This window comes from Ochotona curzoniae, unplaced genomic scaffold (assembly GCF_017591425.1).
Source record: "Ochotona curzoniae isolate NIBS_2020 unplaced genomic scaffold, NIBS_Ocur_1.0 contig_50, whole genome shotgun sequence".
Taxonomy (NCBI): Eukaryota; Metazoa; Chordata; class Mammalia; order Lagomorpha; family Ochotonidae; genus Ochotona; species Ochotona curzoniae.
The window spans coordinates 2,786,017-2,930,195 of record NW_024466446.1 but is presented as its reverse complement, the minus strand read 5'-3'; positions in this window follow the sequence as shown (position 1 = coordinate 2,930,195).

The following is a 144,179-nucleotide window of genomic DNA, read 5'->3' as shown; positions in this document are numbered from 1 at the left end:
ATAGAACTGAAAAATCATTCTGATAAAGATTTCTAACAAATTAAAGGTAATGAAAACTTTTAACTTAATAAATAATGTCTGATATATCAACAGCATAGTGTACTTATTGAAAACTTGCAAATGTTATTATCTAAGCAAATAAGTAATTCATTAGTGCTGTGGATGATTCAGTCCATTTCACAGGATAAAGGGAAAAAAGTTTCACTTATTTATGGAGAAAGAGGCTAAATTATCATCGCGTAAAGGCAATTTGTTTTTTAGAAACATAAATAACTGGCTTATAATGTTCAAAGTAATACGCACTAATTCATTGAGGACCAAGTCTCTTTGGAATGTTAGAAGATGATGGTTTTTGGAGAGCAAGGAGTGAAGAAAGAGAAGCTGAAAAAGGAACAGAAGTGTTGAACGTGCCAGGAGAGGTGGGAAAAGGGTCAGGTCAGGTGAGATCTTACAGGTCAAGTTAATGAGTTTAAATTATACATATGTAAACTTCAGGGCTTTCCAGTAAAAAGAGTTAGCCTCGCTGCTTACAGAACGCTTGCTGATCTGAGAATGTGTTGTGGCGAGTGGTGATTGCCACAGACAGCTAGAAGACATGAGCGACACGCATTAACACACCACCACTGAAATGAAAAGATGTGGACCAGTGAGGAATGCTACTTTGAAGTGGAACATTGAAGATCTACTAGTTAATGATACACGAAGATTTGAACTTTGAATGCAATAGAGGTCTTCATAACGACCCTTGGTTTTTTGGCTTGAATCTTTCACAAGAGTTTGATGCCAGTTACTGATTTGTAAGCTGACTGGAGTCGGCTTCAGGTGGTTGGCTATTTTAGCCCTTGAGACATTCTCTTTTGCTTTGGCTTGTGTTTTGTCCTGTAGCGATATAGAACTTGAGTCTGTTTCAATTGTCTTAGCTGAGGAGTTGGTCAGTAATTCAGGAATTCTGCTTTTCTTCTTTTTAAGGCTTAATTTTACATCAACACAAATGTTGCTGATGGAAGTGGAAAACAGACATTGGCGATTAGTTAATTTTTCTTCTCTTTGAAAAGGTATTATGGTTGATGGGGAATATTGAAATTATTGACCAAATTTACAGTTGCTTTAATTCCTCACCTTCTCCCCAAATATAACTATTAATGATTTCACTGCAGTTCACACTGAATCAATTATAAAAGACTTCTAGCTCTGATATTTTAATTAAGATAATTATTTAAAGAGAGACCACAAACCATAAGACACTGGTTGCCATGACCTATCATAACAGTCTTTCAAAAACTCTTGAAGTTGTAAGGGTCTAGTTTGTTCTACAAGCAACGAGACCGCGACTTTCACGAGGTCATTTGTCTAATAGCTGTTGCAGAAGGATGCCTTCGATTGCCCTCCTCTAAAAATACAGCTATCATAAACCTCTCCTGAGACTGTGTTTTAGATTTACAAAGGATAATTCCATTTCCTCGTGTGATTGGCAATATTTATTTTCTTCATAAAAGTGTTGCTCAATAACAAGAGGCTCTTCTAATGACAATTTAATGATAGACCCTCCAATGACAGTTTATATTGTCAAATTATTCATTTTAACATCACCCTCATCCCTTAGCTCGTTGGCAGAGTACTTAGTGATTCTTTGGGTAGTGTGTGTGAATTTTTCATCTCTTCTTTCATCTCTCCATAAGGAAATCTTAGAGGCTAATTAGTTCATCGATCATAATTTCATTTTTGGGAGCAGTAATTCAATTCTCCTCTTTCTGGTAAAGGAAGTATTTAATCATTTCTTCTTTGAAATGAATTCACATACAATGTCTCCATGACTGGATCAAATGTCATGATATTTCCTACCGGAAAGGGCATTGTTATTGAGGCTATTGGGTTGACGCTAAAGATAAATTGATTATTTCAGAAACTAAATTTGTTAAGTTCTCTCTCTCTGGCAAGAAGATGTCACCTGAATGACTCTGTCATTTTTGAAAATGTCTGTGACATTTGCTACACTGTGACAAGTGTAAATAGGTGAATCTGGGCTTTGTCTCAAAACCTGGTGATAGAATTGTGCTGCAGTTCAAGTGGTCAGAACTAAAACTTGCAGTTGAATTAGGCGGTGGTGGGTCAACCTGAATGCAGTTGCCAACTCCTCTGCTGTGATCCATCACAGCTGCTGTTCAAATCAAGAGTTGACGCAGAATGTTTGTAACTCCCTCTGCCACTTCAAATGTAAATATTTCTGATTAGTTCAGTTAGCTTTGCAAAATCACAATATCTAATTTCTTTTTTTTTTATTTTTTTATTTTTTTTTAAAGATTTATTTTTATTATTTTTTTATTGGAAAGGCGGATATACAGAGAGGAGAGACAGAGAGGAAGATCTTCTATCCGATGATTCACTCCCCAAGTGAGCGCAACGGGCCGATACTATGCCAGTCTGAAGCCAGGAGCCTCTTCCGGGTCTCCCACGCGGGTGCAGGTTCCCAAAGCTTTGGGCCGTCCTCGACTGCTTTCCCAGGCCACAGGCAGGGAGCTGGAAGGGAAGCGGGGCTGCCGGGATTAGAACCGGCACCCACATGGGATCCCGGGCGTGCAAGGCGAGGACCTTTAACCACTTGCGCCACCGCGCCGGGCCCACAATATCTAATTTCAAAATGTAAAAACAGCAGTAAGCTTGTGTAATATAATGTTTTTTAAAAAATGGATATTAGCAAAAAGTATTAGGCAGATATTAAACCCGCATCCTTGTGTTAGTGGAAAGCATTTACCAGGATCACCACCGGCTCTGACAACCACACTGACCACACTGTGGGACAACTGCTCAGGCGGACAGTTGGTTGATTTGCATGGACAGAGTGCAATGACAAGATACAGGAAATACTGGAATAAATCAGTGATGAAGATACTTAAGAATCTAAGAAATGAAAAAAGTGACACTGTGCAACCATTCCCAGGATACCCAGGCTTTCAGACTCCGGTTCTACTGATTAAGACAGCAGCCAAAACACCTTGCTAAACCCTAAGCCTGTAACTTGCCGCTGGCTCAGGCTATGTTGAATGTTGAAGCCTATATATATATTTGTTTTTGAGCTCTCAATAACTCTACACATTCATACTAGACTCTCTCTAGGAATAAACAAAATCATTTTTAAGCCTCTCAATGGATGAAACCTAGTGTTGCAAATTACAGTAAGATGGAGGTTTACATGAGAACTAGAACAACTTTTCCTTATACTAAAATGTTTTCTTAAGGTTCAGTTTTCTAGTTTTGCACTGCCATGAACTCAGAGTTTTGTAGGACTGAAAATACTTGCTTATTCTAAACCAGCACCTGCTAAAACTGGAGATAATGAGGGGGTATAGTAAGAACAAATTTTGCTGTCTCAATTCAGAGTTAGTATACTTTCATCAAGTTGAAACAATTAAGCTAAAGTCATTTGTCACAGCAGCAACCTTCAAAGCTACTTATTAAATTGTATGGGATGTATCTAGCACAAGGGGAAAAATTAAAATGAATGAAGGTTCAAGGTTATGTAACCTAGGTTGAATACCTGAGAGGTTGAACACTTTGAGGATATTAGTGTGATGTGGCCTTTACAAGATATCTTTCAAATACAAAATTATAAAGCTACACGAAGGAAGATTTCTTCTTAACAAACGGGGTTTGGATAAAATCGGAAACACATCTTTGGTGAGAATTTGAAATAATCCATCCCGTTGGTGTTAAAAAAAAAGTTACAGATGCTATAGGCAACATGCATGGGTAACATTTACAAAAATGTACACTAGTCAACTCTTCTTGAGAGAGAGTATTAACAGTTCCACTGCCCCAATGGCTGCAAGGGCTGGACTGGTCCAGGCTGAAGGCAGGAGCCTGAAACTCCATCTGGGTCGCTCACCTGATGGCAGGAGTTCAACTCCGTGAACCCTTATCCGTTTCCGTCAGGGTATGCATTAGCAGAGAAACTCTATGAGAAGTAGCTAGAACTAAAGCTAGGCACTATGATACATGAAGCAGGTGTCCCTAACAACACCTTACACTTGCTACTATGCAGCCCCTGTCCTTCAAATGTTACCTTTCAAAAATCGCCTTTCCTAGAATGTTGTCATTTAAAAATGAGATATGTTTGATTTTTCTTAAATTCTTCATGTAGGTAACACCGTTGTCTCTCAATGAGCATGTTTTCCTTGATGTAAAATCTCCGTTTGTGTTTTCCCTAGAGATCATGTATCATGACTCTATAAAGCAGTTTTTATAACATTTTCAAAGCGATTATTGTATTGTTTCACGTTGTGAGCGTGTACTAGAATTTTCAAAATATGTTATATTGGAAATATTTGTTATTTTATTTTAGTATTTAGGGAAGTTGGAATTTTGGTATAGAAATAAATGCTCTGATGTCTCAGCAGTTTCTTAGGCTATACCATGGTGATAAAATTGTTAGCACCATAGAGTAGGATCAGTTTGAACATTCTCTATATGCATTGCCAAATTACTTTTCAGGAAGGCCGGTACAATTTACCGACAACCGGCCGCGTATGGAAACATCTCTCTCACCACATCCTCATCAGTATCCAGGATTATTCTTTACTTTCTTTTGCTAATTTGATAGGCAAACATACGATTTCATTTTAGTTTGCATTTATTTGTTTGCTAGTGAGGCTGATATTTTTCATAAAGTATTCTCCAAGTTTGGGTGTTTTCTGATCCTATTGGGGTCATCAATCCCCAAAGACATCTCTTCAATCTGCACAGTAGGAAATATCTATTATCTCTTTCAAATCTATCCATATTGTGTTTTATTTGTGACCTTTTTTCTATATCCCAGTGAGTTTGTAGTTCTTGCACACTTTAATATGCTATTTCCTTAGCCATTTGTAGCATTGTTTAATCTATGCATTGTTAGAATGTTCGCTCAATCTTTTTTTCTCTCTTGGTTTTATATAACATACAATGGTATTCAGCTGAGCCACATCTTATGTACAAAAAATTCTTCAAAATGTTTGTGGAAAATACATATCGCAAAAACAATCAGGCATGGATTACAATTTCTTTCTGGAACCAGAATAACCATTTAAAATTTTTTTTTATTTTTAAGATTTTTCTGAAAATTCCTTCTAAGCAGCTGGTACTCACTAAAGTTGGAAACTCTACTTTCTAACATGGAAGTTCTGGATCTTGGGATTATGTTATTTTATTTTGTATACAAAGGTTCAATACAGTTTCCTGGAGTTTAATGGTTGTTCAAGAAATGTTTGCAGAATATATTGAATGGCATGAATTTTAATCAAAAATAGTCCGTAACATCAGTTTTCACCTGTGTCTAGATTTGATAATTTAATAACTCTTGAATATGGCAGCAAGATTCCACATAGGATCTGGAGCTGCTGTTGATTATTCTAACCTCTCCTTGCATTTAATATACTCTTATTATCACTTCAATGGTCTGCTGGTCATCATTGTGCATTAAACAGGCCTTGGAAGGATGGCCTGTGGTTATGGAATAGCAATTTCCTCTTTGAGTGAAGTGATGTTATTATATTAGCTAATTTTCACTCCTGTGTTGACCTCTGGTTCCCCTGCTCTAACCAAGGAAAAGAATTACTTGATTGAGTTACTTGAGCGGGACAGATACAGTTACATTTTTAAGGCCATGCTTCCTGGCAGGGGGATTTTTTTTAAATATATATACTTTAAATCATAGCTCAAATTAGACATGTCATACTTCCGCATTGCTTTTCCCCATAGACATAGATGCCTCCTCATCTCTGTTTTTGTGACTCTTAAAGCATCGTAGGACCAGCCACACAGGTGAATGTTGAAGGTGCAGCATGTAGGAGACGTTGCGTTCAGAGATTTGCACGCATTCCCTTCAACCCTTCATTGATCCTAGACCTGGAGACTGTCATTATCCACTGTTTTTCTGAAGAGAATAGATCCTCAGTAGAACGCATGCAAGTCACGTCAGGATTAGAGGCAGGTTTTTGGCCCAGAGTTGAAGCTCTTACTGCTGTCAATATCACTACTTTTTAGTAAATTCTTCCAAAGAAGAGAAACAGCCACTTAGAAAATTTTACATTTCTCCCTTTTAAAGATTTATTTTTTTTTATTTGAGAGGCACATTTTAATGACAGAGAAAGAGAAACAAAGAGAGAGAGAGAGAGAGAGAGTCTTCCATTCTCTGAATCAGTCTCCAAATGGCTGCAACAGCCAGAGCTGATATGATCTGAAGCTGGGAACCTGGGGCTTCTTGTCAAACTCTCTTGTCAGTGCAGGGTCCCAAGGCTTTGGACCACCCTCCACTGCTCTCCCAGGCCATAAGCAGAGAGCTGGATCAAAAGTGGTGCAGCGTTCATATGGGATGCCAACACTGGCAGGTGGAGGGTTAGCATGCCATGCCACAAAGCCAATTTCACCTTTGCAATTCTAATATTTCGGTCAATTCTTCAGATTTAATAGGTGTTCAGCAATTTGATAAATTAATAAATGGAACGTGGTTCTGGGAAGACCAGTCCACTCGGGGCTGTTTGGAGATATAGTTGTTTGTTATCTCTGGGTTGCTATGGCTGCTTTAATTCTTCACAAACTAATCCCATGTTTACGTTGAGCCCCCACTTCACCAAAGAGACTATTTTGTCAAACGCAATCAGAGATCATTTTCCTCTGTGCTTCGTAACCACCTCAGCAGTCTGATGTACCACCATGGAGGCCACCTCTGATGTCATGAGGTGACATCATTCTCACTACCACTCACCAGAAACTCCGAACTGTACTGGTGGCAAGGTCACACTGGAGTCCAGGGAATGTGTGGCACTGACCTTGCCGCCAGTACAGCCCAGCTTCATGAGTTTGTTTTGAGGGCTAACTTGGTGGCACAGTGGAGGCATCTGGTATTAGATGATCTCAGAACCTCTACTGAGCCAAACACCAGGAGTTACATTTATTTAGTCCCTGCCATATCCTGTTGGTAGGAGGAGGCAAATGGACTTGCTAGGAGTCAAGATACATCAATAAATTGTAAGTCATCGCAGCATTTTGCTGCATAGGGAATCTGCAAGTTCAGCCGACCTACAGGTTTTTGCTGTTCTTTTCCTGGTGTTACCTACATTGGGATCTCTGACAGGCAGGCAGAACTTGTGCATCATTTGCTCACTGAGGAATAGTTAGAACCAAAGGCAGCATTTTCTGTTCTTGTTCCTCATTCAGGGGCAAGATTAACACACACATACAGTGAAGCTATTGAGCTATTTTAATGCTTTTCCTGTCATGCATTCAGGACCCTCTAACACTGTCATCGGCTCCTGTTTCATTTAATTCTCTAGCCTTCAGGGTAATGTAAGAAAATTGAAGAGATCAGGAGCCATCTCTTTCCTGTTCAATGCGTTTGTGTTGCCGTAAATTGGCACCAACCTTCAATCTCACGGTCAGAGCTCTCCAGGGTCCTCCTACCTGTATGACAGCCCAGGCAGCATGATAAATGGTGCGCACCCTCCAGCAAGACAGACAATTCTTCCCTTCCCGACTCTACAGTTCTCTATCCTGAACCAGTAAAGAGGCAAAACCTCACCATCTCACTGTACCGAGACGCTGATGCTCTTCAAGTTACTTAGAGGGTAGTTTCCTTGATTAATTATCTTGTATTCACCGACAAAAAAAAAATGACGTTGACAAGTAATAAACTGGGATGAAAGAAGCCCCTCACCCAGAAAACTGTGCTTTAACATGATTTTTTTTTTCTTCACCTGTTCTCCTAGTGGAAAACTGTCTTATTCAAAGGCAGAAAGAAGCAAGTCCATTACGTGAACCGCAAAGCCTCATGACTGCACCTGGAGGGTTCGAAGTTTGCAGCTGTTGCTGAATGTGTGTGTAAGTTATGACACTGGCTTAACATAAGCATGGGGGGGGGAGAAAAATAATCAGAGAGAGAACAAATCAATGTCTTTGCAACAAAATGATCGTGTCAGGAATTCACAGTCGTGCGCATCTATGCTTAATTCGAAATCGTTTAGGGGCAAGCGTTTTGCCTAATAGTTAAGATACAGCTGGCAAGAGCTGCGTCTCAACATCAGAGTGAGTGGCTTTGATCCCTGGATCCACTCTGGATGCGGGCCTCCCAATGATGCGAGAGGTAATGGAGCGGCTTGCTGTATCGGGGTCCCTGCCACTCATGTCAATGACTTGATTCAGTGCCTGCCTCCTGGCTGTGGCCTCCCCCAGGTCTGATTACTGCAGGCTTCGGAGGACTGAATGAGCAGAGAGGAGATCTCTCTGTCTCCTTGCTTTCAAAATAAATAAAAACTTAAATGGTTGTGTGTGGATCCAAGGAATAAATTATTGATCTCAGAATCATCAGTAAACAGCTTGGTTCTCTTCCTGCCCTTTCTGGTCTTTGGGGATGAACCTGGGACTTCGCTGTGTACTTCTGACTCCTCCTCACCTACACGACTGCCTGACTGGTCTGCATGTGAGTGGTCCGTGTGTACCCATAACCCACCCCCTACCCAAAGCTGACCAAGTGCAGAGTTCTGATCGCCACAAGGAGTGAAGCTGCAGGACCCATAGGCCAGGAGAGCTCACTTAGATGGCACAGCCCTTTGTCTTGCTTAAACATGTTCTCAATGGGTTATTATTTGTTGAGCTAAAGTTTTTCTGGGGCTGGCACTGTGGCATAGTTAGCTAAGCTTCCACCTGAGGTACCAGCATCCCCTGTGGTGTCAGTTCACATTCCCACTGCTCCACCTCTAATCCTGCTTATAGCCTGGGAAAGAAGCAGAAGATGGCTCAAGTCCTTGGGCCCCTGGACCGACTTAGGAGACCCAGCAGAACCCTGGCTTTGAATCGGTTCATCTCTGGCTGTAGCAGATATTTAGGGAGAGGGCCAGTCAAATGAAAGAATATTTTTGTGTGTGTGTATGTCTCCCCTTCTCTTTGTGGCTCTGCTTTTCAACTAAAAATTAAAAATAAATCTTTAAATTGTTTTCAATGCTTGTTCAGTTACTAAAGAATGCAACCTTTTCAGTATGATATTCAGAACTTTTCATGGTATGAAGTTGGACTCCTTTCCCGTTCCTACAGACTTGTTACATGTATTCTCCTCTGCCCCACAGCCGTATACCTTAGCCACAAGGGCATACACTTGATCTGCTCTTCATTTATTTATTATTGGAAAGTCAGATTTACAAAGAGAAAGATCTTCCATTCACTGGCTCATTCCACAAGTAGCCACAGGGGCCAGAACTGAGCCAATCTGAAGCCAGGAGCCTCATCTGCATCTCCCACACGTGTGTAGGGATCCAAGGCTTTGGGCCATCCTCTGCTACTTTCTTAGTTCACAAGCAGGGAGCTTGGTGGGAAGTGGAGCAGCTGGGACATGAATGAGCATCCATATAGGATCCCAGCATTTGCAAGGTGAGAACTAGTCACTAGGCTACTGTGCTGGGCGCCCTACCAAGGTCTCTATTACCAGCGAACAGGAACAAAGGGTCAGAGCTGCCAATTGAACTCAGATTCTGTAGTTCATGCTTACTATTTAAGTTCTGACTCGTGATTCTGTGACTTGACCCTGTAAGTTTACTTTCCCAGATTTATTTGTTGGCCACACTTGGGTTAGTTTGTGACCATGGGCTACTCCAGTGTTAGGTTGAGAGGCAAGAGAGAGGGAGAAGATACTCCCTTTTTGTTCCTAGATGCTGCAGCATCAGTTCAGTGGTTTTAGTTTTCAGCTACGTAGCATTGCATCCTCAGAGCATTGCCATCCTTGTAGGAACCTATCACCCAAGCTCCTGTACACTGGTAGCCCAACCACTTCCTTTCTTTATTTCATTTTAATAAAAATGTGTGAGTTGAAGATGCACTGTATATGGCATAGTCCTATTCAGACATGGACACCAGAAATACTTAAATCTGATGCACACAACACAAGAAAAAGTTATTTTTTTTAATGTCAGCTGAGTCTTGGGCCAGGAATTATGCATAGACAAAAGGAATTATGTATGGGCAAGATGGTGAATGGAAACTCCTTGATGTGTATGAACTCTACAAGAGCTTTCACCAATACCCTGCGGTCTATTGGATCGCTCTATTTCTTTAGACATCTAATTTAAACTACTTCCTTTTACTTACGTCAAATGTTGATGACTATATCATTCCATTTATTCACCATTGGCCTTCAGCTTCTATTTTGAGGTTAATTTTCAGTAGCTTAAGTCTATAGTCATGTTCATATTTCTTTTAAGTAGGAAAGACAAAAGGATACTATAAGATGTTGAAAAACAGTTTTCTTTATAGGATTGCAAATCCATTGTGAGATGAATCAAATTATGCTCACACAAGTGCATACACACAAACAATAATAAAAATTCTAGCTTTGCACATTTGTGCAGATCATCTAAGTTCTTTCTAGCTAAAAAGTATCAATTGTCAAAGTGGATGGTAATTATGTATGGAATATGCAGGTTGTTAAAACGATTAATGAAGATGATTAAACAGTTTTAAGAACTGTTCAACTATAATTTAATCACAATGATTGTTATTTTTTCAAAAAGAGATTTATTTTCATTGGAAAGTCAGATATGCAGAGAGGAGGAGAGACAGTGAGGAGAATCTTCCGTCCGATGATTCGCTTCTCAAGTGACCGCAGTGGCTGGAGCTGAACCAATCTGAAGCCAGGAGCACAGAGCCTCATCTGCATCTCCCTAGGCTTTGGACCATCTTAAACTGCTTTCACAGGTCACAGGCAGGGAGCTGGATGGGAAACAGTGCTGCCAGGATTAGAACCTGTGCCCATATGGGATCCCGGTGGGTGCAAGGCGAGGACTTTAACTGCTAGGTTACCGTGCTGGGCCCAGAACAAGATTCTTGCATGGCATCACCTCTAATTGGAGGATTGCTTTGGGAGTCTGGGCTCACAAGAATGATTCTATCAATTTCACATACATTAGGAATTTTCAGGGAATGAAGCTCTCAATGACGGCCGCTCCCAACTAAGACAAATTAGATTTGCCAAAATTAATAGAATATAACAAGAATTATTTAATGAATTTGAATTAGCTATTTGGAGTCTTGGATTAATGTGAAAGTAAAGAGGCTTGTACAGTAAGACACATGTATAAGAAATAAATGATCCCAGAAGTTTCCCCCAGGCATGAGAGAAATAAAAGGCATTTAAGAATCATGTCCAGGAACCTCTCTTAACTTACTTTAAAGGATGCACCTGCCTTTGAGGAAGTGAATCAAATAGTTCCTGGTAGATAACAAATAGCATCTTGAGAAAGGGATACTTCTAGTTGGCCCTCAAGAGCATTTCTAAGGATTGTGATGGTAGACATAGGATGAAGCGTGACTGAAAGTTCATCAGAAACTCCCTGTGGTTTGTAGAGGATCACTTCCTTCATTCTTTTCCACTGATCTTGCTCAAACACCTTGACAGCCTCTTAGCAGGCAGGAATGCCATTCAACTTGTTTTCTGAATCTGTTGTCTTCCCTGCCCCTCATTCATAGCTGTCTTCAGGTAGGGCAACTGGATTACTCTCATTATAAAAAAAAATGTGTTCCATGCTTCTTCTTGTCTTTAAATAGCATCAAAATCTTACATTCAACACTACTGTGAAGCTTCAAGATTGGACAGCAAATCACCTTCCCTATTAACCTGCTGCTCACACATCCCAACTTTTGCCTTGACTTTGTGGTTCCTGCAGCTGTTTTCATAGATGCTTGCATTTCTTGGCCTAATACACATAGTACTTCATTGACCAGGAAATGTTCCCCTCTCTTCATGGTGCAATTATGACTCATTTGCATTGATGAATCAATTCTTTGAGGGTGACATTCCTGCCCCTTGCATCTCTGCCCTTGTGACATTAATATTTCATTAGAGTAACTTGTGCCACCAAGAAAGTCATTGCTATTCACTACTATGAACATGCTTTAAAAGGCTGGAAAAGGAAGGAAGGAATAGAGGAAGGAAGGAAGGAAGGAAGAAGGGAGGGAAGGAGAGAGGGAAGGAAGAGGCAAATCTTCTGCTCATTTGATCACTCTCCCAATGGCAGCAACAGCCAAGGACTGAAGCTAGGTGTCTAGAACCCAAACCAGGTCTTCTATTATTTCAAACACTGTCTGCTCTCTTGCGGGTGAATTAGCAGTGAGATTGGTGGGAAGCTGAGCACCTGGTACTTGATCCAGCTCTTGGATGTGGGTTAGCATGTGGCAAGCTGTAGCTTAGCGTGCTGTGCCACAAAGCCACCCTCAGCTCTGAGGACTGTTTTTGCTGAATATGGATAGCCAGAGGTGGCCAAAACGAAACCGAGTTTAGAGCTGGAAAATCCATGTATCTGGAAAGTTTATTTAACTTTTACCCTGACTCTTTACTGAGCACTTCGCATGTGCCAAGCCTGATTTAAGGGCCTGTTGTGCATTAACTCACTTCTTATCACAATGGTTCTTTCATGGAGTTACATACTTATCTCCATTATATCGTCATAAGGAAATGGTATGTTCCTCAAGGCTTTGCAAGCAGGGAGCGATACAGTTGAAATATGTTCTTGAGAGGGAAGAGGCACAGGAAAGAAGTGGTGAAGAGGCAGATAGAGGGAGAGTAATACTTGAAAGATACACAATATGGGCAGAGGCTAAAATGGAGCTTGGTCAAGATGTTGGGGTGTTGCTTTTTTTTTTAAACAAGTAGGTACACTCGTTTCTTCAACTTTGAACTCATTCATTTAATCTTCTTTGAATTCTACTGTCTGCCTACCGTGTGGGAGGCATAGTTCTAAGAATGAGTGTTGGAAGATGGGGAAGAGCCCTTGATCATAAACAGAGAATTTGGCTGAGACCTGGAGAAGGAGAGATTGATGAAGTTGGAGGGAACAGCAGACATAAAGACCTCAAGGAGGGAGTGTGTTTCACGTTTCTAAGGAATACTATAGGAGCCATTCATTGTTTTTGGGTGAAAGTGAGCAGGGAAAGGATGAAAACAAGGCCAGGAAGGCCAAGGGGGTTGTAAACAGGTAACCTCTGTAAGTCTTGTTGCTGAGTATCATGGGAATGTGTTTGGCAGGTTCTGAGCAGAAGGGAACCTGACTGCTTCACATAGTTTGAAGATCTCTTGGGATAGTGTGTGAGGAGTAGACTCTGGAGACAAATGGGAGAAGAGTTAGGTTACTGCAATAAGCAAGCGAGAAGTAATGCTCTCTACAGCTCGCAACAATTCATCAAATTTTGTGTATGTTTTAAGAGGCAGTTGTCAGGTCCTCTGCAATGCATTTCTCCATTTGTCAGAACATCCGATTAGTTTTTTGGAAAAAAAATTGTTTTTTTTTTTTTAAATGCAGAGTTACACAGAGAAAAAAGGGACACACTGAGAGATATCTTTCATCTGATGATTCACTCCTCAAATGGCCACAACCTCCCAAGCTGAGCCAATCCGAAGCCAGGAGCCAAGAGGAGCTTCTTCCAGGCCTCACATTCAGGAACAGGGACCCAGGGACTTGGGCCATCCTCTGCTGCTATAAGCAGGCTGTAAGCAGGGAGCTGGGCTGGAAGTGGTGCAACCAGGACATGAGTCAAAGCCCACGTGGGATGCCAGTACTTGTGGGTGGAGGATTAGTCTGTTGAGCCATTATGCCAGCCCCAGAACCTTTAATTAGTCTTGCTTGCTCCCTAAAGCAGTTCTTTGAACAAGGAGTGTGTGTGGAGGGGGTGGGTAAATTGAGGGAGAAGGTTCAGTCTTATGGAAATATTATATAAAAGAGGGATAACCCATTCCAGACTGAAAGGTTTCCTAAGCTAAGCTAATTCAAGAGAAAGAGATGCTTAGAGCCAGACATGGAATAAAAATGCAAGCTTCTTAAGAATTTGCACACTTTTGAGGAACATGTTGGGTCTTTCAAAATACAGGGAATAATCAAGGAATTTTTAAATGGTAGAATGACCCCAACCCAACTCTATGTTCTGCTGTTGACATATTTACCTTTCATACTAGACTACACACTTCATTAGAATGTGGATTAGGCTTTTGTCTCAGTCATTTATCATGCTTCTAATGTATGACACTTCAGAGATGCTTAATAAATATTCCTTAGGGGAAGAAAATGAAAAACATCCTTGTTTAGGAGAAGCGAATGTTGTTCCCTATTTCTGTCTAAGCTAGGAGTCTATAGTGGGGGACAAGAACTGGATTCTTAAGAAAGGAAAATAATATCTAGTTGCTAAACCAGAAAGATAAATGGAGAAGCCAGTGTTCGGCGGAACAATTTTCAGTCATTATCATTATCAGCAGCAACAAAGGGCATCCAAAGGGAAGAGGGATGCAAATAGTAGGACAGGAAATCTAAGCAGGTGCTGGGTGCTCGGCCATATCACATCAAGACCTTGAGGACAGTTTCTTGTTCTTTTCACTCAAATAGCTAGGTGCTCTTGAGCACGAAGTTGACTTTGCTAGTTAAAATACTATGAGAGCAAGAGGAGGGGAAGGGAGAACATCAGAGCCTATGAAACATTGTTATAAAATTAAATGCAATAAAAAAAATAGTATGAGACAGTTGGTTAAACAAAATGGAGACATCAGGGGCAAAGGCTTATGAAGATGCTATGAGCTGAGGTCATGTTTATGAATATGCTCTGAAACTTTTAAAGCATAGTCCACATGCATGGTGTAACTGACCTTACACCATCCTATGATGGAGACATGTGGAGTAATGGCTGACTATGCTAGATTTTGTTACACAGAGGAAATGCTTTAGCAGGGCATCAAAGACTTCCCTGTCTTGCACCGCCTAATTGTACCTCTCCTTGTCATTCTATTTCTGTGTTCCTCAGTGTGAGACAGCTACAGGTAGGTGCCACCTAGCACCAGAGAAATCGCTCGCAGCTCTCCATTTGCTCCCTTCCGGACTTGGAGCATATTATAAAATTACCATAAGCCAGCGAGTCTCCATCTGCAAATGAGGGGTAAAATTTGCCAGCTGTCTCTTAACCTCCCTGGGAAGAACTGGGGTTTAATAAGATAATGAACATTATTCTTTCCATATGCACTTTGCACTCTTGGCTCCCCTGGTCTTCCAAAGGCGCTCTCTCTGTAGACATAAATGTGGATTTTTTGAAAGCAACTTCAGGTGGTCTGAAGGTGAGCCACTCAGACTCAGGTCAACAACTGTTCATCACACATTAATATGCATGTCCATTAGTTAATGTTTTCTATTAGTGATTGTACAGTTAATCAAGAACAATATGTCCCAAGGCACAACCAGCTGTAGATGAGTAATCAGGATTCAGCTGGTTTGGCCACTGCATTGCCTCCTCTTGGCTTTTCAAGTCTCCCCATCCCTGCTACTTCTGTCTCTGGCCATCACCTCTACCAGTTGAACCCACATAAACGTGTTTGCAGAGTGCACCAGTGCTTTCAGGTCACGAAGGAGGAATGGCATTTTTAAGGAGAGCTGCAGGAAGAGGTCAATGCCTGAGCAGGTGTTAACAGGGGTGTTATAAAAGAACAATGGTCACAACAATAGTTCTCGCTGATGCATACTAAGTGCGTAAGACCCTGTTTAGGATTAAGACTATCCAAAACAGTCCACAATTTCAGACACAGTTTCTTTGGGTTGGTTAAGATAAATATACAAATGTGAGATGAGAATCCCTGCCAATATTAACAGAGAATCAAATAGGAGAAAGCACTTTCACAAGAGTGAGTCCAACTGGCTGGGTTTGAGACATAGTTCTTCCCTTCTCAACCTTGCCGTCTGTGTGCGACACATTCCTCGCCCGTAGAGTGGGGAGAAGGACAACTCCTATCACACACAGCTGCTGGAGACTGTTATAATGTAGCCCAAGCTGAAACACTATCCCTGGCACCTAAGTGACAGTAAAGGCATCAGAAATATCCATGATAACTTAGGATAAACTAGGCAGCATTACTCAATGCGAAGCCTCAGTCTTGACTGTGGTATTGAGAAAGCGGCATCAATCCTATTTTTATAGAAATGAATAACCTGAGTTGGCTATGATTCACACATGACCTTTGTTAGACAGGACTGGGGGGGGGGAGGGTAGAATGTGAAAAAGGGTGGGAAGAGAAATGAACAGGTGTCAATCAGTGTTCCTAGAGCCAAGACTTGTACAGGCTTTAATATCCAGACACCGGAACCAAAGGGATTCTGACCCTCACTGTCTGCTACAAAAGCCTGGGACAATGAATCTGGTGATGACAAGGTAGGAGGAATGGGATGAGGGCAGATGTGAAGGTAAGAAGAGGGATGGCAGCCATTGCTGAAAAGAAATGTGGGGTACCAGGGCGAATCCCTACAATATGCTTATGCATAAAGCAGTTTCTTCTAGTAGATTTACTTTCCATGCTAAAGGAAGGAAGATACTCATGATCTTCTGAGCAAACAGAGCTGGTACGCAGAGAGTTCTAGGTAGAGCCACTTGTGTGCAGAGGAGTTTCTAGGGACGCCACCTTGCTGGCACACACATTTGATGGTTGCACAATGGGGACGTGCATTACTGAAATTCAGGTCTGTCTTTCCTGGGCTGCAGTTCTTTTCCTGTCACCTTAAGTTGGAAGCTGCCAGGGAATGGCCTCCTGTTGCCTTTTGAATATTCAGCCATCAACCTTTAAGGTGGAATTAGTAGCACTTTTAATTTCCTGATAATACCTAAATTAAGGTAAGGGTTCTAAATTCTTCATTAATAATGTACACTCTAATTAATAGAAATTACTTTTCTTGCATGTATTATTAAAGGATATGTTGCAACACGCCTTTTTATGTGTTTCAATTTACTTGCTTAGAAAACTACTTGCAGCTCCCACCTCTTCTCTGAACTCATTCCTGATCGACTGTGTCTTATTCCAGGCAAATTCTCCACTTTGGATTTGAGAAGTTTCTCTTCTCCCCTCCATGTGGCTGTCTATTGAGTTGTATTACTTTCCTGTTGAAATAAGTCCTTTCATACACACATTCAAAATCAGGCACTTTGGGCCTGGTATTTTATGGTTCAAATGATTAGTGTTCTATGCCTTTGCTTGTGATCCTACCCTAGAGGAAAGTTGAAACTCATTTCAGCTTCAAGTTAAAAAAAAAAACCTACAGAATTGGCAGGTTGCTCGCTAGCTTTTGCTTTTTCAAAAAATATCTGGAATTTGTTTTAGTTCTGACTTAATGGGACAGTAAAATGGAGGTAGGTGACATTAGACATTTACATTTATTGACTTACCAACGTGGGTTAAAACCATGGGCTCTTCAGCCATGGTTCAAAACCCACTCTTGGAAACCCTCAGTGTAATACACTGGCGTGGAACTGTTTTGCTTCATATCGTCCCTCATAAATAAGGGTGGAGAAGTCTGTGGCCAGCATTCTTGGGAGAACTTAGAGTTGATATGAATGGAGACCACAGAATAAATCTCCCAAGTGGAGCACTCAGCGGAACCAATTCACTCTTGCCTCTTTAGGGCCTCTGAACTCTAGCCTCTCCTTAAAGGCCCCACCTCTGAGCACTCTAGGAGCTCCTGATTATTTTTTACAAATGATTTTCCATTTAACATGTGACACACGCAAGCATGGGAAGCCTGTTGGGCTGTTGTCCACCAGCTGTGTGAGACCCTGGTTTTTGTAAACAGTTGGGTAAGAACTAAAGATCAGCCAGCCAGAACTTTCAGTCCTGTTTGGTTTAGAAACGAGACCGTACTCAATTCAGTCACTTTTCGAAGTACACAGGCCCAAGTTACAAAGAATCTAGAGCATGACAGATGCTATAATCTCACATCAGTGCACTGACAGGTGATTGCCCATGTCTCCAATTTTGCCCTCTATGCAGACGAGCAGCTAAGTTGTCTACCCACTGCTGCCTGCAGAAATGTGGAGAGCTGTGGAACCCACCCAATCAGGTCTATATTGTCCTTTCGTTCTTGGTGCATGCAACGATGCATAGTGGCTTCTTTCTTTTTTTTCTTTTCATTTGCTTTTCCTCCACCTAAAAAATATTTTGAATTCTAGGCTTGTCAGGAACTTTCTAGTCTCACCAGCCTAAAGATGGATTTCCCTCAGGAGATCTGCGAGGATCATCAGTGTAATTTATTTCTGTCTTGAAGCTCTGCAATGGACGTGACCTTGTGTCTCACAAGGCTCTTAACACCCCCAGCCCTGGATGTGAAGAGTTAAACATTCCGCTCTTGGGTAGAGAGATGTAGATACCTTGATGTTCAGAGGCGCAGTTCCCCGGCCTAATCCTCTCTAAATCAGATTAGTCCATCTCATTGCTGACAGTTCACTGACTGGTGCATCCCTCAAAGAGAATCAGCTGAGATGCAGAGCGCTTGCTGCAGTTTTATAGTATCACTGTTGTAATTCATGCCCCGAGGAATAAAGAAACTCATTAAATGTAGAATCTGGGCGCTTGCTTTGTGCTTAGACCTCCCAGCAGTTTAACTTATGCATAATGAGTCTAAATACTTTAAGGGATAATATAAAAATTACCTACTATTCTTTCATGTCTAAAATTGTGCATTTGTTACCCCTTCACTACATGGTTAACGTAACTAAATAACAACACGTTACCCTAATTGCATGTCATTTATTAAAAAAGAAGCAAATTAGTCATTTGGAGACGAATCTTTGTAGTTACTCATAGAACTGCTTTAGATGACAGAGGAAAACCAGCAGTCTTTCATTATATTTAGCATACACCTTTTGTGCTAATGAACAATAATGGGCTTCCCTGAAATGATACTGGTGCTCCACGTTGTGCAGCATGCTATCTGGGCTGTATTCATCAAGGGCATGACAGGGCTCTGCTTGTCCTTTGAATCTCTGCTCCTATCCAAGGAAGGGTATGGATGAGTAGCTTGGGAGATTTTAACAAGCACAAACGAAATCAGTCTGCACATTCAACAGATCTTCATGCAACCTTCAGCAGTCACTGAGTCATCAAACACAGTGATCACTTAGCATCTTCTCGGAATCCCTCAATAGAGCCTTTAGTCCTCACCCCAAAACCATGGATCTACACTATACTTACATAAGATCTTAAATTATGAACAACAACACTTCTACAATTTCATTAAGACACTGTTGAAAAGCGTTCATCTTGCTTTTATTTCAAAGGCAAAGTTATGCAGAGAAGAGAGGAAAGAGAAAGAGAACCTTCTATGCACTGGTTCACTCCCCCAGATAGCTACAATAGCTAGAGCTGAGCTGATAAAAAGCCAGGAGCTTTTTCTAGATCTCCCACGTGAGTACAGGAGTCCAAAGATTTGAGCTATCATCCAACACTTTCCCAGGCCATAAGCAGATGCTGGATTGGAAGTGGAGTAGCTGGGACGCAAACCAGTGCCCATATGGGATGCCAGTTAGACTTAGCTTAACATGCCAGGTGCTGGCTCCTCATTATGACACTTTTAACATTTTTTTAATTACTTATATGTAATACTGATCCTATAAGTTGGGGCAAAAAACTAATGTGTTTCTTTGTTTTGCACTGGGAAACAAAAACGCATTGTAGAGACTTCAGCCTCAAAAATCCGAGGATTCTCTATGAACTTAGTATTCAAGGAAATAGAATAAACGTAGAATACTATCTCAAGGGAAAGACTTTTTTAAAAATGACGCAAAAATGAAACTTACTCTCTGTGAATCTCCTAGTTTTATCACAGCTTACGCTACTATTGTAGCTGGGACAAGAAAATTCTTAACAAAGAGGCAAGGGGGAAACTTCTTCCACACATGTGTTTCCAAAAAGCTGTTCAAAGTTGTGATAGTTGTAAGGAGAAAAAAAAAATTGTGTTTCCCTTCTTTTGGAATAATTGAGCCAATATGTGAGCACTTAGAAGTGTTGCCTCATGGGTAATGCAAAAACTGTGTTTGGGGATTAAAACACAGATAACAAAGAAGTGAGGGAGAATCCAAGGGGGAAGGGAGCCAAGAAAATCAGCTGGGACCATCTTTTCTTTTGAATTAGCAGTTACCCTTCAGTTGTTTTCTGTTTAAACATTTGTCTAGTTCCTCTTCAGAGCTGCTTCGTGCACTCCTTCCTGCACAGAAATATACAGCAGGATTTCCCAGCTCCGATCAAACCACTGGTGCATGTAGCTGGAATGCTAACATTGGCAGCCATCCAATAATGAGGCATCAGCAAGGCAAACTCAGAACAAAGCATATTGCCAATTACGCTGGGATGTGAGTAGGGTTACACTTCAGGGTGGTGTAGGCAGGATGGGATGGGACAGGGAGGAGATGAGCAGTTTAGGTCGCAGCAGAAAATCTTTCTGAAATAGTCTTCCATTTCTGCTTGAAATCCCTTCTAAGCTTTTAACGAAGATCAAATCAAGTTAGTTTGTTAAATATACATTTTGCAAAACCTTTTTTTTTTTTTTCTGAAAATGAGAGCTATGAGAGACAGCAAGCCCAGGCTAACTCTGTGAATTTTGTTCACAGGGTAAATCTTACTATATTTTGTCTGCGTCTCTCCAATATGATTTCTGGGGAAAGCTGTGTGTGGGCAAATGACTGTGCCACCTCATTTGTTTGAAAGTCCTGCTCACACCTATTGTCCTGGAGACAGTGGTACTAGTAACAGCCTCTTATTCTCAAAAGTGTTCTAACTTAGGGGTGTTGTGATGCCACAGGTTAAGCCACTTCCTCCATGAGTATTGCTTAGAGTTTGGGCTGGTAACATGCCCAGGAAAGCAATGGAAAATGGTCAGGTTCCTTGGGTCCCTGCTACATGTGTGGGAGACGTGGATAGAGTTCCAGGGGCTGGGCTGCAGCTTAGCAAAGCTCTGGTCCCTGTGGCAGTTTGGGTTATGAACCAGTGGATGAAAGATGCTCTGATGAACTGCTGGGCCAATGGGTCGGGGAAGGCTAAGGATGCAATTTTTGACCATACTGAGAATCTGCTCTCGTTCAGAGTAACCAGGTCAGACCTGGAAATCTGGGCTGTATCCAAAAACTTAGAAAGTGTAGTTTGCTTTTGAATATTTTCCTGCTTCATTTTATTATCATTTTGACTTTTCAATAATGTAACCTGTAGAACTGATGGAACTTCTAGTTGTTTTCAAGAGAAACAGTAACTTGTCTTTCCTTTCCATCTGAAATCACCTGTATGCTGCTTGACTGGCACTGTCTTCTCAGCTCCTCCGAATCGGCACCGATCCATCTTTCTTTAAACGTATTCCTTTGAAGAAGGAGCCAGAGGCCTGTCTTCTTCATCCCTCTATGTCCCCCCTGGTCAGTTTTCTCATGTTCTGAGATGGGTATTAGTCCAGCATTTAGTGGCTGTCTTACTGTCGCCGCCGTGCAGTGCCTTGGGAAATCAAGTATTGATGCAGATGACACCTTTAACTCTTTGGCCCTTTAGAACCAAGGGCAAATCAAATTAAACTACCTTCAATTCCAAACAAGCAATTCTCTGGCTACTCCTTCTTAATTTCCAGTCTATTTCCTCTAGTAATCAAACTCTAATTGAGGCCTGCTGATCCACTGATGGTCCTTGCTAAGCCTGGGTAATGACCCATTGTAACACACACTTCATTGCGTACACCTCAGCTCTCTGACCCACTGATTCCTTCTTGGTCCTCTGCTTAAACAAGCAGAAAAACCGCCATAGCCCTGAAAACCCTCTTGTCCATGTATTCTACACCTGAAGCAAATAGCTTGAATGATTCTGGAAGACACCACACACGCGCACACACACACACACACACACTCATGTGAAAGGTCTCACTTGAAATTCTTGAATTTAAACTTAAGTGCGTTTCCTCCTCCAACGCTCTTCCTCCTTCTTCTCCTTTCTTATTTTAAAGGCAGGCAGACAAACGACAGAGAAAGATCCCCAAATGCTATTTCAGTTCCCAGATAGCCAAAAACTGGGCCAGGAACTCAATCCTAACTCCCCATGCAGATGCCAGGCACTCAAGCCTTTGAGCCATCATATATTGCCTCCATTAGCAGGAAGCTGGAACCAGAAGTAGAGCTGGGAATTCTAATACGAGACACAGGACTCTCTAAGAGGTACTAAATGGTGGTATCAAACACCTACCCCTTTGGGCCCGGCAGAGTAGCCTAGCGGCAAGTCCTCGCTTTAACATGCCTTGGGATCCTGCACCTGCGTGGGAGACCTGGAGGAGGTTCCTGGCTCCTGGCTTTGGATTGGTGCAGTTCTGGCCATTATGACCACTTGGGGAGTGAATCATTGGATGGAAGATCTTTGTCTCTCCTCCTCTCTGTATATCTGACTTTCTAATAAAAATAAATGGATCTTTTTTGTTGTTGTTATTTTTTTTTGAATTTTATGACACAATATTGTATACACTGGGATTTCCACCCCCCAAACTCCCACCTCTGACAAATTTTTGCCATGTTGCTACAATAGCATAGTCCTTCATATGGAGTCATAATTCCATCAGCCTGTTATGTAAATGTGCCCCGACATTGCTGGTACAGACCATGTCAGACAGTCCAGCATCTCATTGTCTACACATGTCCAACAGTTTCACTGGGAGTCCGTCTTTGATTTGGAAGCAGGGATGCATATTGCATTGTACCCCCACATCTGGAAATGGTAGCTTCTATTATTCTATCACTATACATTTCCATAAGTGAGAAGACATGAAATAAGGTCAACAACAAGTATGAATTACAACAACAGCCACAACAACAACAATAACAACAACAAAATTATAGCACCATGAAAAAACCCAGCACTGAATAACCAATGCATGGGTGACAAAAAGAAAACACAAAAGTCTCTTGGATAAAATGATGTCACCGTGTAATCCATGAACCAGCAATGAATTTGACAAGAGAAGAAAAAGTATTTGGAATACATGAAACTGAAATCAAAACATCAAAACACATGGATGCAGCCAAAAAAAAAAAAAAACAGTATGGAATGGATTACTGAAGTTACACTTTGCAGGATGGTTCTGTCATATTAGAGAGAACATAATGGCATGTGTTCTTTTATAACTGACATATTTCATTGAGCACAATGGTCTCTAGTTGGGACCATCTAGTTGCAAATGGCATATTATGGGCCAGCGTGAAGCTGGGAAACAAGAGCTTCATCTAGGTCTATCATATGGGTGCAGAGGTCCGAGGACATGGGACACCTGGCACTGCCCTCCCACGAATGTCAGTTGGGAGCTGGATCAGAGGTAGAGCAGCTGAGACTTGAGCAAGTGCCTAAATGGGATGCAGTGTTGCCAGTGCTGGTTTAACCCACGAGGCCACAAGGTTGACTCCAGCACGCTGATTTTTTACATTGATCCTTTTGAAGAGTATCAGCTTCCAGGGGAGAGTGTGTGTGTGTGTGTGTGTGTGTGTGTGATGCAACAAGCTGTTTCAGAATTTAAAGGCTTTTGAAATAATAAATATTCATTTCGTACGTGTTTCTAGAGTTGACAGCTAGGAGCCAGATTGATGCTCCTGTGAGTTGGGCTCATGTATGCATCTGCAGTTAGCTGGTAGGTGAACGGGAAGCTGGCTGTTCTAGGGTGACCTCCACTGGGAGAGCATGACTCGGTTCCACGTGAATCTTTCACCCTCTTGCTGGCCAATTTGGGCTTCTTCACATGGCAGAACAACTTCCTGAGGCCAAGATTTTGACCTTTGTCTTACAGGTCAATGCTGGCTACAAGGCAAGTTCAGATTCAAGGGGAGGAGGAGTGAGGTTTCCTGTTCCTAGGACAGACTGTGAAGTCTCAGGGCACAGTGATTTGACATAAGAAATGGTGAAGTATTATAGACATTTTTGCAATCTGCTACACCCTGGGAGTTCCAAATTGCAACTCGCTTGGGGGCCACCAGGATGACTCATGTGAGAGACGCGATTCAGCATAAGAAACAACTCTACCAGGCAATTGAGGCTGATGGAAGGCTGGGTTTTCAGAGGCATTTTAAAACATTCCTTCCTCTCTTTGCTTGAGGGCGATTTTGTCATTTGGGCAGACTTCAGACAGATGTCTGTACAAGAGGCGCTTTGAGGAAGGAGCACTTCCTGGGCTGGGATGACTGTGTGGCCAGTGGCCAGACCACCTCATTCCTTCCAGCCACCTTAACCTTCTCTGCTGACCGCTATAGATTTCCTGCAGCCGCAGCAATCAGCATCGATCATGGAGAGCAGTGGCTTGCGTGGCTTGGCGGGAGTGCAGCCCAGCTGGCCTCAATCATGCTTCTTAAATGTTTCCTCTCAAGCTTTTAAGGGTCTGAGAGAGCTGAGTGCACAGGAATCCAAACAAGACTGGCTTGTTCACAATTGGCTCAGGACCATGAAGAGAGGAAACAAAGACAGGCTGAGGAGAATGACCTGTTTGAAACAGCGTTTACGAGACTTTTTTTTCTTCCTTTGTACAGATAGCTCTGGCTCCAAAGTGCTTCTTTCTTTGGGTATTGTGACTCTCCATAGGTGAGGACCTTGTGGCACAGCCCGCTCTGTGACTGCCGAAGCTGGAAGCCACAGACTGTGACCGGAGGCCACTGCTAGCCTTACAAGAGACAAGAGGCCTTGAATTTTATTCACAGGACCCAAGGAAAGGCAAAGAACACCAACTTCTTTCTAAGCTCTTTTTTTTTTCCCCTCCCTTAAAAGTTTCCTATTTTTCCTCCATGACCCAGAGCCAGACCCAGACCACAGCACATTTAAAACAAGTGTGGCATTTCTCATCTGCACCTTGCTTCTCCCTCCTCTGCTCCTCCCACTCGCTCGGATGAGATGCATCCAATCTAGGGATGTGAAAGAGGGAACAAGTGCCAATAGCTGGATCCTGGGCACTGCTGTGCAATGAGAATAACCTGATTCTGTTGAAAGTTTATTTCATTCCACCTGACAGCAGCCAGAGAGGAGCAGGGACAAGCTGCAAGATGGCATTGCCCTCTGTCTTCTGGGTCCAAGGTGAAGGACTGTTACAGCGGGGCCTGAATGATGCTAAGGGCTTAAAGGAACATTGTGGAGCTCCTCTCAGGCAATCGATTGGGATATTAGGGTTTTCAGTTTTTCCAATACTTGGCTCTTTACAATCCAATTCTGTAATGATTTATGTGGCATTGGGGGATGGTAGAAGACACGGCACATATGGGTCTGAAGCTGTCAATCAAGAAATGAGGCCAAATGATGTTTTTGAAGTGCTGGCACCTCTCCGCAAAGAGTACCTTCGGGGAGATAAAGGCCCACTGTAAGTTGTGGGGAGACTGCCAGGTAGAGTGGTATCTCGTGCCCCGGTGTTTAACCAGTATTGCTACACGTCAGGATTTCAGCCTTTGGAAATATGGACTCCATTAATTTTCATAGCTCAGGTATTACCCTATTTTGCAGAGAAAGAGGAGTGGCTTGGTAGTGTGCCTGGAATGCCAGGACAGGAGCCCTAGAAATGTGGCTCCACAGCCCCTGTTTTTTATTTGTTTATTTCCCTAAATGGCAGAGCTACACAGAGAGATGGAGAAATACACAGAGAGCTGTAACATTCAGGTTCACTCTCCAAATGGCCACAATGAGCAGGGCAAAGCCAGGCCGAACATAAGAGTCAAGAGCTTCATCCGGGTCTCCCTGATAGGTGGCAGGGGCCCAAGCACTGCAGTTTCTATCTGCGATTTCTCTGGCCATTTAGCAGGATGCTGGATTGAAAGCAGAACACCTGAGACCAAACTTAGCACCAGTGTGGGATACTGGTGTTGAAGGTGGTAGCTTCACCCACCGAGCCACAGCACTGCCCTCCCTTCTCTCCGTGAATCTCATCTGCCTTTCCAATAAAAAAGAAAAAGAACATGTCAGGTCTAAGGCTTCTGTGCATGTGGCAGAGTGACAGTCACCCCTGCCCTGTTCTGTGGAATGGGCACTTTGCAGATTCACTAACCAGGGGATATAGTGTGATGGTGGAAGACGCCAATATCATTGAGATGCAAAGCATCATTGAAAGGAGAACCTAGAAATTCCAGGAATTTCCTAGCAACGATGAGGCTTTTCGATTTTTTAACAGGGCAGGTCCTGTGGGAGGGCTGACATTTCTATTTTAAACCTCAATGTTTTAAGTTTCTTACAAGATGAAGTAAAGTCAGAAAAACAAGGCTTGTTTTTATCCACATTGTTCATGAAGCTTTGAGGATTTTCAGAAACCTTATTTTAATTGTTACCCCTCCTCATCCTTCTCTAAAGCTAGAGGGGCTAAAATCATTCCACATACTAAGCAATGGAACTCCTGGGTTCAGAGAAGTTAAGTGGGTTGTTTGAGGTCAAACAACCAGGGAGAGAAGTAACTGAGACACTAGTCACTGTGTGTGTGTGTGTGTGTGTGTGTGTGTGTGTGTGTGTGTGTGTGTGTGTGTGTGGAGGGAGCGGGGTGGAGGGGTGGTTGCCTTTTTTTTCTTTTTCTAGTTCAGTAGTCTTTCCAAGATAGCTTAATCTTTTCTATGATCTACAAAATATGGTAGCAATGAGGAATTATTGAGAAATTATAGTTTGACTGCTAAATAGCTTTGTGTTATTTTAAAACACAGAAGCAATAATAATTACTAATGTTTTCATCCTTACTGAGAGTGAAACACTTTCCATTCGTTGACCTGACAACCCAGATGCCTACTCTGATCAGATACTGTGTTAGGAGTCAGGAATCATTTGCTCTATTTTAGAGTTGTACAATCTGAGAGTTGGCGGAAAGTGAAATAACACAGTCAGGATGCTACAGAATCAAGAGCCTACTCTCATGACTCAAAAATCCCCAAGCCAAGTTGTTACATACACAAATTGTTTCAAATGTCCAATTGTTTTAAAATGAGGAGACAATGTCTGGCTTTGAGCCATCTCTTACACTTATATCTTAATCCTTGTGCAAAATAAAGGAGCAATATACATCTTGCTTCTACATGAACCACTGGAGCTTGACTAGTGCGTGGTCCTCTTGTACTGGTAAAAATTTCTGCCACGTTTGGATCTGTTTCAAGAAATAAATCCTGGTAATTACATTTCTACAATGTTAATTGTTTTAGAAAACACTTTCTATGTGAATGCTGTCAGTGCTCAGTAAATCATCATAGCCATTATTATGACGTATTTGACACTTATGGAAATGAAAGGACTTAGCTCAGCCCAGAGCCAGGCAGGGTTTGAGAGGAGGCACTGTGGGAGGTTTTCTCCCCCAGGGACTCTGCTTGCTTTCCTTGGATCTAACTCATGGGCCCTGCTGACACCGTGTGAGCATCTTCACGGAATGCAGAGATGCTGGGAGACCTGGGTGGTTGAAGTACACAGCAGGCTATTGGGAAAAAAAAAGTGGTGGGGGGCAGACTTGTTTTAGTTCACTCAGGCTGCTCTAACTAAGTCCCACACACTGGGTTACTTATAAGTAATAGAATTTTATTACTCCAGATTTGGAGCCTGGAAAAATCAAGATGAAGTCACTGGCAGATTCTCTGCCTGGTGACGGCTTCCTGGCTGTACTCTCACAAGCTAGCTCTCTGGGATCTCTTTAGTCAGTAATCTCAATCATAAAACTTGGCCTCCATGATACAACCATTCCCGCTAATACCACCACTTCGAAGTTAGAATCTCAACCTATTAAGACCAATGTAGGACTTAATACTGTTAGTTAAGCATAAAGAGGAAAAGCAAGGATGGGAATGAACCATTACAGTATAGATTTAGGACATAGCCTTGACGACTGGAGATCTTTATCAATAGTACCAGAAGCCATCAGTTCCAACGGCAGAAGTTCAAGTGTCTGCATGGTCTCTTTCCACCTCACTGTTGCTAACTTTATTATTACGTTCTCCCAGCCCTATATTTCTGTAACCTCCACTATAGCCACAAGGAGGTAGTTGCTTCTCATGTCATGTTCCTGCATGTTCCTGCTAGCCAAGGGATGAACCAATTGGGGGCAGTTTCCAAGTGTGTTTTACACAGTCAATTTCCCATGGCAATGGCTTGACTGTTAATTAATGCACTATCATTCGATTTCTATTCTGTACCAAATTCTCTAATGATATTTCATAGATTACCTCCTAAATAAACTACTTGCATGCAAATATTTTTCTCAAGTTGTGCATGGAAGCATGGGAGAGGAGATCAAGATTGGGAGGCCCTCCTTCAGCACGCTAAATTGTTCCTACATCTATTTCAGTTTGTTCATGACATTTTTCCACTTCACAGTAAGAGTAGTACTTCTCAAATGTATATGTGTTCACCTCAACATTTCCAGACTCGGAGCCATTCTCTGACTCTTGCATGCTCCCCGCCAACAATCCAGATCCTTCTGGAATTGGCTGGATGTCAAAGGCCTTCAGGCTCTGTCAACTGCCTATTGCTCAGCCTCTTCACTCAACACTTCTCTCACCCAGAATCAGACGCAGGCTCATTGAATCACCCTAGCTTTATTACAAGCAAAACCTTTGCACGCAAAGTTCCCTTTATTTGGAGTGCCTTTCTGGCTTCCCCTCCCTTACCCTGATCCCTCCTCCCCATCTTTGTGTCACACTCTCACTTGTTTTTTAGATGTTCAATTTACATCAGTCTCTTGGCGAACACAATGTGAAGTCCCATGACATCCCGTAGTGTTTTGTGCTAATCCATGTTATTTACCTTATGTCTCTGTAATGGTCTAACTTATTAATTTGTTTTTTTTTCCATAGACCAACTGTAAGTTACTTGAGGTTTCAACATGTCTTACCATCTTTAAGTTCCTAAAATGTTAACACCTGTTATGTGGTAGCTGCTTATGAAATGTTTGGTGACAGCAATGTTACTGGAATTTATGTTTTCTTGATGATGGTGTGGTTCAGTTCTTTGGTTGTGGTTGTTCATTTTACACATACACACTGTTCTATTTTCGTGACTGGTCTGTTAGACCATTGGATTACTGAGCTGTGTTTTCCTAGCTTGTTTCCACACAATAAAAATGATCTCTACTGGATCCAATGTGATCCAGTTCTCACGCACAGATAACTGTCTGCAGCTCTAAAGCTTGTAAGTGCTCTGTGAATCAGGCAGAGCAGACACCACCCCACCTCTCATTCCCACAACCCCACAGAGCGCTCCCTCAGCCACCAGCTAAGGCAAACTCAGAGAACACTTTTTCTACATGGTATTTCCAGCAAGGACACCCCCACTAGGGAGGTTTTGGGGGCACCTTGAATCTCCACTTATGCCATTTGCCTGTGCTTATGTTCCAGCTCGCTGACTTCAGGTTCTTGCTCTAAAATTCATCACCAACTCTTGAATGAAGCACTGATCTAATGTCCAAATTTAGCCAAAAAATACCAGACTTTCAAGGAGGAGTGAACAGCCACTCTCCTCATCAGGAGCAATTTCTCAGTTCTCACTGCTTCAGAGTGGGTTGACTCAGAGGCTGTGGACAAACCCTCCTGAAGCAGGTGTCAGTGTGAGTGCCCTGGGTTTTGTGCTTCCCTCACTGCCATAGCAAGTGGCCTCTGAAGAGCTCTCGAGTCTTGGCTGCAGAAGCTAAAAGCTTTCCTAGGCAACCTGTACTGAGAACGAACTTCCCAATGCTCCAGATTTCAGTATCAAGGCTTCAAGGATGTTCTTTGGGATTTTTTTCCCCAGTTGTTAGACTCTAACAAGGGAGGAATCCAGAGCCTTCTGGTTCATGGCTTTAGCTATTATGACTATGAATTGGCAAAAGTGTGCACAGTTCCCAACATGATACTAGGTTCTTGGGAGGTTATCCATGAATATTATCTTCTCCCACTGCTCTTGCTAAAGAGCAATGAATAAAGAATCAATGAATGAAGAGACAGTTACTATTCAGCAGCTGGCTGCCAGGTTCATGCTCACCAAAATTGGAATCTAATTGGAATCCAGAGAGGAGTAGTCTAGAAACTTCTGTCTCATCAATAGTATCATTCAGAGAAGGGTGGTTGAGTGAAAGGCCTGAAAGTGCATCATTAGTACACAATTTTAATAATATTAATAACAATAACAAAGTACCTACTTCATTAGATAAGCAGAACATTCCAGAAACTTGTGTTATCTCTGTTCTTTGAAATATCTTTGCAAGATAATATAGATCGCAGCAATTTAAATTTTATTGTTTCCCAAATAGTTCGAGATGATAAGTAGTTGGATGCATAAACAGTGCTATGTACTCCTACCCTAGAAGTGTTGTTCAATTTTGAATGTCAAACCTTGCTTCCTCACCCTCTGACAGTATCACAGATGATCCTGAAACTTAAAAAATCCTTTTCATTTATTCAAGAGACTTCCTTTCTAGGTTTTAAAAAGTCCAGTTAAATCTAAGTCAGAATGCAATCTGTCATAAAAATGAACATTTCTCCCTTTTAACCAAGGCCATGTTGAATCCAAATTCTGGAAAGCACAGTGGGGAGTGAATTCTGTGTGAATTGAGTTGAGGTTTATACATCCCCTTTCTTTGGGGTCAAAACAAGAAGAAATGAGGGGCCAAATATAACCGCCTTTGACTGGATTGTTGTACAATTATTTCTTGGTTATGAAATACCCTTGTCTAAGGTGTAGAACATTCAGGCTTAATTATACAGATGATGCTCAACTTACAGTGAGGCCATTCTAAACTGAAAATAACATAAATTGAAACGAAGGCATGGTCTCCAATGGACATGTCTCTACAGTGATCAAGTCCCGTTGGTTTCACGAACTGTTTGTCTGAGGGATGGCAGGAGTGAGGCCAGAGGACTGTCACAATGTAAGCTCCCTGCCACGCTTGTCCAAAGGAGTTAATGTTCTTGAGTACGGGCCATTCAAGACACTTTACAACCAACCCATACCATTCATTTAGCCTGTGAATTAATGTAGTTATTTTCCTGGTAACTTTCAGAGAGGCAGGTCACTTCCCCAAAATTTTCAGCCTTGTGTTCTAACAGCTATAGGAGTGGACCTACCCATGTTCCTGGTGACAGCCCACATTCTCCTAAGTGCCCTTCTTACGTTCTATGGAAGTAAACAATTTCACTTCACGACAGTACACCCAGCACCTTAATCCACACTTGTAACATAGAAATTCGGTCTCAATTTGTTGAGTTTTTGAAGCAATGAAAAGTACTGGCCCTACCAGGACAAGTTCTTCAAAAACCTCACCCCCACTCCACTCCAATCAATCTCTCAATGGCTCCCTAGCCTTCATTTCTTCTAGGATGATTAGCTGTGGGTCATGGGGCTATTATAGCCATGTCTTGGCTAAGCACAGACCTGCAGTGTGTTATTGATCCTCTTTTTGGTCTTTGGCTGGAATTCTAAGCAACAAGAGAGTTTCATTCAACAACTCCACACAACTTGCCTCACTCATGCAGCTATGATGGCAAAGGGAAGACTTCCACCCAGCACCAACTGGTTCCAACAGACAGTCACTTTCATTAGACCAGGCTGCATCTGAGAGTCAATTTTAATAAGGTGGGCAGGGCTCAGTGTGAGAGCTTGCGTCAGCACACTGCCAATCATGCCAACGGCGGTTTGACTCCTGAGTGCCCAGAATCAAATCACTGATGTTCTGACACACAACTGTTCCCACATCTCATTTGGCTGCTGTTTTATGGCCATTGTCAGTCACTGGCCCCAGGAGAGTTGGGGAGCGCCCCTAGCTAGTTGGAAAGTTCAGTCAAATGGTTGCACAGATTATTTGGGACTGTTCCTGGGATTCAGCTGCGCAGTGATTTGTACAATTAGAACAGCTTTCTTGCCTGAGGCCTTTGAAGAACAATTACAAAAACAAATAGCAGCAGCAGTACCAGCAGCCACAGCAGCAGAGAACAAAAAGACACTGCACAAGAAAAATGCCCTCCTCCTCTCCCCATGCCCTGTGGCTGCGCACAGAGTTGAGTCGATGACAATGCTGGCTTGTTTTTTTTTTTTTCATCTGAGACCTCAAAGAGTCAGCTTCATCAAAGAAAATTACAGTTAGCATCCCATGTAATTTCTACTGCAGATATGAACCCATTGTTTCATAATTATTCAGAAATGAAACATGCCATGAGAGCCTCTCACTTGAAATTTCCACTACTAATGATTGAATGATCAGTGCAAATCAGCAGTCCAGAGACTGTGAAATACAGATGATGGGTTTGCTGGACTGGAATCCAGGCTGCTCCTCTGTGTTTGGCCTGGCCTAGAAACTATTTCCTTCAAAGTCTAAACCTGCCTAACAGCATCTCTCCTAACACCTTCACTTTCCACTTTTTTTACTTCCTTCTGATCCTGTTACATATGAATGAATACTATCCCAGAGGATTTGATAATAATATCCAAGACTGTTGTAGTATATTAGAGTTTTCTCAGATCACATAGGAGAGCTTGTAATTTTCATTTTGTAGATAAAAGACAGGAGAGGGTCAACAGACAAAGACACAAAACTAACAAGGGGTAGACCGGAGTTGAGTAGACAAGTTCTCTTAAGACCAATCACTTTACAGTACTGTTATGCCACTCACAGACTGGGGAGCAGGTTTCCCACTTTCTCTTTTTCTATCATATTCTACCCAAATTTTTGGTCTTGTTGAAGGAAACACATGCAAAGAGTGAGTGTTTATAAGATAAAAATTAGAGACATGTAGAAGGCATAGCCAAAACAACCCCAACTCTCGGCAAATCTTGGTAACCTTTGTGAGTATTTTGGTTTATATACATGATAGTGTCAAAATTGGTACCATACCAATAACTTTTCCAAGTTGTTTTCAGTTTGTGATGTGTTATATGTATGTTTTCTTCAAGTGCATAAGTACAGAAGTTCTTCTGTAAGAACCTTTTGATTTTATCAAAGTTCTAAGGATGAGTAAGTACTAACGCTAACACATATCAACTCTATTCACTACAATACGAAACATTAAGAATCATTTTCATGTTGCTCCTCGCAGTTCGTAAAAAAGCAAATATCCACTAGCAACTAATATCTAATGTATTTCTGGAGTGTTCCCAATCCCTATGTGAACTTGACCAATTACTCCGTGAATAAGTCTGTCCATCTTAGAAGCAAAGAGCTCCAAAGATCTTACCACAGGAGATCCGCAAATATGGGTTCTGGAGCCAGTCTGTCTGGATGTGTCCTTAGCTCTACACTTGCTAGCTGGGGCAACCTTGGTCAAGTTCCTTAATGCTAAAGTGCCTCCATTTCCTTATCTATAGAATGGATATGATCGAGGAGATGCATAACGATAGTTACCCATATTATGGATTGGTTGTGTCAAATGGAAAATGTTTGCTATGGGGCCCTAAGTGGATATTTTTCCAATAAATATTATTGACTATTATCTTTCTAACTAGTGTTCAATTTCTCAGAGTCAGGGGTCATGTAACATAGCAGAACGTAGCTGTTCTGGCTAGTCCCCCTCAGCACTCCCTGCTCTCCTTAGAGCAGCTTTTGGCCACCTTTGACTTGAGGGCTTTCTCTGGTCTCTGAGTATCCCAGACCACATGCAGGATAGGCTGAGGAGGTCACGCTCTGGAAATAGCCTTTTATCCAATGACAACAGGAGTGGCAGAATTACAACTTATCTTTCCAACCACCTTTGCCACCTGGAGAGTATGAACTTGAGGCATGTTGTACACTGCACCCCAGAGGTCTTCAGCAGGAGCCCTGGTCATTTTGGTAATCTGCTCCTGGCACTATAGTTGCCTCACCTCCATTCACTGTGCCAAATCACCACTTCCTTTCCAATGGGAGGGTGGGGGGACCAGTAGGACACTTCTGAAGAGAGCTTGGGAAACAGAATATTTCAAGTGTTAGCATTTCTTGACTGTCTTACAGTAAATTAAAAAAACATTCCTTTACCAAGAAGTATTTGTAGCATCGCCTGTTAAGAAAGTACAACTTGCACACGTAGCATAATTGTTCCTGGTGGACTGCATTTAGCGAGTGCCCTGCTCTGTCCTTTTCATGTGGAACACACAAGGCTCAACTTGGTGAGAAACATAACCCCCCTGCTTACTATTCTTCCTTTCCTTTGATTCCACGGTGCATGTCTGAGGAGAGCTTCCAATTCAGGGATGGAAAAATCACCTGTCGATGAAGCAAAGGCAGGCAGGCCAACTGGGTGAAGACAGTCTGTTTGGAAATGTACTGAGTTGGAGCAGAAGTGTAATAAAGGGAGGAGCCACTCAGCAGCTGCCACCTGCTACCCAGCAAGAGTCTCTGGCTTTCAAGTCTTCTATCTTTCATTGTTTCTTAGGGTGTACTTGTTGTCAAGTAGCCGTATTTTAAATGATTGACAAGCCGTTCACTTTTTGTTCTGCGACATCTCACTTGTAGGCCTAAACTCTGCTAATCAGATGCCCCCAACAAGTTGTTTCTGCTTTAAGCAATGGTTCAAGTTTACTTTAGTGTCCATGAGAACTAATTTAAATGATAAAGTAGGCCACAGCACCTGTCCCTGGTTTCCATGAGGCCCCTGCTGGTTTCAGACATCAGCCTTTGCTTCAAGCCTCAACCCCTTCCGACAATGTGTGGCCCAGTTCATTTGCCTCCCCAAGTAAACACAGATCTAGAATTATGCCAGGAGCTTTCATTTCCAGATCTCATGTAAAATGAATTTTCATAATTCTCTCAGTTCCTGCCAGTCTATACATATCTTTCTTCATTAACCACATTATTTTCACATCTGAGCCAACAAAATGCTTCCCAAAGTACAGAGCTCCTGGTCAGGGCACACCTTGCTGTGTTCTTTAAAAAGTGAACTAAAACAAAAAATGGAAATCCCACTGTTACTCATCTTAGTTCGCTTTTTTCTTATGTAATCCTATTTTTTAATCCTTCCTCTACTCAGGCTAAAAGTTGTCTGCCATCTCTCCTCCCAGATATGTGACATGGGGAGCTCAGATGTGAAAATAATGTGGAGGGATGGGAAAATGTAAAATTCCTGAGCTTCTACAACTGTTGTGGAAAACGGGAAATCTAATCATTTCTATTAATTAAAAACAAGAATGAAAAAGTTCAAAAAAGTCACATACCAGCAAAATAGAACTGCAAATAAATCAATAAATAAAATAAGCAGTAAGTTTTGATCTCAAATCAAGTAAAATACAATCACAGAAATATTACTGTTTTAAGAGATGCTGAAGTATTTCTGCACCCTCAGTGGTCCTTTGTCTAACTTTAGCACAATTTTGATTGCATGAAGGATGCTTCTTGAAAAAGGTTTCTTCATTTGTTTGCAAGGTAGAGTTATGGAGGAGAAGAGATGAGAGAGAGGGAAAAGCAGAGCCAGAGATGCAGAGAGGGACATCGAGAGACAGAGATCTTCTACCCGCTGGTCTATTCCCCAAATGGCTACAACGATCAAGGATGAAGTCAGGAACCCAGGAACCTCTTCAAGGACTTCCAGATGGAAGCAGCAGCTTAGCTACTTGGGCCTCATCTTCTACTGTTTTTCCAGGTACTTCAGTAGGGAGCTGGATTAGAAGTTGGGCAGCTCGTTCTTAAATAGTGCCTATATGGGATGTCAGTGCAGGCAGTAGCTTAATTGCTATGCCATAATGTTGTTCCCAGGATGCTTTTTTAAGAAGGAAGAGCGCCGTCTAGGTCTCCCCATCTAAGTCATCTTGGCTATCAGGAACCCAAGCACTTGGGACAACGTCTGTTAACCTCCCATGTGCATTAACAAGGAACTGGATCAGAAGTGGAACCGCCGAGATGTAAATGGTACTCTGAAGCGCAATGCTGGTGTTACACTTTGACCGTTTAACTCACTGCATGATAATATTGGCAAACAAAGGATGCTTCCAAATTATACACACCATGCTGTAATGCAACCCTCCCAAGGAGCATTTTTATTCTGCTTGGTTTTGAAACATTACCTAATTTAGTTAAGTCCCACACTTCTGCTTATGCAGTTGGCAGGGTGCCAGCCTATTGCACATCTGTTATTATTCTTGTTTACCTGGGTCACATGAAAGGTGCTACAAATGAAAGTCATCATTTAATGGGGACCTGCCAGGCCTCCTGCATGGATGCTTTATTTGTGTTTTGTGTGTGTTGGAGAAAAGTGTATTGCCCTTTGACTTTTTTAATTAAGCCAGGAGTTTGGTGTTGCTGCCACAGAGATCTTGGCATGCTGGATCTGAAAGCAAGGTCATGAGAAAGATATTGGAGTCTCAGCCCAGGACAGGTTCTACAGCAGTCCAAAGGGAGCTTCGGTGAGGATCTCCATGGTATGCAGCTGTAACATCACTAATCTTCCCACTGGTGAACTTGTCTGTGATGCTGTGACCTTTGCTTTAAGGCAGTGGAATACACTTTCCAACAAATGCTACATGGTACTTCCACATGCATAAAGATAGCTCCTTATGTTGAAAAAGGGTGGAGGAGAAAGCTCAAGCTTGCTTGGGTTCTGCCCTGAGCATCCTGGGGTGTCTCCTGGGCCTAGCTATTCTGGATCACCTGGGATACTCCAGGGCCTTCTCCCTGCCCCTCAACATCCTATTCTATATTTTAGCAACATCCCTGCCTAGTGCACATTAAGGTTTGAGAAGCAGCAGTAAAAGGCTTTGGAAAGAACTGTTAAGGCCTCATGAAGAGAATTCCAATCACTAGATTGAAATGTTTATTCTGATTCTCTAGAGCCAGCTTCAAAATGTGATATTGCATATGCCTTCTCTGAAAGGCCCAGCATAGTAGCCTAGCAGCTAAAGTCCTCACCTTGCACACCCCGGGATCCCACATGGGCGCTGGTTCTAATTCCAGCGGCTTGCTTCCAATCCAGGTCCGTGCTTGTGGCCTAGGAAAGTAGTCGAGGAACGGCCCAAAGCCTTGGGATCCTGCATCCGTGTGGGAGGCTTGGAAGAGGATCCAGGCTCCTGGCTTTGGCTTGGCACAGCTCTGGCCATTGTGGCCGCTTGGGGAGTAAACAGGATGGAAGATCTCGCTCTCTGTCCCTCCTCCTCCCTGTATATCTGAATTTCCAATAAAAATAAATATATCTTTTTTAAAAAGAGAGAAAGTTGAAGTTAGGTGCCTTTTATTTTTTCTGTGAGATGAATATTGATGGCCATAACTGTGAGTCAGGGGAAGTGTTTCCAGCAGGTATCTGTCTCTGCTTTCTGACGTCACTCTCAAGGCAAGGGATCATATGCCTTTTTAGCCAATCTTTGTTTCCAGAACGATGTTTAGTAACACCTCATCGCATGACTTGCCTAAGTGGAAGTACTTTGAAGTTCTGAGTGTAAAATTCTATCAGGAAGTGAGATAACTGGGATATTCAGCCTCAACCATCTCTGGCTGTGTGTCTATGATAAGGTTCACTCTGGACCTTACTGATTATGGATCAGAAAAGTCCTTAATCCAGAATATTCCTCAGCCCCTGGCAAAGTGGGGCAGCTGGTCAGCCTTGCCACAAGCAGGAACAGGAATGGACTGGAAGGGATGGTGACACAGGAAGCAGTGTTTGTAGAAGGGAGCACACATCCTCAGGTTTGCTATTTCCTTCAGTGTCCCAGCAAATGAATTCTCAAGCGTGGCTCATGGTTGGTGTCATGGTAAGCTAGTTAAGCCTCTGCCTGAGGCGCCAGCATCCTTTACAAATACCAGTTTATGTTCCAGCATTTCCAATTTGCATTCAGTGTCCTGCGTTTAGCCTGAGGAAGCAGCAGAGGATGGCTCAATCCTTTGGACCCCTGCACCTACGTGGGAGACCCAGAGGAGGCTCTAGACTCCTGGCTTCTGATTAGTTCTGCTCTGGCTATTGTGGTCATTTTTGTGAGTGAATCAGCAGATGGAAGATTTCTCCTTTTCTCTTTGTTTTTGCTGCTCTAACTCTGCCTTTCAAGTGAACATAAAGTAAATCTTTTTAAAAAGTGGCTTAATGATATTGTTTCCATACGTATTTCTCAGAGAGCAGTTGCAAATGATTCCAAGATATGAAACAGGTGTTTCTGCACGGTCTGCTGGAGAAAATGAAGAAACATGTCTTCCCAGATTACCGTGCAGATGATGTACCCAGTGGTTTCTACTTTCAAATGAAAAATACGCTCCATCACATAGTCGACAGGCTTCCATCTGGCCTGTCTGCAGCACCCAGAGATGAGAAAGCCTCAGAAAGAGAAGCCTCTGTGTTGTTCCTAGATTCAGGCAAAAACCTTACAATGCTTCATGAAGCAATTAAAGCAGGTGTGTGTCTTCCACACCTGCTGCCCCTGCAGACAGCCAGCACCCTATACTCACGGTCCGGAAAATTACTTCTTGTGTGGGTTGTGCGAAAGCAAACAAATGCTTTGGCAAGGGTTTTGCGGCCATCAGCTTTTGACTAGGGTGGTGTAAGTTCCTTTTATATAACTGCCATTTTTTGTGTTGTCAAGGAGAAACTTCTCCCTCGATGGCCGTCTGGGTTTGTGTCTTTGCGTGTGGGTCTCATCTTTTTATGACCCAAGGGAGGGTGTCAGGACCCAAGAGGTCAGACATTAGAAACTCAGGGAGACTGGAAAAAGTATCATTCATGCTTTATCTATAAAGCTCAAGGCCAGTTCGGCTAATGTGGTTGGCACACAGAAAACCCTCTGGGGCTTACGGAGATCCTAATGCTCGGGTCTTACACCACAAGCTGATTCAGTTACCCTGAAATACTTAAGAACTTCCTGGTTGATTCTAATATGCCCATGGCTCTCCACAGTAAGCTTCAATCTTATATATTCTCTAACTAATTTAGACTTATTTGTCTGTTTATTCTTTCGTTTGTTCATTCATGTTTGCTTATTACTTTTGTGCAAATTAATTGACCCATTGATCCATTCACTGACGTATCTTTCTTGCTTATTGCAAGCATCGTATGATGAAAAATGAAAGGTGGAAAAACCCCGGTGCGAGGTTTAAAAGCAACATCTGCTGTCTGGTGTTGTGGTTGAGCAAGTAAACCCACTGCCTGCAATGCCAACAATCCATAACAGAACAATAAATAGCTTTAGTTCCAACTTCTTTGCTGGGCACCCAGCTTGTTGCTTACGCACGTGGGGAAGCAGCTGAAGATCACCTGCGTGGGTAGGTCCCTGTTACTCCTTTGGGAGACAAAGACGGCATTCCTGGCTCCCAGCTTTACTTGGGTCCAGCCCCAGCTTGTATGGCAAATTGGGGAGTGAGCCAGTTGATGGAACATCTCTTCTTTCTACTTCTCCCTCTCTCGGTAACTGGATAAAGAAAACATTTTTTAAAAAAGGGTATGACATAGAACCTATTTATTGATGTATTTGAAAGGCAGAGTTACAAAACAGAGAGAGAGAGAGAGAGGCAGAAACAAAGTGATTTTCCATGCTCAGGTATACTCCCCAGATGGGGCTGAGCCAGGCTAAATCTCAAGCCAGGAACTTCATTCTAATCTCTCATTTGACCCAAAACACTTGGACCAGATTTCTTTGCTTTTTTTTTTCTGGCGCATTAGCAGGAAATTGAATTGGAGGTGGAGCAGCTGGGATTTGAACCTACAACCATATGAGATGCTGGCATTGCAAGTGGTACCTTTATACGCTATGCCACGATACTGGCCCCAGGAAACAGAATTTATTTTAAAGACACAGGTAGTTTCTAAACACTTTTAAAATCAACCATCTGGGGGTCAATTTAGGCTTGTACTAATTTTTTACTTGTGTTCATTAAATGAGCAGTTCAATTGCTAACACTTAAAGATGTCATCAAACACAGGGTAATTCTTGCTATTTGTAATCATAAGGATGATTCTGAATGTTATGGGAGAAAAATTATTCCTCATTAACAACTCTGTCATTTTAAAACCTCACAAGATTCTTGGATCTTAAATATTGTGCTTCAGGAACTGCATACCGGGCTCGGCACAAAGCTCAGTGGCTTAAATCCTCACCTTGCAAGTGCCAACGTCCCACAAGGCTGCTGGCTCGTCTCCCAGCTGCCCTTCTTCCCATCTAGTGACCTGGGAAAGTATTTGAGGATGACCCAAAGCTTTGGAACCCTGCACCCACACAGGAGAGCCAGAGGAGACTCCTGGCTCCTAGCTTCAGATGGGCTCAGCTCTGGCCGCTGCAACCACTTGGGCAGTGAACCAATGGATGGAAGATCTTTCTATGTTTCTTCTTCCTCCCTCCATACAACTGCCTTTCCAATAAAAATAAACAAATCATAAAAGAAGAGCTGTACACTATTTTCCAGGGTTGTAATGGAAGGACTAGTGGACCAGGGGTCTAGTGGTCTCTCTCTGAATTATCTTCACACACAGGAAATCTGGTTGTGTGTTGTGCTCATCTGGTTGTACTTAGATTTTGGTGGGTGTTACTATCACCTGAAAGGACTTGAGCAACTGGTCCTTTCTGTCTGTTGCATTCTACTTCGGTGGACAGAACATCTTTCAGTTGCCGTACTAAATGATTGATTTAAAAATTACCCAGCCATACATTTATTGAATTTTGAGTTCCCTCCCCACTGCCGCTGCATTGCTGTTCAGGCCCATATCAGAGTTTTGTGTGAGTCTTATACAGCCATATGCCAGATCTTCCTCACCCTGACCAAGCTCTGAAAATTGGCCAACTTGGGAGATTTCCAATTCTTTGCTATATTTTTGTCTGTCATTCTCAGCCCTACAAACTTTTTCTAAGTGAACTTTTAATACAGTAAACAATCTGGAAATCCTAGTGACAATATACAGCAATGACACAGTTAACTACATTTGTATGGGAAAGGGCTGTGTCCTGCCTCTAAAAGGTAAGGTGATGCCCAGGAGATGGAATCAGGCAAGAGGACTATAGGATTCTAGTCCTGACGACCACGAAAAACTACGGCAGAGTTTTCCTAAGTTTGGAATAATGAAGGTAAATCAATACATTGTAAATACAAATATCTTCTGAGGGGTTCAGAAAACCGCCAGGCCCCTGGGTCAGAAACTGATGGTTTTCCTAGAACACAACTGGGTGTTCCCTTGGCAGCATAAGCTTCATTCCTGAATCACTTGAGTCAATGAAATGATCTTCTCCCTCTCCTCCACAATTGTCCCTTCTGGCCGATGGGTTTGGAAGGCTCTCGGCACGCGAGGGGGCCTGAGCTTTGGCGGCAGCTGTACTGAAACAGACTGTGACAGCAGAGAGCCGGAGGAACCCCTCCTGCCTCAGATATGTTCCTCATTTTCAGTACAAGCGTAGCTAAGCTGCCATTCAGCAGTTGCAGGAAGAGATATATATCCTCTGAAGGAGCTGAGCCAAATATTGATTTGGATGATTACACTGCAGGTGTCTCATCAGAACGGCAGTGCCTGGATTACTAATTATTTCCCCTCAACCTAGTGCCTCGTACAGGAGGCACGGAGCACCATGGGGATGAGGAGGGATGGCTCTCACAAAGCAGGCACTGGTCAGCTGATGCTGCAGCCCAGCCAGAGGAACTGAAACTACAGGGCAATCAGTGCACAGAGAGAGCGATGGGCCCCTGGACCAGGTAGACTGAGGGAAGTGGAGACGGGGGCTATCTGGAAATACCTTGTTTGGCTCAAAGAATAAAACAACTGTAATTTACGAACTCGATCTGGAAATGACTTCCTGACAACAAAGAAATCCTCCGGGTGATTGTTCGCATTCCATTCAGAATACTTTTGTGCGGTTTTTTTTTTTTTTCACATTTTATTTAATGTCCAGTGGCACAAAGGAGTTAACTCAGCTTTGTAGCTTTCCCAGGTTGACTGGAATAATAACCAGCTTCACACCTGTAGTGATTCTTCAACGTAGAAAAGAGCATTCATGTTCAGTATTTTGTTTCAGTCCTTCTGCACACAAATGGGAGATAGTCGATCACCTTGATTTTTGACAGAGGGGATTTATACAAGCTTAGTGCAGTATCTGATAGGTCACATGACCAGGGATGTTACAACCCTGGCTAGCTTCCTGTGATCTCAAGACCAGAACCTTCCCCTGTTGTCTTCCTATACTTGTGCTATGAAAGAGACTACTTAGCTTATTAGCTTGTGGTGCAAAAGAGATTACACTGGACCTGATGCAATGGCTCTATTAGTTAATCCTGGCCTGGCAATAGCACTAAGCTATCTGGTCAGATATGCCTAGATGTTCTTAGATTTGTAGCTTCCTGATCAGTTCTACACACTTTAAAAAAAAAAAGATTTATTTATTTTTATTGCAAAGTCAGATATATAGAGGGGAGGGGAGACAGAAAGGAAGATCTTCCATCCAATGATTCACTCCCCAAGTGGCTGCAGTGGCCAGAGCTGTGCTGATCCAAAGCCAGGGGCCTGGAGCCTCTTCCAGGTCTCCCACATGGGTGCAGGATCCCAAGGCTTTGGGCCATCCTTGACTGCTTTCCCAGGCCACAGGCAGGGAGCTGGATGGGAAGTGGCCCACCGAGATTAGAACCGGCGGCCATATGGGATTCCAGCACATTTGAGACAAGGACTTTAGCCGCTAGGCCACTGCACCAGGCCTGCCTTAAAGATTTTGAACTGATCTCCTCACCCCCAAAATCACAGAAGCTAGTTTCTGAAAATACATCTTTTTATACACGGATGAAGAGTTTTCACAAAGCTCATAGGAAACGCGTGTTATGAAAACAATATGCATACACTTCAATGTTTTCGCACCAAAATGAACTTACTTTTTGGTTCCATTTTCCACAAGCTTTTAAAGTAGGCCCAAATATACACAAACATGTATATATATCAAATATACGAACATACACATAAGCACACATGCTTATCATTTCTTCTATTCTGGAGAATCTGAATAATACATTCATACTCTTTGGTTTACCATACTCTTTCTTTAGCCATTTTGCAGAATCTTAAATTCCTTTTCCTTTTTTTTTTTTTTTTTAATGAATGGAATTTTCTCTTGCATTATTTTGCACCTTGTTCATACTTAACTCCAAATCTGGTCATTGGCCTCTCTTAATCTCCAGAATTTTTGAGAGAGGAAGAAAAAAAAAGAAAGCTCCCTTCTGCTGGTTCACTCCCTAAGTGGTCACTACAGCCAAAGCCAGGAGCCAGGTGCTTCTCTGAGTACTCCAGTGAGTGGGGTGGGCTAAGCACTTGAGCTACCTTCCAATGCTTTTCCTAGGCTCTTAACAGGGAGCTGGATTGGAAACATTCATATGAGCTGCTAGGGTCGTTGGCTGTGGTTTTAGTCACTATGCCACAACACTGCCCCTGTGATTCTCTTCTTAAACAGTAGATTGTATTTGACCTTTACCTTGACTATTTCCTTTAGGGGGCACTCTATACTCTGCTTGGGCAGGGACAATGCCCATTTTGTTCACATTTTTAACCCCAAGATAGTAAGTATCTGGTGTATAGGAAGAATTCTTGGATGCATAAATAAATTGGAAGATGATGAGGTATAAGGGCACACATTTGTTTGGTTAGAAAGAATGACAAATTCATTCATTATGAGACATTAAATAACCCTATTTTCCATGATATCATAGATACTGTACCATGTATAAATTTTTTGAAGGGATATTGACAGGTTTAATGAAGCTGGCTTAAATTTCAACCTGATAGAGGAAAAAAAAAAATGGATCTGACACTAATTGCCTGATCTCTTTTAGAGCCTGAGGCCATGTATAAGGCAACATTAAAGGATTAGGTTGTATTTGATGGTCTTTGAGGGGTATCATTAATGAGTATGATTCAAATCTCCACTATTTTCTTTGTGCCTGAAGTACTCCATTATGGATCAAAGAACATTCACAAGACAGAAACAAATGATCATATTCTCTGGGAAGATGAAGAGACCTCGGCTCCGCAGGAAAAGGAGAATCGGAAACAGTAAACTCAGTTCTTGCGATGACGTTTTGCAATGTCTGGGATCCAATCAGCTGTTTTCTTGGGATCAAAGAAACATCAGGACCTGCAACAGACCTTACCAATCACCACCACGTTAGTGATGCTTATCTCAGGTTGTTTCACAGCCATTCCCAGAGGTGATTCACTGGGTGTTGCCAGATGTCGTACTGTAGCCAAAGAGGGGGCTGATTCCACAAGCTGTTTTTTTTTTTTTTTCCTCCCAGGAGTCATTTTCTTGGGCATTCTTAACACATGGTAACAGAGTATTACTGAACCACGACAGTCCATACAAATGTCCCTTTGCACGTAGAGCTTCCTCCCGTGAAATTTATTTTTCAGCACAATGAAGTAGATTCTGGCTCTCTCAGACAGCCTCTGTCTGTGATCTTGCCTCCTGGTTGAGGTGTAGTTCCACCGGTATTGTCAATGCTTGTGGGATGCAAGATTGCCTGGCGTTCCATGGAAACACCCTCCTCCCCCTAGTATAATGCTGCTCTGTGACTGCCCAACTCTTGCACTGTAATAACTAGGTTTGCTTCTTCGGCTGATGGAGCTGCAGAGGCAATCACCCCCGTCTGAGACCCGAGCCTCCCTCCCCACCCATCCGTCACCCCACAGGCTGCCTGGCAGAGGCGGGGGGCAGGATGCACTGTGTAATAAATTCCATCCACTGCTGAGCTGAGGGATAACAGATGGATAGGTTTCTTTGCACAATTTCCACTTCACTTGGTTTGAGTATAAAATAGCAGAAGGGTGGTTTTTTTCTTGTGCAATTTTCAAACAGATGAAACCAGAGGAGGGGTTTGTTAGGCTGGGAGAGAAGTAAGGGACTTGACTGTCCTTTAGAGAAGCCAAGTGAACAGGATGCCCTGAAATCCCCATGAAAAATTCAGGCTTTTTTTTTTCCCTGCAAGATAGGAGTCAATTCTTCCATCCAAAGCTGTCTGCTCATCCCCAGCAGGCATGGCAAAGGCAACAAGCTCAGGGAGGCCAGGCAGTCTGTTGTTCATGTTGTTACAGCGTTATGGTGATTGCAGTACAAATTCTCAGGGTGAAAAAAAGGTATAATGACAGATTGTGTGATTATACCCATACTTATAATTAAGCTGTTACAATACAGACAAGCGCCTGCACTCTCATGTCACCGACAGAAACCTCTTTGCTTGGAAAGGAAAAGTGACTCACTCTGGCAATTAGAAGGAGTTCCCTACAGGACTTCATTTTCAAACCTTATGAACACTCCATAGGAAGATGTGTGGCTTGTCTGATTCACAGGGAAAAAGCACAGACATGCAAAGGCAGCCACCTGATCTCCAAGTACAGGCTGGAATGCCAGTGAGAGCAGGAATTACTGCCATCAGAAATCACCTTTGCAATGCACAAAGGACTTGGCTCCAGCAAAGCACTTTATCAAGGCGCTTCTATGAGACTGTAGTGCAGGTTGAATTTGTGGTTTCCATTTTAGCGCTGAGAAAGAGAGAAAGAGAGAGAGAGAGAGAGAGAGAGAGGGAAAGAGAGAATAAAGCAGGCACTTCACAGGAGGCATGGAGAATTGGTGTTGAACCTGGGTTCCTGACCACTGGCCTGCCTGGTCATCTCACCAGCTGTCACTCACCTAGTGAAAAAGTGGGTGGTTTCTATCCGAAGAGCCCTCAAACCGATAGAAAGTGTCATACTAGATTTTTCCACTAACTTTGAACTTTCTCACTTCAAAGAGGATGAAAGAAGTTCCTTTTCCCTCTTTTTCCTCACCTCTCTTTGGCTAGTCACTGCTAGAGAGAAATTCACAAATCCCAACAGCAAATAAATGTTGTGGGTGTCTGCTCAGGAGACATGCAGTGCGACAGATGGAGGTCTTCAACGAGGTACACATTGTCCTGTTGGGTCTGGGCAGGCAGGGCACAGAGCACTTGCTTCTCTGATATGCTTTGAATCTGGAGTTGACCTCAGAAAGGATTTTCAAGCAAGGGAGGAATCACTAGGACATTATTTGAAATTCACTGATGGATTTCTTGGAAGTTGTGTAATCCTCAGGATACTGCTTCCTTATCTGTAATTCTGGCTAATACATATCCACCTCCAGAGAGGCATCATGAAGACTAATTAATTAATGATGTATGTGAAGTCTCTTGAAGACATGAGGTACAACACAAGAAGGAAGAACTGATACTACTGTGTTTGTGTAAATACCATTCTTGGATACCAAGGCTCAAGGTACTCATGTTGAATCATTTCTGTGAACACACAAAAAGCAAATGACTCATACTGAGCATTTCTGAATTTAACAACAATAACAAAAAGATCATTTGGTTGCTGATTGAAAAAAATTACTGTGCTGGCTCCATGGGTACAGTCAGTTAAGCTCCTTCTGTGATACTGGCATCCCATAGGGTGCCTGTTCATGTCTAGGTTGCTCTGCTTCTGATCCAGCACCCTGATCATGGCCGGGAGTAAAGCAGTGGAAGGTGGCTCAAGTGCTTGGGCCCATGTCACCCACCGAGACAATGAATAAAACGCTCGACGCTGGCTTAACTTTAGCCATTGCAGCCATTTAGGGCGTGAACCATCAGATAGAAGATATTTCTCTCTCTCTCCCTCCCTCTCTCTTTTTCTGTTCATCTCCCTTTTTCCCTGTAACTATGCATTTGAAATAAAAAAGAAAAACAATTACATACAGCAGGCCAGGTCTTAGCTTGCATCAAATCCTGCTCTTATATTCACTTGCATGTTGCCTTTCATGCATGATGGCGGGCATTACGTAGCCAACCCTTGTGAGATGCCATGGGCAGTGGGAAGGATGGAAGAATGACAGCAAGGGGCTGAGAAATGGTTGATAAAAATTTCAGAGGAAGAAACAACACAAACGCGCCTTCATGGTAATTGGCTCCCCAAGCTTCTGGAGAGGTTAAAGCTTTCCTTCTAAGCATCTTCTTTCTCTTTTTTTATGGCATTTGTACCCCTTTTCTGGAACAATAGTCATCAGACTGGTTTGTATAGGGGTGGCCTGTCACCTTCAACAAAGCCACTCAATGCACTCTGCCTCATTGACCAAAGTGCCCTGTTTAGGAACTGCTGTGTCACATGAACGCACCTTCAAATGTCCATAGAAAAATGAAATTGAAAGATTTGTTTTCTAGGGTGCAAAATACTGTTTGAAATTCATCCATAGTTTTTTTTTTCCAGTAATGCATGTGTTCCATGAACTTTTGGGTAATCCAACCTACAGGTTTCCCATCCAAGGAACTCTAGCACCTGTGTTGAAATTGTTTGTAACATAAAATCAGGAAATGCAGCAAAACACAGGTGAGAATTGTGCCATCACAAGAGCAGAAGGCACACAAGATGGAGGCCGAGCCACAGTGAAGAACACACACACACAGCCCTGAGTCTGAGTACCAAATTGCAAGATCCCAGCATTCAAGTATGCCTGGACTTTCAATCATGCCAGTCAATACTTTCCCTGCTTAAAAACAACACTGACACTATGTTGGATTTGGATGTTGGTATCAGGCAATTTAATGAGTCTTCACGAATATAACTGCATCAATCTTTTATTTGGATGTTGACCTCCAAATTCAAAGTCGCTGAAGCTGTTTGATCCATTGGGCTGTCTTCACCCACTACCTCACATCCCTGTGAAATTCTGAGCCCACGAATCATCCCTTTAAGGGGCAAGTCAGCTTGTTTTCAAAATGCTTTAGTCCACAGTGGGTACGGGAAAAGTCTTCCAACTACAATAGTATGTATTTATTTAGGATTTTTTTCAGAGGTGAGAATCATTACAAATATTTGGGGAGAAAGATTCTGGGAAGCAAAATGGAGTCCAGACAGACTGATAACACTTTGAGAGGATGATGAATCCCACGATGAGAGAACATTCCGGCTAGAAGGTACAGTAAGCAAAGGGATTAGTGTGAGAGTGGGTAGGCTGTAAATTGTCTGACAAGCAGCAAGGGAGAATATGGTTGGAACAATTAATTAATCCAAATTGGGGAGGGCCTTTGTTAGCGAAACTGGGAGCTAGATTTCATCTCTGGGAGGTGGGGAAACAATGAAATCTTATTGGCAGAAAGTTGATTACATCTGTGCATGGATTAGAGAGGGAATAAAATGATTTAGAAACTATTGTAACAGTTCAGGCAAAAGATAACGAGAACTTTATTATCAGCCAAGGGTGGAAGGGATAAAGACAGATCTGTCACGAATGGAAAAGATATTGAGGGTGAAGTGTACTGGTTTTAGTAACCGACTGGGTGTGGGAACAAGGAAAGATCCCTGTTTTTAATCTGAATGATGGACAGATGTCATGTAATGAACCGAGTTAGGAAATGCAGAAAGAGGATTCGTTTGTGAGTGAGGTAGCCCTGTCTTCCCTGTCCCAGAATTCCATTCCTCGTGTGATTTCCAGTTAATGTTGGCCACACCGTACATGCCATGTGAGCTGTGGGTGTAGACTTGAAACAGAGCCATCTATGCAGAATTTGGAGTTTGGTGCAGGTTGCTGCAAACTGTCACCTGGGAGTTCTTTCCCCAAATCCACACCTCCTCCTCTTACTAAATCCAGGTCTGTCACCAGCACATGAAGTGAATGATCAAGGGTACAGGTGGAGGCAGTGAGAGACAAGCCTGAGTACTAGCTTGTCCTCACAGTTACCTGCTTCCTCACCCACCCAACCCTTGTTCCATCCTTAATCACACTTGTGAGTTACAGCAATGGGCATTCTGCTTCTCTGATTACCCTCAGTGGGTTGATGAGAGAATCTATCCTCTTTTATACCTGTGTAACTTGCAAGTTGAGATGTTGGTGGTACATTTGGGGGAAATGTGTTACTGTAGGCAGATGGAATGGTGGGTTTGGGTTTTTACGAAGCCGTCAGACTTCTATACGGAGGTAGTCAAAACTGGAATCGAGGATGGAAGCCACGGAGACATAGACTACAGACTTAAAGAGAAGCTGCCAAAGACAGGACTTTGAACAGTGCCTGCGTTACCAGGTTGGACGAGGAAGTTAGCAGAGTGACCAAATAGGATCACAGAGTAATCATACAAAACTGAAATGGAAGGAGCCTTTAGAGATGAGGACTGTACAAAATTATACCCTAAAGGAGGATCGATTCTCTTTTTGTATTATTGAATGCAGTATTAGAGAAGAGTTCTTTGACATCATTTAGTTCCACTCTGACATTTTATCAGCAGAACAGAACTTTCTTGAGTTCCCAGGGCTAGTTTAAGGGCAGGACTAGGAAGAAAGTCCATTTCTTTAGCTTTAAGTTTGAGTGATATAACCTTGATTTTTTTTTTCTTCTTTGGTTTATGCTGTTGCTAGAATCAATGAGACAATAATGGAAACTATTGAGTCCCTGAGGAAGAAGATCTAATGATAATGCTGACATAAATTTCAATATTACTTTGTCTTGAGGTACACAATGTGCACTTTGCATAGATTACTCTTTCTCAAGAGAGTTATCTGACATAGGAAGGTGACAAAAACTTATTGTTTTCTTATCGCAAACAGAGAAAGTGACTCGTGCTGAGGCAACATTCTTTGTGTAGTAATTATGATTTTTTTTGAAGAAAGACACACCTTAAACACCTTCATTTAAAAATGTAGTTATTGATCTGACAGTAGAGTTATTGAAAGAAAGGGAAAGACACACACACACACACACAGATCTTCCATCTGCTGGTCCACTTCCCAGATGGCCACAACTGCTGCGGCTGGGTCAGGCCAAAGACAGACGCCAGGAGCTTTGTCCAGGTCTCCCACAAGGGTGCAGGGGCCCACAACGTGGCCACTTTCCTTGGCCTTTCCTTTGCCACCAGCAGGGGGCTGGATTAGAAAAGGAGCTGCCAGGAGTCAAACCAGAGTGGCAGGCTGTGGCTTCACCACCCCCTGGCCCTTAAACACTTTTGGTGAGATTGCATGAGCATCTTCTATGACTTTCCAGGTGTGAACGTTTTTTTTCTTTTGAAAAGAACAGATTTTCTGTCCCACCTGTCTCAGTCTCAACAGTAATTGGTTGATTTGTGAAACCCATTTCCTTGGTTTACCCTTAAAACTGACAAGAAGCCTTCGCATTTTTATATAATAATATCTGTTTGAAGCTTTGCAGATAGATAACAAATGTTCTGGATTTAAATGTTTCAAAGAGGGTTCTTTCACGTCTGTGATCTTCAGCAATGAGGGCCAGGAATGAGCCTCACACCATTCTCCATCTTTTCAACATATTTGCATGCAGACAAAATGGGATGTTTTCCAAGCAGCAACTGACCAATTGAATTTCACCTCCTGATAGATTTTTCCAGTCTTCCAGGGTGCTGGCTCAGGGTGAGATCCACCAAGTGTGAGAGGTGCAGAAGCAAAGAGGAGGTGAGGACTTGCTAGACTGCAGGCTGGGGAAGAGAATAGCAGGTGCTAAGCGGCAGGTGCCCAAGGGCCACAGCTGCTTCTCCTGACTGGCTTTTATGTATATCAGTCCAGACTGAGAGGTGTTGGTCAGTCAGGCATTATTCAGAATGCAACAGCAAAGTACCATAGACCGAGCAACACCTAAGTGGCCGAAATTCATTTCTCACCGAACTGGAGCTTATGGTTCAAGGTGAGGGTGCCGGTGTAGTCAGTCCTCTGTGTTGTTACACTCCTTCCTGTATCTTCCGCTGATGGGAAGAAGGTTAGGAAAATCTCGGACATCTTTTTATAAAGAGATCCCAATCCATCGGAGAGGGTACCACCCTCCTGGCTTTCATACTTCCCCAAACCCTCACCATTTCGCGTCATGGGTTTAAGCATTAAAATTCTAAAAACAATTTTGTGGGGGCTGGGGCAACACAAACTTTTAGCTTGTTGAAAGGCATTTAAGAGAAAAATATATTTTAAGTTCTGTGTGCCAGGTACTAGTAGACTATGCTTACTAGGTGGCATATACAAGATACTCAGGGAGTTTTCTTTCTATTATCTAACTTTTATTTTGTCTATCTGGGACAGAAAAGAGTTTACAAAATGAAAGCATTTAATAAGAAATATATGCAGAGGATATATGAGGAGAATCAGTCTGAAAGGAAGACGCCAGTGACAAAGGCGAGTCTGTCTCCAGAAGGGCCCTCCCTTCAGCAGCACACACTGGAAGCTTGGCAACAAAGGCAGGCCACTCCTTCGTGGCTCTATTGATTTCCTTTCTGGAACGTAGGCGTGTTGCTGCTGTTACAAGTGTATGCAGTACAGCCCCAGGCTGGGCCTCGCTGCGTCCCTCAGTGTGTTGCTGGGAGAGCAGGTTCCTAATCACCCCTGCCAGTCCCTCCCTTCCTCACTCTCTCCCTGCCTTTTGTGTCTGCAGCTCTGACTGCCCTTTGTCATTCTTGCCAGTGGAGTTTTCAAAAGCAAGAAGCCCACTTCCTTGGGCCACTCAGAGAGTGTACAGTATATTTGATGTCTGGGACATCAAACAAATGCTTGTGCTCACAGTGCAGAAATAATCCCAGACAAAAAAAAAAAAAAAAGACCACAGCCATGGGGAGAATACGAAAGAGATGAGGTCAGGAAATTACAAGTCAAAGAAGAGGCCGCTTCACAAACCCAATTCACCTGCCACAAACAGGAAGCAGGAGCCGTCAAGAATCTGCTTGGAGCCCTCTGATCCCAGATACCGTGAAGGAGGACCATGCTGGGGAAGGCTGCTCCTTCTTGTGGCTCCGTAACTGTGCATTTTGATCTTCCTTGCAAGCAAAGCCCAGAACAGTGGCATGAATGTTCCCAAACTTGGAGTTGGCCAATGAGTGGTGACCCCACATAGGTATCTGGTCCCAGACTGGCTTAGACAGTGAAGCCAAGCACCTCGGTGCCAGGGGGAAGCCACGGCTGCCTGCAGCCTGTCCTCATATTGCTAGTCTCACAGAGAGGGATGGGAGTTCTGTTCACCGCCCAGATTCTGGCCCCTCTCTTCCAGACCCCTCTGCTTCTCCTCCCCACTCAGTGAGGCCAGAAGAGTTAAGGGATGCATTAATTCGAAGAGGATGGGGGGAGGGTGGGAGAGTGAGGGCCAAAGAAAACTGCAAATCAAAGGAGTTTATCTCCCCAGAGGACTCTGGACTCAGCCACGCTCACAATAGCAGTTCAAGTTCACCTTGTATGAAGGAAAAGAGGTGTTTTAATGGCTCTGTAGGAAGAGGGGAGGAGGAAGAAAGAGGGATGGAAAATCAAAAGGGAGAGAGAGGGGTGGGGAGAGAGAGAGAGAGGTGCAAATCCAAATGTCGATGTGTAGACATAGTGAGGAGAGCCTGCTGGCTGACAGGGTGATTTATTGGATTCTTCCAGTTAATCACTGCCGGCCTGTGGCCAAACGGATCTCCAGCAAAGCTGAAAGGCAGCCGAGGGAAACAGGCTTATAAGCATAAAGCCGCATAATGGTGTTCAATGAAGTGTGAGACTTTTAGTTCAGTCTCGCTGAGCCGGCCGCACCGCCGGAATGTCAAAGAGGGATTGTGGGTGGAAAAATTATGGATTTAAACTGCTAGCTGTAAATGAGGTCAATATGTCTGGTTCATAAACAGTCCGAGCCTATTCCAAGAATGCAGTGAGGGGGAAAATTAGCGTGAAGCCAACACTGGAGACAAACCTCATTGAGATATAATTGCAGCTATAAATACAAGCGAAAAGCTTACTGAGTGCAATAAAATACAGACACGCTTTTTTATTCCCCTTCTTCTTCCTTCTTTGAATCTATGCATTTGTGAAGGGTTGTGCATCCCTAATGCTCCCTTCATCCCTCCCTCCCTCGCCCAGCGACACCCAGTGTTGCAATTAATTGAGTGTTCTTGATCTCCCATTCCATTTTATTCAGGCAAGATTGGGAAAAATCAAAAGAGCACATCTAAGGCGTTTTCTTTCCTTTTGCTTCTCTATTTGAATCAGGTTGAAATGTGTGAAAAAAAAAAAAAGAAGCAGCGCTTATTTTTTTATGAAGAGGAAAAAAATCCAAGTAAAAAGGCTTTTTAAACTAATACATCTGTTAGATCATTTGAATCTCAATTTAATGAAGGGACATCAAAGGCACCACAGCATCCTATGCTGGGACACTTTGGAGCGTTACCTGGATGTGGCTCATGCAACATTGACTCAAAATTGATATTTCCCCCCTCTTTTCCTCTTCTTCTTCATCTTAAAAAAAAAAAAAGTCCCAAAGATTCTCATTACTGTATTTTGTACTTGAGCTCAAAGGACAGAGCACTGGTATTAGCAAACTTGATTTGCCCAGTTTAAAAGCTGATACAGTAATAAATTGCAGTCTAATAGCACTGGTCAGGCCGTCTTTCCCCCTAAACCAATTGATTTAAATGGCAGTAATTTGGCCAGCGAGGCTAGTCCTATTCAAATTAAACCCATTAATATAATAGCACAAGTCTTGAATGAAACCCGTCGGCAGGAGAGGCTCCGTCGGTCAGCAGTTTCATAACTGCCTAGGGATGTCCGGAAACGCCCACTGTCATCTTGCAAACAGCAATTACAGGTGACAGCTGAGACCCCGCCAAGCTCCTGACTGCAGAGACACATACACAGAGAGAGGAAGAGGAAAGAGATGGCAGAGGAGTGTAGTGTGAGCATGCACACACGGAGAGCAAGCGAGAATCCACCTTGAAGATTTCCAGGGAAATGACCTTGGTTATTAGCAACCCGTGAAAGGTTAATGGTATTAATAGCAAGCAGCAGTTTCCCTGTGAGAAAATCCGCAGCATGCTTCGCTCCTCCCCTTCCCCCATACCTCCAAAGAGGCATTTGTTTTTCTTCTGTAACTACTCTGCCTAAATCTCATCCTTCTAATTTCTTAACGCAGGGAACTTGACGCTGCAATGTGTATGTGTGCCCGCATTTCAGCTTCAGCTCTTAAGACAAAGTCTGTGCCTCGGCCATGCTTGGTTCAGAGTGCGTGCCCTTTGTTGGTTTACAGTCACATGCCCAAGTGGTCAGGCTTTGAACGGGACACTCGGGAATGCTGCTGCCATTTTCAACACTGTGCCTGTGTTAGAATTTGATGTGGAGCGAATTAGATGCTACCTGCTCCAAAGCAAGAGACCCTGAGCTAAGGAGGTCCAGACTTGCAAGGACTTGAGCCTTTACCCATACTTAAGGGTGGCAGTGTGATCATGCCACACTCTTTCACAGGTAGCAGAAGTTTAACTGCCTTATTGGCGCATTTTGAATCTCTTTAGGAACCAGTATGAGGCATCACAGGTCTGATAGCAGAACATGGGGACAGAGCCATAGCCCTGGTCGTGCCTGTCCCTGTCATTTGCTGGTTGTGCAGCTGGGGATAAGGGCCTTGATCTCAGTCTGCATGCACTTTAAAAAGAAGGGAAAAAAAAGGGGAGAGGGTGATGAACACTGGCTGTGCATGCCTGCCTCCTAGACTGTTGCTAGAACCAAAGGAGAGACTTCATGGTAAGGTACAGAGCATTCATGATATGGCTACGGAGAGGCTTACTAACCAATAAAAATTAGACAGAAATATTGTATGTGATGTCACTTAGTAAGGCTCATCCAAGAATGGAGCAAAAAGACAAATGCATTTGTGTGCATTAAAAAAACATACCTGCATAGTATTTAATACAACACCTTTTCCACAAACCTTTTGAAACCCACATGTATGAGGGTGTGTGCAGGCCCAGCTCTGACCTTTGTGGTTGATTGGGTGTGAACCAGCAGAGGGGAGCCATCTCTCTATCTCCCCTTCTCTCTGTAAATCTGCCTTTTAAATAAAATTAGATAAATCTTTTAAAAAATGTTTGTTACAAAACAAATGTATTTTTTCATCTTTCTTCCATTAACATTTTGAAGTTTTACATTTCATTGTAAGAGAAAAGTGCATTGGCTGACTTAATCTTTATCAGATGCTTACTGTGTTTGAGACACTTTGATAGGACCTTTTACATATGTTCTTTAAATTTTTTTTACTTGAAAGAGAGAGGTAGGGGGAGAGACAGATGCACACGCGTGTGCGCACACACACACGCACACACACACACACACACAGGTTTCATTTGCTGCCTCACTCCACCAATGGTCCTAATAACCAGAGCTGAGCTGAGCTGAAGGCAGGAGCCAGGAACTGCATCTTTGCCTCTCTCCTGTGGGTGGCGGGAGCCTGAGAACGTGAGCCATCTTCTACTGCCTTCCTAGGAGCACCATCAAGGGGCTGGATGGAAGCAGAGCTCAAAATCTGTGCTCTGATACGTATCACAAACAGCAGTTTCACACACTGCACCATAATCCTGGCACATTCAGTGTTCTGCAAGGATGCATCATGCTCCTCCATTTCAAAATTGCCAGGGCACTGCTTTATGTAATCCCATAGGCTTAATGCAGTCTAGTAGATCTAAATGCTGTGGATATTTTAAGACCAAAGAAAATATACATGTGTTCATTTGTTTTTAATAATGCTGCCCAGGGTCCATTCTGAAGTGTCTGAGGGGTGATTCTATGTCACTTCAGGATGAGACATTTTGAGTTCGTCTATAAGGAGAGGAGGGATTTGAACGCGTATCCTTAGGATGTCTTCTCGACTCTGTGTGTGGTTCTTCTCCATTAAACACACACATCCACAGTGACACGCACAATCATGTAGAGCATTTATTAGCCAGGAGAAGGGAAGAGCCCTATGATTGCTTCCATCATTCAGACCTCAACCAGTAAGATTACAGGGTATCAGCAGACCTCCCAACAATTGGCTCTCTCACCGTGACGTTAACACCAAGTAAATCTCCACTCACTGAGTAACCCTCCCCTTCACAGCTGCCTACTCTGGTGGTGCCTGACCAGCGGTGCATTGGTCATTCAGTAGGTGAGAGGTCAGGAAATAGAGCAGTATATTCACCTGTTTCTACGTCAAGGTACTACTTAGGGCACCTCAAGCTAAATGGATTGATCTTAATGAAACAGATATGATTAGAAGGTACAGACATTAAATAGAAGGCACACTTATTCTCTTTTGAAACACAACAATGATTCTTCTTGAAACTTGCAGATAAATAGCATCAGGTGCCCTAATACAGATTTCACGTAAACTTAATAACAGAGTTGGATCGCAAAAGAGAGAAGTAGTGAGAGAAAGATCGATCCATGCTTAGAATCTTTTTTTAAGGTCACAAGTCAACTTTGGGGGCAGAAATAGCTTTAGATCTGCCAAAGAGAACTGTGGAGCAATGCAAGTAATTGTCAATTTCATTCATGACTCAGAGTTACCCATGTCTTTACTGTCCTCAGAGGTGAAACCTTAAAATTCACTTTATGTACTCATAAGAAAGAACTGTACTCAAGGGAGATTATGTCACAAGGTGGTCATTTCCTCTGGGCCTCAGTGTTAGTGGCCAGGGAAGGAGCAGAATGGATCTGCAAGGTTGAGTTTAGATTCCTTTAGTGAGCTGTCCAGAATCAACATAGAGTCATGCGCTCTGGCCCCTCTCCTCCAGCAACTTTGCAGGCCACACTGGATCACAGATACAACAATAGGTCCCATTTAGCCCTGGCGCATAGTGAATTGTTTTCTGTAGAGTTGTATAAGTACACACTATGATGCTTGCATAACAATGAGATCATATGATGCAACTCTCATCCTGTATCCCCACTAGGTAATAAATACCAATCGACATATTCTTTGCAGACCATACAAATAGATAACAGGAGCAAAAGCAGAAAGATAATAAACACCCCAAAATAAACCTTCAAAAAATTTTTTTGGTTTTTTCCCCTAAATATACAGCGTGGGACTCTATGTGCTATAATTCCGATGGATGCTGGTACCTTTTAAAGTCATACAAGAAAGGATCTAACTCCTGCGGACAGAGGATGCAGAGGCCCAGAGACAGCCAGTGGAGCTGTGGGGGTCCAGAGTGAAGAACAGGGGCCTCGGGGATGGTCGTGACCATTGATGTTTCTTAATCAGAGGCCTGCCCTCCTTCCACTATTCAATATGGCAAAATCTGTTCACGGCATTGCCTCATTTTCCATCCGTGTACACAATCTAAAGTGTTTAAGCAGATCCTCTAAGGGAAAAGAGAAAGCACGTTCTCTTTCTCTGACGATTTTGTCCTATGAAGGAATAGAAATGGTGGAGATTGAAACACATGCCCTAGTATGGCCACAGCTCAGCAGTAAAGGAGCCGTTTGGATTCCTTTTTTTACTGCCTTGCAGCTGGCTGTATGCAGGTTTTTAGGCAACCAGAGAGCTTTTCTACTTCATGGGTTTTTGGGGTTACTGTAGAGTCAGTTTGAGGGTTCAAAACCACAGAGAACCTTAGTTTATAGCCAAGCCTTTGCTGCTGTTGCCGTCTGGGCTTCGTTCTCGATGTCTCAAGGAAATGGCGAAAATTCAGAAAATTTCTTGATGCTTTTGGGTAATTCCCTCTGGCTGGAGCCACCACTGACATGAAAGAAGTCTCTAGGTTTTGGAGTCCTCTGCTCTACATATTTTATTCACTCTTCCACCTCACCCACCACTTATGCCAAAATGTTAAACCAAAAAGCCAAGGAAAGAATAGAGTATAGGATGACTGAAATAGACAAGATGTAGTTGGATTATGGATGATTTTCTCTTCCCAACTACCGGAAGTACAGAGGTGCTTTTGTGGCCACTGTGAGACTATTTTTAAATCTTTATTATGCCCTGCTGTAAACATCTAACCTCAGGATTGGAATCAATATTTATAGACATTTGCTTGAAAAATCATGCTGCTTACAAATGAGACACATTCATACATGTCTGTCAATAAATGATGGCTCAAGCCAATAGGCCTTCGGGCTTTATGCTCACTTTGCTACTACACAGGCGAATTATGTCTTATTTGTGTTTTTTGGGTTTTTTTGATTAAAGGAAAAATCATCAACATGAAATCTACCCTCTTCATGATTTTCTGAGTGCACCCTGTAATATTGCTATTTACAGGCATAAGGATCAACAGGTTTCCAAAGCATTTTATTCCTGCATAGCTAAAGTTTTATTCGTGATTAGCCATTTCTCACTCCCTGTATCCCATCTTCTGCTAACTGCCAGCAATTCTTTGCTTCCGTGATGCTGCGATCTGAATGTATTCATCCTTATCCTCTCTTTCTGTGACCCAAATCCAGGCACTCGATCCCCAGTGCAGTAGTGTTGAGACGTGGGGACTCTTGGGAGGCGTTTAGATCTAAGGAGCCCACTGCCATGAATGGCTCAATGCTCTATCAAAGGGATTCATGGAGGGAGTTTGTCCCTTCAGCCACATGAGGACACAGCATCTCCTCTCCTTGCAAAGACAGAGCAGCATTCAAGACATCATCTTGCAAGACACAGAACAGCTCGTAGAAGGTGCTGTTGCCTTGGTCTTCACCGCCTCAGCTACCCAAACTTTGAGAAATAAATTTATTTTCTCAGTAAATTAGCCAGTCTGTGGTTATTCCATTAAAAGCAACACGTGCCTCCTTTATTTCAGGTGCCTCTTTTAAATGGAATTACACAGGGTTTGTCCTTATTGCATAATGTTCTCAAGTTGTATCCATGCGGTTGTGCCTTTCAGTGTTTTTTTTCTTTTTGAAGGCTGAATGATAGCCCATCAGATGTATATACCACAAATATCTTGTCCTGTCACCCAGGTACTTGCTTTCCTACCTTGCAAAATCATTGGCTATGCAGTATCCAATTCTAAAGAACTAATTTGTAAAGCAAATCTCCCTACAAAGAAGAACTGTAACTTGCATCATACGAGTATTGCTCTTTTAGATTCTGGCTTTCCTATGTCAGCCTTTCTGGTACACACACACACAAAATGTGATCAGGGAAGAGATCCCTTGCTTTGCAAACTGCTGCCCTAGCCTGGTCTTGTACACCACTGCTACAGCCATTCACGACACCCAGCCTTGCCATCTTCCTGGGTTCACAGTGTACTCTTGTGACCTGTCTGCACAATTTTTCTTGTTCTTTTTGTCTGTATTCCTCTTCTCCATAGAACACCATTCCTAATCCCCCTCTATGCTAGGCAACCATTCTCATCAGTTGTACATGTAACATTCTATTTGCATGTGCTTATATATGAGCCATATTGTTTTCTGCACATGTTTTTAATTTCTATAAGTAGGATTGTGGGTTATATCACGACCTGTTTGCTTTCTAGCACAGTGCCATGGTTTCATTCCGTTTTCAATTGATAGACTGTTTTTGATGGGGGTGGGAGAGCAGTTTAAGCTAACCTAAAGAATGAGTGGAAAATATGAACAACTCCCTAAAATCTCATCTCTAATCACTTTCCTCTAAGTTGCCCTCCAAGAGACCCCTCTTACTCACAACTTGCATTCTTGTGGTGCGTTGTTTTGATAACTGACAATTATTACAGTTCATCGTTTACATTAGAGTTCTCTTGGCTTGTTCAGTCTGTCTTTTTGACAAATGTTTCAGATTACAGATCCACCACTCGGTATGATGCAGGACAGTTTCGATGCATTAAGTCTGCCCTGTGTTCTATCTGCTCACCTCTTCCTCCCAAAGCCCTGGCACTCTCGGAGCTTTGTACTGTCTCCACAGTTCTGCCTTTTCCAGACAAATTTTTCAGCAGAATCCTTCGTTTGGAATCCTACAGTGTGTAACCTTTACAGATTGGCTTCTTTTGCTTAGCAATTTGCTAAGTTCCTTTAGTGGCTTGACAGCATATATTCTAAAATCCCTTCCCATTTTTGTTAAGGCATAATGGCCAAATAAAAATTGTGTGTTTACGGCACAGAACATCATGACTTAATCTACAAAGTGAGTCACTAAAATCGACCTAATTGACATATCCTTCACCTCACACACTTTGCGTCATAATGCATTATAGTGGACAAAGTACCTATGGTGTACATTGGATCCCTAGAATTTAATCACCTAACAGGAATGTTCTGTCCTTTGACCGACATATTCCTACTACATTGTCCCAACCCCCAGCTTTGGCAGTCACTTTACTCTGTGTCTATAAATTTGATATATTTTAGATTCCACTTGTCCAGGAGATCAAGTAATATTTGTTGCTCTCTTAGTACATATACAGAAGGTTCATCCAACTTGATGAAAATGGTGAGGTTTCCTTCTTTCTAAATAATTTCCCAAAATATAATATAACACACAGACACACACACACACACCCCTATTCAAGTTGCACATTGTGTGTGGGTTTGTACATATGTGTTCACCACATTCTTTTGTCTGTTGATTTTACTGATGAACGCTTAGATTGCTTCCATATCATGGTTATTTTGAACAATGCTGCAAAGTACATGGAACTAATTTTTTTGAGATACTGATTTACATCCCACAATGAGGATTCCAGAGAGTATGAAAACTGTATTTTTAATGAAACTCCATACTGTTTTCCATAATGAATGCATTAACTTATGTTTATATAATTAGTAAATAAGAATTCCCTTTTCTCTACAATAGTATAATCTCTTGATGTTTTACAGATTTTTATTTACTTATTTGAAAGGCAGAGTGGAGATCTGCAAGCTGATAGCCCACTCCTCAAATGGCCACAAGGGATGGGGCTGGTCTAGGCTGAAGTCAGGAGTCACAGGGACCCAAGGACTTGGAGAGTCTTGTGGCTTTCCCAGGCACATTAGCATGGAGTTCATTGAAAGTAAAGCAGCCGCATTCAAACTGGAACCCATACAGGCTCCTGATGAGAAGTGGAGCAACTGGGACATGAACCAGTGCCCATCTGGGATTCCGGCACTTGCAAGGTGAGGGTTTAGCCATTGAACTATCTTGCCGTATTTAATAGGAATATCTTGAAAAAAAGAAAACAAAAGAAATGAACCGTGAATGCTCAAAGCTACTAAACTTTTGAAGGTGTTTTTGGGGTAACTGATATAATGGAGCTAACTGAACAAGGGGAATATTCCAGCCACAATTCAATTAACATCTTACAGGTAATCCCAAACTTACTGATTCTATTTCAAGTTTATTCCATTAATAAAAGTCATTGACAGTCTGCTATATTTGGAATTGGTCTGAGGTTATATAAATTCCTGTTTCCACAGTTTAGTAGGGAAAGCAGCAGCAAGGAGTATAATGTTATCCTACAACAGGTTTCGTTCAGGAGGTGTCTACGATGTCACTGGGTGACAGGGAGGGCGTGACTCTTCCTGGAAAAATCTGGATTTCCAGAAGAGGCAACAGATGAGTTCAACTGTGGCTATGAGAGGGAGTTCAACAAGTGCAATAGCAAGAGCCAAAAAGCATAGATCAATCTTAATGCTATGTATTATTTCCTTGGTCCTTGCTTCTTACTTAACAAGCAGTTAAGCACAAGCATGAAGATGACTTTAAGAAAGTGGTAAGGCTTATTCAGAAGGTGAGGAATACAGACAAATGTGGACCATGTTCAGGGAGGGTGGTCCAGAAAAGCAAAGGGTGAAAGAGAGAGGTTGCCACCTTTAATTCATGGAGTCTGTTCATTGGGAGCAAAAATAAATCAAGTGAGCCAAAAGAGACCAAGACTGCAAACCTGCCTCAGGGCTTTTAAGGGCCTTGAAAGCCCCCTCAGGTCCCAGGTAATGATAGGTAAGTGTCATTCGAGTCATAGGTGGGAAGAAAGGATTTCATAGGTGGCAGAAATGTGGCTTCCCAAGTGAACTAGCTGCCTGCCTAAGTCTGTATCAAAACGATCAGCCAAATTTACCAAAGCCACATGTTCAGAGACATGTTGCCAATGGAAAGATAAAATGTGAACATAGAAGTCCACCTTGTTCATTTCTCTCTTGTCATGTTTTGCAAGGGCTGTCTTTTCATTCTTCTGTTGTCTCAGTACAAGCCTGCGTTGTGACAATCAGGGTTGATTGTCTTAGATTAGTTAGACTCTAGGGCTTCATTTTCCTTTTGAGCTCTTATACATGCCAAATGTGCTTGAGTCTCTGATGAGTTTTGCTGAGGAAATTTTCTGTTTGGCAATAGGGGCAGCTATTCAGGCAGCATTATACAGATTTAATAAGAACTCTGGTTACAGGAAATTTAGGGAGACAAAGAGATGTTAAACTAATATTACGCTAGTATTTATTGCTGTTGGAGCATATTGTGATCAATGAAGAAGAAACGACTTTTCCCCAAGAGGTCAGAGGCAACAAGAAAATAAACAAATATGCCTAATTATAATGCTCAATTTTTCCTTTTGCAGCCCTCTAACCTCTTAATCTTCCTTATAGAAAGAAAGCAGATTTAGGGAAGTGCCCTTTCTCTGCTTTTCAGATCTTATCTGAGATGGTGCTACTATTTCATTTTCACAAAGAAATGATCCCAACATGCTAAATGCTTGACATTTCCACAACAAGGGCAATAAGACTAATTATTGGGTTCTGGAAAAGGCATTTGGGCAGGGCACAATGGGTTTCTATGCATCTATTTTAGATTCAGTGCCATGCTCCTGCAAGAGTCACACATACAGAAAAATAATAATTGGACACAGGAGAAGACTCTCAAGTGTGGTAACCATGAAAATAGATTTTCAGTCACATACAGATAATTTGCTTGTGACAGTGGGTCCTCTAGGGCCTCTGCTTTCTTCTCTTCTTTTCCTTCCTTCCATCATTCCTTCTTTTCTTTCTTTTTTTAAACATTTATTCATTTTAATTGGGAAGTCAGATTTACAGAAAGATGAGAGACAGAGAGAAAGATCTTCCTTCCGTTGGCTCCCTCCCCAAGTGGCCACAACAGCCAGAGATGAGGTGATCTGAAGCTAGGAGCCAGGAGCCTCTTCTGGGTTTCCCACATGGGTGCAGGGTCCTGAGGCTCTTGGGCCATACTCCACTGCTTCTCCAGGCCACAAGCAGGGGGCTGGAAGGGAAGTGGAGCAGCTAGGGCACAAATCGGTGCCCATATGGTATCCCTGCATGCGTAAGATGAGGATTTAGCCATTAGGTTATTGTGCCATGCCCAAGACCTCTGGTTTCTTATCTACAAAAACTGTTTCTGTTCTTTTCCTTTTTTCTTTTTCTTGTTCTTTCATAGTCTCAGTTGGATTCTACAGAAGAGACTTTGGACATCATTGTGTAAATCCAGTTTGAGGATTTAGGTAGAAATCTCATTTTTAACACTAGAATTTGCCCACTACACCTCCCTCTTGCTTTCTTGTTAACAGAAAGCTAACATTTAGTTTTTGGAGAGAGGCAGTATTGCATCCAGCATTAAGAAAATATCATTTTTTTCAATGTACTTTGCAAGCAGCCTCAGCCATGTGACATTCCCGAGGCCACAGCAATCTGAGATACCTGCTAGGAGGATGTAACCTTTCCCAACCAAGGAGAAAGACAAACTGGTGTTCTCATTTCCTCCTGTTCTCACCTTCAGTGAGGATGTGAACAGCATCTTGTGACTTGGAAGTTGAATCACGGTGTGCTAGATATAGCAGCCATATCGCCATAATTGTTATGTGACACAAACAAGTCCCTGTTCATTTAAATCACTGGAGTTACCTTGCAATGGCATCCATTCCACTGGAATCTTGAGGATCAAACTATGCAGTGAAAATAAACTGAAATGAAGCTCTTCAGAGTGAAGACCTCCATAGAAGAAGTTAATGTTTATATTATAATCCTATTTATTCTTTCATCTATACACTAGAAGTACTTTAGAACAAGTGTGGGACAAACTGGAATATAGCAAGGCATGCAAATCACACACCTGTTGATTTTGTGACCTAAACAACTCGGAATATGGGGAAAAAGGATGCTTATTCAATAGAAAACCTGTTTTGGTGGAGTTTCAATTGTCTTTGTCCTACCACTAGTTTTTGGAGCTCATTTGCTTCTATAGGACAACATACTAAATCCCAACAAAATGAAACATTCTGAAAAATCAGAAAACACTTAATCCATAGAGGTGTATGGATAATGGTGAGACTATAGGGTCATCACATTTTTTTTAGAGATTTATTTATTTTTATTGCAAAGTCAAATATACAGAGAGGAGAGACGGAAGGGAGATCTTCCATCTGACGATTCTCTTTCCAAGAGACCACCACAGCTGGTGCTGTGCTGATCCAAAGCCAGAAGCCAGGAACTTCCTCCAGGTCTCCCATGCAGGTGCAGAATCCCAAGGCTTTGGGCTGTCCTCGACTGCTTTCTCAGGCCACAAGCAGGGAGCTGTGTGGGAAGTGGAGCCGCCAGGACTAGAACTAGCACCCATATGGGATCCTGGTGTGTTCAAGGGGAGGACTTTAGCTGCTAGGCCACCACGCTGGGCCCAAATTTTTTTAACTATTACTATTAATGGCTAAGAAATCACTTATTTTAAAAAATTAATTAAATATTCAGCTGACACAAATATTTATCCTATACAACCTACTGCTATGAAATGTGTATATTTTAAATGGCTAAGTAGAGCTAATCAACATGCAATATCCCCTACAATTAAATGTTTTATAGTGAGAACATTTAGAACCTACTCTTGAAGAATACGATCCTTTGTTATAAATGGAGTCATCCTGTTGTGCAAGGGATCTTATGAATGTATTCCTTCTGTCCAACGGAAAAGTGTCCTTTGGCTAGCACCACCCCCTTTCCCATCCTCCAAATCTCCCCCAGATACTATCAACCTCACTCTACTTCCCACTTCTGTGGATTCTTTAAAATACCTTTAAGTAAAAAAATTAAAAAATAGTACCCTGTAAGTGAAGATGTACTCCGCTTCTGTAAAATTACCATCTATCGTGCACATTGATGAAGGCCTGTTTATGAACTTTATTCTCAAAGATAGAGGCAAAATGGAGAATAAAGATCTTTAGAGAATCCATAAATAACCAGAAATGATTAACTAGATGTATGTTCACACACATGCTAACACTCCATGCATGTGCACATATGTTATACAGTCACTAACACATAACTTTATTCATTTTTTTTTCTTTTTTTAAGTCACAGAGACATTGATGCATGGAAGATTGGACTGAAAAAAGATAACCAGAATCCGGTGGTAACTGATTTACTGTGACGTATACACAAACAAGTATGCACAACATACACCCCATAGGAAGGGACTGTGTGCACTGCCTGATGCATCTTTGCAGCTCCTGTGGAGTTGTCAGAAGAAGGCAGCCTGGGGGGAGCAGCGTAGGGAGGGGAAGCAGCACACGGCTGCTTAGGAGCGCTGCATAGCTTAGAGAGACACGGCAGGACTTCCCAGCCGCACAGTCGCTCTCCTTGAAACCCATGATGTATGGACCATCGGCACTCAGTGTGCTTACAGAGAGCCCCCCAGCTGAGATCACCCGCTGGAGGATCCAGAGTACAATACATTTCAATTAAAACATAAGATAGCTACTGGTTCATCAGGTGCAATAAGCTGGAGGATGTGCCTGGAATGTAAAATTTGAAATGAATGCATTGATAATATCACATGGCACCTTTCTAGGTATAACTTGGAACAGACCATGCTGCATTGCATTGTAAATTTAGGTGAAAGTGGTTTCAATAATTGGCTGATTTGTCAGGACGCCTCCCCCCCAAAAAAACCCGAAAAAAACAAAACAAAACAAAAAATGACCTGAGCCTGAAAATATACAATATAATGATCAGAAATGCAAGGTAGAAATGAGAGAATAGCACACTTTTTAGACTTTGGTGAAGCCGAAGGTAAATCGGTGATTATTATGAAGAAATGGTATGACATTTTAAGTGCATGGTCTGTCCTGATACGCATAATTCAAAACCTTTCCTGGATCTGTATTCAGGAAGGAGCCTCTACAAGTAGGGAATGGTGATTTGATGAAACCCCTGTTCTGTTCCTAAATTGCTGTTTCCAAGTGTTTCTAAAGGCTTACCATTCCCACCACCAGCACGCTCACATGTCTCTCTACTGGAACTTTCTTTAGGCAGCCTACTTACTTAGGAAGCTGGATGAAGAGACAGACACAGAAAACAAAGCTATGAGTACAATGCTATTGGGCTTTTATTTTTGGGAGCCGGGAGGCTGTTTTCTTAAAGTTACTATGACATCCAACTAGTTTGAATTGCTTTCTCTGCCTTCTTGATCTACTCATTCATAACTCCATTAGGTAAATAATGTTTTGTTTGTCCTTAATGAAACACTTCCATGGATCATTTCCCCATATTCCAGAAAAAAAATTGTTTTTAATGATGTCAATGCTTTTGCCTCTTTTTGATATATTTTAAAAAATCCATTATCATGGCTATTCCATTGCTGATGGTTGAATTGTGTGGACACACCAAGGTTTAATATATATCTCGTGCGGAATGAGAGACAATGTCTTGCTTATGGTACACACATGTGCTTGTATTGGATTTTAATCCATTTAGTCTAGCCACAAAATATGTCTTTTCAGTTAAACCAGCCCAGCAAAACCCCCCCAATATTTTGATATTAATTTCTTTCTTTCCGTATATCTATTGAAAACTGCAAAGGTCTCTCAGAGCTCACATCATAGCATTCCTACATTTTTTTTTTCCTCCTAAAAATTTCCTTTAAGGTACTCAAGGATTCTTGACTACTTTATTTGCAAACTCCCCCTCTTAGCCCTTTCCCCAAGATCTCTAAAAGCTTTTTCCTGAACACAGTCAGTGCGCCTTTCTCTACTCCTCTTCTTCTATTCTGCATTGCAAAGCTCTGAATGATCCTAGCGGCCGGCCACGAAGTGGTTAGGTTTTCTGGGCAGGTTGGTGGTGAGTGTGGAAAGGAGGAAAGAGATGTGCAGATGTTCAAGCCTGGATTTTTTTTTTTTTAGTGGTGGGGAAGAGGAAAGTTGGAGAATTTCTGAGTTTTGATCGCTTGTGATCCTTCAGACTGAGGTTAAGCTCTGCTGTGCTCAGCCTGGGAAGGTCATTGACCCTGGACATTGTGAGAGAGCTAGCTGACCAGGACCCTCCTGCTAGTACCTCCCTATTCTCTATCATGTCCCTGCCTTTGTTTTTTATATAGAATCCAGGGCTCGGCTCCTTGTCCTATCCTGAGATGACCCGTGTTTAATTATTTGTATTAAATCGCAACTCTCATAGTTGGAGTCCTACCCATCAAAAGCCTTGAACATATCAAATAGTGACCCCCATTCTTTCAAGTTCATCAAATCCCCTTTTCTCCATTACGAATGATAAAAGTTCTTGTTGCCAATATTTTTTGAGATGGAAGCTGGGTTTTTCAGGTGCTTTTCCCTCTAAGGCATATTTAACATTGGCCTCAGATATGTGAATCTGACTTTAATATGGTTTTTTAAGGAAGGAACATAGAGCTCAAAATAGCAAAAGCACATTTGAAATAGTTGCAGGAATGGAGAAGATAAGATATTGGAAATGTTGGAAGTAAATTCTGTTTTGAAAATTTCAATACACTTTCTGGATCAGTGGTCCTCCCTCCTCCCTTGACAAGAAACTCTATGGTTTTCAGGAACACACTGGTTTAATAAAATTGGCCTTCTTCCTTCTACTAAAAGTTTACCTGCGAGAGCCCCGAACATAATAAAATCAGATTATGAAGGCAATCATATTTACTTGTAATAAATCAAATCATGCAGACATCAGTTAAGTCTCCCTACTGCACTGGGACAATATCATGCGTGCATACATCAATAGCTGAGTGTCAGAAATATATTTCATAAGTTCAGAAAAATTGCACATACACTTGCAGCACCATTATGAGCAGTGAATTTGTAATGTGAACATTATGATGTATAAAGTGGCTTTGTTCCTACATTTAATAAGCACCTCATGTCAAGCCCACAAACATAATGGAATTTGCTGGTGATTTCTTACCATTAAATGCAGGTTATTGTTTTCAGGAAAAAAAAAAGAACTTTTCCATGCTTTGCTAACATTATCCATTTCTAAGCAGAACACATTCATTCAATAGAGCACCAGCCCCCTTTAAATTAGTAAATAAATAAATAAATAAACAAATAAAACCAGACCTGCTGCTGTGACATTAAGTTAGGTTGGACTAAAATAACTGTTAGCCTCACTCTTTGTCTAGGATTAGGTGCTGCGAAAGACTATCTGTTTCTTTTTCAAAACCATCTCTAAAAATTAAAGGCTGTACTGCCCTCCCCCATCCATACTCCATTAGGTAGGTATGTCTCAAAATTTCTAGCATTTTCAGGATAGTTTCGTTAATATTTTTGGTCTTTCATTTCGGGATTTCATATTGTCAGATTATTTATAAAGATTACACATGGTAGTCGAGTAAACATAGTGCAATTGGTAGTAGTGACTTTGTAAAGTGGTTTCACATAAGCATTTAAATATTTTTATAATAATTTTATAGGTTTGTTATAAGCATGAATATACAGTCTTCTACTGAAGATTTCTGAGAACGTGGTGAGTGAATAATAACAATAGATGTAGAATATCAATCCTTCCATTTGTTCTTTGGAAACAGTATTTGGTTGGGAGGTCTGGCTGCAATAGTCTGGTAGTTCAAGTTCTCTTAGTGCAGGGGGAACAATTACAAACAGCAGTGCTCAGCGATTGGACTTGGGGAAGTGATCAGGTTACGGGGTCAGAGGCATTAGGAAAGGGATGAATGTCTTCACAGATGTCCCAGAGAGATCCCTCATGTCCTCTTCTGGGTGACAGATCAGAGGACACTCTTGGATAAGACATCTCCTTACTACATGCCTGATCTGCTGCTGACCTTATTAGGCCTTCCTGCACTCCAAAATGATGAGATATAATAGTTTATACACACTGCATAGTCAGTGGCATTTTGTTGTAAAATTCTCAATAGCTTAAGATAGGAGCTATGATATATCTGATTAAGAATGACTCAATTTCTTCATTATCTTCATTCACATTCACATGACCAACTATTGATCCACGAATGTATAGTGCCTTTATTGCTGGCTGGCTTTGCATTGTATCAGTCTGGCTGGACTGAGTTACTGCTTCTCCAAGAATTCCCTATTTTCTATGTTTCTGGCTAATGTGGGCCACCAGAGGGATTTCGCATGAGATTAAAGGGCAGAGCTGGGCAGTAGCCCTGCATTTCTCTGCTGGTTCACTTCATTTGTGCAGAGTAGCATACGGGCTTGCAAGTGCTCCTCCACCCACTGCTCTCCTGGACCCTTCTTCAGCATCTCTGACTCAAGAACCAGGTCACAGGTTAGCTCTACGAAGAAGTCTACCATCTTCTTCAGCATTCCCAGCACAGCAAGGTTAGGGACAATGAGTGTTTTAATCCTCATCTTGCCATTCTGCCTCCATTGTATTTGTTTCAACTTGTCCTTGCTCTCTGTCTCTCTCGACTATCAGAGATGAACTGTATCTTTAGAGAAAAACATTTATTTATTCATAAGTCATAATTACAGAGAGAGGGGGAGAGAGATCTTCCATCTATCTTTTCACTTCCGAAATGACCACCATGGCTAAGGCTGGGGTAGGTGAAAGCCAAATGAGGAATTTCCATCTGAGCTTCCCAAGTGTGTAACAGGTGCTCAAGCACTATGCTTAAGTCCAGCCTTAGAAGAAAAATATAATGAGCTCTGGATCCCTGGTACTTTAGGATGTGAGCCTTATTTGGAATAGGATCTTTACCAAGAACTCAGTGAAATCATATAGCTTTATCTAATTAGTTATAATAGGTGATGACTGGTGTCTTTATAAAAAAAGAGAAATGTGGACAGAGGGAAGACGGTGTGCAACAGTGTCCCACAAGGGCGGAGAACTGAAGTGGTGTGATCACAAGCCAACGGAGGCCAGCAATGGCCAGAAGACACCTCCGGAAGCTAGACAGGATGCACAGAGCAGATTCTCAGAAGGAACCAACTCTACGGGCCACAGGCTGGTTTTTGGACTTCTAGTCTTTAAAGTTGTAAGACAACAAATTCCTGTTATTCCCAGCTACTCACTTTGGGATGTTTCCTATGGCAGCCTCGCAGACTTCAAGCTCTAGTATCTGAGGTTAGGAGAGAAGTCTGATAAAGGATCAATTACCTAGTGGTTGGTTTCTCTGATTGGACTCTAACTGCTAGGAAAAGAAACCGGTTTTAAAATGACCCCCACATTTCTGTACAGTTCCACAGTAGGTAATCTTAGGGAACCATGTAAAGGAACATGACCGTGACACTGAAAAACAGAGCAAACTTGAATCTTCATAATGCAAAAACTAAAGCCTGTTCTTCTAAGCATCTTGGCCAAGTGGTTAAACTTGTCTGTTGATACTGCCTGTGTTAACTAAACTCTAGTGATCACTTGCGTTCTCACTATTTATAAGCAGTAATTCTGTTTTCTTTTTTCTAATCAAACCACTTTTAAAAAGCCTTACAGAGGTTCAGGCATGATGGCTGAGTAATTAAATTCTCGCCCTGCAAGAGCCAGGATTCCATATGGGTACCAGTTCATGTCTTGGCTACTATATTCCCATCCAGCACCTGCTTGTGTCCTGGGAAAACAGTAGAGGATGGTCCAAAGGCTTGGGACCCTGTAACCACATGGGAGACCCAGAAGAAGCTCCTGGCTCCTGGCTTTGGATCAGCTCAGCTTCAGCTGTTGAGCCCATTTGGAAAGTGAACCAGTGGATAGAAGATCTTTCTCTCTGTTCCCTCCTTCTTTTCGTAAATCTGCCTTTTCCATAAAATAAATATATATTTTTAAAAAGTCTTAAACAATTTATTCTCCTTACAAGTAAGTTGAACATAGCTTCAGGAACCATAATCTCACATATTGCTTTCTGAGACAAAGTTATCACTATTCATATTGCAACTTTCTGTGAAGAGAAGTCTCAGTACTGGACATACATTACTTTATTAAAATCCTATTGTTGTCCTTCTGGGTGCGTCTTGTTTTCAACACAACCAGAAGTCAGTAGCTAGTGCTAACGGACATGAGGAATAACACCCTGTATTTGCTAAGTCTCTGGGATAGTGTTTTTGTTTCATAGAGAATAGAATATTTCGAGCCACATTCTCCCTGGGATTTTCAGTATTATGTTTTTTATAGTAGAGTGCTATCCTTTACATTATCATTTTCTTTTGCTTTAAAGACTTTAACAGTTATTCAGAAGATATCTATAGATATCTCAAGCACTTGTAATGAATTTTTTAAACAGGTTTGGGAAAACAAAAGATTTAGCGGTCATTCTTAAGACAAAGCCTTAATGTCTTTAATCAGGTCATCAGTTCAGCTATAAACTCTGAAACATATACCATCCCCTCTCCAAGCAGATTTGTGAATTTAATATCTTTTCCAAGGTAGAGCACAAGAATAAATCTAATCAGAGCAAGCCCACAGTATCTAATGGCTTTAAGCCTGTTTCTACTGTTGTGTCTTCACTTGTTGCCGTAGAACTTATTTACATTCATATGCACAACTTTGGTACAGAATATTCATCATTTTGTCAAATTCCATTTCCTCTCTTTATTGTATTCTGCATGCTGTAACCAATATAATTACCTGGTACATCCATTAAAAGACATGACAACTCTCCTGCAAAGAGGCCTTACGTAAGAGGTGTTTTTTTTTTTTCCTCTTTAATAGTCTGCTCTGTTTCAACTGTCTTTTTCAAACATCAAGATACAGGTGGAATGCAGTAAGCTATTTTCTACCGGAAATCTTTGACAGAGTTAACAATTAGTTATTGTATTACTTTAACTCCCCTATGCAAATTAACTTATTTGCTTGGCTAGTGAAAACAGTGAGCTTAAGGTTAGTCTCGAAGGGTGACATAAATATGGTTGTTAAGAAGAGTATATTTCTCACAGCATCGCCACCAGTTCTCCGTGGATCCACAACAGTTGGCATTCCTCAGAAAAGGAAGCTGGAAGTTCGCTGTTTTAGAAGAAAGAAAGAAAGGAAGAAAGGAAGAAAGGTAGGTAGGTGACTAGACTATAAGATGACCAGTGATTTTTCGTAAAAGGAGACAAAATGAAAACCTCCGCAGAATATGCTGTTGCTTAAAAAATTTAAGAGCTGATCCTGAGGAATCTAGTATGTTAGAACTCTCTCTCTCTCCCTCCCGTCTCCTCTACCCTCTCTCCATGGGAACATTTCTGATTCAATGATTTATTTTTCTCTGCTAAAAGCAAGGGATAATAATATATATGTTTAAACAAAGGAAAATCATGTCGATTAGAGTACTTTTTTGTTTATGTTTTATTTTCCTAAAAGGAGAAGTAAAGGAAGAAAGGATGAAACAAATGAAGGCTGGAAGAAGGAAAGCATTTTGCCATTAGAATGATGCATGCTCAGCTAAGGGTGACGCTCAGTGAACTTCAGCACGCCAGAGCACTTAGAAATGGCAGAGGAAAAGATATTCTAAGAGTCTCAAAGCACTTGCCTAGCTGTCAGCGCTGCTCACTGCTCAAGATTTGGCAAATATGCTCTTTTTAAAGATCTATTATTTTTATTGGAAAGGCAAATCCACAGAGAAAAGGAGAGTCAGACAGCAAGGTCTTCACCCTGGTTTGAGAGCCACTAACTGCAGAAATACTGGACATCTCAGTTCAAAAGACAGGCTTCAAACTCCTCCAGTTGAACACTGCAAGGTCAGAATATGACTGCTTGCCGCCAGACCTGGAGAATTTTTAAAATAAGCTAGAGATACAGATGTTTTAAAGCATAAAAACATTTGGTTTAGAAAATACTGGCATCTGTTTATTTGCTTTTTTTTTTTTGCATTATTCCTAGAATGCAATTATGAAAATCACACACTTGAGGGTTTTGGTAACTTTTGACCTGATGTATATCCAGCACAGAACCACAAATTTTCATGTATGTGTGTGTTTTGGAAAAGACCATTTTTGAACACTGGTCTGTAGGAGACAGAATAATACAGTATATATACAGGAATATACAGGATTCGTTCAAAAAAGGAGCAAGGTGAAAAATTTCTAACTTGAGATCGACACGTGTATATATCCCTCTTGGAGTCCTCATAGATTCCCTATTTCTTATCTTGGATGTTCAAGGGGCCATGACAGCAAATGTGTGTTTTCACAATGACTCTGATTCCCTTACATGTCCTATCTCCCAAGAACAAAACAAACCTCACAGGAGTAAAACGCGCTGTTACTGCTCTTTTGTCAACCACATGTACCATTTAGCTAACTACAACACTAGCAAGCAATCAGCTGGAAATAGATATGTTTAAAAGCCAGCAGTTTTAAATATTTCATTCAATTGCACTCACATTTCTCATCATACTCTACACGAAAAAGCCAATTCTCTAAAAATAACATTAATGAAAAAAAAAAAACTTTAGTAATAATATTATGTTTCTGGAAGACATACACTATAAAAGCAGTTCTTTTAGAGAAAGTTCTTTCTTCAGTTCTGAAGCATTATGCATCTGTTTTATCTACTAGGAATATGGTAATTAGGAATTATGTTTTAATTGTGACATGTGATAGCTAACAATAAATTTATAAGAAGCCAAATCCAAAGTGAGTCAATGAAATAATTTTATGTTGCCACTGGAAGAACTGATTAAGGGGGAACAAAGACTGATTGAAATTAACCTTTCACCTTTCGTTTATATCTGCCTATTTACAGAAATCATCCCTCTGACTTGGAATCCCTGAAGTCCAGTTTTGACAAGACACATTCTTTCATGTGTGGGAAGATAGTGACAGCAGAGTCTAGCAGTTTAAAAGTTGTATGCTCAGGAAATACTTCAAAGAGTGTTAGACTGAATAAAGAAGTCTACCGTCTTTATGATGCCAAAGAATCTAAACTTCACAACACGATGTCTTCGGTTGCCAAGGTGTATACTTTGTAGTTCAGTGACCAAAAATGGTTTCCGAAAGCTTCTCTCTCACACTGTTCTTTAAAGGCAGGTGGAGTTCTACGCAGAAGTGTGAGGCAGGGGAAGGTTTGTTTCACTTCCCCCAGGTCATTACTTCTCAAGTGTCCTCTACCGCACTCCGACTTCACTTTCCGTAGTCTTACATCTCCCCATAAACCCCCAGATATAGCAAACTGCCTGATATTCATAATTTGGGGCACTCTTGAGTCAATATGTAGATGTACCAGATGTACATATAATGACAGTATGATGAAAGAATATTCCTTTTAAAATGAAAATTTCAATCATCTGATATCAGAAGAAAAAAATAATCTGTTACGAAATAAATCCAGTTTGGGCACTTGGGAAAGGTTTTCAACCCTCAAGAACTAAGCCAAATGCAACAAAGCGTGCTGTCACTTGAAATCTTCTGTTAACACAACAATTTTGTTTAACATTTTTGTTTTATGGCTGTTTACTTGCAGAAATAAGAAAACTTACTATGTTCTGCTTTCATTACAAGGATCAGTCTGGAAGAACTTCACACCAACTCCTAAAACCAGCACTTCTTAAGGAATCCATCTTGAGCTACTGTAAACTCCAAAGGGATCTCAGGCAATTCTCGTTGCAGAGAGGGTTGTTATTTTGTTGTTTCTGACATTTAACCACACAATTTCCAGTCTTCCTGTTTTTCAGTAATTACTCTCTGAAAGGAGTGCCTCAACCTGAGAATCCTGACAGAGACTAGCAATATCCTGACAGGCCAGAAGTTAACTAGAAAGTAGTGTTTTCCTTCTGGGTATTTTAATGGCCATGAAATTGAACAATTCCAAGACCATAATTCACATAATAGTCAACATGCATTATATGATGTACAGTCTTATACATATTTTGGATGACAACTCTATTTGTGCAAGGATTCTCATGGCTTTTTTGGAAAATGTCCACAAAAAACAAATTGTGTAACATTCATAAAATATTTTGGAAGTGTTAGCATTCATGTGTGTGCTCAGCGATACTTACTTTATGAAACTATTGAAGATCAAATCATAAAACTTATCACCTAGGATTACAGATTAGAAGTCTGATAGATTATTATAAACTTTTCCCCCAAAATGTCTTTTGAAGTTGAGATAAACAAAATAGGTTTTTTTTTTTCCCTGATACCGATAGGAACTAGAGTTATCGTTTCTCAGAGGATGAGAAAAGCATTCACTAAGTGTCTACTATGTGCCCAGCATTAGTCTAAGTGTTTCACAAGCATCAATGAACGCAGAAATTAAAAGCTCTTGACATCATAGACCTTGTGTTTCAGGGAGAAACCAGATGTATTTTCCCATGGTCAAAACAGAGCTCCCCCCTCTACAAGGTATTATTGTACTTTAAGTTTTCTAATATTGGAAAGTTCATGCATTAGACTTCATTCCTGTTCTGGCTATAGAATGTTACTTCACTCTGAATTTTTTGAAATACAAAGGAAAACTTACTTTTTTTTTTTTGCCTATATTCATGCCTGAAGCCCCTACATTGTGTCCTCAAATGACTGGTTTATTCATCTTTCTCTGTCTTTAAGCACGTACTAAATGAGTCAATGAATGAGCACATGGCAGTGACATGATGGCAACAGGTCATTCCCTGGGAAAATTTTGATTTCAAATTTCTCCCGATTTATGTTGCCCTGTTCACCATGATGATGGTCTCGCCCCAAACCAAACTGAAGGATACAAGTCATATTCTGCCATAACAATAAGCACCGGACAAGCAGCCACTATTTTCTTCTAGCTTGATGATTTTTCAAACTTGTGAGGAACAAGAATCGTGGGGAATGATAATAAAAACTACAAAGATGAGGCTGGGTGAAGGAGAATGAGGCTTATCTTATTTTTTCTAAGTTCCCAGGTGCTTTTAGTAGAGTGTGGCTTGTAAAGGATTTTGGCCAATCCCCAAGTTGTCTTAGGGTACGGTCTGAGAATCACCAATACACTTTCACACCTCCTCTGTCCCCTACCTCTAGTGTTCTTTTTGGTGGACCTACTGCTTGATGATGTGACAAATCATTAAAATCCAACTGATACCTGATTCTCACTTTTAGGAAGGCACTTGTCATTCAGGGAATTTGTGCCAGATGTACCGAACGAAAAGGCAATATAAAATTGTTGGCTTCCATTTCCCTCTGGACAGAAAGAGAAGCCTGAAGAACAGCAACACGGAACTCGCCAGCCAGACGAATGCTCATCACGCCGCTGCCAATTTGGCTTCCCACTCTCTTCCCTCTTTGGGAACACGTGCCTTGTTCAAGGGGAGAAGAAAGGAGAAAAATTTCCTCCTGCTACTCCAACGGGGCAGGAAAGTTATGTTTTTTTCTCTTGCCATTAGAAAATTATAATCTACCTTTTTCACTTCTTGTTCAGATTGATTTATTATCGCCTTATTTAATGTGCTAATTTTAAGCAGAAGTTTTTCTTTTTTTCCCCTTGTGTATGGGCCCAGAGTAAACTTCTTTCCTGTATTTGTAATTCTTTGACTAATTGACTTTGAACTGCTAGAGGGGTCAAGGAATACATACTATTGATTATTAATCAACTACATCATTTCTGAGAATAGCAAACCACGTACGTTTTATAGAGCTCCAACTATTATATTTCAGAAAGAACCTGTCTTACATGAAAAGTAGAGAAATGTTACTTTTTAAAAAATTTTTAATATGAAAGCCAATAATTATCCATGTGTCAAGAACCCAGGATGGAAGTGCAAGCATTCAAACAAAAGAGTATGTTTTTTCGGGAAACCCCATAAATACTCCTCTCACAGTTAATACGACCCTCTCCATCCTACAGTCTGCACATAGGATGAGAAGTCATTGAAGGATTAGGTGTTGAAATCTGCTGTCCAGGAAACAATTGTTAAGAAGTACTAAAACTAACTCTTAATTCTTTAAATAGAGTGACTGGATTTTTTTCTTTTAATTTTCCTTTTGGGAGGAATGTTGTATGAGGCATTTTACATTCTCTACTGCTTCGCTGTCACTCTTAAAGCAAAATTGTTCAGCTGGCTGAATTTAAGGATGCTTATGGGAGAAAATTATCTGTATCTGAGAAGAGCAGAGAAAGATACAAATTTCTTCCTCATATTAACATTGCCTCTGTAGTTGTATAGGAGAATGCAGTTTCCTGTGTATTTAGAAGTTGGTGGAAACAGTGAACAAACTGTGTAGCCAGATTGCCTCTGACTCCCGTGTCTGTGTTTCTCCAGGAACACCAGGGGCCTACATTCCTATGCTGGTTGCAATACACTGTTGATGGTCCATTCGTTGACACTGATTTTAGACAGGCACGTGTTGTATCAGTTAAAGTCAAGGTCGCACGTTCGGAGAGACACAGTGAATTGAGCCCTAAAGAACTCAGACTAAGTGCCACAGACCTGCCGAAGTTCTGCCTCTCCTCATTGTATCACCTAGACTCACTCATTGAAAAGGAGTTCACATTTGATGGACTTTTAGATTAGCCCACACATTTTCCCTCACTATGAATTTTTCTTCTAAAAAAAAAAAAAACAGGGCAGACATATTACACAACCAGAAAGAAATGGACAAGATTTACAAAAGCAAATGCAAGTCAGTTCATGTTAGGCCAAACGATCCTTTATGTAAACTCAGCAAATCAATGAATAATGGACTCAACTAAGTCAATAATTTTACTTCCATCATCAGGATATTGAAGATTAGAAAAGTTAAAAATATATATGTATGTATGTATGTATATAACAAATGACACCTTTATTTGATGCAGCTTTGGGTTTCAAGTCTTCTGGGAACATTTCATGCCAAAGAAATCATCCTAGTTCAGTACAGAATGGATTTTTGGCCAACTGGAGTGTTAAATATAACTAACCACCTTGGCAGGGAGGGTGAAAATAGGACTGTTTTATCCAAAGTTCCTGGGAACTATAGAGTCAGTTGAGAAAACCCAACCTTCAGTACTGGTCTATGCTGAATCCTGCCTTGACATGAGTGAAAAGGAAGTCGATTCCAGTAGATTCTCCAAGTTGCTGTCAATTCTTTTTCCTGGGGGCAACAACAAACAATTATGTACTGCTCTGCTGCAAGAGCCCACAAGGGCTGTAGGGGTCTCAATACATTTATACTTTCAGTGTGATCATCACAGCGTTTTAACAGCATTAGATGAAAATGCCACATTCTAATGAAAATGGCATCCTGACATGGAACAGTGAAAGAGCTCTTTAGAAGGAACTGTTAGGAATCTTCTGAGGGAGGGACATTAGGGGTGGTATTGGCCAAATCCTACTCGTAATTAAATCAGTCATGTGAGAACATCGTAGTATAAAGCCCAAATGATAATGACTATATTCTCTCTTTCTCTCTCTCTCTTTCTCTCTCTCTCTCTCTCTTTTCTAGCAAAAATGAGCTGTAGGGGTGATGGGAAGAGTAAAAGTACTAATTTTATATGTCAGCAATGCTGGGCCAAAAGTAGCCGTATCACTTGATCAAACATTATTCTGGGTGCTTCTACGAGGGTGTTTTAGATGAACATTTCTATTCATAGACTTTGAGCAGTGCTGTCTTTCATCATACATGTGTGAGTCACAGCCAATCGGTTAAGGCACTGAATATTTGAACCAAAAGACCCATCTCTCTCCAGCAGAACACTTTCCAAGAGTTGGCCTTTAGACTTGGACTGCAGCTTCCACCCCGGGGTCCTTACCTTTCAACCCACTCTGCAGATTACAGATTCTCTACTCTCTTTCTTCCCCCATTCTGACTCCTTAGAATACATTACTCCAATGGTTCTCTTCCTCTGAGTCTTGACTAATATAGTGGGCAAAATTTGAGTTTCATTTAGGGATGTAGAAACTAACATTATCTTGCAGCGAGAGACCATTATGTTTAGTGAAATAAGCCAGTACCAACATGACAACTACCATCTGTTTTCCCTGATTCGTGGTAACTAATGTGCATAGCGCAGGGAACAACGTAGAGGAGCAAACTGGACATTCTGAGGTTTGATCATTGTTTAAAGCCCTTGTTTAGAGGAACAGAGCATTCTACTTGCCAAGTTCCTTATTTAGCAGTGAGTTAGGCCTGTGATGACTAAGCATATCATTGCAAAAATTAAAAGATAAAATAAGGAAGGAAGGAGAAGTCTGGTGCATTGGCTAGGCTCACTCCTTATCATTTCAGAATCTTGGATCACAGAGGTAAGATAGCACAGATAGAAGAAAATCCAGGAGAGGTTATCCAAACAATGAAATAAAGAAAACTTGGCTTGCTTGAGATAACGTTTCAACCCTTAAAATCGGCATATCCTCAGTCCTCTACTAAGAGTTGAGAAAGACAAGATTTTCCCTAGAGTGGTTGTTTCCATGCATGAAGATTTGAATGCTCCCGCTGTCTGTGATTCCCCCTAAAGGAGAATTGGGCAGCTAATCTAGAGGAATTGAAATGGTAACCCTCCCCACCTCACCTCAGCTGGGGTGAACTGAGGACATTTTAAGAGATTAACTCTGTACATATTACTGCAGGGGTGAGAGGGCTGGCGAGGAACTTTCCAGAAATGGAAGAATACCTTGTTCTATCAATCTAATGTATACCTGTATTTCTACCATACTTGCTAGAGTAGATTTGATTTGTGACTCTATCCAACCATGCTAATTATACATGTGTTTCATGGTACTAAAATGCATTTTTAAAAGAAAAAAGGAAACTCTAATGTCTTGTTGTCCATCTTTCTGGATGGGAGATGAGCCAGAAAATACATATAAAATGTGTAACTGCAAAAATAACTTCCCCTCTGAAATCTCCTTTGGGGAAAGCATTGTTCATACATGCTATAAAATTGCTTTACATCTTATTTCCTTGTTTTCTTTCTTGAATGGGGCAGAAAGGGTATCTTGTATTTCTTGCTTCAGGCTTTCCTACATTTTAACAAAACCCTCTGAAGTGAATGGCCATTCGACCAATTATTACAGTCCAGACTCTGTATTAAAATAGCTAAAATATTAAGTGTTAGTCACACAAAAGGGAATTTGCCTGATTTCTCCATTTAAAAGCCCCCCATGTCATAAAAATGTCCTTTCATTAATCAAAATAGCACCTGAATGAAGTCATCATGTTTAGCCTGATTGCATTTCCCTCATATATGTGCAGCTGCATTTGCCTCTCCGTAAATGTCATTTGATTATGAGAAAATAAACAGGAAGGGACTCTAAGGGAGTCAGTACAGGGCCTGCTTGTTTACCTGCGGCAGCTTTCTTAGCTGAAGAACAAATGTCATGCAAATGGTGCACCAGCAATGAGCTGCCAATCACCCTGGCTTGGCATTCATGATGATTTGCTAAATCATTTAAAGAGACATGCTTTACTAAATGAAAAAATATCAGCGGCAAGGGCCTGTGTTTAAACACGGGGCTGACTTATTATCCCAGTAGGCTGGAATGAAATGAAGACATCTTCCAATTAAAGCTTGCAGATGAACCCAGACAAACCCCCCTTTTTTCATAAAGACAGGCAGATTATGATTGGGAAAGAACAGCGGCAGAGGCTTTCATTACACGCTGATTATGGTGATAAAATTCCCAGCGCTGTGTGTCTGCGGGCCCAACTTCACATTTGAAGGTTTTTAATATAATTTCCTTAGGGTGAAATGCTGAAGATTTATTAAACTTTATGAAGGGCTTACAGATCCAATTTAAGAGGACATATCATAGGGCAAAACTGACAGACGATAAAATACATTCCAACTATAAGAGGGGAAAAAAAAAAAAGAAGCAAGGAGAAAGTTGAGCCGTGAAACTGTTTTCAAACATTTTTTGTCCGTGGTGGTGGTGTTCAAGGGAAATCAATCATTTCTCCCAGTGTTACACCCTTGTTGCTCTGCTGGAGTTTTCCTCATGTGTTTTACCACAGGTGAATTTATGCAGTCCTCTGAAAGGCTGCTTGGAAAGCTTCTCTGATTTGATTTGGAAAGAAAGAAAGAAAAAAAGACCAAATATTGAGCTCCTCAAAAAAAAAAAATCATAAAAAACCTCAACATTGAGCATCATTTCATGATGAAACTTGCATCATTGTCTTCATCCATCACGCCACGTTTCAACATTATTCTGGCTGAGTGCAGGCCTGGTTTCTCCAAGATTCATACGTCCAATGGGCCTTATTTTTATTTGTTTCTCTGCAAACACTTCCAAATATCAATGGAAGATACCATCTGTTTAATTTTTCACGATGATTCCATGGATGAATTTAGAGTTTGCATTTTGGGAAACAAATATAAGAGTGTATGGCGACTCTTCCACTTGCCAAGGAAAAAAGCTTTTCTGCACACCAGCACAGCTGAGATCACTTCTACACCCTGCCACAAGTCACAGATTAGACAGAAGCCACCAGCCACACAAGCCTTTCTGTGTCTTCATCTACAAGTCTCTGATCCCTGAAACTTGCCGAGATTACTCTATGCACAAGATGTTCAGAATTGAATATTTTCTAGCCCTTTCATCTTTTTTTCATTCTTCTAATAGCATTTTTTAAAAGTATAATTGACACACCACCAAATTTACCCATTTTAAGTGGACAAATTAACGATTTTTAGTAATTTACAAGATGGTAGTCACTTACAAGGCAATTTCACAACAGCCCAAAATGATGCCTCATATCTCTTTGTAATCTATATCAGCCCCCTTGGCTGCCCCATCTCAGCCTCCAGTTAGATGGTCTCCAACCTGCTTTTTGTTTCTCATACTTCATATAGATAGAATTCTAAAATACACACTTCTGTCTAGATTTTTTAAAAAAAATCATTTCATGATTAACCTCAGAACTCTCACACAGTAGGGACTCAACGCAAAATTGAATCTTCTTGGGAAGACATGGGACTGCATTATGATGGAAGATTTTTTTTTTAAAGCATCTTCATTAAAAGTCACCAGTACGGTGATTATAAAACCCTCCCTTCTTTTCAGGTACTTGGTAGAATGGAAGAAAACTGAATATGACTTTTAAGAATCTATTTGCTTACCACCGGGGGAAAAAAGTTTCTCATCACTGGTTTTTGCATTGTACTCTTACAGAGCGCCTAGAATGCAGAGGCAAAATTATACCCAAATAAACCCTACAACAAAATGTATACAATATGTTTAGAATTATAACACATGATTTGCCCATGCGGTGAACTAAATCAATTTCCTTAAGCGTTGAGTATCAATAATATAAGAAACATGGCAAACTAAAAGTTACTTTTATCCCGAGGAGCACCTATTCCCAAGAGGGTTCATGCCCTGGTCTCATCCCTTAGGCCAACTTCCCACATTTCTCATTGTTCTTTCTGCATTTGGCCTTGGCATTAGCTGTACACTGCCCCTCCCATCCCCTGTTCTGTGTTACTGCATATTGATTCACAATATTGGATCTCTTCTTCCGTGTCCCATACCTGGCACTATTAACTCTGTAACGTACTCTTCCTGCCTTGCCACACTATCGCCTGCCTGAGCCTGAGTGGAAGCGCATAGTTGCAGAATCCCCAGCCTAATGGGAATCTGAATTTATGCCATCCAGAAGACTCACTTCAGGAATAATGATGTTGAAGCCCAGAAAGATAAAGAAGCCACTGGCATAAGATCAAACAAGTACTGAAAGAAAAGGTCAAATCTGCCCAGGACTTTGCCACCTGGGTCAGTCTTCATCTCTCACAATTCAGAGGCTTACTCATGAAATCGACCTATCAATTCCCCTAGCTTGACTATTAAAGAAAATGACATATGGGCCTGGTGTTGTAGCATAATGGATTAAAGCACTGGCCTGATGCTGCCATCCTGTCTACATCTGATCTAGCTCCTTGTTTACGCAGCCACGAAAGTAGTGGAATATGGTTTGAGTGCTTGGACCATAGCTTCCTCCGTGGGAGACCCTGGAGAAGTTCCTGGTCCCTGGCTCTGGCCTGTCCATTCCTAGTCATTGCAACCATTTGGGGAGCAAACCAGCAGGTGGAAACTTTCTCTCTCTTTTCTTTTTCTCTCCCTTTCCCTTTTTACAATTCTAGATTTCAAATAAATAAAATAAATTTTTTAAAATGTTAAAGAAAATGGCATATTAAGGAGAAACTCAGACTACAGGAAATTGAATTATTTAAAATTTCCAAATGCCAGAAAAGTTAAAATACTGTTACTCTGTTACCTAAGATACTTTTTTTGTGGAATCCTGGGAGAAGGCAGGGAACAAGGAACAGATGATTTGAAAGATAGAGGCAATTGGTTTTCTTATGGCTGTTAAGCTATTTTCTTGCCTTGGTTTAATCGCTTAGTGAATCCAACTGCTTATGAATTTGTTCTGTGTGTTTAGAAAATATAAATACGTACCCAAGAGCGTTGGATCTAAGTGACAAGTTACGGGTACCATTTGGCTCAAGTACCGGTCAGTTTCCATTTGTCCCATCTTTTCCATCCATTCTCTGCTTTCTCAATTTTATTATTCACTGGAACAGGGAGATGGAGAAGAACTCTGTGACCTCTACCAAGTGTATTTCAGCTAGACTCCATTAACTCTGCTCTTGGTTGGACTTTGTCAAGGAGAAACCCTGCCAGGTAGGGGATCAAAGAGCAGGAGAAGCGAACGGATTAGCTATTTTTCTCACCCCTTGCTTCCAGTCTTACACTGTGGTTCTGGCAATGCCTTTATCCCTCAAAACAGTCTCTCTAAATTGGCCCTTCTCCAGGACTCCAGCTCTCTCTACCGTCCTGTCCCTGTCTCTTCGGGTGCAGGCATGGAAATCATTTCTAGGTGCTGGTCTCTGATGTCTCAGAGGCCCTTGAAGCACGCAGAATGCTGCTGTAAGAAAGCGTGTTCCCGCTATGTGTGCCGTCCACTTCCACCTGAGCAGCTTTCCCTTGCTTGCCTGGGCACTGACTGTTCGTTTACGGTTAATCGTAGTCTGAAGTCACCATTTATCTTCTTTGCTACAGCAGCAAAGCCATTGCCATAAAGGATAGAATCAGTTCTTGCTGATTTTGTATCTCATGGATCCACTAATCCATGAGAAATGAGGGCTGAGTCTCACCTCCAATTGCATTTTTTGCTTTTTGGGTTTGGTTGACACTAAAAACAAGAACCATTATTAGCTGACAGGAAGACATAGAAACAAAGGTTGTATTTGTTTTGAGCTTCATGATACTTCCTCCTGAACTTCGGAGACTGATAAAATAACTTTATTGCTTGTGTGAAATCTAATAGCCTTCAGTGGGCAAAACGTGCCTTTAATAGTTGAACTGTTGATGGATGAGCAATTGTATCTTCAAAAAAAAAATCATGATTTTATTTATAAAACAGCATGATTAGTGTGCTGGGTAGAAACTGGGTCCATTTTTCTCCAGAAAGAATTATTATTCATTATTTTTGTTTTTTCTTTTCAGTCATTGTGGAACTATCGGTGTTGGTAAATGATCATTTATCTTCCACTGTTTCATTAATTTTTCTTTAAGTTGGATATATCATTTCTACTGATCAGAGCAATTATTTACCTTTTTTCTTTTTTAGGGAAAGGATGTTATATATTTACTCTCTTCAATCAATGTCTGGGAGATCAAGGGTATTTGGCAAAAGGACAATAATGCCCTTTCAATAAAATATAGGAAGTGGAACAAGAGTTAGAGAATGAAGGAAATTCAGATATATCTGGATACTAAGGGAACTTAGGTTGTAGTTCATACATTTTTTTTAATCTGCTGATATTTGTTTAGTCAATATTTATGAAATGTTATGAAATACTACAATCTGAGGGCAGGAAGCTAAATAAAATATCCTTACCATGAGGGACTCAATGAAATCAGAAAAGGCTACATCTGGGGGATTAACAGGCCTTTCCCTGAGTTAGCTCATGGACCATGAATTGCAAAATCTCTGGCTGTGGTAACAAACCTACAGAATCCCTAATTAATACTGTCCCTAACACTCCGTTAGTCGTTTGCTCTATTACTGAAGGGAACGCCTCTACTAACCCTGAGACCACAGGTAGGTAAACTGACCTTGATAAGCCTCTCTGCCTGTCACATACCCACTTTTCCCAACCATTTTCAATCAGGTTTTGATGAGGATGAATGAAATAAAACCCGTCGACACCATGTCATGCCCATAGAAATGAAAGCATTCTGCAACCCTGGCGTGTTATTAACAAAAAGCCACCTGTCAGAAGGAATGTGAACGTCCCGAAGCACGGTTTCACGTGGCTGAGAGGCTGTGTCCAATGGAATCCTTCCTGCTGAGTGATGTGGCTTTCCGCCACTCACATGGTATCCTCATCTTTCATCATGTGCAGATGGAATGAATGGCTATCCTGTCTATCTTTACTCTTGCTACCTGATTAATACATTCAGGTAGCCACACTGGTCAAGCTGCTGCTAAGGTCACTGATAGGCCATATCGGAGGGCCCTGGGTTCAAGCCCCCCCTCTGCGCATAGTGCCAGCTTCCTGTCAATGCATAGCCGGTCAGGAAACATGTGATGTTTTGAGCACTTGGATGATTGCAACTCAGGTGACAGACCTGGGTTGGAATTTTTTTTTTTTACTTCAGACTTTTCTCTTACCCAGTCTGGCTGCTTTGGGTGTTTAGGAGGAATGAGCCAACAAATGAAAAAAAAAAAAATCTCTCTCATTGTCTCTCCCCTCCTTCCTCCACTTCTCTCTCTCAAATAAGTAAAACTTAAAATACAGTATCCAGATGCATAAGGTATATACTTCTCTGTGTCGTGAACACACACATACACACATGTGTGTGTATGCAGCACTGCACTGAAGAAGCACATTGATTTTTACTTGCAAAAGAAAATATTTGATGTCTTTACTGTAAACAACCAAAATAGCTTTGGACCGCTTTCTACTCTCTAGGCTAGGCATACGAATAATTAAAACGGCTCTCGCAAAGGTGCTTATTGGCAAGACTGGTTGTGTAAAATGACACGCATAGAACACAGAGAAGGATGTTTCCCTCCCTCTTCCCCATCTCACGTCCACCTTCACAAACTCGGCTCATCTACGGAGGGATGTGATTGGTGCCTTCAGAAGGAAGCTAACGCACACAGAACTGCTGGAGAGCCCAGGACAGGAAGAATCTCAGTGACAATACCAAAAGTTAGAAGTTGCTCTTGAAAATCTGTCCCAGAAATAAAAGTAATCAGAGGACCGCACTTGACTGAATTCAAGTGACACTGTTTTAAGCACAAACTGCAGAAATGAGAGATACTGCTGCCTCTTAGACATAATAGCAACGGTCTAAAATGGTTTATTATTAAAACTACTCAAAATTCTTTTTAAAGGAAAGAAGAGCTTTTCTTTTATCTCCACTAGGAGTAATTTTTTTTTTTTTGGCATCTGAAATAAATTATGGTTCAAGTTTCAGGAGGAAAGGCTCTAGCAAGATGTCTTTGACTCTGCTTGGCACTGATGTTTGAGAGTTTGCGTCAAACCATGATGTGGACTGCTGTTCTATAACATAAGAGTTATATTGTATGAAGGGAGCTTTGGTACCAAGAAACCCAAGAGTGGACTTGTAGAATAAGACAGGGCTGATTCATGTCACTTACACATATGGTAATGTGGTTGATGAGAAAGAACATGGAGAAATAGCATCAAGATAGGTTGGGAATCCTAAAAGTTAGGGAGAAAATTATGTAACACAAAGATGTTACTGAAAATTTATCGTTTCATAAACTCATCTTAAACAACTGAATAAATTTTAATATTAATTACAATCAAAGTTAGCCTTTCATTATCCTATGCCAAACTCTCTTCAAATTTCCTACCTGGGGATTCCCCTGCCTACTTTACTTGTTTAAGGTATGTTCCAAGATGAAAAAAAGCAGATGAAAAATTTAAAAAAAGTTAAAAAACAATTTTGAAGGCAACTGTGCCAAACTTTTGATCAAGTCATGCCTCAAAAGAAAGAAGAAATTTCCTAGTAACAAAGAAAGTATCAATCTTGTCTTAGTCCTTCTTAATAATCACAGATGTATCCAATAGAATAAAATCTGGAAACAGTAACTTTTGAAGAGTGGAAGATCAAAACTTTCAGATAACATAGACCAACCTCAAGTGGATACAATGTCCCTGGTCCCTCTACCTGGAAGGGAAAAGAGTGCTACAAGAAACCAAGACTGCTGAAATTGCTTTTGTAGAGTAGATGCCAGAAAAGTTAAGCCTGAAAAAAAAAAAAAAAAAAGGAAAATATCCCACCATGAAAAGGGATAATCTGTCGGCTAGCCTTGAGAGGCCGGCATAGGTCGTGACCAGCTGTATACAACCTTGGGTGCTTTATCTGGGAGACTGAGTCAGCAAGTGCCATGGGGCAATGCCATCTGAGCAAAAATGTGGCAGACATTCTCTCCATCCCTGACATTTTAAAATGTGACCATTACTGTTAACACTTTTTGCTTTTTTCTTGGTATTATTGCGAAAGCCAGAGAAGAAATCAAAGGAGAGCGAATATGAGAGCCTAACTTAGGAAGATCTGAAGGTTGGATTTTGAAATGCATGAATCTGATTGGTTGAGATGCCCACATAGATTTAAATAATTCCTGAAGCAAAGTCCTCTGGGATGAAGTTCCTTGTGACTCAGGATTATCTGCAGATCTAGGCTCTCGCCTGTGTGCTGTAAGAACCAGACTATTAGCTGGGACTAGACACAGGGCAGCAGTACCAGAGATCCTGGCTAGATGAAACACAAGCACCACAGGACTTTAGATTCATGCAAGTGTGGAGAGATGAGAGCTCCTCATCTCTCTGTCCTAGTCATATGGTAACATTGCTAATGTTTGCCCCTTCAGAACAGGACAACCCACTGTGGAATTCAGCGTGGTTTCCATTCTGTTCCAACCCATCTCCTTCAAGTTGCATTTGAGGACTTGCAACTCTTTGTGTGATTCAGTATCCCAGGTGGCAATGGATGGTATTTTTTTTTTTGCATTGGTTAATGAAGTGACTACTTACAAAAGAATTAGTAGAGTTAAGGGGCTCATCGAAGAAAGAATGCCCTATAACTGAGCTAATGTCAGCGTGAGCTGCTGTCAACAAAACTCAGAGGACATGTCCCAGGGAAGTGGTGAGGGCCTCACTTCCCTGAGGGACAAGAATGTAGCCAGTCTCATGGTGACCCAGTAGGCAGGAACTAGGGAAGAAACACACCCTGTAGGCTTGTCCTCTGGTTTTCTACCAGTGATGCCAACTGGCCTAGATCAGTTGGCTGCAAGAAGGCATGACACACACTGGAGACTCAGCATCTTAATCAAAGACAGGAGCAAAGGAGGCTGGAGCAGAGCTGCAGCGTCCCGCGCCTTCTCCTCACATAACCCTGCTTCTACACTTTTCCTGAAGCTCTTGGCTTTCCTTCTTGATTTCCTCCTCCCGGCCTTATGCTCTCAGTTTCCCTGCTTAGCAGGATTTCCACACTCTGTGCTCACTGTCTGTGCCATCCCATCGTGCGATTGGCACCCAAAGGCCTCCTCCATATGCCTGCTGTGGCACCTCCCACCAGCTTCACACAGCTTCACATCAACATCTAGCATGCCCAAGCTCTTCTCATGCCATCGCCCTCACCTGCGGGGGCTTTGCCCAGGATGTCTCGGCTGCCTTCCGGAGCTGGAAACTTTTGCAGCTCCAATATTTTGGAGTCACGCTTGGAGGTTGTGAATGTGTCACTGATACATCCTTTCACAGAGCACCGTTTGTATTTGGAGTGTTGCATAGTAAATCATAATTGCCACCAACTAAAATAGATATAGGAAATAGGAAGTGTGGGCAATTCTTATAATTTACCATTCACGCTGAATCTTCCCCTCTGTGTGACTGCAATAACAGCTCTTGCATAAAACACCCAGTAATGTGTTGGCCTGACTAGAACAAAACTGCTTATTTTCTTCAAACTGCACTAAGCTTTTGGGTTTCAGGCTTGTGGAAAAGAGGGTCTTGGCTCTGCAGGAATTTTGAAGATGCCCATTGATAATATATCTGCTTGCCAAAGCCTGGTTGAGCAGTTTCAATGATTGGTAATACGGCCACTGAAAGCACATGACTTTGTGAGAAGTGGAATTCACATAGTAGCCACTCTGTGCGAACCACGGAACAACTTCCCAGATAGAAGCGTTAGCGGATGCTGTGCTCTCCTGTCCTAATCGGTAGCCCTATTTGTATCCTCTGGACATTGAGAATCTTCTATATCTGATTATGGTTTTATTTTGGCTCTACAGTTAATCATTTCGGTGACATTTGGAGTTCATCCCTAATATGCTACTATAACACTAATGCTATTTCATTTCCAAATCCCTATATTGAAATCTGCTCCCCCAAATAGATGTTGTTAGGAGGTACAGTCAATGGGATCAGTGGTCTTACAAAAGAGACCCCAAAGAGAGAGACCCTCATCCTACTAAGGAAAGAGATGACAAAGAAAAAAAAAAGCATCATCTGTGAGCCAGAACCAGCTTCTTTCCATTTGCTGAACCTGCAAATGAATCTTGAACTTCCCAGTAACTTCCGTTGCATATAAGACACACTTCCTAAGGTATTTGGTTACAACAGTAAGAATGGGCTAAGACCAAGGCTTTTTGTGCACAGTATCACCCAGTCATTGTTTTAGCTTTTTCTCTTTCTTTGCTCTGCATTCAATCTGTACAAAAGCTACTGTTTCTACTTCTAAACTACAGTTTCTTCTACCTCCATTGTTACTCCTAAGAGCCACTGCAAGGGCTGAGGGAGAGCCTGAACTGTGCTTCTGGATTCTCCCCTACACAACCTCACTACTCTTCGTATTCACAATTGCTGGTCCCCAAATTCTTCCCCAAAACGCACCTCCAACAACTTCTGAAAAACACAAATCTAATCATTTGATAGTATTCTTCACTGTGCAAAAAATAGAACTTGAAGATTAGCAAGAATAATACAACCAAGATTCACACATCCATCCCTGGGCACTACAAGCACAGATTTCCCATGCACGAAGTCATCCTTAAGCGTAAGTGTGTAAAAGGGTATACTTATATTATATATATTAATATATCCTTTTATAATACTACGTGACTGACTTTGAATTTAAAGTTTTATCACATGTATTCTCCTATAATATGAATTATTGAATTTTAGCTTTTATTCCAAGAAAGGATGCATAGATTTTTCTTCAATATTCTAGATTCAAAAGAAAAGTTTCAAAAACACCTTGAATGACGGAGACACTCACCAAACCAATATGCTAAAAAGTTCTGATACAGATCTTAAAAATAAAGCAAATAGTCTCTTGACTTAACTGCTATTTCTACTACAGAAGAAAACCAAATTCTGTCATTCCCTATGTAGCATCCTATTAGAAAGGAAGATATAAATAAAGCAGCAAAAGAAAGCAGGGAAGATGAACAGAAACAAAGAAAAATAAGGGGAAAAAAGGGGTTGAGGAAGATTAAGCAGGAAAGGAAGGGAGTGAGGGAGACGGGTAGCCTCCCCAACATTCCTGTGAAGTAGCAATAAAGGTAATATTGAAAGGTGAATGTATGAAACTAGTGTGAAACTCAGTGGGCACCCATGGTTTTCAAGCGCTTCAGGATAGCATTTCCAACACTCTGGAACTCTAATGACAGCACAAGTGGAGAATGAACTGGAGTTGATGAGGCTGCTACACATGGACTGACCTGTGAAACCACCTTCCCATGGCTTGCAGAGAACAGCTTCTGAGGATCAGTTTGAAGACGATGAAGCCCATTAGTGGGCTTAGCCTGAACGCACAGGCTTTAGGAGGGAAGTTCCCGATAACTAGATAAAGATACCATAACAAGGTTTTCAGAATTCAGGGTGCTCTGAGAAGCACCCTGACCAGCCACGGAATGTTATATAGCCTTTCTCAGCTCATTAGGCTGCTTGTTCTCTAAAAGGGAACCAGGGTTCCCATTAAAATCCACCAAGAATAATAATAATAATTTAAAAATCACCCAGAATTACAGGCTCTTTTTTATCATTCTTTAATGTAAGCCATAAAATAAAACTCAGTTTAGAGATATTTTTTTGCAGATCTGAAAAATCTAGTTATTATTTACTTTCAGTAAATTTAAATTCATGATTGCTCGAGTGAATGTACTCTTTTTTTCAAATTATGCACTCAAATACACACACAAGTGCAGAAGCAGAAATTGCTTTTCTGCTTTCAGCTGACCATATTACATGTTTCTGGAATGAAAGCAAAGTTTGTAAAATCCTTACAACGGTGATTAGGTTGTTACATAATGGCTCTTGTACATGCAACAATTAAAATGCTAGATGGTAGAAGCATTGCTAATCTTTGACTCCACCGCTTCACACAGCAGAATACTTTTCAGTAACATAAAGGTACAGCTATTAAAGGCTAAAAAAACCTATTTGCTGTTAGCCTAATGATGCCATCAGTAAAAACAGAAACAAGGAATGAAGAGGGTCTGTTTTGTGAACATGCATGGGGCTAGGTAAACCGTTCTATCAAATGGCATAATGATTCAAGGTCTCCTTTCTGGGGACTTTCATTCTGAGAACAATGAAGGCAGAAGCAGGCCAGCCAAAAAGAAGTACAGGTGTTTCGTAAGCATATAAATAATGTCTATGAAAAGAAAGTGGCATTGTAAGGAGTATGCAAAAGTCTTTATTACCTTTATCTTGGAAAATCAGACAAGTTGTCCTTTTTCTTAGATTTCAGTATCTGAAGACATTCATAGTAAGAAAAACAAAGACTATACAACGAATTGAGAACTTAAAGAGCGGTGGTTTGATTTCAAAATCAAGCCATTATGGAAGGTTTTATTAGCTTTATTGGGCAGAATAATGACAGTCCAGAGATGCCCACGTTATGTTATCTAGGACCGACTAAGGATTCTGAGACAGGAAGATTGTATGAGATTATCCATATTGGTTTGATGTGTTTAGGACAGTTAGTGTGAGGGGGGCAATGTGACCACTGACACAACTGTGAATGACTTGGGGCCCAGGATCCGGGGAATACAGGAGACCGCCAGAAAATAGAAAATACAAGCTTTTTTTTTTTTTTCCAACCTCTAGAGGTTGCAGCCCTGCTCATCCGTTTTTGGGCTTTCGCTCTCCTGACTAATAAGATGGTAAATCTGAATTATCTTAAGTCAGTTAATAAATGATAATTTGTTATAGCATCATTAGAAGTTTAATGTATTCATTTTGGGGGAAGAACAGTTACTTCTTGAAGAAAATTCACACAACATCAGGATTATCTGCTGTTCAACTACGTGAGTTCTCAATTCAGACATTGAGTTTATCTCATTGTTTCTTCTAATGGATTGCATTTCAGGGTCCATCCCCAACTTCATACTAAGATGGAAAGAGGAATCATCATTTCATGAGAAAGATACCTGTGCTGAGCACCAGTGTTAGCATATTTTTTCTTTTTTGCATTATTTCATTTAATCCCTAGAACTATCCTAAAATGGAAGCATCATCCACTGACAAATGAAGTAATATTCTCAGGAAAGATAAACCTTACACATCTGGAGCTGGCAATGCAACTAGAAGAGGGACAGAGATCAGAATGAGATGAATCTGTATTCCCAATAAAGAACAAACAGACCAAAGTTGATGAGCCAGTTAAACAGACAGCTAGATGGGCAGGCTGATGGAGGAAGATCGGAGACAAATCACAAAGAATCTCACATATCAAATTGAGCATGTCCAAAAGTTTGCAGAGTAAAGTTTTGACCTAGATAGTTATTATAGAAAAAGAAAAATAAAATCTTTTGGACACTCCATCCAACCTCCTGGTTTCTGCCTCTATAAAGAAAGAGAACAATAAAGAGCTCTGTCACAAAGCATCCCAGGAATAGGGCTGAACGCTGTGACACTGAAGAGCTCTTTAAATGTTGATTCAACACTCTGTGGTATACTTAGGGTCCCCAAACCAATTTGTGACTCATTCAACGCTGAGAGGTTATCTGTTCTGAAGGAGAAAAAGAGACATTGTAAATCAGGTGGCAATCAATGATTCCGAAGAGAATTGAACATATTCTTTGTCCAAATGAACACAAGAGGTTGGTATGAACCGTGTGCTCTCGCCGAGAAGCAGACGCAGACGAAGCTGCCAACCAGAGGGTAAGCATAATGCAAGAAAACCCTTGAGAACAGCAGCTCCCAATACGTCTTGGATAAGCGTCTTGAGTTAGGTCATCAAGATGAATGAGGTCACCTCGCTATAGTTTAGACAACTGCAAAGCAGAACAATATGACCAGAGGCTGGCTTAAGACCCGAACACAACTACAGAGCCAATGGCAGCTGGAAACGTTTAAGGACTAAATGGGAAGGAGAGAGTAATTCTGACTTCAAAGGGATCAGTTTGACAAATGAAAATCCAATTGGATGGACTTTAATGCAAACAGCTGGGTGGGATGCAAACTAAGAGGCAGATTTCCTGGAGTCCGCCAAACAGATTTATTAGAATCCCACATACCTCCCACAGAGAACGTAAATATGGATTTTGCAATTTTCAAGTTTTTTTTTTTCCATTCTCAGCAATAGACAAGTGTGGTAAGATAGATAGGCTGAAAAAAAAAAATAAGGCTGACTGCACCACAATCCTTGGAAGGACTTGAGAACTATACTCATTCGGTGTTAAGAACATATTTTTTTTTTCCTTTTCATTTCATATTTTCATTCCTTTCTATTTCCCATCTCTCTTTTTAATGAGCAGAAAATTTTAAATTGACATAATATACCTGAATGTGATGCAACTGTATCAAAAGTGAATGTTTTCCTGCTAAAGCACTTCTGATGTTGGGAGCTCCTGCACATAGGCCAGGACTCCACGACATGAGAAAAATAGATAAATTTGCTTCTCAACAGGTGCTTGGCAACTAGTCTTTCTATGAAATGCACCAAGCATGATATTGATTTACATCAGCCATGGTTTAGACAAAAGCGTAGGTGGCTTGTTTCATTAGTGGAGAGCTCAAACTCAAGGTGAGTGGAAGAAAGGACGAAAGTTTGTTATCAGCCAGTGAGCCATTTAGAAGGTGATTTAAGGGACAGTGGACTGCTCTGCTTTCCAATGATGATCTTTGCTTATGCCGTTATCAGACATACTCCATTTCAATTAGAACACACATATTCTGCCAAAAACATAAAATATATATAAATACATTATATATATTAAATATATATATAGTTTTGCACAAAAGACAACATTATTGCAAGTCTTATTGCCCTCATTTCTCTGTATTAGCATCATGCAAAGACCTTGAAGACAGAAATACTTATCCAACAAGTGCAGAAGTCCCTTAACATTGCTCATTATTGTTCCCGCCAGCAACTGAGCAAACTACAGGACATCCAGAAGGCACCGGCTACATATTTGATATGTTAATGAGTAACATGAGCCAGAAATCTATAAATGGGTCTAGACATGATTAAGTGTAAAAGGAATGATAAGACACCCGCCGTTTCATTAAGTCATCACTTTCCACTTAAATTACTCATGTTGCTGGATCTGCAGAGCAAATTCAAAGCCACAAAAATCTAAATTCAGGATTAATTTGGGTTTCAAACAAGATAAAGCAGGAAAAAAAAAACCCTCTATCACTTTTGCGAGCATTTAGATGGAGCTGTTTGTCTGATTTCAGAATGTACGCAAGGCTATCTAAGTGGCGAACACAGCACTTCCCACGCTACGCTGGTGGATCACTAAGTGATTTCATTCACCCGAAGCTTGGTTCTTTTGCTGTCCTAGATGGTTCCATTGATACACTGAAGAAAGATGTGCAGGTGAGGGCTGATGAGCTCAATAGACACCAAGCCTGCTCTCTGTTTACTACCTACCACACCTGCAGGCTTCTAGCCTCAGTTTTTCGTTTGGAGGTAGGTTTTATTTACATAATAAACTCTTTAGGGCTAGACTTGGTTCAAAGCAAAGGTCTCCATGAAAATTCATACTTGCAAATCAGTAACATAGGAAATGGTGCCACTGCTTATATTTGTTCTTGGAGGTATTTTGAACTTATATTTTGGGTAACTGGTTTCTGATCTTTCTACAGTTAGTAATCTTCTGAAGGATTTTACACTTAAAAAATAACAGTGTGGGCCATTCAAGATATGACTTTACAAACAAGATTTTGGAACCTAAATGATTTAATTGCTTTGTAAACTAGTTAGGGGAAAACAATACTAGTGTTATGTGTGTTTGTGTATTATGCAAGTATGTGCGTGTTGGATATTGTGTAAATATTTCCTTATGACTACACTTACTTGTTTAGCCAACATGGCTAGCAAGAAACTTCCAAACTGAAAACAAAACTATGTTTTGCATGTCAGATAACTTTTGCCTTAAAGAGGGCAAGAGCAACTTTGTCTAAATAGTCACAGACTATATTTTAAAAGGCATCGGATATCAATTCAAAGTAGCGGTTAATTTTCATCCAGTGGATGAAGTCAGCATTCTTGCAATAGTATATAAATGTCAAGCAAGACTTCATTGGTCTCGATTTCATTTTCAAATAATTTCCAGAATTCTTAGATCTATAAAAATTATCCTCAGCTTATGGGAGTTGCCTTTTCTCTCATTTACCAAGACCTCCCTTTTCTCTCTCTGTTTTACTACTAAGAGAACAGAGTTTACAGAATTCAGCCAAATTCGCCATTCTGAACTCACATTCAACATTGGTCCAATTTTGGCACGTCCATGCATTTGGAATGAGCCAGGTTTGTGCCATTTGGAGTCCTTATGAATAGTTCTACATTTATCTCTCAGCCTCTAGGACATGGACCTCTTCCCCCACATGACGAGACTTTTTAGGAAACTGGTTCAACACGGAGCAAAACAGATTCAAGTCTAGGTAGTTTTGAAAATAATACTAGGGTGCACACTATATGGATGAGAAGTGAAAGATTAAATAAAAAATGACTGTGCAGTAGTAACAAAAATAAAAGTGGATTTAAGGAGCTCAAAATCAGCATGCAACATTTGTGGGTCGTCCTGACTTTGCAGAAAGGGTTACCTCAGCTGTTGGGAGTGCCCTCCGTCGTCGGCAATGGGAGCCCAAGAGGTTAAAACAGCTCATCAGTTTATCAGGATTACTGAGCGTACGAGGGAGGCCTTAATGGTCTGGCAGTCCTTTTTGTCACAATTTAATGGCATATCGATCTTGCAGAGTGAACAATCATGACCTTCAACTGTTTACAGATGCCTTGGAGGGAACAGGCTTAAGGAGCTTATTCCAGGGAAGCCGAGAAGGTTCAGCCCTGACCAGTCAAGTTAGGGAAGCCAAACAGTAATCAAAACATCCCAGTTTGGGGGCAACTTTCCACTGGGGGTGGCACTTACAACTGGGAAGATCACAAGTGCTTCAAGAAAAGCCAGTGGTGTTACAGGCCATCAATAAATCAACCAGGAGTGTCATTAAGCAGTGAGAGAAGGGGAGTGAGTGGTTTGTGGTACACACACACACACACGCCAATAAAGCAGGGGCGCTTTCCTTTGTGGATTTCTGCTGGAACTAGTGTTCAGGGAAAGGGTCTCTTTCACATGTCTGTGCAATTTGAAGCCTTCGGATCTGCAGACTGATTTGTACGATGAGGTAATTACTATCCTAAGACAATTCTGAGTACAGAGCAAGAAATTATGTCTTCCCACATCATCGAATTAGTTTGAAGGTGGTGAAAGCCGTTTTCTTGAATTCACAAGAAGCTGCCTCTCTGATGTGGAGAGCTGCTTTATTTATTATTTATTTATTTATTTATTTATTTATTTATTTATTTTGAGACATGAATGCACTGAAATTAAATTTTTAGTGTGACCAGGATTGTGAAACTTACTGTGCTATCTATTTCAGCGAATCTAATCTCTGCTACTATTGAATTTCAAAACAAAGGCTCCAACCTTGTGTTTTGTGCATTTCTACCATGTGGTCCACAAAGTTCTGGTTGCTACGTGAAGCAAAAAGCAGAGTTCCTGCCCTCAAGCAGCTTGCAAGTCCTCTAATTTGCCATGGGTGTGAATACTATTTCTGTCTATGAGATTCTATGCCCACTTGAACTTAGGAGATCAAACTGTGACTCTTTCAAAAGGTATGTTTACATGCTGTTCTGCAAACCATGAACTTTACCTGCTGGGAAAGAGTTTCTGAGGATGTAGTTGAAGATTTTGATAGGCCATCCTGGGTTTGCTGAGTAGGACTGTAATCTAACGGTAAAAGTCCTTATAAGGGGCACACAGAGCAGAGAGATGGCATAAAGCCAGTGGCCGACCTTGGAATGATAAAGCTACAAAATGAGGAGCACCAAGCATGGATGGCAACCACCAGAAGCCTGGAGTTGGGCGTGGAAAGGATTCCTTGGTTTCCACAGAGTCTGCAAAAGGAGTATGGCTCTGCCAACATTTTGATCTTGAATTTTTGCTTCCTTTGGCTTAAAATAATTCATTAAGGCAGCTCTAGGAAAGAAAGGCAGACTTTTCCCCAGGTCATCATTAACCTCGCTGTCCAGGTGCTTGACCTCATAAAACACACGGTAAGAACCAAAATGTAGGGTTCCTGCAATGAATTACTAGATGATAATAAGCAAATGTACCCTTCTTGACTTTCTCGCTAGCTGTTAGTGTGTTTGTTTCTCTTAGGGTTTGCTGATAAAAGAGTTCAGAACGCTGTGCTAGCAAGAGGTGAATTTACCTCTTAATCTGTGGAATGGCAAAAAGGACAGAATAAAAATCCAGATCTTCAGAATATTAACGTGCGTGTGTGTAGGATGAGGGGGAGGGCTGTGTGACAGTTCTGGACATCAGTGTATTCCAAGTGCACACCCACAAACGATGGCCAACAGAAACAATACACTTTTATAAAAAGAGGTGCCCGCTGCAATAGGTGGAGCTTTAAAATCCTCTCAGATTTTTGCTTATGGAAAAAGGGTGTAAAACTCGGCTAGGTTTTGTTTTTATAAATTGTTTTGACTTTGTCAGAAGGATTATCTGAGCAATTAAGTTTTTTAGGCAGGTAGCAATGAGAAAGAAAGAAATGTTGGCTGTGTACTAATTGGGCCCATTTACCTCTCCAGAATAAAATCATGGCAATTATGCTGCAAAGGGTGCCCTGGAAAACACAATCTGGATGAATCCTCCCACCTGCTTCTTTAGAGCATGCATGATGAGATGGAAGTGAACATGTGCACCTCTTTGCTTCCAAGCGCCCTGTACGCTGACCAAGACATCTTTGTGCAATGCGCGTTTGCTCAAGGTTCTCTACCTGTGCACCCATCAGAAGTCTTCATGGTCTGTCTTTTCATCCCACCCCCTGCTTCACCTTCACCCTTAACCTTCACCCTTCCCCTTCACCTTCACTCTTTTCAGTGAGTCAACATGCCAGACGTCCTGATCATTGGCCATGTGGGCCAAAGTGCCACACCCTCTCACACAAGGCAAACTCAACATCTTTCCTTATGAGACATATCGACTCTAACAGAACAAAATTAGGTATCCTCTTGTTTCAGCTACCCCAACCTACCATGAGTTCAAACCAAAAACACATCACATGATAATGTCCTTTTATGGCAGTATTTTTTATGATAGGCTCTGACTACACAAGGCAGAAATTTTGCCTTTTTTTGTGAGGGTAAAAACCTATCTTCCAAATCATCAAGTATTTTCTGTGTCTGGCCATGCCTGGGCAAAGAATTGGTGTTAATAAATGTTTGATGAATAGGTGAAAAGATGACTAGTCATTTCCACGTTTAGTAAGCCCTTAAAAGCTCTTAGGACACGTTCATTTACTCACTAGTCATTAATGTATGGTGGTAAGTGTCTCTGCACTTAAAGGATCTTTGAGGAGGAAGCTGATTTGACTCATGATTAAAAATTTAGTAAGATTTTTTATTATAAAAGTAATGCAAATGTCTTTTAGAAAATCTGGAAATTAGAAGAATTGTGAAAACAGAATTTATCTGTCACCCAAAGATACACAATTCATTTTTTAACTTACATTTAATTAAAAATACTCCCATAGGTCAGGGGAGCAGATAATTATAATAAAGTGTGATATTTACGAAAAAATAAACAAGGGTAGCACAGTGGTTTGGATGCTGCTTGAGACACCTGAACCCAAAGCTGGAGTCCCTGGACAGAGTCCCTGCTCTACTTACTCCCCAGTGTCCTGTCAATGCTCACCCGGGGAGCAGCAGATGATGGCACAAATACTGTGTCCCTGTTTCCACGTGGCAGACCTGGGATGAGTTCCTGACTTCCAGCTTCAGCCAGTCTGGCTAGTTTAAGAATTTGGGGGTAAGCAAATGGAACATCTCTCTCTCTCTCTCTCTCTCTCTCTCTCACACACACACACACACATAAGTTACATCATAGATTATGTGAATGTGCTTTTAAAAAGTTCATGGAAAAACAGGTTTATAATGTTTACTTTTGTGAGAAAATATTTGAAATCCATGCATAGAACTTTTTGAAGTCCTCTTGTATTACTTAAGGTAAAGCCGCCTACTGTAAAATCTAGCTCCAAAAGGTACAAGGACTAAAATAACAGAAATTTATGTGTTAACTTGCATAATGTCCAAAACAGATATTGATCATGAGCACGGTGACAGAGCTAGAAGGCTCTACAATCCCCATCCAAGAGCTTCCCAAGCGCCTGTGCTCCTGCAGAGCGAGAAGTGACCACACGGAAGGGATAAACCTCGAGAAGGCATGAATTCCCTCCCTTCACGTGCAAGTGCACAGCAAGGTGAGAAATACCGCTTAGCTGTGTGCCTGAGAAGTAAGGAAAACGGGCTTGCTGAATCACTGGTCTGCTATGCTTTGACCACATTAGTGGCTCGGGTATTTTCATTTTTAAAATATTGCATTGGAGTGCTGTGATGACATTAAGTACTCATAACATAACTGAGGCAAACAGTAGCGTGTTTTTGCCAAACTATCAACTTTTTAGAATGTTTAAATACTTGTTTCTTACATTGTGATCATATGTAATTAACCACATACAAATCCATGACAGTGATATCTTTATTGTATTACTCTTTATCAAGGCAGTAAGATCTATGTGTCAACGCCAGTTCTCTTGAGTTCTCGGTCGCTTTAAACAAATGCTGTCACGTGTTGATCTTTTATTTGCCCCGTCAGGCTGGGTTGCCAACATTGCTGAGTCGCTTCTTTCTAATTTTTGTCTCTTGTGTATCGTAGATAGTGTCTATTTTGACCCAATCTAAAGAGATTTTGTCCTTCAAATAGAGATATCTAACTTTTTTTTATTTACATTCATGTGCCAATTAAATCGTTACACATCTGCTATCATGTTTTATGATGTCTGGGAGTCGTTGTCTCTCCTCAGGGACATTCTAACACATCTTATATTTATCTTGTCAATCAACATGCAAGTTTATACTTCCATTGTTATATTTTATGATTCACTTTTCTAAAAGTAATTTTTCTTTACTAAATAGAAAAACAATCATTTTGTTTTATATCCTACAACTTCTTGTCTTTTTAAAATGATGATTTAGACTACTCAAGTTTTCCAAAGTCATCCTTCGCTGAATGAACAAATACAAAGCAAACAAATCGAATTCTTTTCTCTCCAAATGAGAAGCTAAATGTTATGCTTTTATTTCTTTCTATCCAAAAACCACCTACTGTTGAGTTTTAATGATTGGAATCATCTGAGTTATCACACTTAATATAAATACGATTGCTGTCCTACAGCTTTCCCATGTAGAAATAGCTAAAATCATTGAGTATAGAGCAGGCATTCTGCTGGGCAGTAAGCATAGCCATGTTCCACATCAGGGTAACAGATTTAGCTGCGGAATCCAGCTCCCTCTTAGTGAAGATCCAGGGTGGGGGAGGGGGTCTCAGCAGAGAAGACTCAAGGATCCCCCCCACCGGCCACCTTGGAGACTTGGATTCCATTTTCGGCTCCTGGCTTGGGCACACCCCAAACCTGGTCTTTGCAGGTTATGGGGAAGAACAGAAAATGGGATCTCTCTCTTTTTCTCTCTCTCCTCTCTCTCTCCACCCCTCATATATATATGTCACTATGTCTCTTTCTCAAATAAATTTTTAAAAACAGCTTTTTGTTGTACTGTCATAAAATGTATTTATTTGATGATCCTGGTAATATTTAGTTTAACTCAAATTTTTCTACTTTGGGATCAGTGTTATGTCATAGTGGGAAAAGCCCACTACGGGTAGGTACTGTTTCATGTCCTGGCTGTTCCAATCCAGGTCCCTGTTAACTCTCTCTGTAACTCTGACTTTCAAATAAGCGAATCTTAAAAAAAAAAAAAAATTCCACTTCAAACTCTCAGTATAATTTGATTCTGCAGCAAGATGTAATTTATGCTGATAATTTAGCAAGAGTTGGTTTGATCACCATAGTAATAAAGGCTCAACACATAAAATCCACATGGGCCTTATGTTATTCATCCAATCTTATTTTCATTATACAAGATACAATTTAAATCCTACTTGTGCTAAGGGGCCACCCCTCTCCCAGGTGGTCCACTTTCCTCTGTCCTCCGTAATATTAATGGTTTATGATTCATAATTAGGCCATTAGTTATAAGCTAGTTCTATTATTCCCTTTATGTTGTTCGCATTGTTGTCTTATCTCAGTAACTCAACAGTAATGTGCTTAATGGCAAGGGTGTGTGTCCTATTTGCTCTGTAACCACAATCACTTAGCACTACAGGAACCAGCACTTGCAACATATTCCTTACCTGATTTAATGGCAAAAAGGTTAATTTAAGTTGTTAGTTTCTATTTTGGTCTCATATTTAAGTTTGGAAAAGTGCATAAAGTATGCAGGTTGTCCATGTGAATTTGTGCTGCTATAACAAAATGTCTGAGAGAGTAAATCACAATGTTCAAAATTTTATTTTCTCACAGTTTGGGAAATTCTATATTAAAGCATACTAAGATACTTCTTTCTGTGTTATTTAACTGCAGAAGATCAAATAGGGAAGACTAAAGGAAGCTGAAAACACACTTTGATAAAAATTGCACTAATCCCACCCACACATGTGCAGCCCTTGTGGCCTAAGTACATGGTAAGATTTCCATGTGTTAACATTGTTACAACGGCAGTTACAATGCAACATAAGCTTCAGAGGGGGAAAAAAGAAACATTCAGATAATTGATTTTTAATTCTCTCACTACCTACAAATGGACACACAGAACAGGTACCATTGAAAAGTAGACACCAGAAATGGAGAAGTGCAATATTTTTTTGAAACTGGTGCGTCAAGGTACTACAATAAAAATAAGCAACAGAAATATGACTACAATGTTTAATGAATGTCACACACAAAGTGCTCTCCTTAATGCTATGATAGAATTTTTATCTCAAACACACAGGTAGCTGCCATTCACACCATTCATGACCATGAAAAGTCTGAAGTTTACATAAGTATATATGATGAAGATAATGAGAAAGAGGGAGATAGGAAATATACATAAACGCATGTATATGTGACTTCTCGGATTATATAATGTATATGAGCATATCCAGAATTAAATATGAGTGTTTCTATAGCACTGTACTCACTGGCTTTCCATCATGAAAAGACCTAACATTAAACTTTGCCTGTAAATTCAGCATCATATATTAAAGAGGGGGAGTTTCTTCTAAAGATTTACTTGAAAGATAGAGTTACAGGGAGAGAAGCAAAGATGGAGATTAACCTTGCTGGTTCCCCCTCCAAACAGTTATAACAGCCTTTCCCAGCCAGGCTTAAGTTGGGAGCTGGAGCTCCATTCAGGTCAGCTGTGTGGAAGGCAGGAGCCCGGACACTTGGGGCTATCCTCTGGTGCTTTCCTGGGAACAGCAACAAAGAGCTAGTTTGGAAGTGGGACAGTTGGGACACAAGCTGGTGGTCAGTTGGGATGCTGGCATCACAGACAATGGCTTAACTTGCTACAATATAACACAGAACCCAACAGAGGATGGATGTTACACTACATAGAAATGGGTTAGAATATGAATTCTGTGACTTGTTGGCTGTACACACTTTGAAATTTTATTTAATCTCATTGGCCCCAATTAAGTCACCAATAAATTAAAAACTATATTTACATTAGAAGGATGTTAAGATAATCAATATTAAGCTATAAAATGGTTTAACATATAGCAGGTCTTCAATTGGTATCCATTATAGTGACTGAAATAATTCTTGCTGTTATCATTTATGCCTTCCCATTTCTCACGCTATTGAAATCTGATTTTTCTGATCAAAGATCCACTTAAATGACACCTTAATCAGCAAATTAGCAACATTCCTTGCTTTTTAATCTTAATATCCCTTTATTTAGGTTATAGGACACATCTCTTATGTTCTACTTTCTCAATCCTTTTTGTTATTTCTAGACTTGCTTACTCTCCTGGCGTGTTACTTTTTTCAGGATGAAAACTTCTTTTCACTTCCTTCACCCATTCTGTACACTTAGGAGCAGGTCTTCAACAGTATGTTTCAAATCTGATGTAACGGTACTTCATATTGGTTAACTTCTGTTTATTAAAGTATTTAGAAAAGCCCTTCCTTTCTTTCCTACCAATCTGACTGTTCTGAATGAATAAAACTGGAGAGTTAGAATGATAAGAACTCGACGGAATCAAGTGCATGGGTAACAATCTTAAATGCCTTTAAAGGAAAAGTTAAATTTTCAAATATTCTTCTTATGGGGCCGTATTTCCCAGTCGTGGTCGACTAGGCTGACCCTTGACATGATTTGCAGTAATCAACACTGCCATGAGTGAAAATGAGTTTCCAGTGAGCTAAGAACTTTAAAGACCTTTAAAATACAGTATTAAATAAAATACAAGGGAATTGGCCTGGTAAGTTGACACAGTTTGAAAGTATTTTATAAGGGGGGAAAAAAAGAAGAAGAAAGATTATTCCAGAATCCTGTAAATAGCCAATAAAAATTCACCTCTGTATGTTGTCCTAAGAGACACAATCTCATTTACATTTATTAGGAATAATGATGTAGTGTCCCGCAGATAATTAACACAATAAAATGCTGCTAATTTCACAGTGTCATTATAAAATTTGCCAGTTCAAATTAGAAAGTGATTGACCCTCTGAGTGAAGCAGTGACATTTCCATTCCCAGTTTGTGAATTAAATCTGAAAGGATGTTTCCTCTAGTTTCAAAGTTTATCTCTCTCTCACCATTTTTTTTTTTGCCTTTATCATGACTTTTCAAGAAAGAAGAATCTGGACTTGAGTGAGAATCTTTGTGACAATTTCATATCCCAGCATGTTCGAGTTCTCAAGAGAAGCCAGCTTTCTGTATTTTAAATGAAAGATGGAATTACAGGAGGAAAGGAAGGATGCAGTGATGAAGAAAGGCAAATAGAAAAGGAATGGAGGAGGGTGAACAAAACCGTAATCCCAGACGCACGTGCTGATCCAGAGGAACTTCTTGAGGGTATGCGTGAACATACTCCACTGTCGAGCTGCCTTCAGAGTCAGCTTCACTGCGTTTCTGGGGTGTCCCCAGACACAGCTTTACTCACACACTGCGCATCTCATCCACAACTGATTTTATCTAATTGCCTAAATGGGAATGAGTTCATGAAAGAGAAAGCTGTATAGTGTTTTGCTTTCAATATGCCTATTGAATTAGACATGGGAAAAATAACAGGCCTTATTAGAAAGGAAGATTTAACAGACAGAAGGAGCGATCGAGGGAAAGATCTTTCATCCACTGGTTCTCTCCCCAATGACTGCAATGCCCAACATTGAGCCAATCTGAAACTAGTAACCAGCTGAGATGTAGAGCAGCTGGGACATGAAGCTGGAGGGCCTTGGTCAAAGGGAATCCTGATTGGGTGTACTGATTAAACAGGCAACGGAAGGCAGAAGACAAATCTCTGGTTACACAATAGCTTTGTGCGTGTGCATGTGTGTGTGTGTTTTTAGACCCACTTAAACAGAGAATACTTCACCCACTGTCTAGGAAACAAATTGTTTAACCTTAATCTATACAACAATTCCTCCCACACGTATATACGCTTTCACTATTAAATTTGGTCCCCTCTTTCCTGAATTCTTCAACCCACAGTCCATCTTAGCTGGTGTAGGAGGCTCTTTGCCCTTTTCTTCTCTCTCCATATCCATCATGCCTTGCCCCGATGAACACTGTTCTCTTCTTAATACAGTGTACTTAATTTTATGAAACTTCACTAATCATGTTAGCTATATAGAATTATAGCTTAGAATGTATTATTTTATTAACCTGAAATCTTAAGCTCATCCTTTAAACGGTGGTTACAGGAATTTAATCATTCTTGTTTTGGACTAGTCCTTGGAATAATCAGGTTAGGCACCTTAATTTCCACTTTATACCCTTGAAATCTAAAGGAGATTAAATGACGTGCTTCTTCTTCTTCTTTTTTTTGAAGTAGGAGGAGTAAAAAGCTGTGTGTTTAACTTCTTTTTAAGTTCACACAAAGTTGGTGAATTTGCCATACACATGATTATGTTTTCTTCCTTTCTTCCTTTCTCTTTCTTTCTTCTTCTTTTCGTTCCTTCTTTCACTCTTTATTCTTTGGGAAAAACCATACTAGGAACCACACAAAACAGTTCTCATATATAGCTCATTTAACCCTAATAACTACTCCGTAAGATCGCTCATTTTATACCCAAATTACATTTGCAGAAATTGAACCTCAGATTCAACTAACTTGCTTGAGCTAGAATTGGATTGCTAGCATGTAGACTGGGCTAATTTAGCTCTAGCATGGTACATTTGGGGAAACCAATTAATTTTTAGTATGTCAAATATAGACCAGCATTCAGAAATTGTATAATGTGCAGCGATGTGGACTTAGGTTTTGCTAAGCACTGATTGATAGCTGTCAGTCCTAAAATACGCAGACCCATAGGTCCCTTCTTTAGATCTCATTTTTCTCAATAGCAAATTGAACGAAGGAATCTGTAAGCCTATTTCTAGTACTAACACTGTAAAAGTGTGCTATTTTGTTATTTGTCAGGGAAATTTTAGTTTATACTCCTTTGTTTATTTAAGAATAGAAGCATAGAAAAGAAAATAGATGAGTTTGAATTCTCATGGTGAGATGACTCCATGTAGAGAAATAAAGGCACACAAAGAATGTTTTTCTGAATGTGGTTAGCAGGAAGCCCCCAGTGAGAGGAGCATTGTACACGGAGAAACAAGGAGATGCTTAGGTGTTTACAGCAGTAGTTTCAGAGACGACAAGTAGGATGAGGAATGGGGCAATGGCAAGGATAACCGAAAACAAGTGAGCAAAACTTCTTTGCACTAAAGCTGAATGAAGCTTTGGGCATGGAAGACAGTTCTAGAAAGAAGGCTGGCAAGGACGAAAACTGGTCTGGTAGAATTCCTCCAAATAAAGTGAAGGACAAAGTGAAGAAGGAGCGAGGCTTAGGAGAAGGAGCTAATGGATCTGACAGATGGGAGCAGAGGAGGAGCTAGGTAAAGAGGAATCAGGATTTCCTAGTGATGGGATAAAAATCTCTTGGAAGACAAACTTACAGAGAGTTTCAAGAAGGAGAAGAATATACAGATGAGGAAAAGACACAGAGATCTGAGGGAAGTAAAGCAATCTGCACACTTGAAAGTTTTCATGTCCCTTAAAATCAGGTTACAAGATAGAGGTGCAAGACAATTGGCAACCTCCATGATCTTGTGAAGTCCCTTATCTGCTTGGATCCACACGGTCACATCTTTCTTACAGTGTACATGTATGTGTGTGCCCCAGAACCCCCTCTCTGTTGTAGATTTCTTACTGATGAATGGACTATTGCTCTGAAAGCAGAGATGCTTTTTGTGTGTGTGTGTGTCCCATGTGCACATTCTCTGTACTGCCCAATAGGTCTTGCATATTCATAAAACCTTTCCATGATGGCAATCATTATTATAATGGAAGAACCAAATTCTCCTCTAAAGCAAAAGCTTAATTACCAGACTGCTGAAAGGAAAATTAAATTTGGCTCTTCACATCCTCAGCAGGTATTTGGCAGCAAATATTTTCATTCAATGAGAATACTGTACACTGTGAAGACTTTCAGAAAAGCGACGCTCTTACATTCAGGCAGTGTTTTTAGATACCAGTCCAATTAAAGCTCTGCTTCAGTTGTTTTCTCCTAATCCTTGATGGGTATGAAATGTGATGGTGCCTAGCAACTGTCCATGGTAGGCATCAGAGGTCGTGAATTCCTTAGAATCTTATTTATTTCTTATAATGAGCTTTTCACCCACTTATAAGAGAGATGTTAAAATTGCCAGCCATAAAGAGCTTGGCTTGGGAGCATCTGCTGAAATGGATGAAGCCAGTGGTGGATGGCTTGAGAAGGCTTTGCATTCTTCAATGTAGCTGATCATTGAATACATACGTGTACCTTAAACACTGGTTCTGATGCTTAAAGATGAGAGGGCATTTGTACCTTAAACACTGGTTCTGATGCTTAAAGATGATAGGGCATTTTTTTCTTTGACTCCATGCTTTTTATTAAGAAAGTCATTAGATCTAAACAGGGAAAACATTAGAGCTGCTATTTTTTAATTATTATTTTTGAACCATCACTTGGGAATAACTTTATGCAAGCCATCTTATTGAAGAGTAATAACTGTACCATTGTTTATACCCAAGGCTAATGGTAATTTAAATGATCCTAGTATAAGAGCATACATTTGCTCTGCGGGCTTTAGTCTATTCTTTTATTATGATGATCCTTCATTCCTAACTTGAATGATAATGGAGATAGTTCTAACAGGTAACAAAAGCGCACAACAGACAATTGTGTTCTATTCTATCTCAGAGAGAGAGAGAGAGAGAGAGGAAAAGAAAAGAAAAGGGAAGGAAAGGAAAGGAAAAAAAGAAAAGAAAAGAAAAGAAAAGGAGAAAGGAGAGAGCAAGTAAACAAATAGCTGAGATTAAGTTGAAATTTTTTAAAATCAATGTAAGAGACCAATAACAAGAGAGTAACAAGACACCTTTGTTACTCTGACAATTGGATCTGCTTCTGACGGCACTGCCAGACAACTCATGCTCTTCTCAGTAGTTTTCAATTATTTATAAGAGAATTCACAAAAAAGAGAAAAATACCAAAATTACTTATTTGGGTTTTTTTTTTTACATTATTTGATTTTTGGTTTCTTAGAATTTTGAACTCTAGACAGAATAAACATTGGATGCACAAGAAAATATATTAATGATGCCCTCATAAACAAACGTTCTTAATATAGATGTGTAAATACTGCATTCAAGTTTGTGCAACAGATATAGCATATCAAGATATTATTTCATAAATATATATTACAAAGAATTAAAAGATTAAGTCATGACCATTATTATAAATAAATTATAAAGATGCTGACATCATTACATATGGTGTTAATATGATTTTGTGTAAATCCATAGGCCAGGATTATAAATCATTTCCCATGGCTAAGGAGGTTACACTCACTAATTTGTCTTAAGGAAGTGAGATTTGAAATACCAGACTTGGGCGAAGGGGTTGTAGACATTTGGAGCAGAGCAGCTGCGAACGTGCTTGTTAAAGAGAAACTGATTATATTGACATTTGTGTATTGGATGATATGAATGTTTAGATGAAGACTTAGCAGGTAAATGTCAGATGAATCGTCAAGTAAGAAAAATGCCATCACACTATTTTTAATTTTTGTTTTTCACTGTGAGATTTTCTAAAAAGAAGAAACATGTAAGATTTGCTTATTTGCTTATCTGAAAGAGTGGCAGGGACAGACAGAGAGAAAGAGATATAGAGAGAAAAGCAGAGATTACACATCCGCTGGCCTAGAGCCAGAGCGTAGGTCAGGCCAAAGCAGGAAACATTAGAACTCCACCAGGTCTCTAACCACTTGTCGCCTTCTGAGGCACCTTAGAAGGAAGTGTAGTCATAAATGAGTCTTGAATTGGCAGTCCGATGTGAGATGTAGGTCTTAGTGGGTGGCTTAACCTGCTGCACCACAACGTTTCCTCTACTTGTTCTATAAATGATGGAAAGTCAGAAAAAGAGGAAAGCAGGAAACTCTGAGTTTTGAAATGTATGCAGTTTTTTTTGAATATATGAAGTACTCTTTGAGGAACTAAAGCAGTATGATTTTTAAATGTGGTTAGAAAGAAATTGCAAAGGTATTTAAAATGACCAGGCACCCTTTGGGTGCTGGTTCAAATCCCAGTGACCTTGCTTCCCATCCAGCCCCTTGCTTGTAGCCTAGGGAAGCTGTCGAAGAGAACCCAAAGCCTTGGGACCCTGCACCCATGTGGGAGACCTGGAGGAGGCTCCAGGCTCTTAGCTTCGGCTTGCCTTAGCTCCAGGAGTTGCGGGTGCTTGGGGAGTGAATCAATACCTGCATGTCTGACTTTGCAATACAAATAAAATAAATCTTTAAAAAAAGAAGGTTCTAGATTTCACATAGAAAATAACACCATTAATAAAAATAAAGCATGAATATCTATGCACGTCTTCCTCTTCACCAATGCCAGATTTAATCATCGAATCAGAGAGTAGGTTATGTTTGATTAGAGCCCTTGAACTCTATTTGGCATTTGTACCACAAGTCAGATGTGAAAGTGAAAAAAACTAGAGTGACATGTGTTTAAAATGCTATGCTGCTGTTTACTTGAAAGGCAAGAGGGAAACAGGGAACACAGAATGAGCTCCTGTCTTCTGGTTCACTTCCTAAATGCTCAAAACATCATGGCTAGGGCAGGCTGAAAGTAGGGGCTGGAAACATAAACCCAGTCTTGCATGGGGCCAGCAGGGATTCAACCAACTAAGGCACCCGTGGAAGACTCAGGGCACACAGTAGCAGGAAACTGGAAACAGCAGTGACACTAAACTTAAGACCAGACGCTATGCTAAGGACTATGGATCCTTTAACAACTAGCACAGTGAGCTGTTATAATGAGAACAAATGGAAAGAAGTTGAGCCCAAGGAGAAGTTACATAAGGACCGTGAGACTTTTTTTTCCAATTTGAGTTGAGGGCTGAAGGTAGATATGACTTCTGTTAATGTGGGCTGGCATATTGAACAGGGGTTTCAAGTAGTTTCACGTAAAACGTTCTCCATTCTCTGTTGGTTAGGATTTTAAACACGGCTATTAGAAAGTTGATCGTTCCACGTATGTCTGAATTTTATGTATTTTGAAAATGCAACTTACATCACTGTATGCTAAGGATGACCAATTACGATGAGTGACTCGCCTTCCAACAGGGAAAGAAAAAATGATAGCCTGAGGACCATGGGATAACTAGAGATGGGAAGGAAAAAAAAAGCCAGGGATGAGCCGAAGTAAAGGAAAGGCTTCCGGTTATGAATTGCCTTTTTCAGTTTTGCCCAAGGCTGGGGCTGAAATCCCTAATCGATGAAGACTTTAAGATATAAAATGTTTATTTGAATTATATCCACACAGAAAAGGTGTTATTCAAGATAGATAATAATTGGCCTTAAGTTCTGTGACAGGAAGGAATCTCAATGCTCAATGAATGATCTTAGACATAAAAACTGAGCTCAAGGGAAATAGCAGATTGTCAAGTTATACACATCCACAGGGAAATTTAGATCATGATACTCAGATTCGTTTTACTTTCTGTGTGTGTGTGTGTACAAAGGTCAGTTTAGGAACATAAACCATTGTAGGTGCCTCATAATTATAGCAGTTCTACTTGTAATTGCAGGACTCCCAGGGAGAATAAAAAGCATTAGGGCCCATAATTACACCAGAACAGATGTCACTTTCCTAGCATGTAGTAGGTGTGGTCCTGCCCCAGGCAGAGAAACAGACTCCAGTAGCTACCTGTGCCTACCTGTATCTACCTGTGAACTTAGTTACAATGCTTTCCTCCGCACAGGTCTGTTTGGAGAATTAATGAGATGGTATCGGTAAGGAATTTAAGCTATGAAAAAAGGCCAAAACCAGCCCCTCTGCTGTGTTATTATCATCCTGAATCACTCAACACCCTTCTAACTAGTCTTGCTATGGTGAGAATCTGGGAATTCCACCATGCAATTGAAGTGCTCGTCCTGTATGTGGTTGTCTGTAGTGATTTCTCCAGAGAGGTCTCTCAGTGGTGACTATCTTCGCACTGTCTCCTGCCTTGCCTCTCTGACTGCCCCTGGAGTCCAGCAGAGTGGGTCTCATACAGAGACAGCCTTGTCCTCTCCAAGAAGAGGGTGCCCTCTGAATGTGACTAATCAGAACTCAGCAGCCAAGTGGCTTGAAGGACCAAGAAAATTACAGGGACACACACAGGACATAGAAGGTCAACTGTGAACGTGCTCTGCAGACACGATTTTTCAATCAAGCTGGAAAAAAAAAAATCAGCTCTCCACTTCAAGATTTGCTGAAAATTCAACCACCGTTTCTCACTCGTGGGACTAGGAGAGGAGCAGCTCAACACTTCCTAGGACTCTTAGGCTCCACTCCGTTCAAGCTTCGGCAGACTCTCACAAAATTTAAATGTAGTAAGCTGAATGTAAACTTCTGCATGCAGTATTAGACTGCAGATTCAGTTACCTGCACACAGGTGCAGCTCAGAAACCAAAAATGGAAAATTTCAGAAACAAGCAACCGACCCATTTAAAACGATATGCCTTTCTGTGTGACAAAACACGAGGCCCTGGTTGTCCTGCTCTTGGGCCATCAGATCCTCTGACTTCCAGGTAACTGTAGAAACAACAGCACCACCCTACAGCCCTCATCACAGTATCCTGATACACTGGTCCTACTTATTTTTAGTTGCCGTTGCTAATCTCTTATTGTGAAAAAATTCATAAATTCCACTTCATAATAGGTGCAGATATGTAGAAAAAAAAAAGACCCTGTATGATGTGGTTTAGCGTTTTCTGTAGTGTCAAGCACCCATCAGGCACCTAGGAAACTTTGGGTCCCAGATTCCAGACTTCCTGTGTGGTCCAAATGTGACAACTCAACTCACATGAATTCATATATTTTCACTCATCCAAAGACACATTTTTATGTATCTTTTTCAACAAAAAAGATTTTGTTGATTCTCATTCTGAAAAGCAGGTTTACAGAGAGAAAGAGAGATGGAGAGAGAGCGTCCATCCTCTGGTTCATTCCGCAAAGGGCCACAGCGGCCAGAGCTGAGCTAGTCTGAGAGCAGGGGGCTTCTTCGAGGTCTCCCACATGGCTTCAGGGGCCCAAGGACTGGGCCAACCTCTGCTGCCTCCCCAGGCCATAAGCAGGAAGCTGTCAAGTGAATGAAATTGGATACTTATTGAAGCCATCGTCTTAAGTGTAGCTTGGTGAGAAACCTTGAGCCAGAATACTCAGGTAAAGTAATTATGCATATCCCTAAAGCACAGACTATGAGATAAAGAATCATGTTTTAAGTCACTAAGTTTTGGTGTCATCTGTCACACAGAAATAAGTAGCTGTTCTACAGGATGCGTATCAGGTAGTGTCTGATGCTCATGTCCACCCAAATCAGCTTCCCTCTCTTTAAAAGACGCCTTCAGCTCTAATCTCAAGCATGTGAGTGACTGTATTGTCACACCGCAACTTTTTAAGAGAGATAGTTAACCATAGCATTTTAAAATGTCAGGTAACAAAAGTCTTCTACTTCAACCAAAAAAAAAAAAAAATCAACCGCAATTACAGAGTTTTCAGAATTTCTTAACATCACAGCCATGCATGTGCTCCATCGGTAATTGAAGGTTAGGAACCCAAGAGAGGTCATCGTAGTTCACTCATTCCCTGGCAGACTGTGGAACAGAACCCGGTTATTATCTCATCGCCTCCTACTCATTAATTCATCACATCTGTCTTTCCTGCCCTCTCCCTTCTTCAGCTGGCATCCTGTGTTCTCTGTTTACCAGAATCTGAAATGCCATGTCTCCTAATCCTCCAATCCCCGTGTATAATCCTGTGCTCAACTCAAATGTTTTTTGATTGTATTGGATGTTATCACATCCTATTGACTGCCTGGAGTTTGCTGTTATCTCCAGAGAGTGTTCATCCTTTTGTAATTAACAGCTTATTTGATTCCACCGTAACAGAGGTCAGGCAGTGTGTATTTTACCATTCTGAGTTTGCAGGGGTGTTTGCCCTCCCTTTGATGTCTTTATTTTAATTACTTCTGAGATTTGTATCTGTATCCATAGGCTGTTGAGTGTGAGCTATTTTAAATATTTCCCTTCCTTTTTAATATACTTGTGAAGAGTTCATTTATTCATGGAAGGCACCATGACAGGTTTCACAAGCGCTCAGGTTTTTTATTTTACTTCTATTCATTTATTTATATTTATGTATCAGTACATTTGACTTAGATCCATTATCCTCTAACTTTGTGAATGTTAAGTTTGCTATTTTGGTACAGCTATCGTAAAGGACTGGTTGAATCTACCAGAAACCTACCAGCAGAAACTAGATATCTGCAGATTATATTGAAATATATGTTTATGCGCTGTCTATCTTATTTCTGCATGTGCTGAGACACAAAATGTAGTTTGAATGCATTGGATTGACCTTATATTTGGTAAATATTTACAAAAGCCTCTACAATTAAATAAAACTATCGCAAGTCACTAAATACACCAGGCATTGTTTTTAGGTGCAAATTATAAAAGACGCTTGAAAATTAAGTCATAATTACAATAAACCATAGTTTCAAAGCACCTGCTTCAAGACAGCATCCTTCATTGAAAGTATGCAAAACAAAAACCTCAATGTGAATACATACAGAAATATTTACATCCATTCAAACAACAAAATGAAGATCTTCATTTCGACTTCACCCCTGTCCAAGATACACTTCTGATTATTACAGTCTGCAGTACCACCATTTCCTGCCAATGAACTGATTTTTTTTTTACTTTTTGCGTTTGAGTAGGGCCAATTTAGTTACTTCAAGACAGATGCACAGATTTGTAGATTGTTATATGTAATTTTGTGGTTGGGACATGAGATTATCCTAGAAAATTAAGCAAAATGTATGTGTTCACTCAGGCAAAAATATTTTAAAGATGGTGTTGGGAAATTCAACCATTAGTTATAGTACCCTGAAAGAAGACTAAATTTTTGAAACACCAGAGAAGGACACGATTGCTCCAGACAACTGGAAGGCTATGAAAATTCTCTACATAACCCCCTCCCCTAAAAGAATGACAATTACAGATGTGCCAACTCGGTGTCTCCCTGTGACCGGGATGAGAACTGCACCATGACATTCGTACTGATACATTTTTATTCAGTAACTTTCTGGGGTTTTTGTGGCATTTTCCAGAGGGCCACTCACCTGACTCCTCCCTCCTGAATGTCAGCTACATCACAGTGGACACATTTTTGTATTAAATGATGCCATCAATAATACAAATGTAGATAAACTATTATTTCCTACTCTCATTTGTTCCTTGGATGTTTGCTAACATTTAAAGTACTCAAGTACTATGCAAAATCAATTAAAATAGCTTGGTAATTAAATATTGATACTAGTGCATCATAATAATGAAGCAAATTAGAAAAACCAGATACAAACTGAATCTTATGAGGGGAATGTGAAAGGGAGATATCTTCAATCAAAGAGATGAACTATGTTTAAATAGTATTAGAAAAAGAGAGAAGAACAATTAATCTCTGTGGCATGTTTCCAAAGATGATATTAACTGAGGAAACTGCATACCACAATTTCCTATTGTTTCAGAAGGGGCTTGTGAAAGCAGCTAGGCTAAGGCTTCCATTTGCAGATTACAAAGCAGAGGGATAAATGTGTCAAAGATAATGTGCAAAGATGTAAATCCCACCTCTAGACTCCTATGACTGGGTGCCTGGACTCAGAATTTGATGAAATTTTCTTAATTTTTCTTTCACAACTATAATCAAGTTTGGTCCAAAGATTTTTCAGTCACAGGACTACATAAACAACTTCTGGTCTTGGAGGTTTATAATGAGGGAAAGTTTTCAGTACTAGGATGTCAGGATAACCACATCACCAGATAATGCAGGAACAGATAATGTAGGAATTTCCAAGTGCTTTGATTTGGCTACATGACAATCAAAGAAAACGAAGTATCTACATTAGCATTTTCCAAAATGAGTTTCTTAAATATAAATCTGGCAAGACACCTTGAGAAAAACAAAACAAAAGAGAACACCACAGTACTTTTATTTCTGAATAGTTTAAGTGTTAACACTTCTTTCTCAAAGGATCAACACATGTTAAAAACTTTCAGAAGTCCTGCAAGAATGAAGCCTGCTTAAGTTTGGAACACACCATTTTCCAAAGACCCTCTTTCTGAATTATAACTGATACACTACCAGGCAAAGCACAGCTTTGACAACTGTTCTACATTCATTTAAAGAAAATAATTGCAGCATATGGGGGAAAAAAAAAAACAGGTTCGGTGCTAAGATCATGGTCTTTTATCCCAACTCTTTGGGTAATTGCTTCAATTCTTCATGTTACTTGGTGGTTCCAGGCCTATAATTAAGTGAGTTCTCAGGCCTCTCCCAGAAGCTTGAGGCTGAATCACGGAGGCCACCTGCAGTCTGGGACCCACCCAGGTTCTGAACCAGGCCTACCAAGATCAAGGAGTGTGTCAGTCACCCAGCTCTTCAGACATGGGACAGACAGTCACCTTCACACAGATCCCAGTGAGTCACAGTTTTTTGCATTGTTGCCTAAAGACATTTAAGTTTCTATCTCCATTTGATGTCTGTTATGGATTTTAACCAGAAACCCAAGACTACAGGTTCAGGAGTGTTCTTTTTCAGTTCAACCTCGCACCAAATTCTTTTCACACCCTTAAATTATCCTCCAAGAATTGGCTGAGGTCTTAATATGAATGAATAACTATTATTATTGCTCATTCTTATTAAGGATTTGCTACATGCCAAGCATGACTTTAAGTGCTTTATTGCAAATAAGGCAGGTAAATGACATGCTTTCAATATATACTTTGTGCCAGGTGCTGAGCTGAGAAGTAGTAACCAAAATAGGAATAGTTCCTGCTCTTATGGAGCTTAAAATATAAGGAAATAAAAAAAATACTACTCTAATGATTGTGCAACTAAGTCATACTACAGATTACAGGTAAGCACTACAAAGGAAAATATAAGGTACTGTAATAAAGTGCGATGTTATGGGTAGCAGGATCTGATCCACTTTAGGAAGTAAGAGATGGATAAGTGAAGTGATAGCTGAGTGTGAAAAGGTGGTGATGAGCAAGTCAAGTAGGTGCAAATGGACTTAGCTGGCCTTCCTACCAAGGTGTGAAAAAGAGGTTGGCTGGGTTGGAGCTCAGAGAAAGGAAGGGAAGAGGACTTCAAAGGAAATCAAAATAGATTTAGTTGGAGATATAGTTGGGGTCAACACGGGTTCAAGACCATGTTTAGGATTTTATGCTTTGAGCAACTGCAAGCTAACTCAAGATAACCTGGTTTGGATTTTGAAAAATACCACTTGTGAGAAAAGAGATTTGGAAGGGGATAAGAGGAGGGAGATAAGAGTGTGAGAAAGTGACAACAAACGTGTGATACTAATGCTAGCTCAGACTAGGAGGAGACATTTAGGAAGCAAGATCAGCAGAACTCACAAGGGATGGAATAAAGGAAATGGGAGAGGTTTGCAAGCATGACTCCTATCTTTCTAGCTTACATTTGACTTGATTGGACGATGATCTCCTTCACTGAGTCTATTTTTTAGGCCATCTATTACTAAATGCTAGAAAGAATTTTTGGCGTATTATCCCAGTGAATATTTGTTTTTCATTCACAAGAAAGGGTACTCGTGAGGTGACCTGTCATATGATAAACACGTGGACGCCAGATACTAACTGGTCCCTTGTTTTTAGGGAGCTATAGTGAAGCCTTAAAGCCAAGCCTGGAGTTGGCCTACAACTGTACACATTCCATTCACCATCGATCTGTCCCAAGAGAGGAGGAAAATGAAAAGTCCCTTTGTATCCTGGGATGGATGACTTTCTAGCCAGTCTTCTGAGATTGAAAGCAGTGGAAATGTATTTGGTCTAGCAAAGATGGTTATTTGAGATCTCTTCCAATCTCATATAAATTTGAAGATAATATTTTAGCTTGTGCTCAAATGTTCATTGTGTTTCTGATGGAAGTAAATTGATTTCAGATTGCTTTGGAAGTAGTATTTTAGTAGTATTAAATCTTTCACTCCATGAACATAGAATATTTCCATTTCTATGTCTTACTTAATTTCTTGCATTGATACTTTTTATATAATTGCTAGTGTAAAATTCATAGACCTCCTTGGTTAGATTTATTACTGTAAACACAATTATTTTCTTAATATGCATTTCCATTACTTGTACAGAGAAATATAAACATGTTTTGTCTTCAAGGGTGTATTCTATAGTTTCGCTGAATTCAATTGTTATGTCTAACGAAATTTTCAGGGAGTTGCTCAGGATTTTTATGTAACTATTTTTCGTGTATCTCCCTGATTTTCTCCATTGCTGTAATCAGTTTTAATTAGTAAATTTTTTCATGGCACTATGTTAATTTCCTTCCCACTGTCATGTTTTTTTCATTACAATTAACAATAAATAACCTTCAAATTTATATTAGCATCAACTTAGTTTCAATAGTATGCATAGATTGCTCCTTATTAACTTTCATTCTTTCATTGCTGTTTTCTAAATTGAATAGTTGTGTGGTGTGTTTTCATTAATATATAAAAAATTATTGCTTATTAATTTGTGTTTAAATCATAATAGATAGTGAAAAAAAAGAGGACTCGAAACATCAAGAATGCGGTAATATAGGCCTTTAAATTGAACACTGTAGCTACCCTAATTGAAGTTCTTTTTTTCTTTGCAAGCATTCAAATTACTCCAGTATCTTTTCTTTTCAGATGAAAGGGACTCCCTTGAGAATTGCTGAAAGATACAAGAGGAATATTCTGAAGAAATAATATCTAAACACTTTCCGATTTTGATGAGAGGCGCATAGCTCCACGTTCCCTTTTGCACTTCCACTATAGGTTTGCTCGTGTGCAACGTAGTGTCTCACAGGTCTTTCACGTTGCACTGACTTTTCTTCATTTCTTCACATGTTCAGACTTGCTGCTGAACTTCTTTAGTAAAGCTTTCCTTTGGGTTACTGTACATCTCACTTTCAGGATTTCTCATTGGTTCTAATCTGATTTCCTTCTCTTTCTTGATAATCATTATCTGATGAGACATCATCCCTTTAGTAGTTTTTCCACAATTTCATCCTGCTGTTCAAGGATATTTTTGGCAGCTTGTTTAAAGTAATTTCTTTTTTTTTTTATAAAGATTTATTTTTATTATTTTTTTATTGGAAAGGCAGATAGACAGAGAGGAGAGACAGAGAGGAAGATCTTCCATCCGATGATTCACTCCCCAAGTGAGTGCAACAGGCCGATGCTATGCCGATCCGAAGCCAGGAGCCTCTTCCGGGTCTCCCACGCGGGTGCAGGGTCCCAAAGCTTTGGGCCGTTCTCGACTGCTTTCCCAGGCCACAAGCAGGGAGCTGGAAGGGAAACGGGGCTGCCGGGATTAGAACCGGCGCCCATATGGGATCCCGGGTTGTGCAAGGCGAGGACCCTCAACCACTTGCGCCACCGTGCCGGGCCCTAAAGTAATTTCTAATAAGTCTAAAATGTGGCCTTCTCCGGGAATAATTTATATCAATTTTCTCTTTTTTTCCTCCTGTAAGTCTTCTGTTTCTTGCTTCAATAGCCTCATCATTCTTTGTTGAAATCTGAACAATGTGAAATCTGGAAATTAGATTCTCTACTCTACCCAGTGTTCGGAATTCATAACATAACAACATTTGCTTAATACTCCTCAGATGAAATATTTAAGATGGATCTGTTCAAATGCATACAAGGTTTATATGAGTAAAACTGTAAAACTCTGATTAAAGTAATCAAAGAAGTATATACAAGAAGACATTTCATATTTATATGAATAAGGAGATAAGGAGATTATATGAATAAGGATAAGGAGATTTCAATATTGCTAAGATGCCAGTTCCTTTCATATCATTTATAGATTCAAAGCAATACTAATCATAATACCAGGAAATTATTTATTTGGAGATAGATGAACTGATTCTAAAGTTTATATGGAAAGACATGTGTTGTTGAAGACACGAAAAAGAAAATCAAAAACCTTGAAGAAAATGTTGATACTGTATGACCTATGAGTCAATGAAGAAATAAATAAGGAAAAATAAAACTTATTTGAAGAAATGAAAATGAAAACAAAAATTTCAAACTTCCAGCTAATGTGCCTGGAAAAGCAGTAGAAGATGGCCCTGGGTGCTTGGGTCTTTCTTACTCATCTGGGAAACGCAGAGAAAGCTCTTAATTCCTGGCTTTTAAAATAAATTTAAAAACCTCTTTAAAAAAAGGAATATATCGCTTTCAGCTAATTCTCTCTTCAGGGACTTCCACAGGGGACTGAGTTGTGGAGATTTCCCTCCCTTTTGCCTTTTTATCAGAAGGATTTGGGAGAACTATCGCATCTTCCTTCACACTTTGCAACCAACGGTGTGGAAAGGATAGTTTTGTAAGTCAAGTTGCTTAGATAATGTTAGGAAGATACAAAGATCTGGTTGATGTAGCCATAAACATTCAGAGGAAAATGCTATATTACATATTAACACATCGGGTCAAAATCATAAAGACATACATGAACAAACGTGCCAAACTGAGCAGGAGGTATTGAAATGCTTACTGTGCCACAGGCGCACACTTCTGAGAAATTTCTACAAAGGTGCGTGGTTACCCTGCACTGCCGTAAGAACCTGAAACTTTCTCAAAGCAACTAACGTCATCAGTTAGTTCTTAGTGGCTCCTGAGTCTTTCTGAATTGGTTTGGATACATCACACATGTGCCTTTCTTCAAAACATGTGCAATTAAGAAGAAAACCATGGAATTATAGGAAATTGAAGTGTTTCCTGGAATACTTTAAGGATCAAAGTTTGCTTTCTCAAACACTCTATCATTCTACAAACCGTCAGGTCTAACCTAAAATCTCCAAAATAGAAAAGGATTAACTAAATTACCATCTTAACCCTAGGATAAATTTATTATGTACACAATATAGAAAGTTGCTTCTTTCTTAATTTTCTTCATTCTTTTCGCAATATTCTTGTACTAACATACACAAGTATGGACAGGAAATCTAGTCACAGGATCCTTGAAGTTTGATTTTCTCTAAAGGACTTCTTTTTGCACCCATCACAGCTTTGGAGTCTCTTTAGTCTGTCCTATAAATGCAATTCTTGGATGGAAAAGGATCCCGGTAGCCACCTTTCTGTACTGAAACCCTAAAACATGAAAAGGCCTGGAAACATTTTGGCCAAAATCATAACACACAAATACTCAGAAATGCACAGGATTAGAGCAATAGCTAAAAAGACAAAGGGAAAAATATTTTCTGGCCTCTGGGGAAGATAAGAACCACTTAACATGTGCTGTGGCATTCCTGGAATGGATTTTTAATCAACTGTTCTTATTTAGTGCAAGAATCAGCCAATGAATAGACTAATAGTACTGATTGACATTATGGCCCATTTGTCTGCTTAAGTTGTCTAAAATTTTCAGCTGCCAGCAAAGGATTCATATTGATTTTCAGGCTGTCTTCGTTAAATACCTGCTATAGAGTACCACTCTTGTATTCTTCTTGCCAACTCTTCCCCAATTGTCACTGGTATTAAAATGAAACCTGCCTATTATTAAATCAATCACGCTTGGCAAAACTATTCAAAATGAAGGGCGCATCTATCATCTTTACTGTCAACATGAAGCTTGATCCTTTTTTCCTTTTAGTTGGTCAACCTGGAATTACTGGCACAATTAATTGCAATTTTTTTTTTAAAGAACTTTTGTAAGAAATTGAAAGTGAAATGTAAATGGAAGGATAGTGAGTACAAGGGGAGGCAGACACTTTTATAGATCTATAAATCTGGAACATATGTGTAGATGAGTAAGCTTGTTTTTAATCTCGAATGCTTCTGTCTCAAACCATGGAGGTAGGCTGGCGATGTTTGACAAAGAAGCCCAACTTTTCTATCCAAGTACTGTAAATAGCATATATGGGCCTAAACATGATACTTTTGGTCAACTTTGGGCCTCTATCTTCTCAGCTTCTAAGGTCTTGCTGTCAATCCCCCAAATATGTCAGCCTTGGTATTTCCCATTGCCACACCTTCTCATTGGCTGCCCTGCTAAAACATTCTCAGTCTTGTGTATCTGATGACCCTCCAACACCAGCCTTCCATTCCTGTGCCAAGCTGTCCCCGGGACAACTTGGATTAAGCAGGGGGCCTTTCTAAGGTGCCCTCACTGTCTATTTGAAAATAAAACATAGAGCCACCATATTGCACTGCCTCCTCATGGACACTTTGGGGGAAGGGACTGTCTGTTCAACTTAGACACCCAGCAAGAGATTCCTGAAAACCCATCTGAACAAAGGACATGCGTGATGGTTCTAATGAATGAATGAGTAGGTACTAAAGCATGTGATTCCCACCAGATGGTGTTGGAAAGAATATGTATTTCCTAAGCAATTCAAAAGGCAGTAACAGAATAATGGCAGGGGTCTAGGTCGCCAAGCCAGACTTTCTTGTTTTTTTAAGCAAGACTGATCACTTACTGGTTGTGTGATGTTGGGCAAGCCCAAAACAGCAATTAAAATGCTGCCCAAGTGTTTCTCAACTATCTCATTTACAAATTGAAGTTAATAATAGTAACCAACAAAGATAAGTATATGGATTAAATGAAATAATCTGTGGGAAACTCATAGATATATAGTGAGAACTTAGCAGCTAGTTAAACCTGAAAGCCATGAGTTCTTTTAGGAAATGTATTCTTCATATTGCCACACAAAGAGCTTATACTGAGTACTCCCCCAACTAATATTACTTAAAGCATGTCTTTCATCCCATACATTACACATGATTACTACTTAAGGCAACAATATATATATAACTAGAAAGTTCCTTTCAAGATTTATTGATTACTCATTAAAAACTGACTTTGCACAGCTCAGTGCATTTAGAGGTGAATGAGGGAACATGTCTCCAAACTTGGTCTCCAAAGAGATTGTTACAATCATGCATTAAGAAAGCTAAGACGTTGAGATACAGGTTACCTGAAAGTTTTAGTCTTTGACATATGATGACAGCCAATGTTGATAATGAAGGATTTGCATCATGTGAACTATTGCAGCACTCACTTAAGGCATTGTCATGGCCACTGAAATGGACCAGAATAAAGCAAATGGACACCATAATAACCTAGCCATCTCTTTCTGTAAGACATAACAATGATTTTGAAAGCGGGAACAGAAATAGGAAGAGAAGGCAAGTGGTAACTACAGTTTTCTGGGAAATCTCCCTGATGACGCACTGAAATTCTTGCAATTAGAAATCCTCCTTAAGATTCTGCTGAAAGCCTTTTCCTCTTTACTGTTTGAAGCCTTACATTGACAAGAATACACAATATAGAATTAAAATGCTGAAAGAGAGCCTCTTTTAGAAAGCACCCATTGTTCATCAGAGAACAAGAAATCATGAGAATGAAACTCAAAAGGGAGCAATTCTGTTGGTTAGGATGAAGAAAGTTTAAACAAAATGCAAGCCATCTGTGTGTTTGTGTGCCTGTGTGTGTGTGTTCATGTGCAAGGGTGCACTGGGTGCGGTGGGAAGAAACAAGATGATCTGTGCCTTCTGGGATGTATAGCATAACAGCACAGCTCTGGCAAGCAGCAACTGTCAAGAAGGAATTAGGGCCTTTACTGGGGGGAGAGAATAAGAGAAGGTAAGAAGAGGATGCAGAACAAGCCTTAGTGATGTAGGTTTAGCACCTCTGGGAGAAAGAAAAAGAAAGCAGCTCAGTATTCCAAGAACAATTCAGGCAGACCAGTGAGGAGGCCTTGACATACGGGTCCCTACACATGCCTCAATGACATGCCTTAGTACGACTCTGTGCTTGGTACCAGTTTGCCAGAAATATTACTTTGGTGCAAATGTGATCATTTACCAAGGGGAAACACACAGGGCCACCAGCAGGCTATGCATGCTGTTCTGGGTGGCACATTTTCATGTCAAAAATAACAACATTTTAAAAACAGAATCTTGCATGTATTTGTAGCCATAACAATGCATTAAGTTGATTATATTTAGAAGAAATCTTACAGTATTTATAGTCATTTTGGTTATATAAGAAATGTGGCATGTACTTGGGGTGTGGGGGTCACAGAGGCATATTTTCAAAAAACACTGAATCAGGACTCGGGCCATCTTGAATCTATAAGGAGTTGATGGTCATCTAGACCACACATGGAGCAATGCAGCTAAGTATGGGATTTGCAAGATGGAGAGTAGGGTCACTATTACGTGGGACAGTAGAAAATAATGACCTAGGAAGGAACAGAAAAAAAAATTCAAGAATGGAGATATGCATCTCATCTATATATCTGTATCTGTCTAGCTATATATCCTATCATCAAACCAACCAGGAAAATCCACTTCCTTTTGGAGACTAGAAAGCCATGCATCCAAAAACCTATCATTATTTTTCTACATTTTACTGTTTTATTGTGCTGAGTACAATGCTCATGAATATACGCATGCATATACATTTTATATTTAGTACGTAGTCATGCATCACTGAGCAGTGGAAATCTATTTCAAGCAATGCGTTATTAGACCAATTTATTGTCATGCAAACATCCTGGAGCATGCTTACACAAGCCTAGATGACATAGTCTACCACATACTTAGGCTATACCGTCTATCATAGGCTATATAGCATATTAATGGTATAGGGCCACACTGAATAAAACAATAAAAGATTAGAACAAGCAAGGATGAAACTGATCCAATCAGAACCCGACAAACACAAAATATATGATGCTGCTACCAGCACAACAGGACATACTGTTTTACAGAATTTTTTTAAAGTAGATGGAACACACTCTAAAATCACAATAAAAATTATACTATCATAAAGTCATTTTTTGGTTATTATTATTGCAAAACATGTGCTGTACAAAATTGTATCCACTATACTTTTATATAATAGGCAGAATAGTAGCTCTGCTTCTACCAGCATCACCACAAATCTGAGAGTATTTCATTACATTGTTGCAAAGGATGGCTATGGAGGGACTGGGCAATAGCAATTTGTCATCGCCATTAAAATTGCACAGAAACATTATTTAGAATTTGTTTTATATGGTCCTCATTGATTGAAATGCTTCTATGCAGTGCATTCCTATGCATGTGAGAAGACCTCAAAAGGTTCATTTGTGAACATCTAAATAATCTTTTCATTTCATTTTTCCATTAATGTTTTGAAACCCCCTGTGTAAGTGTGTGTGTGTATGTAAAATGGGGGTGCACACATACAGAGGTACATGATGGTCTCGGGTCTTCTAAGCTTTAAGCATAAAGAAACTGCGTCAATTTCGTACATAAAAACATATGCCCATTGAGACTCCTAGAAAATAGGAGGCATGAGCTGTCATCAGCGGGTGGCATCATCTACTCTGTCACAATCCCAGCCTAAAGCAGCTTTATCCTTGTTTTGCAACCTTCAAACTAAAAATCAGATATGAATGCCGATGGAAAACCGAGGCTAGCAAATAGACGATAAATCATTTTACCAGGGGAGCAGAAATCCATTTTTATTTCCTAGTTTGCATGTTATTATTTTGAATGCTGGTGCAGGAAATCATGCCATCTATATGCTGCATAACAAAAGTGTTGATATGTTTCTGTACCCCTTGGCTGGCATCCCTGGTGCCATCACCCATCTGGTGTTACTGTGATATTCTGACACTGCGTGGTGACACAGTGACCTGGTGCCTCCAGCAGCCTAGAAGGACAAGTTGACTGTGGCACACGTCATACTAGGAAGCAGCGGAGCACTTCATTACTGCTACAAAGTCAGCTACAGAGACAAGCATTCTTATCTAAGGCACAAGACACTCGATTCTGTTTCCTGTTCCGCTGATTTACTAGGGAGCCTGTACCAAGTCACTCTGGTGTATTGGTGACTCAGCTTTCCTGTCTATGACGTGGAAATGGCCCAGAGCACATGATTTTTTTTGTTAATCCTAGAGCTAATCCACTCTTGGAATAATAGAAAATTTGGAAACATACTTGGAGGAACGAAATTAAAAGGATGGCAACACTTGATTGATTTTCAGTACTGTCAAAGTCTGAGAATCATTTACTGCTATAGTAGCTTGCTCTCTATCTGCTCCGTGTTCAAAGGTCTTCATGAGAGTTCAACCGTGAAATTTTCTTTGATCTTTGCCTCACATTAACATTTGCCCATTCTTCTCAGCCACGGTGAGTTTTTATCCTCACTCTCTATGGTATCACACAGCACACTTGGCTCCAAATTCCACCATCGTCTGACAATGCATATCCTCAATTGTCATAAGACAATTACTGGTTGCTTCTGACAAGCAGGTTTTGTTTTGGAGATCATGTCACAAACTCCAATGCAAGAGTTGCCTTCCAAAGTCATGTCTCTTGTCAGGTCTGGTCCACGACCCATTTTGCGCACTCAGCCTTTCCACATGGAAAGTACCATCTTGGACCTTATTGGCCTGACATCTGTGCCTTCTCGGGTCATTCTGACCAACAGCATTTGGAGGCAACAGTCCCTTAAGAAGTAAATGTTCTTAGTAAGACAAAACTTAGTCATGAATGCAAAGCCCATCTACTGAGCAAAGTCTTAGATCTCTCAGTCCAAGGTTAGTTCAGAGGCAGGGAAAGGAGCCCAGGGAGGCAGGGAGCACGCAGGAATTCTGTAACCAAGCCACAAGGGGGCAGGGAAACCTACTCACTTGCCCTCTCATGCAGGAGAATGTGTTGTGAGCTATATTTTGCTAGCCCTATTTGTTTTTTTAGCTATCTGGAGAGCATGCTAATCAGTGTTGTCCCAGAAGAAGGGAAAGATGGGATTACATTTCCAGAAAAGTCATTAAAATGAAGGAGCAGGATAAGCCCCACCACATCTCTAAAGCTTAGCTATTTCCTGTCCAGTGCCAAATTCTCTTTATTTTGTAAAAGATGAATAAAATGAAAGCAAAAGCATGTTTATTCCCTGGGTTTCCTGTATTAGGGAAGTCCTGCTAACTGAAAAGTGTTTTGAGGAAATGAGTTGGCAGATGCCATGTAACTCTTTTTTTCCCCTTAGTGTACAAACCTTATCTCGCTATTTTTAAAGGGGCTCTGTGCATGTTGCTTAGAACACACAACTTATTGCTTCTAAATACAACAGCAGAAACAAGAACAGCAGGAGGAATGCAATTGGATTCCATCAGGAAAACCTGGCAGAGCCTAGCTACCCTGATGAAGAAAAGTGCTCACCAGGGGAGAACATTTGGATCTTTCTGTTGCCAAACCAGAATATATCACAGATATCTGACCTCGGTTAAGTAAGTAACTCACTACTTATGAAAATTCTGAAGGGCAAATCAGTGCCAGTGGGTGCTATACATTCTGGGACAGCATAGAGCTTAGAACCATTTGCTGTAGGTTTTTTGCTTTTTAAAATTTTCTTTTTCATTATAAAGTAAATTTCAAAAAAGAAAACAGCAAAGTCAGCACTCAGGAAGTGATCAGGAAGAATTAGCAGATATTAATAATTAGGTAGATGGGTAGCTTTGGAGCTCTATTTCTTTTGTTTTCTTTTTTCTAAATAGTATGTTATGATGACAGCTTAAAGTGCCTAAACTGACTCCTTTCCTGCTCTGACATTCCTGCAATAAAGAAGACTACTGTCTAGCTTGGTGGCCCTTTTCAAGGGACTGCTTGCATACCTGCAGAGCAGAAACATGGGAGCATCCTGCTTCTAGATACAAGAATGGACAAACCAGAATGGCTTAGTCATAAGATGGAATATTAGTAATTACATAATGGTTAAATGAAAAAAACTACAGCAGTAAGCAGGAAAAAAAATGCAGAAGAATGCATAAAACAAAACAAAAACTCCATAAAGAAAAAAAATACACCCCCATTATTTATTAGCTCTTTTCCGCGTTAGCTCATTTTTTCAATTTGCTGGCACAAACCTGAAAGACCAGACATAGTGAGTCATGAGGAGGTTTTAATCCAGCAAGGAAGGTTGCTGCAGGGACGGGAGCAGAGGCAGAGAGAGAGAGAGGGCAAGAAAGAGTGGCAAACACGCAGGAGTGTGGCTTCATGGCCAGTGGCAGGTGTATCGCAGTGCAGTGAGGGACTGGCAGACAGGGCCATGGATAGGACTGCCCTGGCTGCAAGGGACTGGCAGGTGCAGTGGTGGGCGAGGACTAGATGGAGGGACTGTTAGGGATTGGTGGATAGGGCTGTCGGGTACGGTGCCATGAGATTAGAGCAGATTGGTGGGAACAGGGTCCTGAGGAACAACCAAGTGTGAACCTAAAAGGTGCAAAGTTTGCAGACGGAGGCCGTGGAAAGGAGGACGAGACCTATGGGAGCAGATATTCAAAGCAGGTCCAAAACGGCGGGCTTTTGTCACTCTTTGGGGCCAATATTTGAATCACTCCTCACATCCCTCCCTTTGTTATATATAGGAAAAGGGGCACTGTTCCCTTCTGTTGCTTCCTCAAGCTGAATGTTTGTGTAGTCAATCTAGGTGGTGGTCCCATGGTGGTCAGTGGTTAGAGAGGAGTGGGAGATCGGAAGAGGCTCATATCCCTGCAGAAGAACCTGGTGAAAGCTTTGATTAGAAACTCTGCCAACACAATTCTTCAAATGCTTGTGAATCAGCACCTTGTTCCTGGGTCAGACATGCTTTTTTTTTTTCACCGCTGTTGACAATTTATTCCCACTACAAAGTTCAGGGAGAACTGGCAAGAAGCCTGGGTCAGGGCCCACAAGCAGACAGGGTCCAGCAGCAGCTTCTGAAGGAAAAGGCAGGAGTGCGGAGCCTGTGGTCAGTGAGGCCGTCCCTTTCAGTAGAGGTGGGACAGTAGGTCAACAGGAGGGCCTGTCCTGTGCTTCCAGGTCGGCTGGCCTCAGGAGTTTCCTGTTATTGCTATAGAGGAAGGGGAGTTGGCACGCTCGTGGAGCGCCCAGAAACTCCAGCTCGCTGGGTCCCTGCAGATTGCATTTGTGGGGAGGAAGGAAGCCTCTCTAATCTACAGCTTGAATATCTCAGAGCAGAGCCCTCGAATCTTGGCAGTTTAGATCCTCTGATGATTACTGGGCCAGAGGCAGAAAGACAATGCAGGAAGCAATTTAATCAAGGCAGTCAGCGCCATCGACACAGAATAAAGGGATGGGCTATGCAGCCTGCTGGCCCGCCTGGAACTTGGAAGATGGCATTTCTTTGCAATTCTGGGTTGAGAAGGGTTGTAGCAGAGCCCAGCAGGATAAGACATTAACAAGCTTAAAAGGTATCACCTGGCTTGGTTAGCAGCAGGCTTGCGCAGGCCACAGGGGCTTCCCCTATCTCCTGTACTCTCCAGAGGGCACTGGTTAAAATTAGCAAGGTGGGAAGTATTAGATGTAGAGGATCCCTTTTGCCCGGCCAGAGAGCCTCATTAAACTGATTGGCTGACCTAACCATTCTGTCCTGCTTGCTCCAGGAAGGGGCAAAAAAGCTCTTGATGGGTTAGTAAAATAGTTCATTATCACCCTTTCATGCAACCCATAAAAAGCTCCAAAGGAACTTGAGGGCCAAGCCAGTGCGAGAGGTGGCGAATCTACAACATTCACCAGGCTCAGCAGGACCAGAGATGCTGAAAAGAAATATGCAAATGCCAGCTTTCTCTCCAGCTCTTGAGGGGCCAAGGTTTTAGAGCCAGCTAGAACCAGCTGGGGCGGGGGAGAAAAGCACCCATTACAGATTCTGATTCTGAAAGGATTTATTTGTTGCAGAGGAGAAAAACGAGGACAACTATAGAGCCTTCTTTTAATTGATTCTAAATGAGAGTTTAATGTACTAGGCTTTATAAACCGCCTCTCCACTAAATTCAGTAGAGGTGCTCCTTGTAGGAAAAAGAAAACCATCGGTGATCAGAGACCCCAGGACAGAGCAGAGTCCACGGCAGAGTCCACGGCGGTCACCCGCACACACTGGGGATTTTGCATTTCTCACAAGCTCCCAGGTGATGAAGCACGGGAGACACTCTCGTTAGAAATGAAAACAATTTGCAAATCGAAGGCACAGAGCCATGCAAATGACCCAGATGATTCACAGGATCTTAGACTTTCACTGTCGGGTTTTTAAGGACCAGTGAAAGCAGACTTCTCTCCCCTCCGCTTATCTGATCATGCTGTGAGAAGCTATCGGGCTGCAGGACGCGCTGCAGAGGGCCTGAGATGGTCGTAGCTGATCCCTGCCTTGTGTGTTCTGTCTGGTGTGTGTTTGTTTCCAAGTCTGAGACGAAGTTCAAGGCGCCATCACCTTGCTAAATACATATGCATTCTCACGGCAGCCTCATTCCTTTCCTTCTAAACCCAAAATCTGCTCCCTTCTAAATCTTTGGGATTTCTGACTCCCCAGATACCTGCTTTTTTGAAAAAGTGCTATAAAAATAATACGATGATTTTATTGCAATCTGTGAGAACTGTTTGGCCTGACCTGAACATAGACGCTCAGACACTGATGTGAATGAAAGAGAAAGAGAGAACCAAACTAAAAACTAAAGCCACCAACCATTTGTTTATTTACTGGTAAAGAGGCAGGCCATGCAAACAGATAGTGCTACAAGATTTTCCAAAAAAAATTGTATAAAATTGTTAATATGTACTATTTCCAGGCATAATTACATATTTTAAATCTGAAGAGAAGAGGTGGGTGTTTCTGAGATCCTGAGCCACACTGGATCCATTTTCAGTGGTTTATACACACATAATTAGCAGTTTAATTTCCTCTGTGGCTAAGTTAGCCTTAAGATTTCATTTAATAACAAGCACGGTTTTATAGCCAGAAGCAAGGTCCCAGCGCCAGTTTCAGCTCAGCACTGCCCTCTGCTGTTCCCCAACCAACTCACACCATCTTGCTCCAGGAAAAAGCTTATGAATTGCAAATTGCAATTGGGATACTCAAAAATTAATTGTGAGAGAAACGGAAGAATATAATTCATTTGAAACTCTCCTTAATGAAGGTTTATTTTTAGCTGATCAACAACAGAAAAGCATGAAATATTATTCTCCTAACCCCCTCTCCTCTGTTCCTTCAGATAATGCTCATTACCACACTAGCCTTAAAGCTGGTTTCCCCTTCACACTATTTAGCACAATTAAAGATTGTGCCTGCTACCTCCCTACAAAGAATGGCCCCAAACAACTGTTGCTCAAAACAGTAGTTGTTACCCTTAAGTAACAAGAAGAACAATGGTGGTTTTATGCTTGGCAAGACCAATTTGCCTTTCTCAATCTCTTCTTACAATTACTTTTTTTTTTTTTAAACGAAGGAGCAAAGTTTTGCTATGCCCACAGGGCCAGTCACTTTGTGTTAACACTCAGTATGACTGACCATACGGTGGAAACATATCTCGAAGATTCCCGCTAATGAGCTGACAAGCGTTGAAGCTGCTCTGTCCTTCTAGCCAGCTCGTCACCAACAGAGATGATAACTCTATTAGCCCAACCCTTGAAACTCCCAGAAGGGCTTTATGCTATCATTGTGTTTCAGAATAGAGGTGTTTGAAGTAGAAGACAGAAGAATTCACTAGAACTTGAAGACAGAAAGAATATTCACTTTGGAAAGGCAGGTTTACTGGGAGTCTGAGCAATCTTGACCACCCGGTGTACTGAGGCTGTGTGAACTGGATCCTTCTACAGGAGAGACTGGGCTGAGATGCTTGTGGAAAAAGAATCCTTGTCAACAAGCCCAGTTACTTACTGGATTCTATAAAATGTTGGCTTAGGTAAGACTGGGATTCAAATGCTACTTCTGATGCATTATTAGCCATGTAACTTGCCTAAGCATCAGGTGGTTCATCCTCATATGTAGGGGAATAATAGAGCTCATGGACATGGTCATTGCCAAGTTTAAAATTAGGTATCATCTAAAGACACATGCTAAAGTGAGGTGAAAAGAAAATGGCATCTCTGATAGTAACGAAGAGTTTGACTTTCTGGTGCCTAAACCTGGATTTAAATGGAAGCCCCATCACCTTCAGTGACCTTGGAAAAACAACAGAGTTCTTCAAGCTTCGGAGTATTCATCTCTAAAATGGATCATGGCAATTCCAGCTCATTGCATTATGTAGTCACTGTAGAGAAAATCATCATCGTTTTCATAGTATGTTTTTCGTAAGTAGATATTTAGTGTAACTGGGTTAGGGACCAGTCTAGAAATTCCAGAGGCACCACTGCAGTTGCCTTTACATCTTTGCATATTTCCTAACTAAATGTTGTAATTCTGATTGCTGTTTCAGTTCATATTAAGGTTAATTTTATATATACATTTTTTTTTTCCTAACAAGCAGAGAGGAAGGAGCTGCTTAAAGAAAAAGTCTGATGCAAAGAACAAAACAATCATCTAGCATCTGCACAGAGCTGTGTTAGGCAGCACGCCTAGTGGCCAACGAGAAGTCCTTACAACTGCTTTACAGAATTCATTGGATGCACAACAGTGACCTTGACTATCACCACCTCGTATTTTCCTCCTCTTTTAAAAGTCAATGACCCAACTGATTTATAGCCCTGATTCTAGGATCAAGAAGGAAGTACATCACTTCCAGCTTTTATCTGGCGTTTGGTACCAAGGCCTCTTCAGGAACAGTTAAGAAATCTAAGTAGAGATGGGGCGGCCCATTTTTCCTGTATTGCCTCCTTTGCACTAGTATATTTACAGAGGGGGGAAAAAAGGGATCAAGATAGAGTTACAGTGTGATGAAGTTTTAAAGGGACAATAAATGGTGCTTTCTTGAACTGCCTGGGTTTGGAATCTGATATGGAAGAATCTGATATGGAAGACACAGATGGAGATCAAAATATTAGCTTTGTGAGTGGTCAAAGCTGAATTGGAGATGTGGAACTAGATCAGTGCCCATGATGATTTTCTGACAATTCAGCTCTGACTGAAACCAAGTTACTCATGAGCAAGGAGCAGCAGAGCTGGCCTACTGTTGATCCCTGACTGCATGGCAGGGAACAGCATATCAATTCTGCACACAGATAGGTCTGACAAGATGGAAGGGGAAGGGCTGGTGTAAGGCGTTTTTGCAGCTTCTATATATGGAACGCTCACGATTCAGATCATTAACCCTCCTGGAAGCCGTGAATGAGGGGTGGAGGAAAGACTCTAAGGCTACTCCTAGATCAATGATTCACACTTAAGTTTTTCATTCGTGCTTTAGTTCATTTTTCTTCTTGCTTTCTTTTTTCTCTTTCTTCCTTTCTCTCTTTCTTGCTTCCTTTTTATTTCCAAAATGTATTTCTTTATTTGAAGAGGATGGGGAAAGAGAGTACTCCAACCTATAGGTACCTTCCCAAATATTTCAGGTGGCTAGAGCTGGCCTAAGGCCCACATAGTCAGGGGTCAGGAATTGAATCCAGGTTTCCCAGGTGAGTGACAGAGACCCAATCAGTGCTGTCTGAGAAGGTACGCTTTAACAGGGAGCTGGGGTCAGGTGCCAGAGCCAGGACTGAACCCAGGTACTCTAATGTCCAATACAGGCATACTAACTGGTATCTTAACCACACTAAAAATCCACCACAGGCCTACACTTCCATGTGCCAAGAACCCATCTTCTACCCTCTTCAGAGCTCTAGCTCTCTTCCTAGCACTAGTGGTTAAATGCACAAAATAAAATAAGGACTTGCACTGAAAATCTATCATCGTTATCAAAATGTATTTTTGTAATTTGAGATATGGTAATAGCCATGCTTCTCTGACACATTAATAACAACATCTGGCAGCAGGCCAGTAATTAGCCTACTTTCAAAGCAGCAACGAGCGTTAGTGATGTTTTCAGATATCCGCCACTCCTGCAAAGTGGTGAAAAAAATCTTGGATTTCTGTTGGGCACATAAAGTGCTCAATATGTTTGGTTTTATTTTTTCTTTCATTTAAAAAAAAAGATTTGTTTATTATTTGAAAAATAAAATTACAATGAGAGAGGAGAATCAGAGAATGTTTTTTTCTATCCCTTGTACACTCCCCACATGGTGACAATGCCAGAGCCAGGCCGTTCTGAAGCCAGGAGCCTGGAGTTTCTTCTAGATCTCCCTCATGGGTTCAAGGCCCCCAAAACTTGGGTCATCCTCCATTGCTTCTCCATGTCATTAACTCCGAGCTGTATTGGGAGGGAGCTGCCAGGACTCAAATTGGTGCCACTAGGCCCAATGCTGGTTTCCTCCTTAGCTTCCTATTGGAGGGAAATGTTAAATTTTGGTAAAGATTAGTGTAAGTAGAAACTTACATTTTTTCCTTGCTCCTTGTTTCCTTGTTTTCCCTTGAAACTGCCAAACCTTGCATCTCAGAATGTCTTATCTGATTTTCAGACAGTAGGCAGAACCCAGAAGGAAGCTCTGAAGTTTACTTGTTGGTTATTCCAACTTGAGAATCCACAGTCAAGATCAGCTGCTCAGCATTGCGATGGCTCAATTTTCACTGAAGCAAAGCATAGTCAGATCTTGCTAATATATTAATGCTGCGACAGTGTATGCCATTCATTCATTCATACTTAGGCTGTAAAGCGAGACCCAATGGTTCAAGATCAAGTGTCTGTGGCACAACTTCATACTGAGATTTCTGCTACCATCAGACCTTCTACTTCCTGCTTCACTTCAGCAAGTTTGCCTTTTTCCAGCAAATTCTTTAATCCACTCCTCAAATTCATGCTATCTTCTTCTTGCAGTTCTCTAAGCATATATGGGAACATCTCTTCCAGAAATCCCTAGTGAAGACTTCCCTATATCTCATTTGTCCAGACCGAGCCATATCCTCTCAGGCGAAAATATCAACCATCCTCAAGAGGATCGTCTCCAAGAGTGGGCAGGGGGCAATATGCAAATGAAGTTAGTATGATGTTGCCAAGGAGAAGGAAGGACTGAATGGAAAATTCCTCTACAACAGTATATATTTCTAGCTTTCTCTTGTATTTCAAGTTCAAATACTCAGGGACCAAAAGAACTAGAAGATTCCAGAGAAAGTACTTTGATGAAATCCTTTGCTTCCAACAAGTGAGAATTCTTACTTTAAAAACTTGCCAGTGGTGACCTGTCACACAAAGTCAGAAGTTCTAGTAAACCGTTAGCAAGCTGTGGACTTTGCATCTAGAAATTTAACACTTTGTGTCACAATTTCTTTATTTTTTAAAGTGAGACAATATCAACATAGGATTTCTGAGGGCTTTTTTGGGGGGGGTCAGTTTTAAGTCTCCTCTCAGTCTAATTCAGTTATGATTCATGTGTGTGCATACACATGTGTTGTGTGTGTATCTATGTTTGTGTTGGGGATGGAGACCTCTCAAGTTATTATGAAGAAACCACACATGGATTTCAAAAAGTTTTGCACCAAAATAAACCTCCCTTTTCATTCCTTTTTCTAGAAACCCTTTGACACGCTCTTATATTAGCAATCCTTTTCCATTGAAGAAGCAAAGACTAGTTATTCTCCTTATGATCCATAGGAAAAATACTAACAACATTGATGACATGACAGTGGGATGTCTCTTTTTTCCTTTAATCTTTGGTCCCCATGTAACTTCTTTTTTAGATTGAATTTTATAAAATGGCATGAAAGGCCGGACTACAGCAGCAGTCCAGCAGTCCAGCAATCCAGGTAGATTACCAAATATTGCCTTCACTTATCACCATGGTCTTTTGCTCCTGTACAGAAGTCAGTTAACTTGTTCTGGACAATCTAATCTTAACAAAGCCATTGATACAAGCCAGGATCTTATTTCCTCATAGAAGATCGCAGATTGATAGCTGATCTCTTCATGTGCCTTCCCGGGATCTTGCAGTAAGACACACAGGCTGGGCTCACCGTGAATGATTCTTTTATTATCTATCTGAAATGTTGCCAACTCGTTTGTATCTGCCAGCTTTCAGAGATTTCTCCACACTCTACAGATTTTTATAATAGGGCGGAAACCTTGGAATCCTCAGCTATTCTTGGTCTCTGATACAAATACCAAATCATTATAAGCTATGTCAATTTTATGTTCTAAATATCATTCAAATGCCCTTCTCATCTTAATTTTAAAGCCTCAGTTTAACGGTTGACTACCTCTGACCTTTATTTTTCATGGCTAATAACTGACTTTTCTCCTATAAAATTCATCTCAACCCAGCGTGCACCCACCACACTTCATGGAAAAAAGTAAACTGGAAGTCAAAATTTCCCCAAATCAGGAGTGACAAAACCCACAAACAAAAATTTTAAATTCCTAAAAGAAACATGGACAAGTAAAAACTCCAAAGTAGTCAAGTTAGGACTGGGTGATGAAATTCCTATTGTGTCCCTCATTGCTGACATTCTGGCCTAACATTACCTTGATAATTAACTCAATGGCTTCATCATTTACTGTCATGAACTTGAGTCATGCCAATTTTATTCTCATTCACAAAGATATGGGTACTATCATAGTGCCCCCCCTTTTTTGGCAAGCTTTTAAGGGGCTGGAGAGGCTGTTGTGTTGATCTCTGTGTTTCCCTAAATTCTGCACTAAGTGAAATGTGTTCGGTACTACACTACTCCATTAGAGGATGAGAAGTTCATCCGGAAAAAATAAATTTGGAAAAATTCAAGCCAGAAGTTATTTGAGTAGATCCAACTAAATGAATTCATTCCTTTGGCTTATTGTTTTTAAATACTGATTCATTTGAAAAGCAGAGTGACAGAACAGGAGAAATGGAGACAGAGAGGTAACTGCCATCCAGTGGTTTCAATCTCAAATGGCAGAAATTATTTGAGCAGGATCGGGCTGATGCCAGGCGCTGGAACTCCTTCCATGTCTCTAAGGAGGGTGACAGGGGTCCAGGGCTCCAGGCGGTCTATTATCTGTGGGCTTCCCAGATGCATCAGTGGGGATCAGAAGTGGAGTGACAGAGAGTGGAACCAACACTCTGATGCGGGATGCCCATCTTGCAGGTGGCAGCCTAACCCACTTCGCCACATTGCAAAGCCATCATTCTGCATTCTAAACGAGACTCAGAGAGAGATCTGCATGCTGCAGACTGGCATTCAAGGTCCCACAACTTTCTGTGATGGTTTGATTCATTTTAACTTGGCAGAATTGAGAGATGCCGAAAAAAGAGAAGCAATGGATGAGTGGAAAGGAGCAAACTAAAAAATTTACTGCCTTAACAATTATCCAAATTTATCCAAGGATTCAGGCGCTACCACTTTCATGTGTAGAATGTGACATTTCATAGCCACAAGAAAAAGCTAGATAAATGAGCTAGAATAGAGCTTGGAAACAGCCTTATTCTTTTGTCTATCAATTTAGGAGAGGCCAAGCCAAGATCTTCTAGAGCTGCGAGGGCCTGAGCCAGCCCAATTTTGCTGCCGTCAAGATGAAATCACTCCTACCACAGATGGTATTTCCTGCTAAACTGTTGGGGTCAGCTTGGGATACAGAGATATAACCACACAAGTTGACTCTAAGTGGCTGACTACTGAACAACTCAGAGAAACAGATGGAAAGTAGTAAAACAGGTGTATGTCAAAGTTGGCATTAAAACAGATTCTTCCTTTTGTTGAGTGAGTGGGTGACCTCCTTTTATATTACTTCATTAATCTTTACACATCTTAACACGGTTCTGCTTTGGATATGATTAAGGCAAAGAGTGCTGTGAAGCTGACAAGCACACAATTCTTAGGGCTGGAGAAAGAGCTTTGGAGACTGCACAGGCAAGGAGTGGGGGAGGTCTTATTTGAGCCACTTAGCCTGTCAGAGGTAGCTGGTAAGAGCTCCAGTTCTGTTTCAATCTCTGTTTAAACAAACAGCAGACCGCAGGGAAGAAAAGTCTTGGAAAAGGAACTGGCAGTGGGACAATGAAACCAACATGGTGGACTGGGCATTTGATCCTTCTGATTCTGTATTTCTCACTGAGGCACAGAACCCCTGCTTATTCTTGGAGTGATCCCACTGCATGTACATGAAGACCTTGGATCAATTACTCCCAGGCCTGCTTGACTGACTGTCTTCTTGACTCTTCCCTCATCCTATCTTTTGACCATCACAAGTGGTGCTCCCAGGATCTACTTACTCCAAAGTGCGCAGATGTAAGAGGGTTCACAAGAGAAAGAGAAGAACCGGGGAAAGCAGAGCAAGGCTCTCGGGAAGCTGTTCACGGGGACAGTTTCCCAGTGAGGGCTTGCTCCCCTGGCTCCACTATTTGACTGACTGGAATTTTGTCGAGAGCTCTCTCCCGGTGAAAAAGCAAGCAAGCCCTGTGTTAGGATTAGGAGGTGCCATTAAGTCATTTTCTTATTGCCTTTCAGACTGGCTTTGGACTATAAATAAACCAAGTGCCCGCGAGCAGTTACAATGCTTGCTGTAAGGTTATTTGCATCCCTGTCTCCATCTGAATCCCCTTATGCCAACTCTCCCTTTTAGAAACCCCACAAGGTTGGCAGGTCCACCACTCCTGCTGCCAATGTCAGTGCATTAGCACTTAGCTTAAGTGAGGTGCACATTCTAGGCTGGCCCATGCCTTCCTCCTCCCTTCTTTCCTAATGGAAATACTTCAGATAAAGACTGGTACTGCTAATATATTGCATATGCTTATTGTATTGATCTTGCCTTAGACTACTAGTCCTTGACAGCAGTAATTATATTAGGTACCATTTTGTCAAGTGTCCGGTATGAGCAAAAAACTATGGTGGAGTCAACAAAGACAAAGGTGATAAAATAGCAGCAAAGTTACAGAGGTAGAAATCACGAGGTAGTGTTTACCGAGTGTCTACCACATTTAGTCACATGTCAGGTGTGTGCCCACTTTGGCAGCACATATACACATGTCCGGTGTATTTTACAGATATATTTTGAGTTAAGCATAAGGCGTTATTTCTTGTCCTTAATACAACTCTTAGAGCATTCCAATATTTAGATAAAGAAAAGGGGCAGAGCCAGTTAACTTTTTCAAAGAGTCATGGTGAGAAAATAGGACTATTTCACTCCAATGTCAAGTGGCCATTCTACTCTTCCCTAATTGCCTCTATATTTAATGGTCGGTGACAGGGAGAGAGAGAGCTCATTTTTTAAAATTCTTTCAAAAAGTGTTATAGCAGTCTCACGTTCCTAATTTCATAGGACAGCCACAGAACCAATCAAATTCAAGATGTGAAATCTCATGTTGAAAGTTAAGGCCAACTTCGAGTACATTAAGGTGGTTTTCCCCCACACTTGCGAGAAGCCAGAAACACGACATTTAATATTCTTCCCGCAACCTTGTCAAGAATATCTGGTGACCTCTAACTTCTGCTATCTTGTTAGACCTTATACCATTGGCCACATAAAGAAAGTAATTTCTCAGAGTTTATGAGTTTAGGATTCCGTTTCTTTCTCTTTCATGACTTTTTCAATTGACAAAAAGCTGAGTTGATTTACTTGGCTTCATGAATTTAGAGATTCGTGCGTGTGAGTGCATGTGTGTTCACGTGAAGCAAAAGTAAGAGCTTTTAAGCATACAGTATGTGGAAGCCAGAAGAAAATTACCACCTATATTTCAATAATAAGTAGCATGAACCTGAGTGTAATAAAAGCAGATTATTAACTGTTACCTGTTTGAGATTTTGCACTCAATGCACCATCTACCAGGCTGTTCTTCATTTTGTCACCTTAGTTCACCTGTCTAATATCAGACTTGCTGGCCTCCAAGGCTTGAAAGATGCCCTCTTTCTCAAAGTCATGAGCCCTAAGAAATATATTTAAAGAGGAAACGCTGGCAAGGAAAAGAGGTTTAGGAAACCTAAAATATAAAAATAAGAAGGTATAAAAATAAGAAGGTATAAAGGTATAAAAATAAGAAGGTAGGGGCAAGTATTTGGTTTAGCAATTAAGATGCCCTTGAAGGGACCATGGTCCTTATCAAAGTGCTTGGTTTGAGTTCCAGCTTCACTCCTGATTCCAGCCAGCTCACATCCTGAGAGGCAGCAAATGATGTCCCCAGTATCTGATTCACTCTGCCTTCCTCATCGCTCCCACACCATGTAGGAGACCAGATAAGTTCTTCACTTCTCAGAATTAGCCTGGCTGCGTCCCAGTCTTGAGTGGCATTTGGGGAAATGAACCAGTGAGGGGAGCATTTTCTGTCTCTGCCTCTCAAATAAAACTCCAACTGAAAGGAAGAATGTTGACCATGGATTTATCCCTTTGATCTTGTGAGGTAAATATCAAAGCTGAATGTTTCAGATGGAAAGGAAACAACAAAAGTTATTAAACACTTTTATTAACTAAGTGCTTAATATATGGTGAGCATTATTCCAAGCACCAAATATTCATTTGCTTCTACTGAATACTAACAACATCACAAATTGTATTATCAGCATTCCATTTTTATTTACATATGACGCTAATATAAATTGATGTTATTTATTTATATACAATGAAGCTGAGTCATAAGAAGAACTAAATCACTCATTCAAAGTTGTATTCGTTTGACTTTAGGAAAGGTTAAACTGAGATTGGAAGCCAGGCATTTAGGCTCTAAAACTTCTGTTGCACCCACCAAACCTAGACTATGATTCAGCTTTGCTAGCAGAAAGATCTCAGGCCTAGTGATGTATAGGTGTTGAACTGACTCCACTCCTCTTCCCTGAGCAGTACCAGTGAAGTGCCCCAATCTAGAACATTCTGCGTCTTAGTGTGCCTTGCACTACCATAAGCACCACAGACAAGATAGACTATTAAGAGAAGAGGCTCATTGTGGCTCATGACTCTGCTGCAGCGATGTGGAGCCTCCTGTGCTGAGAGCACCTGCTGGCAGGCAGCATCCCAGCGAAGTACAGACATCACAAAGCAGGGGACAGGGAACACGTGTGTGACCATGTCGTTTCCCGTTCTTCTTCAGAAACTACCAGGATAGAATCCACTCCCATCACCTGCAGAGGGCTCATGGCCTCAAGGTAGACCTCACGATGGGAACCAAATTTCAATATGAGCTTTCAGAAAGTACAGACTGTATTCATACCTTAGCCCCATGTGTGAATCCTGAGCTCGTTGAATGCCTTTCAGCATCTTCCCATTGGTCAATTTGCTTGACCTACAGGACAAAGTCATCCAACCCTACTAAGAGGACGGACCTACCCCTGAAATCCATAGTTTTCCAAAATCTTCTCCTTTCTGATAGATTTCTATGAATCCTGAGCCTGTAGATGTTGGTAATGGATAGTTCTCCCACTTGCAGCTTGGAAATCCTGCCCTCTTGGCACAAAGATCATCCTGTTTCCCATTCCCTTTGTGTGACCATTCATAGATGGAACACTTGAGATCTGTGACCACCTGATCATGCCACATCACCTTTTCCTCACTGAGAGCCACTAGCAGACCCTTCCTTAAAATGAATTCCACAGAACCGATGGTCATCAGCATGCTTTAGTCTCAGACAATAATCTTCTTAATACGTTTTGGAAAACGCTGTGTGCTATTTCATTTGTCTTGCCACTCAGTGAGAAAGACCTTACCCATGACACAGTCATTTAGTCATATCAAACCATATTGTATTGAGGTCCAGCAAAAAAAAAAATCTGGGACAGACTGAGTCTGTAGTATCCAATAACCAGAAATAAAAGAGGTCAGAAAAGCACAAACTATCATTTATAATTTAGCAGCATTATTTTATTATGATTACCTTTCCTCTCTGGCATTTTAAACAAAAGGATGGATTCCCCCAGTTTGCCTTCTACCAGGTCGTGTGATGTCTTGTCATATCAAGTTGTGTTTGATGTGATGTGATATGAGTACTATGTAAGTCATCGCAATCAATAGCATAAGAAGAGCCGAGGTGGATTTTTGAGGCAAAGCGGGGGTCAGAGCTACACATCACATTTTGACAATCATCACAGATTTTCTGGTAACCAGTTGGTGACAGGACCTAGGGATAGCCTTTTATAATGTGGAAATGCTCTATTGACTGTTTTAATTATTTCTGTTACTGATTACCTAGCTACAAAAGCTGTGGAGGAAAGATCTTCCAATGCTGCACACTTTAGCTGCATTTTGTGCAGGTACAACTGCCTCTATAATCTGTGAGGACCAGCCCAAGATGAAATACACAGCCCCTTGCTCAAAATTATGAAGATTTTCAAAGCGGTAATATCATAGCATTTAACAAAACAGGAAGCCCTCGGATGCAGGGGAGCCTGTGTTATTTCACAGGTGAAATGCCCATCCTGTTAGTTCTGTGTGCATGTTTCACGCATGCCCCAGAGGCTCCTGGCCGTGGATCTTCCTGCCTTTAGAAAGTGTGCCCTGCATGATGGTGCACATTTCTGATGATGGTCTATCACGCCAGACACAAGAGGGAGAGGAGGAATGTCATTATAACTGCATTCAGGGATATTTCAATCGGTGCTGATTGCCACTTCTCTGCAAAGCACAGCAATTTGCAGTGCAGATTCTGTAGTGGTAGGAATGGCACCCACTGCTGCTTCCTACCCCTGACTACCTCCCTCTCTTTCTTGCAAAAGTTGCTTTATTCTTTTTCGTGTGTTTTTGTTTGATTTGTAATACTTTGAGAGAAGATTAGTTTCTGGACTTTTTTTTTTTTTTACATTGCTACTTTTACTCTGAAATGAATTATTTCAGAGTAATTTTATTCTGCTTAATTTTATTTTTCTGCTTCTCTGAAAAATGGCAGTAATAGCACATTGCACAATTTATGGACGTAGTTCAGGGATGCAAAGGTTTGATCCTTTTCCTTTGGGTGTTAACTGGTATTGTATGTTTGGGGCATGTGTGTGTATGCAGGCATGTACATACATGTGCAACTACATTAAGCACATGTTGCAAACTGCAGAGGAACTGAACATACTTTTGGTTTATAGACACCTGGTTTCAAAATTTGTTGAAGTTTCTAACAGTGCAATATGCATGAAAACAGAAAAAAAATGGACACAAAAGAGACCTTTCAAGCTGAATGTTTTCCTCTTTGAACAGGTTGCTGTAACATACTCAGATATCTTGCCTGAAAGCAAGGTAAGTCAGACTGGTTTAAAATTCAGAAACAGTCCATGAATGAGGTCCTGGACTCTCTCAGAATCGCCAACATTTTCACACCAGTTGGCATCAGAGGTTCTGCACCAAGGTGTCTTTGGATGTTGCCACCTGCCTTTGGAGAGGTAAAGAAGAAATCACCCAATTAAGAAGGAGAACGGCAGCAGCTGAGGTCAGCAGGGGTCACGGGGCTGAGGGAATGGGCAGCGGATTAGGGCGAAGAGTGCAGGTGGGTAGAGGGGGATGTAAGATGCCTTCCATCATTCCCCAGAGAAATCCCACTGATAGAGAACAAGCTTTTCCCAAAGGCAAAAGCAAAGTATCATCCAGATAGCATACGTATTATAAAATATTTCCTAGGAAAACTAACACATACGTCATATCACATAATTTTTAAGATTCCGTCATATCACATAATTTTTAAGATTCATCATGTTGTGAGTGGTTTTAAGCTACTTGGTTTACTTTCCTTTTACTTCTGCCACGCTTTCCTAGAGAATTTCATTTTTTTTTAAAAGCATGGATTTTCCTTCCATTCTTGAGCTGAAGGACCATGGCTGCTCATCTCAGCTGGGCCTTCTGTTCTTCTAAAGCTCAGAGATGATATAGCCTAAGGGTGTCTTTGAAACACTTTTCTGCTTTCTTCCTCCCCCGCCCCCGTCTTCCTCATTCTCTCCCTCCTTCTTTCCCCTGCTTCCCTTTTCTGTCTTAACAGGATTGGAGAAATGGTAAGCAAAAGCCACCCTCAACCTGCTTTTCCAGAGGGCAGCAGGTGCACTCTCTGGTAAGGCACAGCACATTCAATAACCCAGGCTGTATATCATCTCTTGCTATTTACTGATTGGAAGATAGAGAGGAGGCCTAACTCTGCCCAGACAGAAATAGCAACATTAAAAGGTGAGAAAAGACAAACTGGGCAAGGGGATCAAGCTTCATGGAAACACAGTGAATATCAGTGTGTGTGTACACGTGTGTGTGTGCGTGCGCATGCGTGTACACAAGGCATGTGATTGTACATATTGGAACAGGGGATGAAGGGAAAACACACACAAATGGTAGAAGCGGCTGCAAATGTTGCTCAAAGAGGTCTCAACTTCTTTTTGAGGCTGTTTCTGTTTAAAACTGTTTTTTTTTTTTTTTAAAAAGTACCATTCCTTAGGCTCGGCACGATAGACTGGTATTCTTCATCTTGCATGAGCCAGGATCTCATACAGGCGCTGGTTCTAATACTGGCAGCCCTATTTCCCATCCAGCTCCCTGTTTGTGGCCTGAGAAAGCAGTGGAGGACGGCCTAAAGCCTTGGGGTCCTGCACCCACGTAGGAGACCTGGAGGAAGTTCCTAGGTTCTGACTTTGGATTGGTGCAATTCTCGCCATTGTGGCCGCTTGTGGAGTGAATCAGGGGATGGAGGACCTTCCTCTCTGTCTCTCCTCCTCTCTGTATATCTACCTTTCCGGTGAAAATGAATAAATCTTTTTTAAAAAAAAGTTCCCTAAGTCTAATACAGGAGCCACCCTAACTGCACACTGACTCCCAAGTGCTTGAGTGCAGCTGGTGCAAATGGAGTTACACTGCTGGTAGGAGACAGACCCTGGATTTCAAAGCTTACTGATGAGAAAGAGAATGTAAAATGCGGACACTGGTTACAGGCTCCACGTTTACTCTTTTGGATATACTGGGTTGAATAAAATATATTGCTAAAATTAATTCCATCTGTCTGTAAATATGTCTTAATGAGGATAGGAGAAACATTGAAATGCCACGTGTAGCTGGGATTATTTCCTGTTGGACAGGGCTTCTCTTTCTGTGTCAGTCGCTGGTGTGTGTGCTGGGGAGGAGGCACAGGGCTGGAGGAGCTGAGTTCCTGTCATGTGTAGCATTCTTTGATCTTGGGCTCATCATCACTCCAAACTTCTTACTCGATTACCCCCAGCCCGGGAAGCTATGACACATTCCAGAAAGGACTGTCTACGGTTGTCAGTTTCTCCATGTCCTGTAATCCTGCAAAGGAAATATATTTACAAGGCACTTATGCTTGGCAGCTCTCTTATCTTTCTTAAAATATGGGTGAGGGACTGGTTCTGTGATGGAGCACAAAATGAAAGCAGCTCTTTCATGCCATCTTCCAAGCAGGTGGTATTGTATGCCAGGCTATTTATGCAATGAGCCTACAGCCCATGCAGGAAAAGCAAAAACAATCTTTCTTTTTTTACTAAAAATTTCTGATTTCTCCAGGAACATTCAGAGTAGAAAAAACATATATGATGTCAGCAGTCCTTCATTATCTAAATCTTTCCTAATTAAAGCTATCATTGGAGATTAAAAAATATATTATCCATTGTATCTTCTGGTACTTGTGCACTTCCTTATAATTCAAAAATGATGCCTTCAGTTGCCATCTGATCCCTTGACATGATCCTGAGGATATAAGCAGTTTTATTTCCATTTGCAAATGAGAAAACAGAGGCTGCAGAATTCAACAGTTCCCGTGGAACCGTTAGAATTAGTGACAAGCAAGGGGCAGAATTCTATCCTGGACAGTGATATGTTTTCCTTTTGTTCTTGTGGCTTGGTTAGGCTCACTTAGAAATACTTCAAGATGTTCTTCCTATTGCGGTCTGTAAAATTCTAAGATAAGAACCAGTCAACTCTTGGAGGGCCCATAGAGGC